The sequence below is a fragment of the Cricetulus griseus genome (genome assembly GCF_003668045.3).
Source record: "Cricetulus griseus strain 17A/GY chromosome 1 unlocalized genomic scaffold, alternate assembly CriGri-PICRH-1.0 chr1_0, whole genome shotgun sequence".
NCBI lineage: Eukaryota > Metazoa > Chordata > Mammalia > Rodentia > Cricetidae > Cricetulus > Cricetulus griseus.
Window position 1 is genome coordinate 177,439,880 of NW_023276806.1, and position 108,185 is coordinate 177,548,064.

The following is a 108,185-nucleotide window of genomic DNA, read 5'->3' on the forward strand; positions in this document are numbered from 1 at the left end:
ATTAATGTGGGTAAGTTATGTTTGGAGATTTTTGTACGGATATGCTATGTATAGTTCTGTGTAGTTCTAAAAATTCACTGTAACAGACATCTTGGTGTTAGCTGTAGAGCATCTTCTTTTAGGAATGACTACTGGTCTGTCTGTATTTTCATGATCATATTATTTAGAAAGCTTATGTTATTTCATACAAACTAGAGATTTGGATACTTGATGTTTACTAAGTGAAGTTTAAAGGCAAGTTTGAGTATATTTGAACTAAACATCAAAATTAAATCATGAAGGCTTCATCCACCCTGGTTTCAAACAGAAACCTTCACAAATCTTTCCCCAGCAGTATTTTTTTCACCCCATGGGGGAAAGCTAGCTGTTCAACACGAGCTTTCTTTAAAGCCCCGTGGAGTCCTCTAGTCACAGAACCTCTGTGCCAGTCATGTTCTCAGTGGTGCTTTCTGCCTGGCCACGGGATTCTTGTTATTGACATTCCCTGTTCCTTGCTGTCATGATCCACAGGAAACCAATTGATTTGTATTGGTGAAGAACCCTTCGCTCCCAAGCCGGGCGTTGATGGCGCATGCCTTTAATCCCAGCACTCGGGAGGCTGAGGCAGGCAGATCTCTGTGAGTTCGAGGCCAGCCTGGTCTCCAGAGCGAGTGCCAGGATAGGCTCCAAAGTTACACAAGGAAACCCTGTCTCAAAAAACCAAAAAAACCTTTGCTCCCATTAGTGATTTGCTTGCACAGAGTTAATCACCTTAGAAATAAGGCTTGTGATTCTTTAACCTAAAATATTCTTTTTTTCCACAGCTCAGTCATAACCCTGGGAGGTAAAACTTTTGAAATAGAATTTCTCGTTATCCACAAGTATCCACTAATTATATTCTGAAAGTGCCTAGTTTTATTTTGATAAATAATGATAATAAGGCAAGACATAAAATAAAATCAGCTTTGTATTTGAAAATACATATAAGCTATAATTTCTGTAACGTCAAATATGGGCTTTTTTTTTTTCCTTTCCAACTCATTTGTCCTGGTCAAGCCAAAATATCATTTTAGTTCATGTGGTATTTAATTGTGAACAGCAATGGCTAGAGGATTTTTAGGGTCACTAGGTCCAGATGTTTGGTCATTAGTCACCACCGTATAACCCTCCTTCAATATTATAAATATGGATAAAATAAGGAAACACTTCAGCCGTCAACAAGATTAGTGTTCAAGACTAATAGGAGCCTGATTCCTGCTTTTCAACTTTGTTAACATTTAACCCTTTGAGGGCAGAGGATTTCACGTGAAGTAAATCTCTCCTTCCACACTCGCTCTTATTTTCTGAAGTTTATATACCTTCATTAATGACATGTCCACTCACCAAAGAAGTGCAGGCGTGCTTTTAAGTATTTTAATACTTTACATCACACTTCATATCTTTTTCTTAACAACATATTGGAATGTTTAAGAAGGTGTTTTTGTTGGACAGTCGGGTAATTGTCTGATAAAGTGACAAATGTCTGTGGCTATGGAGCAGCCTATTTAAAAGAATTTATTGAACATATTGGGCTGTAAACAGTGAAAACACTATTTCAAAACCTTTTTAGCATGCTTTCCCTTCTTAATTACTTATGTGACTTAGAGATAAAACAAATACTCCAACATCTTATGCCTTGCATGTAGTATTTCTAGTATAATAAAACAGAAATAAAATCTTGCAACTGTCTTGTGCAAGCTTTGCAATCCAGCTGTACAAATAACCCATTTCTGAGACTGAATGACCTTCCAGTGAACAGGGTTAGAATAATCAGATAGTCATTTGAACTAAATGAGATTTTGTTGACATTCAACTAATGTTAGCTTCCTTTTTCTCATTTGTACAGATTTTGAAAAAATATTTTTACATATGTTTGAAAATAAATTACCTACTTGAGAAATGCATGAAAGTTACTACAAGTGCAAAGTAACTAATTTAAATTGTTTTACTGATATTTTGGCATGATTATATATCTGTGATTACTCTTTAAGTCTAATTTTTATGCAAATTCTATTATTTTTAAAGTAAGAGTTCCTGTATGAAGAGCCAGTCATTTATTTTTATATTTTTTTATTTTGGAGATTATAATTACATTTCTTCCTTCCTTTCCCTCCCTCCCAGATCTCTCAGACATCTTTCTCTCGTCTTCAAATTCATGGCCTCTTCTTTCATTGTTATCACATGTATATACCTATATGTACATGTATACACACACACACACACACACACACACACACACACACACACACACACACAAACTGTTCAGTCCAGATAATGTTCCTCATATATACTTTCACTGGACAAGTGTTTGTCACTGAACAACGAATTTTGGGGCTGTTCTTTGGAGAGGACACCTTTCCTTCTCTCAGATTTCTTCATTTTCCTGTAGTTCTTTGTGTAGGGTTGAGGCCTGGTCACCTTTATTGCAACCACTTTGGTACATCCATTAGTGTGCCCTTGTTCAGTTCATATTTGAGCAGTCATGTTGCTGAGAGTATGAGTATAGCTCTAGCATTACTGATAGACACCATCCAATCTCATAGGACTTCAAGCTCTTCTAATCAATCTTGCAGCCCCTTTCCATGATGTTTCTCTTTCTTTTTCTTCTGTTCTCTTCCTTGCTTTCTTTCTTTATTTCTTTCTTTTCATTTCCTTTGAGACAGGGTCTTACCATGCAGCCCTGGAAGGTGTGGAATTCACTCTACAGTCCAAGGTGGTGTCATCTCACAGAAATCCAGCTGCTTCTATCTTCTGAGTTCTGGGATTAAAGGTATATACCACCATGCACAGCACGGAATTACTCTTCCTGTTTCATTATTTTGTAAAGATAATTGAATTCTACCTTTTTCTTCAAAGCAAACATTTCATGCTGTGAATATATATTCGCACATGAAGCATAGCATTTTAAGAATTATAGTTTTATTAGAAATATAAGGCTGTACATATGAGCATATGTGTGATTACATACTATAATTAGCTTTCTGAAAACATTTTAATTCTAACATTGTTGACATCGCCCATGCATGTTCACCAATGCTTTTAATCCCTAGGTCTCTATGACTTCTTAGCCATCCAGTGTTAGCTAATAAAATGTTATACCAAATTTCCTTGAGAATTTTAGGCATTAATACACTGTATTTACTTCATTTCCCTTCCAGTTTGTCATGTGCCCCTCCCACACAACTTCCTCTCAAATTCATAATTGCATAATTCCACTATAATAAGATACATAACACATGTATAATAATATATCATTAAAATTCTATAAAATTATTGATATATATATATATGTATATTCACATATATTGTCTTCTTAGAGTGTTGTTCAAATGTACCTGTGTTTAGGGCTGACCACATAGGATTAAATAAAAATTGATTTTTTTGGAGTCAGGGAACACCTCACTCTTGGTTCCCCCTCTGCCCTGACCTCTGCTGAAGTGGGTGTCCCCTCTGTTCCCACCAACTCTCACCATCACCACTTCCTTGGATCTTTCTGGGTGTGCTCATGGCATGGAGTGGACCCAGCCAGACAGGGAGGACCTCCCTGAGTCCAGAAACACCTCACTCTTGGTCCCCCCTCTGCCCTGACCTCTGTGGAGGTGACAAGAAGAGATAGAGAGACCCCACCTGCACCCACTGGAAGAGGAGATGGAAAGCCAACAGAATAAGGACACACTCAACAACAGAAAGACCACCAGAATATAGGGACTCCACACCAGCAAGACCTAAAAAGCACATCACAGAGGAAGAAGAAGAAACAGACCTAAAAAATTACTTTATGAAGATGATAGAGACCCTTAAAGAGGAAACAAGAAAATCTCTTAAAGAAATAGAAGAAAAACAAAAAATTCAAGAAATAAATAATTCTCTTAAAGAATCTAAAGAAAACCAAGAAGAAACAGCCAAACAAGTGAAGAAAACAATCGAAACAGTTCAAGGTATGAAAAGAGAAATAGAATCAATAAGGAAAACACAGAATAAGGGGATGCTGGAAATAGAAAGGCTGGATAAATGATCAGGAACTAAGGATGTGAGTATAACCAATAGAATACAAGAGATGGAAGAGAGAATCTCAGTTGTAGAGGACTCACTAGAGGATATACAGATATCGACCAAAGAAAATCTCAAGTCCAACAAATCTCTAACACAGAATATCCAGGAAATATGGGACACCATGAAATGGACAAACAAGAATAATAGGTGTAGAAGAATGTGAAGAAATACTCCTCAAAGGTACAGAAAACATATTCAACAAAATCATAGAAGAAAACTTTCCCAACCTAAAGAAGGATATGCCTATGAAAGTACAAGAAGCTTACACAACATCAAATAGACTGGACCACAAAAAGAAGTCCCCTCATCACATAATAATCAAAACACCAAACTTACAGAATAAAGAGAAAATATTAAGAGCAGCAAAGGGCCAAATTACACAAAGCCAGACTTACCAGAATTACACCCAACTTCTCAATGGAAACTTTGAAAGCCATAAGATCCTGGATATATGTCCTACAAATGCTAAGGGAACATGGATGCCAACCCAGACTACTGTACCCAGCAAAGCTTTCAATCACTATAGATGAAGAAAACAAGATATTCCATGACAAAACTAGATTTAAATAATACATATCCACAAATCCAGCCCTACAGAAAGTTCTAAAGGAAAACTCCAGTCCAAGGAAGTTAACTACACTCACAAGAACATAGGCAATAGATAATCATACATTATCAAACACCAAACACCAAACGAAGAAAGAGAGGAAATCCACACATAATAACACCAACAACAACAATAAATCCAAATCAAACAAAAACCGACAATCAATGGACATTAATATCCCTCAATGTCAATGGTTTTAACTTACTTATAAAAAGATACAGGCTAACAGAATAGACATGAAGACAGAATCCATCCTTCTGCTGCATACAAGAAACACACCTCAACTTCAAAGACAGACATTGCTTCAGAGCAAAGGGTTGGGAAAAGATTTCCCAATCAAATGGACCCAAGAAACAAACTGGTGTAGCAATCCTAATATCGAACAAACTGGACTTCAAACTAAAATCAATCAAAAGAGATGAAGAAGGACATTTCATATTCATCACAGGAAAAGTCCATCAAGATGAATTCTTAGTCCTGAACATCTATGCCCCAAATACAAAGGCACCAACATTTGTAAAAGAAACATTACTAAAGTTCAAACCACACATAAAACCTCACACACCTATAGTAGGAGACTTCAATACCCCACTCTTACCACTGGACAAGGACACCAGACAGAAACCTAACAAAAACAAAGGATCTAACAGAAGTTATGACGCAATTGGGTTTAACAGACATCTATAGAACATTCCATCCAAACACAAAAGTATTTACCTTCTTCTCAGTGCCACATGGAGCCCTCTCTAAAATTGACCACATACTTGGCAACATAGCAAATCTCCACAGATACAACAAAATTGAAATAACCCCCTGTATCTTATTGATTTCAGCCCTCAGTTTGATTATTTCCTGGTGTCTACTCCTCCATGGTGAGTTTGCTTCTTTTTGTTCTAGAGCTTTCAGTTTTTCTGTCAATTCTCTAGTGTGACTATTCTCCAGTTTCTTCATGTGGGCCGGGGAGGTCCTTCTGTGTATATGTTTGTCTTATTGGTTGATAAAAAAAGTACTGTTGGCGAATAAGAAAACAAGATAGGCGGGAATAGGAGTCTATGAGGATTCTGAGAAAGGTAGGAGAAAGCACAGAGTCACCATGTGAGCTCTGTAAGACAGGACACTTCCACTGGTGTCCGATAAAAGAAGTCTTATAAAAATATAGACTTATGATAATTAAGACTGAGCTAACAGATGAGAAATCCTAGTCATTGGCCAAGGAGCATTTGTACCTAATATAAGTCTCTCTGTGTTACTTGGGACCATAATGTGGTGGCGGGCAGAAGTTGGGTGGCCTGGCAAAAAGTGCCCATGTGGTAGCAGGGCTTAGTGGAAAGACTTATTGTTACAGACCACCATGTTTTAAAGTTACAATTCAATAACAACACAAATTGCAGAAACCCTACAAACTCATGGAAATTGAATAATGCCCAATTGCACCATTCCTAGGTTGAGGAAGAAATAAAAAGAGAATTAAAGACTTTCTAGACTTTAATGAGAATGAAGATACAACATACCCAAACTAATGGGAAACTTTGAAAGCAGTGCAAAGAGGAAAATTCATAGCACTAAGTGACCACATGAAGAAACTGGAGAATAGTCACACTAGAGAATTGAGAGAAAAACTGAAAGCTCTAGAACAAAAAAGAAGCAAACTCACCATGGAGGAGTAGACACCAGGAAATAATCAAACTGAGGGCTGAAATCAATAAAGTAGAAACTAGGAAAACTTTACAAAGAATCAATGAAACAAAGAGTTGGTTCTTTGAGAAAATCAATAAGATAGACAAACCTCTATCCAAACTATCCAGAAGGCAGAGAGAGAGCATGCTAATTAACAAAATCAGAAATGAAAAGTGGGATATAACAACAGACAGACCACTGAGGAAATCCAGAAAATCACCAGGTAATACTTTGAAAACCTGTACTCCACAAAATTCAAAAATCTAAAAGAAATGGACAATTTTCTGGATAGATAACACCAAAATAAAATCAAGAACAGATAAGTAATTTATATCAACCTATAACCCCTAATGAAATAGAAGCAGTCATCAAAATCAACCAACTGAAAAAAAGCTCAGGGTCAGAGGGTTTCACTGTAAAATTCTAGCACAAATTCAAACAAGAGTTAATACCAGCACCCCACAAATTGTTCCACACAATAGAAGCAGAAGGGACATTGCCAAACTCTTTTTACAAGGCTACAGTTACCTTGATAGCCAAGCCACACAAAGACACACCTTAAAAAGAGAACTACAGAGAAATATCCCTCATGAACATCTATGCAAAATTACAAAACAAATACTGGCAAATTGAATCCAAGAACACATCAGAAAAATCATCCACCATGATCAAATAGACTTCATCCCAGGGATGCAAGCATGATTCAACATAAAAAAATCCATCAATATAATCCATCATATAAACAAACTGAAAAAGAAAAACCACATGTTCATCTCACTAGATGCTAAAAAATTTTTTGACAAAATCCAACATCCCTTCATGATAAAGATCTTGCAGAGAACAGGTGTAACAAGAACATATCGGAACATGATAAAGGCAATATACACCAAACCAACAGCCAACATCAAACTAAATGGAGAGAAACTCAAAGCATAAAATCAGGAACAAGAGACGGCTGTACACTCTCTCCATATCTCTTCAATATTGTCCTTGAAGTTCTAGCTAGATTAATAAGACAACATAAGGAGATCAAGGGGATACAAATTGGAAAGGAAGAAGTCAAACTTTCACTATTTGCAGATAATATGACAGTCTACGTAAGTGACACAGAAAACTCTACCAGGGAACTACTATAGCTGATAAACACCTTCAGCAAAGTGGCAGGATACAAAATTAACTCAAAAAAATCAGTAGCCCTACTATATACAGATGAAAAACGGGCCGAGAAAGAAATCAGAGAAACATCACCCTTTATAATAGCCATAAACAACATAAAATATCTTGGGGTAATGCTAACCAAAAAAGTGAAAGACCTATACAGTAAGAACATTGAGTCTTTAAAGAAAGAAATTAAAGAAGATACCAGAAAATGGAAATATCTCCCATGCTCCCACATTGATAAGTAGGATCAACATAGTAAAAATGTCAATCTTGCCAAAAGTAATCTAGAGATTCAATGTGATCCCCATAAAATTTCCTACATAGTTCTTCACAGCTCTTGAAAGAACAGTACTCAAATTTATATGGAAAAAAAACAGGATAGCTAAAACAACCCTGTACAATAAAGGAACTTCTGGAGGCATCACCATCCCTGACTTCAAGCTCTTTATACAGCCATAGTCCTTAAAATAGCTTGGTATTGGCACAAAGAAAGACCAATGGAATCGAATTGAAAACCCTGATATTAACCCACACACCTATGAACAACTGATTTTTTGACAAAGAAGCTAAATTTATACAATTGAAAAAAGAAAGCATCTTCAACAAATGGTGCTGGCATAATTGGATTTGGACATGTAGAATATTGCAGTTAGATCCGTATCTATCGCCATGCACAAAACTTAAGTACAAATGGATCAAAGACCTCAACATAAATCCAGACACACTGAACCTCTTAGAAGGGAAAGCGGGAGGTATCCTTGACCAAATTGGTACAGGAGACTGATTCCTGAACATAACACAGACACTGAGATCAACAATTAATAAATGGGACCTCCTGAAATTGAGAAGCTTCTGTAAGGCAAAGGACACAGTAATACAAAACGACAGCCCACAGAATGGGAAAAGATCTTCACCAACCCCACATCTGACAGAGGGCTGATCACCAAAATATACAATGAACTCAAGAAGCTAGCCACCAAAACACTAAAACAAGGAAATTAAAAAGTGGGGTACAGAACTAAATAAAGAATTCTCAACAGAGGAATCTAACATGGCTGAAAGACACTTAAGAAAATGCTCAAAATCCTTAGCCATCAGGAAAATGCAACTCAAAACAACCCTGAGATACCATCTTACACAGGCCAGAATGGCTAAAATCAAAAACACCAGGGACAGTCTATGCTGGAGAGTATGTGGATAAAAAGGAACACTCCTCCATTGCTGGTGGGAGTGCATACTTGCAAGACCACTTTGGAAATCAGTATGGTGATTTCTCAAGATAATGGGAACCAGTCTACCTCAAGACCCAGCAATTCCTCTCTTGGGCATATATCCAAAGAATGCAGATTCATACAACAAGGACATATATTCAACTATGTTCATAGCAGCATTATTTGTAATAGCCAGAACCTGGAAGCAGCCTAGATGCCCCTCAACTGAAGAATGGATAGAGAAAATGTGGTACATTTACACAATGGAGTACTTCTCAGCAGATAAAAGCAATGGAATCTTAAAATTCATGGGCAAATGGATAGAACCAGAAGAAACCACCATTCTGAGTGAGGTAACCCAGTCACAAAAAGACAAACATGGATTTTAGATATAGAGAAAAGGAGTACCAGCCTACAATCCTCTTCACCAAAGAAACTAGGAAACAAGGAGGACTCGAAGAATGCATGGCCTCCTGACAAGGGTACAGGGACAGAATCTCATCAGCTATTTATGAGTATGAGGGTAGGGGAGAGGGAGCTGGGAGAATGAAAAAGGGGAAAGGAGGCAATGGGGGAACAGGAACGTTGAGTCGGGAAGGGGAATAGAGGAGAGCAGGATGAGAGATACCAACCATTATAGGTTGAGGAGAGATCTGGCACTAGGGAGATATCTAGAGATCTACATGATGGCACCAACTTTTAATCTAAGCAATAGTAGAGAGTCTACCGTATATGTCCTTCCCTTATAATGAGACTGATGGCTACCTTATATGCCATCCTAGAGCCTTCATCCAGTGGCTGATGGAAGCAAAGGCAGACACCCGCAACCAAACACTGAACTGAACTCTGGAACTCAGTTTCAGAGAGGGAGGAGTGATGAGCAAAGAGGTCAGGACCAAGCTGTGAGACCCACAGATACATCTGACCTGAACAAGGGGGAGCGCATGGACCCCAGAATGATGTCTGGGAGGCCAGCACGGGACTGATCCAGACCCCTGAATGTGTATGTCAATGAGGAAGCCTTAGCACTCTATGGGGCCTCTGGTAGGTCAGTATTTATCCATAGCATACAGATAGACTTTGGGAGCCCATTCCACATGGAGGGATGCTCTCCCAGCCTGGACACATGGGGGGGGGGGCGCTAGGCCCTGCCCAGGATATGACAGACTTTGGTGATCTCCAGTGGAGGGCCTTACTCTCCCTGGGGAGCATTTGGAAGATAGGATGGGGAACTGGTAGGTGGTGGGGGAAGAGGGGAGGGAGAGGGACAGGACAGGGAGAGGAAGATGGATTGACATATGAAGCAGGCTTGTTTCTAATTTTAACTAATTTAAAAAAACTGATTTTTCTCCCACTCGTTGCCATTGATTACTTGTGGCTCTTAATCTAGGGTTAAGGCCTTGAGAGATTTCACCTATGCATGCTGGCATGCTGACTGGAATGAAGCTCTTGCTTAGGTAACCAGTAATATTGACATTCCATGAGTGAAACGATCCTGTCATGTTTACCAGACACAACTTGCTCTTACAATCTTTCCTTCCCCTCCTGTGATGTCCTCTGAGCTTTAGATATAGGGCTGTGTTGTAGATGGGTACCTTATGGGACTCGCTGTCTGTACCCAGTTGTGGATCTCTGTAGCATCTTCTGTCTCTTGAAAGAAAGACACTTATCTGTAGGTATAAAGAAAAGAACTCCTGATATATCTGGCAATCATATTGATTTAGAAAAATGCAGTAGTAGGTGTCTCCAGAGTCTATTAACTCTCTAGCTGTAGGTAGTAGGCTAGCTTTACAGTACCAGGCATGGGTTCCTTCCTTCTGAGTGGGCCTTAGGTATGAGTTAACAGGTTTGATTACCAATAAAATATAATCCTCACTATTGTACTGTTGGGGATACCTTGTTGGGCACCTCACTGCTATGGTTCACAGTGTTTGTAACTAGGTAGGACTACTGATTACTTTTCATACTGAAAGTTTGTGTAGGATCTTTTAACTCTATGGAAGCTAGTCCTCTGGAAAAAGGCTTCCAGGTCATTGCCAGTTCATTTAAGTCTATGTGAAAATACATGGAGACTCCAGAACTGCGGTCTTACCTTCAAGTTCTGGAAGGCAACCAAAGGCAAAGGCCATTAACCTATATTGTTTTGGTGGTCTCTAGAACTCCATTGCCTATACCTAGGACCTTTGATTCCTTTTCAAAATATGTTTTTAATTGGACTCAAATAATAACCTTTCCCTCTCTTTTCTCCCTCCAGACCCTCCCATCTACCCTCCCTTAAACTCCATCATTTCCCCAACTCTCAGGTTAATAGCCTCTTCTTAAATCATTATTGTTTCATATATGTAAATGCATGTAAGTGTATGCACAAATATATGTAAATTCAACTGCTTCGTCTATCTTTTGTTGTTTTGTTAAGTAGCTTATAGCTCCTTAGTGAGCATTACATTATCATCCCTTGTGAAATAGCTCCTTGTGTGTGTGTATATATATATATATATATACATATATATATATGTATATATATATATATACAAATGTGGGGGTGTTATTATGGTTCTATTTAATATCTATGTAACGTATACATGTGTATGTGCCAATATAAGTATTATGTGTATTGGTATGTAAATCAATATTAGTTTCCAATAATATTCATTAGCTCTTATAAATTTAAAACATTCCCTAATGACACATCTATCCTTGACACTAGCCACATTATCATAATTTATGGGATGAACTATTATGAGGAGAATCTATCGAATTCTTTTTCAAATGTCAACCACACACTTTATAGATTTTTACTTCCTCCATCTTCTCCTATAACTCTCTTAAATTATGAGTCCACGTGTAAAGCCTTCACATGTTTCCTTGGCATTAGATCATTTGCCTCAGGAGACTTTGCACCAGATAGATAGAATGATTCATAGAGCCTGGTTCCCCACTACATTTTTTAAGCAAATCTGACTGCCTCCAAATAAAAACACAATTTATTAGTTAGTTTGTACATTTACTTTAAAGGGAAGACACATTTTCACATTATCACTTTGGAGTGAAACAAAATATGTTTTTTAGGAAGGAATTTTATGCTATCCCAATAAAGACAAGGAAGCAAGGAGAAAACTTGGCATAGCAGATATCTATTACACGAAATGAATCCTGCCCAATAAGAAAGGGCGCTTCATGTAAAAGAAACTGATGTATAATCTCAGTAGAGCTGTCAGTCAGTTCATAATTCTCTACTGAGCATGTGTGGCACCTGAAAGCAAGTATGAGAGCACACATTCTGAGCTTCGTGGACTGGTTTAAGTTGTGTTTATTAACTAAGAAGTAATGAGGTATAATCAGAGCAAAAACAAGAGTCTTCAATCCCTCAGGAAATGAATGGATTTGGTAAAGAATATCTTGCCTGCTACTTCTTGCAAAGTGAGATTCCAAATTGTTTTGCCTTTTAACTCTACTTGAGTTATGTAAGTAGGATAATGACTCAGGGATGGGAAAACACAGCACTAATTTGAAACAGGAATATACCATACATTATAGAGAGCTAAAATATGTTCACCAACAAACAGGAAATGTAAGAAATAATTTTATTGCCTATCTTTATTGTGGGAAGGTAAACTATGTCACAATATAAGCTAATATTTTGGTTTACAAAAACTTTCCTAGATGGCAAAGGAATGTTGTATCATGAATGGTAGCATTTGTAGACTGATGTAGTTTGTGCAATCATTAGCTAATTTAATTCTGCCATTCAAATAAAGATATTCTTTCACTACAGTAAAAATTGGGGAAATTCCATACAAATACTTGTGCATGTATTAGATATACAAAATGTATATCTAATCAAGTCATATAAAATGAAAACATCTTTCTTTCATTTTAACATTATAACCAATACAACAAGAATGTTTTAAAACTAGCAAGTTGTTAAAATGCCAAGTCATAATTATTTGTGTAGTGTTTATTTTTGATGTGTATCTCTGATTTACAGTTTGTAGCCCAACTTGCAAAGAGTTTGGAGGCCATCATCTCCAACTGATTCTTAAGCAGTGAGAGGTCAGATTGCTGCCTCACACACATCTGATGGACAGATTTTCCAGATGTTTTGGCAGATCTAGAGAATCACAGCTCACCCAGAACAGAATCCTGTGTGAACAGGAATATCTTAAATTTGAATTTGAAAATCTCCCAGAGGTAAAATGTAGACTAATTTTGATTTGGGTGAATAACTAAGCTTAGGCCAGTTTTAGAGAAACCTCCCATACTTCTCTGAATTTTCCTGATCAGTCGTGCTCTCTGTTTTAAGATTTGAGAAGTATCTTCCGTATCAGTGGATGGGATAAATCAGTTATTTTTAACATGCTAAGAGCTCTCGGTTTTCCTTAAAATGACTGGCTCCAAGGACATTATTTTATCAGAGGCTAATTCATTGGGATTTTATCAGCCCTTCACCGACCTGGCTGACTGGAAACACCCAAGAGTCTCTAAAATACTGAGGCCTAGTCAATAGGACTCAATCCTCTCTCTACCTTACCACTCTTACCTCTCTTACCTTACCGAAAAGCTAAATGTACTACAAAAGTCAAATTGTATTTAGATGGTGTCCAGAAACATGAAAGAAGACAGATAGGAGGAAAAAATGTGGACCTAACAGAAAGTTTAGCCACTAATGCCATAGCTGCAGGAAACAGTCAGATAGAAACAATCTAGATAGAAACACACAAGACAGAACACTATGGGCCTCTCAATATCAATTCCTATTTTCTAATTGTGTTTTCTGTCTTTCAAGTAAACGTTAGAATACCTGCTAATAGCTAGAATCATACTCTGAGGTGGGAAAGCAATCTTTAGTAGCATCATTAGATGGAGCAAAGCCTTTGGGGTAACCAAACTTAAGGTTTAAAATAACCATAATTATTGTGCATAGAGCCTTAATGGAGCAAGAGACTACAAATGGGCCCTGTGAGTAGAATGAAGAGCACTAAGGAAAAGAATGATTTTGATGGGTTCATCAGCAGACTGGTCCCAGGTAGACTCTGTCAGCTTCAATAAATGTTATATAAGCCTCTAAAACTGTAATGCAAAGGAAAGGAAAGGTGCAAAGGAAAGAACAGGGGCTGAAGAGAGATCTCAGTCAATAAAAGGCTGTGTTCAAAACCAAAATAATAAAAAGAACACAACATCCCAAATCAGGTACTATCATAAAATGTGTAATATATAAAATGGAATCATAGAGAGACAAAGAAAGAACATGCAGTTCTTTTTTTGCAAATTTGCAATTACTGATAATAATCAGACACAAAAACAGGACCAAGAAAGCTAAGTAAAAAACCAATAAAAACAAATTCAAAAAAAAAAAAAAGAATCTCAAACTAGATAGATTTCCAAAGAATCAAACAAAAATCAAGTTTTAAAGAAGTCCTAAGGGTTAAAAACTATTTTATTTTGGGGGGATAAAAAGGATTTCAATTATAATTCAGAAACACTTGACACCTAGACTGTAGTTAAGAACCAAATTATTCCCCCAAAGTCCATCTGCTAAAAGTTGATCCCCAAGTTGGTGCCCTTGGGAAATGTGGTGTAATCTTGAGAGGCAGGCATTGTGGGAGATTTTAGGTCATGAGGCACATGAAGGGTTGTGAAAATCCAATGAGTTTTGTCTCTTCTTTTCTTTCTTTCTCACTGGCTTGGTGACAACTTTCATACTCTGCCACCTGCTCCTTACCCAATGTACTGGTTCACTGTAGGCCAAAACCTGGAAGGGCCAACATGTCATGAACAAAGCTGCAGACCAATACCAACTTTTTTTTCTAACATAATTTATTACTGGTCTTTGTTATAGTAATAAAAAACAACTAAAAAACTACCCATCTAAAAGAGAATGGCAAAAAAATTAAATCTTAAAATACCCATCCAAACGCTCTTAAATTTACAAAATTGTTCTTCAAAACTTTCTCAGGAAAACAGAAACAATGAAGGTTTTCAACGGTAAATATATCATTAACAGTATTAAAAAGAATTTCTTTAGAGAGAAAATGCATGGGCCAGAAATTAGTGGAGTGAGAGAAAATAAAAATCTTTTACATTTCCAACTCTTGAGTGAACTCACAGGTATCAGGGTTGTTTGTTTGTTTCCAATATATGAACAACAATGTATTTTGTGATTAAAGAATGAAATCAATGACGGGAATATCATAAGTTATGGGTAAGAAAAAACAAGAAGTACTCTGGTATGAAGTGCTTATCTTAACCATAGAGCAGTATACAATTATTTGAAAAAGAATTTGTATTGGTTACAAATTTACATTACAAGCTCAAGCACAAATGTCACTTTATCATTTTACATGATATAACTGTCATAATTTCTTCAATTCGATGTAATGGATATCTATATTGTGCTTTTAAACTAATCACAATTTAGAAAAACAAACAAAAATTTTCTAAATGAAAAACTCAGATACATGGAGATTGGTTGACTCACATAGCTACTATGTGGGAAATGCATACCTTTTGTTTTGAAGATAGGGTCTTATTCTGTAGAATATGCTGGACTTCAACTTGTTATGTAGTGTAGGCATACCTCTAGCTTCTGACCATCCTGCCTCAGACTATGTGGAAAATGCGTAGATTTGTTTTAAATATAAGGTTTTCTTATTCTGTATAGAAGGCTAGTTTCCAACTTGTTATAAAACTCCAGCTGACCTTTAACTTGTGACCCTCCTGCTCCAATTTCCTAAATGCTAGAATTACTGATAAGTGATACAATACCAGACTTAATTTCAACCTGTCACTATCAGCTTCTACCACAAGTTTATGATGCTTCTTGCTTTCCTTAATTTTTCCCTTTTTTTATATTACACATATGAGAGTTTTGCCTGCATGTATGCCTGTGTAGCAAGTGAATTCAGTGGCCCCAGACATAATAAAATATCATCAGGCACTTTATGATTGGAGTTATAGATGTTTGGTAACTATCTTGTGGGTGCTGGGAATTGAACCTTGGTCCTCTAAAAGAGCAGCTAATGCTCTTAATCACTGAACCATCTCTAGAGCCCCTTGTTTTGCTGTGAATTAACAGAGTTAGAGGTTTCCTTGTAGCATTTTGATACATTGCTTTGTTTGATCCTTTCCCCCATATTCCCAACATACCCCCTACTTATATCCTTCTCCCCTCCCTATTTCTCTAATTTATCACACCCTCCTCGCAAAAGACTCTCATCCCTTCTTCTGGGCCTTATTCTGGCTCCATGATCTATACCCACAATTACTCCCATGTAAGTGTGTTGTGTGTGTGTGTGTGTGTGTGTGTGTGTGTGTGTGTGTGTGTGTGTGTATGTGTGTGTATGTGTATTAGGAACTAGGACCACACATGAAAAAGAACACGAGTTATTTGCTTTTCTGAGCCAAAGTTACTTCACTCAATATAATATTTTCAGTTTCGTTCATTTTCCTATAAATTTTATTATTTCAATTTTTTTATGGCTACAGAAAGTCCATCATTATATGACATCCCATTCATCTGTTGTCTTAGTTTGGGTTACTATTGCTATAATGAAGCACAATAAACAAAAGAAAACTGGGTAGGAAAGTATTTATTTGAAATAAACTTCCACACCCATAGTCTGTCACTGAAGGAAGTCAGGACAAGAACTCAAAAAGGGCAGGACCATGAAAGGGTGCTGCTCACTGGCTTGCTCTCCATGGCTTGCTCAACCTCCTTTCTTATAGAACCCAGAACCACTAACCCCAGGGTGGCCTCACACTACAATAGGCTGGACATTACACATCAGTCACTAAGAAAATGTCCTATAGGCTTGCCTACAGCCCAATCTTATGGGAGTGTTTTCTCAAATTGAGTTTTTACCTCTCAAATGATGCTAGCCTATGTTGTTGACATAAAATTAGCTAGTACATCTATTAATGAGCATCTAGGCTGATTGCATTTCCTTATAATTATAAAAAAGCAACAATAAACACTAGAAGTATCTGATGGGGAATGTACTGTGTATGTTTATCTTATTGATTATTGAATAAAATACTGTTTGGCCAATGAAACAGGAAGTTAGACAGGACTAGGAGTCAAACAGGATTCTGGGAAGTGTAGTAGAGAAGTGGTGATCCAGGCAGGAAGTGACATAGCAAGGAGACTCATATTTAAAGAAGGAGAAACAGGAAGCATCCGCCTTTTCCCCTCTGCTCCTGCTCCAGTGGCACAATGTGATCCACCAGCAAGGAGGGACGCCAATAAGGCGTCCAATAAGATAACTCTTATAAAATATATAGATTTATGATAATTAAGACTGAGCTAGCAAATGAGAATCCTAGTCATTGGCCAAGCAGCATTGTAACTAATACAAGTTTCTATGTATTCATTTGGGCCTAACTTGGGCCGGTGGCTAGTCTAAAGCTCACATGTGGCAGTTGGGCTCGGGTGGCTTTTGGCAGAAAGATTTGTGGTAACAAGTATCTCTGGTAGAACAAAGTCCTCTGGATGGGTATTCAGGAGTGGTTTAGCTGGATATTATGGTATCTCTGTCTTTAGTGTTGTTTTTTGTTTGTTTGCCTTATTTGTTTTTTGAGAAACATGCACACTGATTTCTATACTGGCTGCACCAGTTCATCATAGTGAGTATGTATTCCTTCCCCCTATGTCCTCAGTAGCATTTATTTGTCATTTGTTTTCTTTCTCTTTTTTATATATTTATTTTTTGAATCATTATTTTATTAATGATATACATTCTGGTTTGAAGAAGGAATTTCAAAGCAAATTTAATCAGTATTTCTATGAAGTCCAAGGTTGTTGAACATCTTTGTAAATATTTAATAGCTAGTTAAATTTATTCTTCTATGAACTGTCTACTCAGTTCATTGTTCCATTTACTGAGAGTTTCGTTGTTGTGTGCTTACTTTTCACAATTTTTATATAATCTAGATATTAACCCCTTGTCTGAAGTATAATTTTCAGATTTTTTTCCATTCTGTAAGTCTGTTCATTCTTCTAAGTCCTGTGTAGTACTTTTTAATTTCTTGAGAGACCATGAGTCAATTCTTGGGCTATTTCCTGTGCTGTTGACACTCTGTCCACAATGCCCTTGCCTGCCACTATGCCTTGAAGCATGTTCCTTGTGCTTTCCTCTAGCAGTTTCAGTGTTTTCAGATCTGAAACTAAAATCTTTGTCCAATTCATAATGCAGTCTCTATAGAGAAGAAATACAGGTATGGGCCTGCATTACCAGTAGAGGCCAGGAAAAAACACTGCCATGAGAAACCTTCATTGCAAAAATCTAAGTCAAAAAGAAAGAGAACTCTATGAAATCTAAAGCCAAATTGATTTTTGTGCAAGGCAAGAAAGATGAATTTGATTTCATTCTTCCAAAAGTGGGTATCCAGTCTTGCTAGAGCCATTTGTTGAAAGGCTACTTGGGAAAAGAATTTCTGCTTTTGGTTACACAGAAAATGGAAAACTATGGATTCCTTCCAGACTAATATGGTTTGATCAAGCAATACCCCCTTAAACAGTGGCCCAACTGATCCTACATACAAAACAGCTGAGATGATGCAGTCATAGACTACCACTGCCAGGATTTCTGTGTTTTATCATGATCCCTATGGTATGGACATCGCCTCCAACCAGCAGGAAGCAGTTTGGAATGATGACCAAATTTCCAAATGTTGTTTATAATATTTGTTTTCATTTAAATGGGGTTGGTTTTAAATGGTAAGGATCACAGTCAATCTCTTTTTAAAGGAAAAACAGGGAATAGGATATAGAAATGAATACATTGGTATGGTTTTCATTTCTTATACAAATTTAAGGTTAATTTTGTTATATGTAAATTTCTCTTGTGTGGTATTGTGTTTATACAGATCTTTTAAATTGTAATGCATAATTAAATACAGATTATATAGTCACCTATAATAGTCTGAACTCATAATTAGGCTAGTTAGGTTTTCTAGCTCTACAGAGATGTATTTGAGATGGATAGATATTCTTCAAACCTTTCAAAGACCTACAGAATACTTGGAATTTAAATGGTTTAAGGTTTTTCATGATAGTGAGACACATCTGCTCCTGGCACACCAATTATGACAGAAAGGAGGATGTGCATTAAAGAAACTCAATATGGAGTTTGCTTTCAACATGGCAAGATTAGCCATTTGGCCAAGAAACTGCTCTTGCCTGGACTGTTTGTTGCTGTATAAACTGGATATGCAGGACCCACAAGAAAGTGACTGCTGAACTTATAAAAAAAGATGAACAGTCCTGAAGGGTTCCTACTTCATGGAGGAGTCTGCCAGACACACTATGGCCTATAGGCTGAAGAAGGATGCCCAACATTCCAGCGGAACTTTGAGTGACTGTCCAGGTAGTGAGATGTCTCTGTCAGTTCTAGAGATAATATATTATCCTTCTGTGGTCTTTGATGGAGTTGAAGTCAGATAGTTATGGTTATAGTTCTCTTTAGTTATTATAAAAGGTAAGCTACATATAAGATCTTAGACTCACAAAGATAGGATATATGATAGAATATTTTCTTTAAAATCTTGCTAAATGTTAATGAACTAAATATTATAACTATAGTTTTTACTTGATAACTGTTTTGTTATATATTTTACTATGTTAATGGTAAAACCCTTCATTTTATTTAGACAGAAAAGAGGAGATGATGGGTCAAGTCCTTCTGTGTATGTTTATCTTATTGGTTGTTGAATAAAGTACTGTTGGTCAATGAGGAAGCAAGTTAGGCAGGACTAGGAGTCAAGGAGGATTCTGGGAAATGTAATGAAGATAAGTCTTGTGATCCAGGCAGGAAGTGAAATAGCAGGCAGACTCAGAATATAAGCAAGGACAAGCAGGAAATCTCTCTCTTCCTCTTCCTCCTCTTCTCTGCGGATCCACCATATGATCCGCTGGCAAGAGGGGACACATACAGCTGGCATCCTCAATAAGATAAGTCTTACAAAATATATAGATTAATGATTATGGTTGATAATTAAGACTGAGCTAACAGATAAGAAATCCTAGTCATTGGCCAGCAGCATTGTACCTAATATAAGTCTCTGTGTTTTATTTTGACTACCTATGTGGCAGCAGGGCTCATGTGGCTTGGAGGAAAGATTTATTGTTACAAAAGGAGATCAAGGTGATAATTGAAAATGAAGTCAAAGTATCTTTATTTGCAGTTGATATGATAGGAAATATAAGTGACCCCCTCCAAAAACGTCCCCCAGGGAACTTCTACAGCTGATAAACATTTTCAGCAAAGTAGCTTAAAATGGGACCTTTTGAAACTGAAAGCTTCTGTACAAAAACAGACAGCATCATTGGGACAAAGTGGAGTTCTATAGAATGAGAAAAATAATTTACCAACTATACATCTCATAAAGGTCTAATATCCGAAATTAAAATCTAAAAAACCTAGACATCAAAAATTTAATAAATAATCCAATTGAAAACTGGGGTACAGATATAAACAAAGCATTCTCAAAAGAGGAAACTCAAAGGCTGATGAACACTTAATTAATTGGTGAACAACCTGAGTTATTAATGTAAATAAAATGAAATGTAAGTCAAAACTACTCTGAGATTTCATCTTACACTCATCAGAATGGCTAAGGTCAATAAAAGAATTGACAATTCATGCTGGTGAAGATGTGGAGTAAGGGAAACACTCCTCCATTGCTGGTAGGAATGCAAACTTGTACAACCACGATGGAAATCAATATGGTAGTTTCTCAGAAGATTGGGAATCAATATAACTCTAGATCCAGCTATACTACTCTTGGACATACACCCAAAGGACATATCATACTGCCACAGAGACACTTGCTAAACAGTGTTCATTGTTGCTCTATTTTTAATATACAGAAATTGGAAATAACCTAGATGTCCCTCAACAGAAGAATGTATAAAGAAAGTGTGGTTAATTTACACAATGGAATATTACTCAACTCTTAGAAAAAATGACATCATAAGGTTTTCAGGCAAATGGATTTAACTAGGAAAATCATCCTTAATGAGGTAACCCAGACTCAGAAACATAAAGTTGGCATTTATTCATTTATATCTGTTTATTAGCCATTAAATAAATGAAAACCAAGCTACAATGAATAGTCCCAGAGAGGTTAGGTAAAGAGGAAAGGACTTGGGAATACATAGAAGTCTCCTTAGGAAAATTAAATAAAATAGGTAGCTGTGGTTGGGTGGGGAGAACTGTAACAGAAGTATCAAGCAGAGGAAAGAAAGGAACAGGGGAGGGACTATGGGGAGAGACAGGTAAAATTAAGCCAGTAAAATTTGTGGTAGTATGGAAACCTAATGTAGTATAAGTTTCCTAAACTATATACCTCTATGAAGGAGACCTAAGTGAAATTAGCAAATAATGTGAAAGGCAGAGTCCCAGTTGGATATTTCTTGTCACAAAATAATGCTTACTGCATGAGGATTATGTTACAACTAATTGAGTTGTTTGCCAAAGGGGCCCCATGAGAACCCCCAAACAACTCAGGTTGTTTCTAAGCCTATATGTTACTCTAAGATCAAGGGGTCATTGCTGAAGACAACACCTATACAATTCACTGAGGATATGCTAGTGCAATGGTAGCACAAAGCTTATGGGAATAACCAATGAATATCTGATTGGACTTAAGGCCGACTCCATGAGATGGAACGATACCTGACAATGCTCATGTGACCTGAGACTAGATAGCTCAGTGACCTAGGATACATACATACATACATATATATATACATTCTAAGTAATAATGTAACAATAAAATGACTACTAGTGATATTCTGTATTCTATGAAGAGCACTGCCTTGCTTAGAAATCATTAAAGAAGTATCTACTGCATGCCTAGCAGTAGATGTCCAACAGAAACAAACCCAGTGGCATCACTGGAAGTTCCTTGTCTCAATGTGATATCAGGGTTTTTAATTTAATTTTTTATTCTTATTTATATATGGTTTCTCTTTTTACCCTACAGATCCTTTGCATATGCATTATGGCTTCTGGTTTAATTCTTTTATGATGGGGGAAGTGCTTCTGTATATGTGTTTGTCTTACTGGATGATAAATAAAGTACTGTTTGGCCAATGAGGCAGCAAGTTAGCTGGGACTGGGAGTCAAAGAGGATTCTGGGAAATGTAGTAGAGAAGTGGTGATCCAGGCAGGAAGTGACATAGCAAGGAGACTCATATTTAAGCAAGGACAAACAGGAAGTGGTCCCTTTTCCCCTACGCTCTTCCTCCATTGGCACAATGTGACCCACCGGCAAGGAGGGACACCAATGGAAGGTGTCTGATAAGGTAAGTCTTATAAAATATATAGATTTATGATAATTAAGACTGACCTAACAGATGGGAATCCTAGTCATTGGCCAAGCAGCATTTGTACCTAATACAAGTTTCTGTGTATTAATTTGGGCCCTAACTCGGGCAGGTGGCTTGAGTAAAGCGCACACAGGGTGGTGGGGCTCGGCAGCTTTGGGAGAAAGATTTATAGTAACACCTTTATGAGATTCCAGAGTGTGCAAACGAGTAGGCTTCTACATCTATATCTGTTTCATGAGCCATTTCTTGTGCTCTTTTCCTTCTGTTTGATTTGTCCTATTCCAATATTTTAGTTTTTTGTTGTATTTTATTTTGTTTTTTTTATGTTTTATTATTTTTATTTTATTCCTTAGAAGCCTATTTGCTTCCTGAGACACAAAAGATTGGAATTGCATTGGAAGTGCAGGGTACTGGAAAGATTAGAGGGAGGGGCCACTATAATCAGGATACAATTACATGAGGAGAAAAAGTTACTTTCATTTTCATGTGCCCATTAACACTGAGGTGACCACTTAATGTTCTCCCCACTCTGAGTGAGAGTGAAACAGAGAAAGAGAGGGAGAGAGAGAAGGAGAGAGAGAGAGAGGGACAGAAGGACAGAGACAGAGGGACAGAGAGAGACAGAGATATAGACAAAAGAAGACAGAGACAGACATCAACTTAGCCACGTAAAACTCATTGCTTTTTCTGAAGCTGCTGTCACTAAAGTACATTATGTTTTATATAAGTCAGTTCTGGATAAATCTTGAATAGCTTAAAAACTCTTTAAATTTATGTTACTTTTAACTGCTTTAGGGAAGTTGGGTTAATTTAGTAACCCCATAAGTTATGTGAAGTCTTTGCAATCCATGGCTTCGGAGTGTGTTTGCCTTTCAAAGTTTCCCCAGCCAATTGGCATTTTTAAACAGTTCCTATGAAATCTATTAGGTACACTTCCTACAGCTTATTACCTAATTTGTATTCTCCTCTGTTGTGGACTCTTTGGTCAATTCATGAAAAAGAGAACCATGTGGTACAACTGCTTTGAATCCAAATATCAATGTGTCTTATTGAAATAAAGAACTACCCTCCCTCACAAAAAAAAACAAAACATGTTTTGTGGTATTAGCTACACAGGTACATTTCTGGAATATGTATTCTATTCCATTTGGTCTATATGGTAATGGGTGAGTTTGCTGGTGATGATAACCTTGTGTGTGTATTATTCAATTCAAACTACACTACAGTGTAGTTTGGGATCAAGTATTATGATTCATCCAACAGCATTTTGTTTTGCATTTCTTTGCATATCCATGGTCTTTTGTGTTTTCATATGAATTTTAGGATTTTTTTCTGGTTTTGTGATGAATGTTCCTAGAATGTGTATGGGGATTACATTGAATCTGTAGGTTTCTTTTTGTAATATAGACATTTTCACAAAATTAATTTTGACAGTACAGGGATGATTCCTATTTGTGTCTTTATTCTTGGAAGAAGAATAAAGGAACAAAATGATCAAAGAAAATCAAAGCAAGAATGATAAGAGTTTTTTATATTAAAATCACATCCATATAAATAACATATCTAGAAGTAACAAAGATGGTGACCACATCAACTTTAAATGATGTATAGTAATGGAGAATTTATGTCCAATACATGTTTAATTATTTATGTGCTAATAATAACACTGTGATACACCACTTTAGAGGTGTAAAATGTCAGAGGTGTAAACCAAAGTCCTCAAATGTCCTAAATGGGCAGGCCTTCATTTATTCCTTGAACATACTTTTATCTACTGGTACTAATAGTACCCTGAATGGCAAGATTGAAATAGTCTTCGCCTCTGCTTTTATAAACGTCTGTGAATATTCTGATTATTTAAATATTTTACAGCAATTTTTTATTTATATTGATTTTCATAATGCTTAAAATATTCCATCATTAGTGCTATTTTTATTTGATGCAAATATGTTTATATTATCACCATAACTATGTAAATTTTGTCTCATTATTTGCCTAAGATAAACAATTCCTATCATTTTCTATTAAAGGGAAAAGTTATGTCATATTTTCTACACGTGACGCTGAGAAATGCCTTGAGAAAGACAGTCTGTGTTTCAGAGTATTTCTCTTGGCCAAGCCAGAGTTAAAAGAAATAAACTGCCAAGATTAAATATCAGAAAATGCTACATAAGAATATATTGTTTCAATCAGACATTTGTCACTGTGACAAATACCTGACAGAAATAATTTTAAAAACAGAAAAGATTTATTTTGGCTCAGGTTCAGAGTTTTCAGTCCATGATTGCTTGGTTCATGCCTGTGGGTCTAGGGGGAGGTGAAACACCATGGCAATGTAGACAGCAGGACAGAGTAACTAGATCATGGCAACTTGGAAGCAGAGATGAACTGGAAGATGAAAGGTCCAGGGACCAGATGCATCCTTCAGACACACCACCCTTGGGATCTACTACCAAGAGCCAGGGCATACCTCATAATTTAAATCACCTCCCCAATATGCCATCAAATTATAATTCACCAAGAGACTAACATAATCTGTAATGTAGTTATCTCTGAAAGATTGAATCCTCCTGCTAGGAACCAAATCTTCAGCAGAGAAGCCACTTCCTCTTTAAACTATATCACATATATTTCATGTTTTTGTATGTTTATTGAAGGAGTCACCTCTTAGTTATGGTACCTTCCAGTTCATCCTTCTTGCCAGTTTCTATTGCTTTTCCAGTTCTGAAGTTGGAAAGCCATATGACCTCTGTGGGTTGACATTAGAGTGGTTTTGTGAGATTTTCTTTGTTTCTTTCCTTTGCTCTACCTGTTTTCTCTTTCATGTCTCCCTACTTTCCCTTTGAATCTTGCTCTGTCTTCCTGTCACTATCTTGCTTTTTTGATTGAGTCTGCCTTCCTCCATTATGTTGTGTGTGACACAAAACATATGTTTGTCTATACAATATATGTCACTATGCCTCAAAAAATCATCTATCTGGATTTAAGCAAACACAATACAGTGTTTTTGTTGTTGTTTTTTAATTGCCTTTTGGATCTCTTTGCAAAAGCCTTGTGAAGGTAACACTGTTGGATTTTTGGCATCCAAAATACATTCATATTGAATTCACATTCAAGTAAAGAATCTCAAAGCTGATGCTGTGGTCTCATCACAGCTGGAATTCCTTAAAAACCACCTGCAGACTCAACATCCTTTCACAACCTAGTGGGATGCTTGATGCTTTAGCTAACTGTGAGACTAAACATAAGTCACCCCAGCAGTGCCCCCATGGCTTTGTTCTAATAACTCAGTGGTTACCTTCTATCTTGATCTTCATTCTGACAACTGAGACCCTGCTGCCTTACCTGGCCAGAGCTCCTGGGGACTAATTCAACAGTTTGTCATGCAGCTTGATCCCAAATTCTAGCAGAGTATCTGAAATTGTTACTGGAGTTAGAGTGCATGCTTGCTGTGTTTTAGATGAATCTAGCAGCTGGAATTCTCTCTCACTCCCATTACCTTTACTATGGTTTCTATTCTTCCTCATCTGGCCTGGGCTCATGGTCTCTGCTCTCTAGTGCCAAACTTATTTGTTGAATAGGAACAAATAAGGTGACCGGCCACACTGGAAGTCTGCAAGCTACTTCTGTCAAGTCAATCAATTTCTTTAGGTTGATGCAACTAGTTTGTCCTTTAACAATTTAACAATTTCTTAGTCTTTAAAGACTAAGAAAGATTCAAATATGAGTATATAATTATTTTACATTGTTATTATATACTATAATATTCATAAACAAAAAGTTATTATATTCATACTTTATAATCCTTTTATTCTTTCAGTTGCCATGAAGAGCCACACTGTTTATCTTAACAATATACTTTATCATGAAAATTTCCAACTGGCAAATAAAAATTTTACATTTTTATGAGGAGAGGAGCATGTGATATCCTGACATGTATATATAGAATAATATTCAAATCCAGCTAAGCATATTTACATTTTTGAACAAAACACTCAAAAATCCTTTATTCCAGCATTTAATAATCTGTAGTACATCATTATCTCTATAATTATACTCTTCAAAAATTGAGCCTTGAGCCAGGCAATGGTTGCACATGCCTTTAATGCCTTTAATCTCAGCCCTTGAAGGCAGAGAAAAGCAGATTCCTGTGAGTTGGAGGCCACCTGGTCTACAGAGCAAGTTCTAGGACAACAAGAGCTATTAAACAGAGAAACTCTGTATTGGAAAAAAATATATGTAATATAATTATATTACATATTATTTTTCATGTTTAATTTCTCCCATAAGCCATTTTCAGTCCTTAGTATATTGCATATATAGTTTAGTTTTAAAATGTATGAATTTTTTAATCAACCCTTATTATCAGAAAGTAAGGCAAACTTTCACTGGGTAAAAGTAGAGGCTTATGGCTTCATCTAGTAAAGGCGTGTAGCTTCATCATTTATAGATAATTCTCTGGGTCAATACCCTTCCTCATATCTGTGTATATAGGCCTTGATTTTCTTGATCTCCATGATCTACTCTTATCTCCTCACCACAGCCTGGTTGCTTTTAACAGTCGTAGACTATTCACTAAATAATTATGGGTTACACCCTTTAAAACTTCTGTGTGATAATTTCTGCATCAATAAAATATAAATGTTTCAGGTAGATATTCTAGGAGCCATAACTAGATATTTGCATCATAAAAGCATTAAACTTCCTAGCTCCATGCTCTCCCATGAAAAAATGTCTGCAGAATTCCAAAGGGAAATTTTGACAAACATTAAACTATTGCAAATACACACAAAAGAATTCAGCCAGAACTTAATTTTTTTTATTTGCTAGCAGACATTTGTCAATATCTGGAATGATTTGATGGTCAGACTTGGACCAAGGAGGTAGATTCCACTTTCTTTCCCAAAGGGTGAGTGTAGTTCAACACTCTATGATGCACAGAATAAGCCTTCAACAAAAACTATTGACCCAATATATCAAAAACTTCAAAGTAGACATTCTGGCATACAGGAAAAATAAATAGGAAAAATGTCTTAATTTATTCAAAAGCAAATAAAATTCTGAAAATGAAATCTATGTATGTGGCTTGCTTAGAATATTGAACCAAATACAACAGATTATAAATACAGTCAATGACCTTTTTATTTCTTAATGAAAAATTTTATCTCAAGAGTAAATAAAATTACTCTTCAGTAAAAGTTAATTACTCAATGGTAATTAACCAAAAACAAATGGATTATGATAAGGAAAAATATGCTCAACACACTCCAACATTTAATAAAACTCAAAACCTACTAATAAATTCAAAAAAATCACATAAACTTTAATTTAAGCATCCAGCCCTAATTTTAAAATAAATAACTCAAGGCTAGTGAAAAAAATGATATCTCTGAACAAGGCAAAATATATATACTATATGACAATACCGTAACACATAATGAACAATGAGTTTTCTAAAATTAGAAACAAGAAATTGTGATCACCAATTTATTAGTTATCTTCTGTAATGTATTAAGACAGTGCAAGGGCTAAAAACATAAGTGTTAGAGGGAGGAAATGAAATAATTACTACCATGTAATGTTAATGAATCCCTAGAGAATTTAAGAACAAAATGTAGAGTCATAGGAAATAAATGCCAAGTCTTATTACATTTTATGAAAGCAACATGCTTTTTAAATCAATTTATTTAATACCAAGAATACTAAATGATCACAACCAAAAACTATCTTATTAACATAATAATGATGATAATGATAAACTTAAACCACACTTTTAATATGAGAGTTTCAAATTAATATACAATTACATTACTTTGTGTGTTCCTTCTCCTCCCTCCAACCCCAGCCATTTCCCCCTATCCTGCAAGTCACTCCAGCTCAATTTCATGACTTTGGCCTTAGCTGGGTTTCCATTGTTCCTCGTTTGAAGCCTCCCACTTAGGCTGGATGAAGCTGGAGCTGTCTTTCTCCTCTTTCTGAACAGTCAGTCAGGCCATCTGCTTTTCTGAGGCCATTATTTTTCTTTGTTTGTAGACATACCCAATAAAAGTTCAAATGATTGGAAATTGTTTATTAGAGTAGTTTTATTGCTTTCAGTGGAAGAACTAGAAAACTGATGTGTGGAAGATCAAAAGATACTAAAGTTCAATCGCAAAGCTACAGGAAATATAGATGGTTAGATTTTATTGTTTCTGAAGAACCTGATCAGTAAAGATGAAAGTACTAAGCCACAGCACAATAATGACAATTCTATCAACACAATTACACTGGCAAACTGTGGTCCTAAATGAATTAATACTGCAGTTTATTTCGAAACATGTACTAAACAATAAGACAGTATTTTGAAGGACAGTGCAGATCTGCCCATCAGATAGCAAAAACAGAATAAATAAGCATGTTCATTATTGGATGAACAAGAATAAACATGGAGATGAACAGACATGAAAAGAATTTTAGCACCAAATTCCCCAGTGACAACATTCTGACAGAAAACCAGCAAAAATGTATTGAAACAAATGAGGTTATTTCTCCTCTCCCTATCCCTCTTGGAGGTGGGGGGAGGAGATAAAGAGAAAGACATAGGTGGAGGTACAGAGACAGAGGCAGAAACAGAGACTATTGCAGTATAAAGCTGATTTTTCTGACTTTTTATTGTCATCATTACTTTTTTTAAAAGATTTTTTAAATTTATTATGTATACAATGTTCTGCCTGCATGTATGCCTGCAAGCCGAAAGGGGCACCAGATCTCATAACAGATGGTTGTGAGCCACCATGTGGTTGCTGAAAATTGAACTCAGGACCTCTGGAAGAGCAGTCAGTGCTCTTAACTTCTGCGCCATCTCTCCAGCCCTAAAGCTGATTTTAAAAGTTAGGAAACTATTTTGATTACCTTTTGGATGACCTTCAGTTCATCAAAACCTATCACAGTCATGCTGGAATGTGTGGTTTATAACTATAGTTAACATACAGATGGTCTCAAGCCACAAGCAAAAGAAAGCAGGTTACTACGTCAAGTATAAGGATACTGTATAATGGAATGCAATCTCAAACTATTAAAATCAATATCTAGAAGGACACATATCGTCACTATCATAATCATTAGGGGAGATAAAATTAGATATTTTCTTTTCATACACAAATTGGTTGAAGTTTCACATAAAATGTTATTTTTATAATTATACTATATATTAACATTAGTTTCAATTTGGAGAGAAAATTTTGGTCAGAAAAAACGAATCACATTTGTGATAAAGCTCATCAAAATTGTAATAAAAAAGGAATAAAAAGAGAAAAATCTTCTGTAAATCGATTTTTAAAAAACTAAAATTGTTGTTTTAAAAAAATTGTTGAGTCATAACCTCCAACAATTAGAGAATATTCATATTGGTGTAAAAGTTTAAAGCCACTGGGTTAATTATTCACATTTATAGAAATTTGAAAGAAAATATTTGATGAAAAAGTAAGCAAAGAAAACAAGGCACATCATGTGTGTAATGTATGATGGATTTAAACACACTTGTTAAGGATGATAGATAGGATTCTTGTCATCTTGTATGTACATGTAATCTTGAAACTTATAACACTATCCCTTAACTTTATCTCATGGAAATATTTCTAAACAAGGCACGCATTGTTTCTCTCCAGTAAGTGTCCTTGGCTGGTCAATGAACTCCCAAGAGACAATAGGTTCTACCACTGATAGCTCATTAATTACCCTGTCATATCATCAAATTAGTCATATATTCATATGCTCTTTTCCTTATCATTTCACCAATAAGATTTCTTTGCATCCTTTTCTAGTAAATATATTTCCTTAACTATTTCTAAATAGTATTAATTTATCAGACAAAAATAAAAACAAGATGAAAGAATTTTGAAGATCACAGAAGGGTACACAAGGGAAAAAAATAAAACCAATAATAAACATATAGCATTCATATACTCCTTTGTTACTTACCAGGAAGCACCAGAAATAATGTACCTGCCTTTAACCTGAGAGGTAATATTGATAGACTATATTTCATAGGCCAGCGCCAACGAGTCCGGGCAGCCTGGAGGATTCTTGAGTTATCTAAAATGGTCTGTTGCAAAATATTCCTATACACTATGTGAAAATACTGATGTGACTGGTGTAATACAAATGACCAATAGCTAGGCATCAGGTATAGGTGGGACTTCAGAGCAGAAAGAGGACTCTGGGAAGAAGAGAGTTGAAGAAACCAGCCAGACAGAATGTCATGGAGGTAAAAGCCACATAGTAATAAGAAGGTAAATAAAAATGTGGGCTAATTTAAGTTATTGTACTTAGTTAGGAACAAGCCTAAGCTACGGGCCTAGCTTTAATAGGAAGAAGTCTCAGTGTCATTATTTGGAAGCTGGATGACAGGTCAGAGAAAAACTCATAACAACTCTCCTTTGAATTTCAGTTAATTTTATGTGCTAAGTACAATGAACAATGAAGTTTTAAAAGCTCAAAATCCTATGTATACACAACATACTTAAATTTCCAATTATACTACCTAGAATTTTATGGTGTGATTTTATACACTAGAGGAATTTTTTTCAGGCTATTAAGTTTAATTTTTAAAAAGTTTTTCTCTGGAAAAAAAAAACTATGAGATAACTGTCTTTCTCTACTTCCAAAATACCACTTAAAAATAAGAAATGTAACTACACATATCTAACTTATACATAATTTATGCTGTTTCCATATGTCGTCCTTAGGTCTTCTACACTAATCTACTCATTAATACTTGCAGTGACTGAATGTAACTGACTGCATTTTTCTAGAATAATGTCAGCAACTTGCTGCCAGGAAAACAGGGATCTCATGGAGACAAGCCTACACAATCTTTATCTAAAGACCAGGAAGGGAAAGATATGTTTCAAAAATCAATGGCATCACCAAAGCACTTCCAAGCACACGGAAGTGTTTATTCCACCAGGCAGGAAGTTTCCTCTTCCCTTTGCATCTTATGTATGTAACTGGAAGCTTGACCATTTAAGCTTCCCACCAGTGCCAACGCCATAAAAAGTTACCGTGGGAAGCCATTCTGACTCAGAGGTAATGGGTCACAAACTTACATGCATCCACAGTTTTTCCCATTTCAAAATTGTTTGAGATTTTCCTGGTGCTATGCACAAGACGATCCTATCTAATCTGATATTATTGTTTCATCTGACAACAAAGAGCATAGTTATCTTTTCAGTGGACTTCCTGTTGGCGATCACCAGTCTGCAAAGTACTCTTTACTAGCTCCTTTAGGTTAATCAAGGGGTGATAGGAATTGGTTTGTTTTGTGTAATTTTGTAATTTGCATTTTGTTGAAAATGGGTCTACATCCCAGAAACTACTGCTTTTGTTTTTTTTTAAGATTAAAACCACATAATTTAGCCATGCATGCAAAATACAAATTAAACAAGAATCATACCATTCTTCCAGTTCTTACCTTAGCTCAGGATCAAACTGTGCATCTCTGACTGTCCTAAATCTTGTGGTCCTTCTCAGTCAGTCTCCTGAACACTGACATTGTACTTAGTGCCACTGTCCCCACCTTAAAATGTATAAGAATGTAAACTTAAGAATGGTGAAAAGTTGACATTAAGTCATAAGAGTTTATGGCAGGAAGATCTTGAATTTAGGGCACTCTGGGTTGCATAAGCCTAGCCATACTTTGTACATTCAGACACTATCTCAAAATAAAAATGACTAAATACTTCTTACACATAAACAAATCCTTAGAAATTACTGTTCTTATACCTTCAGCTTAAGTGTCATGCTTCCTGCTCTGAGGCATGTACAGGATAGAGTCTCAGCCAGTTGTCTGAATCCATTTATTTTATTTAGGATTTGGGGTAAAGTGAAAGGGACTACAGATATTCCCATTTTCTTATTTCTTCTCTTTGTTTTTTTTTTGTTGTTGTTGTTTTGCTTTGTTTTGTTTTGTTTTGTTTTGTTTGCTGTTGTTTGGGATTGGTTTTTGGTGTTTTGAGACAGGGTTTCTCTGTGTGTCCTTTGCTCTTCTGAAACTCAGAGACCAGGCTGCCATAGAACTCAGAGAAGGTCCTTCTCTACCTCCCTGTGGTGGGATTAAAGCAGTCCTCCATTGCGTCTAGTTTATTTCTTTATTTAAAAAAAAATGAGAGGAGATGAATCATCTCAACGTATAACCATTTTAAAGCAAAACATGCCTAGTTCAAGCATATGTGATTTGTAGGGATTTTTGGTCTTTAGTGAATATCCCCATTATATCCAACACAAGTTAGAGCCACAGTAGAAATGTCACCTAAGAGAAAGCACTCTTAGTCTCAAACAGAAGAGAAATGCAGTCTTTATTTCTTCCATGTGGTGCATCATCATTGACTGATTTAAACTTACTAGTCATCAGTTTTGTTACCTTTTGTGAACATAGTAATTTAACAAACCTATGTTATCTGGAAGCACATTATATAAATATAGTCTAAGTTATTTTATAAACTCTATATAAGGAGCAGGCTGTTCAAAAAACAAATTCAACTCCTCATTGACTAAGAACATTTTTAATGATACCTATCTATACCCAGGGGTCCAAGCTCTTTGCCTTCTGCATAACTTGACTGGCCAGATCACATGTAAAGCAAATGTTTGTGAAGGTTCCAAAAGACAGGGTATTTGTTGGAGCTTTATATGAGTCTTTCAGACTAATTTGGATTCTTGATGTTTACTTTCATCCTTTATTCTGCTTGCAACAAGATAACTGAAAAGAGATATAAGGAATGTTTAGAGTTTGGTTTATCCTCTCATGGTCTTCATTAATGCACTGTGGGTGTTGTGCTCTTTAGAGGCCAAAGTTCACAGTTCTGTTTTATAATTGCAGTTCACTCTTTCCGACTTGGCCCAGAAGCATCAGCTCTATCACTGCTTGGGAGATTTACAGCGCTTCCTCCATCCTCGGGCCTGCTAATAGGCAGTGGCTGAACTCCCCGGAGTCCCAGCTAGGAAATCTGAGCAGTATGTAATTGCTACAGCTGGAATCGCATTCCACTTCAGAAGCTTCTCAACAGCATTCTCAGACGTGTGGATACCCATTAGTGACCCAGGGGGATTACTCCCTGGCACGGCATGCACCTTTATGAGGGGCCTGGATGATGAGAGTGTCCCTCCCAACAGCAGAAAGGGAGTCAAGGCCCAGGGATTGGAGGTTGGTGAGTTCAAAACGAAAATGTGTGGGAACAGAGGATGCTTAGGGGGGAAAAAAAGACAATTCAAAAGGAAAATCATAAAACTTGGCCTTGGGGTATGTTCAGTTGAAATTTATTCTGAGTAACTAGCTAATATGTTTATCAAAACATCCAAGGGCAACAGGGCCAAGCAACATGATTTGATCTTCCTGTGTCTGTTTATGTAGACAGTAATTGACAGTAAGCAATGCTGAACTTTCACTTCCTGTTCGCTGCAGCTAGGACAGACAATACTGAGGGAGTGACTCAGTGCCGCCTGCTGCAACTGTCCTCGGAGGGAAAGGCTTCCTGATTTCACCAGGCCTCGTTTTCAGTCTCTCTGATGGCTCGCTCCACACCACAAGTTTCTTTAGCTTCTGCTTTTGCAGCAATGTTGGTTGCTGCTGCTCTCTCGATGTTGTAGCAATCAGCGAGGTGCCCCTTCAGTTGTCAGATGACAATAGAAGTAGATCCAGTGAATGTGTCTGTCTTATAAGGAGGGGGTTGGGTTACAGTGATGCTCTTGCATACACCAGGCCAACTGTTGTATTTGTACCCTGAGTGGAAAACAGTGCGTGTACATAGTGGGAAGATGAATAGAAAGATAGTTCTAGGGTCAAGTTTGTCAAACCAATTGTATTAGGTGAGTGAGAAAGGATTCCAGATCAGAATCGCAGCTGTGTCTGGCTACATAGTACATCTTTCACAGCTCCTACTGGGAACTTTGTTTCTATGAGCAATGTGTTATCATGGCAAAGATACGATTTAACAATATATGACTTTAAATAACTGTTAAAAGATGTAAATGAATCCACAGACAGTAAAGAAATAGAGCAGCCGTATAATTAGAATTAGAAATGTAACAGGCTAAGAGTCTTGGGTCATACAGCTCGTGAACAGACAGGTATTCAGATTTCATCCACGAAAGCATGTTTTACAGCCCTGGCTGCACATTAGAATCACTGAGGGAGCTTTTGAAAAAACCTGTTGCTGGAGTCCCACCTCCAGAAATGGCAATTTAATGGGTCTGTGGTGAGCCTGAGTATGGGTATTTATTAAAAGCTCCCCAGATAATTCTCACAGCAGCTAAGGTTAAGAATCACCATAGTCCAATCTCAATCTCTTGAGTAGCTTCTCAAAATGGCTAATAGATGATAAGATTGGGCATCTCTGTGATGGGGGGAGTGTGGGGGGTCTAGAAAATATAGAGAAAAGAAAGATATTCCAAGTATCACACACTCGTTAAACAATGGGTAAGACACACTGAGTTCAGAGTATGTGGATGGGACATACTCTGGCATATATTGATACTATTAATAGCCAGCAACGGGCTGCCATGGGGCTCAGCCTTGTGAAGGAAAGCAGGCATTGCTCTACTAAGACAGAAATGCCTATGACCATAGAACCCTGACAGAGGCCATGAAACAAAACACCACAAGATTCCTTGGGTGGTAAGAGTGATACAAACTGAGATCTAACCTGCAAACCAAGATGAGAGGGTGATGTGATGTAAGACAGAGGTAATGTATGTGCAAAGGCCCAGACCCTCCAAGGACTGCTTACTGAAGAAAGCCAGCAAGGTTGTCATGCAGAGATGAAAGAGATCAGTTTAAGGTGTGCCTGGGGAACAGACAAGAGTTATTTTAGTGCATGCTTGTTGGCTGTGGAATGCTGGCTTTGGGGATGCATTCAGGCTTTTGATTACTACTCTAGAGAAAGGAAATCTGTGGAAGATTTTATGAAGTATTATGAGACATGGATTTGTAATGATCATCCAGCAAGAACAATGTACAGGGAGGCAGTAAGATTAGATGAGGGAAACGAATTAGCAAATTGGACCAACCAAAGGGATAAATGTTGGCAGCAGGATGCTTTGACTTGGAAAGGTACTTGCTGCTTAGTCTACCATCCCTAGGCTGTTTCCTGGAACCCGCCTGATGGAAAGGGGGATCGACTCCTCAATGTTGTCCTCTGTCCTCCACAAGTGTGCAATGCCAGCCACAATCAGAACAAAAACAGTACAATGCAATCTATATTCAGTTCGTACCTTTACCCTTCAATGTTCCTGAACTATACTTAATGGCAGGGCAATTTCTGCAAAGTTGGAATAAGTTAAACCAAAGCATTGTCCTTCATTTCTTTGCTATCAATTGATATTTCCAATTATAGATTCATAATAAGTTTTACAATGTTAGAATGACAAAAACCATTCTCGTGCAAAAGGAAAGCACAGGTGACTTTACAAGGTAGAGGGGGTTTCCAATTTAGTATACAATCTAAAATATTAAGAAAAGCAATGTGGTTGTAGTCATGTTATGCTTAGAACTGTAGGCCAGTTGGTTTTCCTAAAGCATGAAAGGAAACTTTGTCTCCAGGAAGCTTTTAAGGTACCTATACAAAATGATAATATATTAGAAGCCAGAAAAACCAGTGAAGTTTTCCTTCAATCCAAAAATGCAATACCAGAGGTTGGAGAGGTTGCTCAGTAGTTAGGAGCACTTACTGCTCTTACAGAGAATCTGAGTTCACGTCCCAGCACCCCACATCCTGTGACTCAGGACATGCAACTCCAGCCCTTTAGGCCTCTCTGGAAATACACATACCTGTCATACACACACAAATATACTCTTAAACAACACATCGTGATCATAAATACATTAAGGCACGAATTGACATGAAAAATAATCATTTAAAAATCCAACTGGCTGAGTGATGGTGCCACACGCCTTTAACCCAGGATGGCAGAGGCAGAGAAGCCTGAGATAGAGAGGGCAGAGGCAGAGGCAGAGGCAGACTGAGCTCTGTTCTATAGAGTTAGTTCCAGACAGCCAAGACTACAAAAAGAAATCTGTCTTGAAAAACCCTAAAACTAAAAATAAAATAAAAATCCAATTCAAGCCAGCTCTAGCCCAGCAGAGTCTAGCATAGATGAAATAATAAAATTCTTCAGACTATCTATCTCTGTATGGTCCTGGTGAATGATTATCTGAAGGCCTAGGTATTCTTGTCCTGTGCTGATATTTATTCTCCTTATGCAAATGAAAGTGATTTACACCAGTGGCTGTCAGTGTGGGCCTGAGACGTCTGGTCTCAGCAGTATTATGAAATTCTTAGAAATGCAAACTCATGGGTTTCTTCTCAGAGTTAGAGAATCCGGAAGAAGTAGGACTCAGCAATGTGTCCTACTTTGTGTTTATGAGCTCTCCAGGTGATTCCAGTACATGCCAAAGTTTGACAGCCACGCTCCTCCTCGGTGATACAAATATCTGGGCTTTGAGGCACCTGGCATGTCCCAGAGAGTTACCGTCCTCACCACTCTCCTTTCTCTCCACCAGCCTTAACTTCAACAACAGCATGAAACTACTTAGCAATATCAACCCGGCAGATTTGGCAAAGGCAATTTGCTATTTTAGAGGTTCTGACTTACTATGCCTACTGAATAAAGAAAGAAATAGCCCCATGGCAGGATCTATAGCGATGGTGTAATGTGGCTGAAGGAACAAGGGTTTCAAAAATTAATTAAGAGAGTTGCCTCAGCTATTACCCTCTCTCAATGCACTCCCAACTTAATAAATGTGTGATACAACACCTGATCACCTTAAATTTCAGGCACTCCAAGAAGTCAGAACCTCATTCATCTTTATATCTCCTGTAAATCCAGGCAGAACTCCTTCATATTTCAGATAACTGATAACAAGACTAGGTTGAGGGAAAGAAATCTGAAGGGAAGTTACAGGTGAACCAAACTATATAAACTATTGAAATTGTTCTAAACATATATGAGTTCATTTAACTAAAATCTATACTTTTATATAATTGGAAAATAATCCCAAATAGAAATCCCAAATAGATACATACATATAGTCCATTTGGGGAGATTGTTTTTTATTTTAATTTTGAACACCTTGATCCTCTAGGACATACCTGCCCAGAGGATATCCACACAGCTTCAACAATGATTTCCAATCTACACAAAGTTCCCAGAAAAGGGATAAAATTGGGGGGGGGGGACCATAGCTTCTCCCTTGTAACAAACAAGTACAGTCTACTCACATATGGACAAAAGGGAATTTCATGGAAATAAAATAAAACATAGTAATGAAATATTTTTTTCAGTAATCAATCCTTTTTGTAGTTAAAATATATGATACTCTAGTTAATTCTGAAACTCTGTAATTTTCTGAAGATCTAACCATGTTATAAGAGATCTAAGGAGACATTGTTTCTCTCTGGTCCTCCCTGGTCTCTGACTCTCATAATCTTTCTGTCTCTGTCTTCCACTATGATCCCTGAGTCTTGGGGTGAGGTGGAATAAAAATGTCCCATTTGAGGCTGCACACCCCATAGTCACTTCCACTCTGCACTTTGACCAACTGTGAGTGTCTTCATTAACCACGATCTACTACACCAAGAACTTTCTCTGATGATGTTTGAAAGTTGCACTAACATAAGGGTAGACAGACAGGGATTTAGAGGATCGTTTGATAGTATGTCCATTTAACAGAATGGTAATAGTGAGTTTACCCCCAGGACTTGTGATGGATTCTTGATCAAATATACAATATCAGATATGTGTTTCCCAGTCTGGGGTGGTCCTTAAAATCTAACCAGAAAGCAAATAGTTACCTCCATAGTATGTGTATCATTATTGAACATACGAGCGTATTGTTATTTAAGTTCACATGGGTCACAGCTGAGTAAGTCTATTGATGACCATGCTACCTACTATGAAAACCAACCAAAGGAAAAGAAGCTTCTAGGTCATTATCTACTTGATTTCTCATTATCCTGTAACCAATGTGTGTGGTGTCTTAGCAACATGATCTTACAACCAAGTTGTAGTTGGGGTCTTTGGAACACCTATTTCCAGTGTTTTCTGGATATGACATGACTAAGGCATTCATGAACTCCAAGAAGCTGTGGAGGTTTGCATAATACTCAAACAAGACCAAGCCAGTTAACATTCTAGCATGAAGTGGGAAGGAGTTCATTGGCCCCACCCCTAACTGAAGAGAGTTGAGGGTTTGTAGGGAGAGATATGGTCAGAATGGTTTCTGGTAGATAAACTACACTCTAGTAGATGGTCCCACTCCTATAAGTAAACTGCCAGCACAAACTGACATTAATGGTCTATTTAGAAGAAAAAGGAAAGGGACATGAAGTTGAGTGATTATAAAGTGAAGATGACTCTGGGAGGAGTGAGAAATAAATACAATCAAAATGCATAAAGTTTCAAAGGATTGATGTTGGCGAGGTCCTTCTGTGTATATGTTTGTCTTATTGGTTGATAAATAAAGTACTGTTGGCCAATAGGGAAGCAAAATAAGTAGGGTTAGGGTGGAGGAGGATTCTGGGAAATGTAGTAAAGAGGAGAGTTGCCATGAGTTCTCAAGATCCTGAGAAGAGAGGACACATGCCGCTGGCATTATAGATAAGTCTTTATAAAATATATAGATTAATGGTTATGGTTGATATTAATACAGATCTAGCAAATAAGAAATCCTAGTCATTGGCCAGCAGCATTGTAACTAATATTAATCTCTGTGTGTTATTTGGGGGCCATAAAGTGGCAGCGGAACTCAGGCAGCTGGCGGAAAGAGTTATCATTACAGATTAATACAGATATTATAATGCTATCCAGGAATAAGACAATTCTAATTCTATCAGTCAGTAATGAAATATAACAAAAGAGTAGCCATAAAACAAATGGACCGAGATTTTTATTACACTGAATATTTACCCAATAGTTTTTTATAAAATTATGCTCATGTAAAATTTCTATGTGACTGATGCATTCTTTGAGAGTTAAAGGGCATATGCATAGATTACACTGGTTTTTCTTTAACCCAATCAAATCCTGTGCAATTGACATAAAGAATTTTAAATTACTTTTGAAAATAAGCATATCTGAAGACTAAATATATTGTATTTACTTAAAATATAAGTTATAAAATCTCTCATTGGATATATTTTTATTATATTTGTGGGGGAAAGACTATTTTGATCTTGTAAACAGTTCGTGGGTTTTATCATTCTTTCTGCTACAAAGCTATGTTCCATTTTCAAAGCATTTGTGTGATAAGGGGGTATTTCACTTCAAAGTCAAGTCCCATTTTAAATGATTTTGGTAACTGATGTGTTTTAAATAGATACACTCTTACAAATGTCCTAAAAGGCCCAAATTTTTAGCTTTATCTTTTACAAATATATGACTTTCTGACAACCAGACATTGGTAATTAAATATAGGTCTAATGTAAACATGAGTAGCTATAAATCATGCTATCTTTCTTAAATGACTTCCATGTATTTCTGAAAACCTGGACCATGTTAAGCTTGTTCAAAACAAAGCAAATGAAGCCTCCTCCACAGGATCTGGGGCATCATATTATTACTACAGTTATCATGGTGGTTGTTTAATTAAGTGGCTATCTATTGAAAGCACCACAATTTTCTAATTTATGAAACCTAAAATTAAAAAACAAAAGTACCATCTGCAGAATAACTTATCTGAACCTATCATCAAATCTTAATGAAACTAGAAGAAAAGCAGTTACGTTTGAAAGGAAAAGGCTAAACCAAGTAATACCATTAATGTGTGTTATATCCATCTTCTTGAAGCTAAATTCATCCATATATAAAGAATCCATGATGGTTATTTGCATGCAACTTGATCAACTTGCAAAGAATATTTCAAGAAATCACAAAAGGTTATCATTTTTTACCCTTATAGTATGAATTATGATGATTTTTACATACATAGGGGTTTCTTCTAATGTTAAGTATAAATATTTATTTATGAAAGGAAATAAAATATGTCCACATTCGGACTGTAAGAAAAAAATAAAGATTGAACTTTTACAAATTGGAAGTGGCCTTTTTTTTCTTTCCACATATACAAACAGGGTGTTACTCACTCACCATGTGTGATAACCATTGACAGGTGTTGTGCTGTTGAGTGGTAGGTTGGACAAGCAAGTCTCCTTAGATCATTGTGTCCCATCCTCTTTTCAGCTGGGTTTAGATAGAGTTAGTGGAAAGTTACATTCCATTCATCTTGGTGATGTGAATATGGATGGAGGAGCTTAGGACCCAAATTTCTGAACTCAGTGGTCTCCTTTCCACTTCTCTTCTTTTAAGTGAAAATACATTCTTCTTTTAAACAATATATTCTGACCACAGTTTCTCTCCCTTCAGTACTTCTAGTGTACCCCCGCTTCTCTCCCAGATCTGTTCCCTCTGTTTCCCATCAGAAAAGAGCAGGCCTCCAAGGGAAAAAAAAAAAAAAACAACTACCACAAAACAAAATACAATAAGAAGAGGCAACTGCTGTCTCACGGAGACTGGGCAAGTCAACCCAACAGGAAGCAAGAACAAACAAAAGAGTCAGAGACACACCGGCTCCCATTGTTAGGAGTCACAGAAAAACACCAAGCAAACAGCCATAACATATATGCAGAGTACCTGGTAGAGACCCATGCAGGTCACATGTTTGCACCCTCAGTCTCTGCGATCCCATGTGAACCCTGGTTTGTTGATTCAGTGGGCCATGTTCTTCTGGAGTTCCCCATGACCTCTGACTCCTATAATCATTCCTCCCACTCTTCAGCAGTGTTCTCCAAGCTCCAAGGCAAGGAACCAGATGGAAACCACCAATTTAGACTCCCTCTCTGTAGAATGTCTGACTATAGGTCTCTGTGTCTGCTATCATCTGCTGTTGGAGGAAGCCTCTCTGATGCTGACTGAACAAGGCACATATCCATCTTGAGTATAGAAGAGAATGTCATTATTTTGTTTGTTTGTTTGGTTGGTTGGTTGATTGGTTGGTTGGTTGGCTGGTTTGGTTTGGTTTGGTTTGGATTGGTTTTGTTTTGTTTGTTTTTTTAAAACCAGCCGTGTTTGGTTCTACCTTAGGTCTCTGGCTATCCAGTCTCTAGTTCCTGGCCATCCAAGCAATGTTGAGCCTGGGCTCCCTCTTGTGGAGTGGGCCTCAAGTTAAATCAGACATTGTTTGACCACTCACACAAGTTCTGCACCACCATTTCCCCAGCACATCTTTCAGCAGCACAGATTGTTGGTCGATGATTTTGTTGCTGGGTTGGTATCCATGTTTCTTTTTTGGTAGCCTGAACCAAAGAGGCTAGAACATAGGGGTAAAGGATCCAAGCCTGCTCTAGCTTGACCTTTATTTATACATTCAATGAGATGTGTGGATTATGGATGTCATTCTTAGCAATGGGGCCCTGCTGTCACATTACAGAGAGCAACACTCTGTCCTAGTATCAGCCCGGGTTGTTTGGGAATCTTCATGGACCCTCTCAGGCAACAACTCAACTGAATGCAATTCAGTCCAGCCACTGGAAGTCCTGCCTGACTACTAGAGATGGCCAGTTGAGCCTCTGTATTTCCCCTTACCAGGAGTCCTCACTGGGATCACCCTCATAGATTCCAGGAAGTCTTCACAACCCCACAAGGGCACCAACATTCCAGTATTCTCGCCCCCCCACTCTCTCCTTCCATCCCATCTTCCCGAACCTGATCCCTCCAGCTCCCTTCATCACCCACCCTCCCAGTACTCCCGCAAAATCTATTCTATTTCCCCTTTCAAGGGATATCCATGCCCGCCCCCAGACCCCTTCATCTTTACCTGCATCTTCTGGTCTACTACTGTACCTTGATTATCATTTATGTAATGATTAATATCCACTTATAAATGAAGATACATTATATTAGTCTTTTGGGGGTATGAATTACCTCTCTCAGGATGGTTTTTTTCTAGTTCCTTCCATTTTTCTACAAATTTCATGGTGTCATTCTTTTTAACACTGTTGTATAAATGTATCACATTTTGTTAATTAATTCTTCTGTTGAGGTATATCTATATTGTTTCAATTTCCTGGCTATTTTGGATAAAGCCACAATGCACAGTGTTGAGCAAGAGTCCCTGTGGTAGGATAGAGTGTCCTTTGGGTAAATGCAAAAGAGTGGTATAGCTGGGTCTTGAGGTAGATTGATTTACAGTTTTCTGAGGAGCCACCATATTGATTTTCAAAGTGGCTGCAGAAGTTTGCCTTCCCACCAGCACAGGAGGAGTGTTGCATATCTTCAACAACATAAGCTATCATTTGTGTTATTGATTCTAGCCATCCTGATGTAAGATGGAATCTCAAAGTAGCTTTAATTTTCATTTCTTTGATGGCTAAGGATGTTGAATATTTCTTTAAGTGTTTCTCAGCTATTTGAGATTCTTCTGTTAAGAATTCTCCATTTAGTTTTGTACCCCATTTTCTTTTCTTTTCTTTTTGTTTGATTGTTTTGTTTTGTTTTGGTGACTGTCTAGGAACTAACTCTTGTAGACCAGGCTGGCCTCAAACTCAGAGATCTACCTGTGTCTGCCTCCTGAGTGCTGGGATTAAAGGTGTGTGCCACCACTGCCCAGCTATACCCCATTTTTAATTGGATTGTTTGGTTTTCTAATATCTAGTTTCTTAGGTTCTTTATACATTTTGGATTCTAGTCCTCTCTCAGATGTGGAGTTGATAAAAACCTTTCCTTACTCATAGGCTGCCACTTTGTCCTATTGATAGTGTCCTTTGACTTATAGAAGTTTTTAGTTTCATGAGGCCCCATTTATTAATTGTTGATCTTATTGCCTGCACTATTGGTGTTCTGTTGAGGAAGCTGTCTCCTGTGCCAATGCATTCAAGGCTGTTCTCCACTTTCTCTACTTCTGGTTCAGTGAGAGTAGGATAATGAAGTCTCACACTATAGTTGTGTGAGGGCTGATGTGTGCTTTAAGATGTAGTAGTATTTCTTTTACAAATAGGGGTTCCCTTGTGTTTGGGGCATAGATGTTAAGCATTGAAATGTCATCTTGGTGAATTTTTCCTTTGATGAGCAATTAGTGTCCTTCCCCATCTACTGAGAGGTTTTGTGATCTCTTCTGAATCACCCATAACCTCAGTTTTGCTAACAGGCCAAGCACACCTGAAAATATTGTAAACAAATGCTCTCTGGAACTACACATCAAAATTTCTATTTCTTAAAGTAGACATTATTCTTCCTTTTTTTCCCTTAATGCTCCTGTAGACACTAAAACTAAGCCAAATCCTTATAGTAAATAAGAAGTGGACAAAAATGAAACATAATTTCCTGTATTTGTTGCATACATTTATTTTTTTCAGATTTTTTCACTTAAATTAGAAACAAACTTGTTTACTATGTCAGTCCCAGTTCCCTCTCCCTCCCCTCTTCCCTTACTTCCCACTAACCCCAATCCCATCCCCTTTCTGCTCCCCAGGGAGGGTGAGGCCTTCCTTGGGGGACCTTTAATGTCTGTCATATCATTTGGAGCAGGGCCCTCCCACGTGTGTCTAGGCTGAGAGAGTATCCCTCTATGTGGAATGGGATCCCTAAGTCCATTCTTAAGGATAAGTACTGATCCACTACCAGAGGACCCATAGATTGCCCAGGCCTCCTAATTGTCACCCACCATCAGGGGTCTGGGTCGGTCCTATGCTGATTTCCCAGCTATCAGTCTGGGGTCTATGAGCTCCCCGTTGTTCAGGTCAGCTGTTTCTGTGGGTTTCTCAAGCCTGGCCTTGACCCCTTTGCTCATCACTCCTCCCTCTTTGCAACTGGATTCCAGGAGTTCAGTTCAGTGTTTAGCTGTGGGTGTCTGCTTCTGCTTCTGCTTCCATCAGCTACTGGATGAAAGCTCTAGGATAGCATTTAAGGTAGTCATCAGTTTCATTATTGGAGAGGGCATTTAAGGTAACCTCTCCACTATTGCTTAGATTGTTAGTTGGTGTCATCCTTGTAGATCTCTGGACATTTTCCTAGTGCCAGACTTCTCTTTAAACCTTTAATGGTTCCCTCTATTATGGTATCTCTTATCTTGCTCTCCTCTATTCTTCCCCCGACTCAACCTTCCTGCTCCTTCATGTCCTTCTCTCCCCTCCTCTTTTCCCCTTCTCTTTCTCCTAATTCCCTCTCCCCTTCCCCGCGCTCCCAATTTGCTCAGGAGATCTTGTCCCTTTCCCCTTCTCCAGGGGACCATATATGTCTCACTTAGGGTCCTCCTTGTTTCCTAGCTTTTCTCGTGGTGTGGATTGTAGGCTGGTAATCCTTTGCTCTATGTATAAAATCCATTTATGAGTGAGTGCATACCATGTTTGTCTTTTTCTGACTGGGTTACCTCACTCAGAATGGTTTCTTCTAGTTCCCTCCATTTTCCTGTGAATTTCAAGATTCCATTGTTTTTTTTTTTTCCTCAAAGAGTAGTACTCCATTGTGTAAATGTACCACATTTTCTCTATCCATTCTTGAGTTGAGGGGCATCTAGGTTGCTTCCAGGTTCTTCAAACAATGCTCCTATGAACATAGTTGAACAGATGTTCTTGTTGTATGAATTTTTGCATACATTTATTCAAGAATGTAGTATCCAACTATTTCACTCTGGTCTATATAACCCATTCAAATTTAGATAACTAGAAAAAATATTTTTTCACTTGGAAGGCTTCAGAATTAGCCCATGCACACCAATACAAATACTGTGTTAACCTGTTTGTGAATTCTAAGAAAGTGTAATGAAACAGATGCATTTCATCACCAGTATTCCTTGTTGTTCCTCAGAACACATAGGCACACCTGCCTCCAGCACTCAGTGTGTGGAGTGTTCCAAATTTCTTATACCCTTCCTCCAAAAACTCAGTTCATGTAGATCTTGAGGAAAATGTTTTTAACCACTGGTGAGAGACACAGCATTTTTCTTGTTTTATGTTATTTTAGAATGGTCTCTAAACTTTATTCAGGTCTCAATACAGGGAGGAAATATATATGACCTATATTGCTTTTATAAAGATAATTTGATTCCATTTACTTACATACACCCACACACTCCATTGCCCTTTTCTGGAGGTCCAAGCTCAACCTAATGGAATCAGAGTCACCTCTTTCCTTCTACTGCACAGGTCCCTTCTTCTAACTGAGGTCATCAGACTTGGTGGTGGGCATCTTTCCTTACCTGAGTCATTTCACTGGCCCTATTATTTCTGTCTTAAGACTAAGGTTTTAAGAAAATAATGCAAAGAAATCAACAAGGATGTTTAAACCTATAGCTGTATCTCATGAGACATAAGTTTAAAGAGATGTTACTCAGTTCTTAACCCCTGTAGCCCAAATAGTTGCTCCACAGACTTGTAAAAATAATTTGTAGTTATTGCATTTTTGACTCCCAAGTCAGTGTGACAGAGAATATTTGAATATGATATGACTTTCTCATAATATTGTTAATCGGAGTTTTGCTCATCATATGATTTTAGAATTTGTCTCTTTTTCCAGTATCACTGAAAAGCATGAATATCTGCTGAGACTTAAAGAGGCAATAGCAATTTCAAGGGTCATCTTCATAAAGCTCAGAACATCTCTCCCATCTCTCCATTTCAAAGATGGACATTTGATGATGGGGGAAGTCCTGCTGTGTATATGTTTCTCTTATTGGTTAATGAATAAAACACTGATTGGCTGATTGGCCAGGCAGGAAGTGACTTGGCTGGGCAGAATCAGAGTATAAGCAGGGACAAACAGGAAACCCCTCTCTTCTCTGTGGAGATGCTGAGCAGACTCAATATAGACCCCAATGGAATAAGAGGCCTGGACCTTTTCTCCAGTAAGATAAGACTATGTGGAAATATTTAGATTATTAGAAATGGGTTAATAATTAAGTCAGAGTTAGCCAACAAGAAGCCCTAGCCAATGGCCAACAGTTTTATAATTTATATAGTATCTGTGTGCTTCTTTGGGTCTGAGAAGGGTGGCAGGAACTAACTGGGCCAAGAAAACTATCATTTTTGATTAGTTAGTGTTTGTAGTGAATTAATTGCTAACTCCAGACTGTATTTCCTCTTCTTACCGTGGAATCATCCAGAGTGACCATCTTTGAAAAAGTGTTTTGCATATGGTATTGATATTGAGGATCTCACGATCACTCTGAATTAGCAAAGCAGGTCCCAAAGCCAGTGACAAGAGTCCTTATAAAGAGAATCATGAATAGAACAAGAGAAGATAAAGTCAGACTCTAAAGTTATGCAGTCGCAATCCAAGGAATGGCTATAGGTGCCAAGAGCTGCAAGAGGCAAGATTTGCCCTCTGGGAACACCAGAGGGCACTTGACTCTGCCAGTATCTTTATTTTTAAATTCTTGGCTCTAAAACTGAAGGGACATAAATTATACAAGGAACCCATTTTTTGGTGCTTCATTATGGAAGCTCCCAAAACCAAAATCATATTCAGTTATACAAATTAATAAAAAACATTCTCAAATGTAATTCTGGACCAGCAATTGAATACCAGTGTGAGCTTACATATTTGGGGAAAGTGGCAAAGGTAATCTGTACTCAAACATGTTGATGAATGCCACGAGTCTCCGCTTTCTATGCTGACACTCATGCAGAGTGAACCCTGTAAAGGATGAAATGTGAAACACACATTTCACACATTAGAGTGCTTTAAGATTATTTCTAATTATGACAAGGAATCTAATTTTCAGTGGTTAAAATGCCGAAAGATTCTTGGAAATGTGGTACCAAGAACAATCAAATATTCTGGAACACAGCCTCCTGCCTATCTGTCCATTGTAAATGTACATTGTGCTCTGTGCATTTTTTGATAAAAAGTGAGCTTAAATGGAAAAATGAGTAATTTATTATAATGACTTTTGCTCTAAACCATTAACGAAGCATCACATTTTAAATTTGTTTTGTATGCTTTATATATACATACAGGAGAAAAACTATAAAACTTTTTCTCTTGTGAAGTCCAGTATGAAGGGAGAAACCTTGGAGTGCTTAGCTTCCCTCTGCACCCTGAATTAGGCACAGACCACACCCAAACACCAGTTTCCCACACAAAGAGATTCTTTTTTTTCCTACATTTTTAAAATTTAAATTAGAAACAAGATTGTTTTACATGTCAATACCAGTTTCCTCTCCCTCCCTTCCTCCCCTGCCCCCCACAAACACCCTACCTATCCTCTACAATTTCTGCTCCCCAGGGAGAGTGAGGTCTTCCATGGGGGGTCCTCAGAGTCTGTCACATCCTTGGGGATAAGGCCTAGGCTCTCCCACTTGTGTCTAGGCTGAGGGAGTATCCCTCTATGTGGAATGGCACAAAGAGATTCTTTAGTAAACAAGGAAAAGAAACATGGTGGTTGAACCTGAATCAGGCAGTAACAGCCACCAATAGCTTTCTTTCCAAGTGTATTTTTAAGAGGAAAAGAAGAGGAGATCTGTGTTAGAATGGGTTGGTCAATTCTGATTGTGCATATTAATCAGAGTAGCCAAATGGGTATTTTTGATTGCTGGACCTTGATGTTTTGAGAGTTGGACCTTGGTGATAGGCCTCAGGAATGAGTGGATCACAAGAAAGTGCACAATCAGGGCTGTGCAGACAAACCCTGTCTCAAAAAATCTAAAAGGGAAAAAGAAAGTGGCCAAGCCAGGTGGTGGTGGCACACACCTTTAATCCCAGCACTCAGAAGGCTTAAGCAGGTGGATCTCTGTGAGTTTGAGGCCAGCCTAGTCTACAGAGCAAGTTCCAGGACCTCTAGTGCTACACAAGGAAACCCTATCCCCCCCCCCCAAAAAAAAAAAACAAAAATAAAAATAAAGGAAGACAGTAGCCAAACAAAGGGGAAATGGACCTCGGTAGCTATCTTTAGGAATGTGATTGTGCCTAAGTAAGGTAATCTAGTTATTGAAAAGGGACAGGAAAGCAAGAAGAGCAGGAACTGCTGGCATCAAGTTTGCCATGCCTGTTAGAGCCCTTCACAGTAAAAGAGCAACCGTGAACCTTTCTCACTATTCATTGAAAATGAAAGCATATCTTCATGCGTCTTCCCTGGTTTTCTCCCTCCCACCCCCACCCCCGCCTTCTCATCCACATCTCCTAGCTTAATGTTGTAACCCTGAAAAACAATTACCCCAACCAACCTGTAATACTTAACATACCCATTTGTTATCTCTGAGTGTGTGACTTCCTGCCTTACCAGATAAAAGACCAACAAAGGATATACTTAGTAAACATGCCTCTGTGTTATCAATAGCTTCTTTCTCCCTGTATAATTTGGCCCCAAAAGCTGCTTTAGTGATCTCTTGTTCTTCTCTCTCTCATTCTCTCTTTCTCCCTCCCTCCCTCCCTCCTTTCCTCCCTCTATCTCCCTTCCTCTCTCTTTCCACTATTTTTCCCCCCAGGTAGTAAGAAGGCATCTCCCCCACACCCCAACCTCTTTATTGTTGTACTTCTCATTGGCTTTAAAACTTTTTCAATGGTGACAGCTCTGAGCTAAAGGAACTAATAAACTGGGCTACAAGGCTTAAGATCTTGAGGCTTGTGCTCCACTCTCTTAAAACTGGAGACCTGTGTGTTGTCAGATATTTAATCACTCTGTGTGAAGGTGTTGCTGTTTTACCTCACATGCCTAAGGCACCTTCTGATTGGTTTAATAAAGAGCTTAATGGCCAATATCTAGGAAGAAGAGGATGAGCAGGACTTTCAGGTAGAAGAATCTTCCACGGAAAGAATCTGAGAGTGGGGGATTAGCCAACCAGACTAGGAAAAGTCAGACTTGTTCTGAGGAGTGGTAAGGAGCCCTATGACAGGATATAGATTAGTAAAAACAGATTAATTTAAGTTGTAAGAGCTAGTTGTAAACAAGCCTAAGGTAAGGCCAACCTATCATAATTAATAATGTCTCTATCTTTATTCAGGAGCAGACAGTACCAAGAAAGTCCAACTAAACATGTGCTTTAGGTATTCAAAACAAAAGCTTACAGCTCTGGACAAGAGTCCTGGGGCTGGAGAGATGGTTGAGCAGTTAACAGCACTGACTGCTCTTCCAGAGGATCCAGGTTCAATTCCCAGCACCCACAATGGCAGTTCACTGCTGTCTGTAATCCCAGTTCCAGGAGACTTGCTTGACACTCTCACACAGACATACATGCAGGTGAAACACAAATTCACATAAAAAAAAAAGAGTCCCAGAAGGTAGCATCTAGGTCCATGTTTCTAAGATGTAGGTGTTGGTCCCTCAGATCTTTCAAACACTTGTGATACCCAGGCCTGTGTTTCTCACATTCTGCTCCTTACACCTCTCACTCTCTGCCATGCTTCCTAGTCTTAGCACCTTGCAGTTTCTGCCTTACTTTTTCTCTCTTCAATCCTTACCTGTGCTGCAGCCACAGGCCTTGCTTCCAGAAGCCCTCGGGGAACAGAGAAGATTCCTGTTCCTTCCCAGCATGGTTATTCAGAGGGCAAGAGTCCAGGAGACAGTGCACATGTCTCAGTGATGCAGCTGCTGATGCCCTGCCGACCACTGGGACTCAGAGCAATGCTCTGAGTTGGGTCATGAGCTCTGTTCCCTCTGCTTGAAGCTCCCCAGTGTATGCTCAGTGTGACCTCTCAGACCTCCCCTTCACACCACTGGCACATTTCCTGATTCTGCTCATTGGCCAGCTGTGATCATGAAAGACCCCCCCCCCCACAGGGTGAGACCCTGGGGTGAACACTCAGGAATTTGGCGACCCCAATCACCAGGCAGAGGTGAGGACTTGATGCAAACAGCAAGAGGCTTTACTCAGCAACCGGCACCCTGGGGCCCAATTTGTTACTCTCACAGGAGCAGAGGAGTTCGACCCCGAGTTGGGGTCTAGGGACTTCTTAAAGGCAAAAACAGCAAACAGATGGGATCTGGGGTGAGCGAGGGTAACAGTACTGATTGGCTCATTCCAGGTGGCCGACCACAATCTCCGGGCTCATGGAGCATTTAGGGCAGTTACATCTCTATCTCTGGGAACCATTTGTCAGAGTGGAATTCTGCAACCCTAACAGCCCTTTCCCGTTAAGGTTATAAATTCAGGTTTTCACGTTTCTGCAAAGAAAACATCTTAGGCTGGGGTCCTTTCAGGATCTCATTGCATGGCAGGCAAATGAAATGCCACCCTGCCAAAAAGAGAAGCTTTTCAAGGGGCAGACCATAAGGTTGAAGGCCACAAATTACAGAGTTTCCATGGTTACATGGTCATACAAAGTACAGAGTTAGTTGGTAACTATACATTTTATGGGAGATATATTTGACTGAGATAAGACAGGCTTGCAGCGTTACAGAGTCGCAGGGTCTGTCAGTTATCCCCTGAGATGAGGATCTTTATGGCCAACCATTAGCAAAGAAATGTTAACAGGAGTGGTGGACAGTTACCTCTCCTTCTCTGAGAGGAGGGGATCAGGTGCCAGTCATGGCACTCCTGATTTAAGGAGTCAAATTTTCCTTTATTATTAGACATTCCCTTTCAAGGTCTAAGTTTTAAAACTTTTACTAATTTGCATTTTTGGTCCCGCAATCACAGGTGATCAGAGGGCTGAGGCTCCACCTCAGATGAAGGGGTTCGAGTGTCTCCATAAAAGGAGTTCCAATGGGAAACTGTATTTCAGATATTGTATGCTATCTGTTAACTATGTCTTATGCCATCCATTAAATCCAATTCTAAGATTTCTTGGGAGAAAAGAACAAAAAGGAGAACAGAAGCCCTCTTCTTTAGTGAAAATGCCAGTTCATTTAAAATCATTGAATTTGATCAAGTCATCTTCTGCTGAAATGATGAAAATGTCATTCAAACATTTAGAGGGGATCATTTCTGCCACCCAGTCATAGTCTGGGACGGGGGTTAACAGGGTGCTACTACTTGGTACTGGCACCCTCAAGAAGCAGGCAGCCTAGCAGCCTCAGTCACCATGGATTAGGCTTGGGGGGCATGTCTTGATGTTTTGTTTGAAGGGACCAGCTCTCCATCGTGGCAGCCATAACAGCCGAACATGCACTTGCCTGACCTTGTCTTGGTCACTAAGGTCAGATGCCTGCTCCTTTCGGCAGCCATAACAGCCAAACACGTGCTTGTCTGACCTTGTCTTAAACACTAGGAGGTCAGATGCCTGCCTCATGGCAAGGAACCAATCAGAAGTTAGCTGGTGGTGCTATGCTTTATGGCTCTGGGTGTGCTTTACGGACAAGTGCACAGAAATGACATGCAGAGCATAGCAACCACCCTGGGAGGGCCTATGGGCCATAACAACCAGTTGACCAATCAACACAGGGCTAACCCTCCAAGCCTGGAGCTACACCAATCCTGAGCCTATGCGTACCCCTAGACACTCCCCTTAGGCTGCCCTATAAGATCTCTATGCAGACGCTTCGAGCTGTCTTTCCTAGCCATCCGCCATGGTGGGTGGATGAAAGACCAGAGCTAACTTGGGGTTAGCTCATTAAACAACTATAATAAAGCCTCATGCAGTTTGCATCAAGCTTTCGAATCTGCCTTGTGACTGGGGTGACCCTGGTCCTGGGATGAGATCCTGGAGGCCTGAGCTTCTAGGGGTCCTACATGTTCACCTTAATAAATACAGATTTGGGTTCAGTAGCAGGCTCTTCCTTTGGAGCCCCCTTCTCTTGAGAGAGCACACTTCAGCTGACAGTTCCCTCAATGTTTCCTGACTTCCGGACTTAATGTTGCAGGTCTTGCTTTGGGGGCTGAACAGTTGCACTATGGTTTGAGGTCAGTGGTTTTGTTTGGTTACCCCTTTAAAACAATTGTGGTCATTTGCAGCTACTCCAGAGCTTGGAGTCAGTCAGTGCTTTGCTTTGTTTCCCTGCTGGCCCTGGGGTCAGAGATAACATGCCCATCCAGCAAACGCATCCCAGGGCTGACCACAGTATGTCTGTGGGTGAAGCGCCTCTGTGATGAACCAGTGGCCAGGAGACCCTGAAACTACTTTTAGTTTTGTGGCTTTCTTTCCAATGGTACTTGGAGCTACATGAAACTGCAGAAACTGATGAAAATAATGTGGATAAAGGAATTAGACGACTATAATCCTCAATAATGTTAGGTAGACAAAAACAAGAGGAACAGGGAGGACACAAAAACATAGGCAAGGCTTCCATTTCCCCCCCTTCTTTGAACAAACAATCTTTTATGGCTTGGTATCACGTGATACAGAACGCTGTGCTGTATCTAACAAAATGGGATGAGCATGAAAGTCGGTGACCATGGAAAAACAACACAAAACTCAGCCCTCAGAGTTTCAGGAAAGGGGCCTTGACTCTCTAGAACTCTCCGGCCTGTTCTAGATTGCTGTTGTTACTACTCCTGCTGCTCCTGCTGCTCCTCCTCCTCCTCCTGCTCATCCTTCTGCAGCTCCTGCTGCTTCTACTACTCCTACTGCTTGGCTGCTGTTCCTGCTACACATGTTGCTCCTCCTCCTCCTGCTGCTGCTCCTGCTGCTGCTGTTTCTGTCATTGAAGCAGTGGTTCATGGTCACAAAGGTTTTGCCCATTCTTCATGAAACTAGGCAAGCAAAACATTGTACTAATGTTTCATACTATGGTGTGTGTGTGTATGTGTGTGTGTGTGTGTGTGTGTGTGTGTGTGTGTGTGTGTGTGTGTGTGTGTGGCATTAATACCCAGGAATGTGCTCCAGCAGAAATACAGACAAGACAGAGAAACTGCCTGTAATTATGTTTAGGAAAAGGGCACAACACAACCATGTTTGATTGTAATTTTTACCAATCACAGTCCTGTATATACGTGGTTTCCAGATCTGCCAACCCCGGCCTTTCATTTGTATTAACCACAAGTTCATTTATGAACCAAATGTAAGTCTTGTATTATAGTAGTCACAGGGTCCTTTTTTATTTCAATTAATATTTTAAGTTAAGATACAACCTTGTGAATTTCATCTTGACCTCTTCACACACATGTGCAAATATGTTTTGCTCTTGTTCATTCTCCCCCAGGACTACTTTTCTCCTGGCCCCCTTCTCAACTTAAGCTGGTTCTCTTTTCCGTAGTTATTCCTCCCTCTGGTTTCATGTTTTATGTCTTCCATTACATTATTCCCTATTTCTCTTAAAATCTCTTCCTCCCCCCACAATTCCTGTTTTAGCTTTATGAGAAACTGTTTCAAAAAAAAAAAGAAAGAAAGAAAGAGAAAAAAAAGTTCATAGATAGTGTGATAAGAGGTGACATACTAAGGAAAAAATATCTTAACTAGATAGCCCTGCAAGGTACAATCCTATTTTCCCATGTGAATGAATCTACATACATTCATAAGGTCTGAAGTACTAGCAATTTTAAGCCTTTAAAAATACTGAATGAGGACAAACAAATGACTCAGTAGGTACATGTACTTGGTGAAAGTCTGATGAATTGAGTTCAATTTCCAAAGTGAAAGGAAACAACCAACTCCTGAAGTTGTCATGATTTCTTCATGTATGCCATGGCATGCACACTTGCACTCACTCACAAAATAATAAGTAACAAAATGCTTTTAAAATATTGAATGAAAATCTGTTTATGATTATATAACAATACATTCATGTCTATATAATCTATATTAATACATTAACAGGAGAGAAACAATGTCTGGTACTAAAAACCTAGCCAATATTGCAGGATTAGTGAAGTCATGAACCATAGAAAAGAATATACTGCCATTTGGCTAAACCAGCATGATTCCTTGATCCATTCTAAATCTTACCCTTATATCCACACATAAGTGGAGGTTCCATGCCTTGACAAAGAATCCCTTCTACAGGAAATGGATGTGATAACAAAAGATTATACCTAGACACAATACAGAGATCAAGAGATCATGGGGAGTCCAGATCCAGTAGACACATCCAACATCACAATTCCTGCATCGATAAGTCTGGAAACATTGCAGAAGAGGGGGCAGAAAGGTTGTAAGGGCCGGAATATCAGGAAGTATGTTTTAAAGCAGTCTCTCATAGTAATGTCAGAATTAACCAGACTGAAAAAAAATGACAGTATGAATTAACCTGTTAACATGGAAGGGAATTTTATAGTCCTCCCCTTACACAAAGAACTGCAGTTAACTCCATCTGCTGGGAGAAGAGGACTTAGCCTCTTTCAAGGATGATGGATCTGATTGGTTGTACTGTGTAGAGTGTACTGTGTAGAGTAGACCTAAAACTCTTATAGACACAATCAACAAAAATTTGTTCAGCTGGTTGTATTTATTTTAATTTGAGAATATACATATATATGTCATGATGATAATAAAGAAAAAGAGGCTATCAACTTGAGAGTTGGGGCACGGGAAGGGTTTGAGGTAGGGTTAGGGTAGCTGGGAGGGGCTGGATGTAGAGAAGGAAAGTAATGTAATTCTGTTTCAATTTGAACATCTTAGAACAGAAAAAGAGGTCATATAATAACTAAATATATATGCATATATATATGCATATATATATATATATATATTATGACATAGTATAAAAGCATGGTAAACATAAGCTCCCTTATTAAAACTTCTCAAACAAATAGAAAGGTAAAAGCTCATGCACTGAGTGCATTTCTCCATCATGACCCATGGCCTATATTATTGGAATTTTTTTCTTTATCACATTAGGCATTACTGGTATAAATCTTGCTCAAGTATAAATCATCCTTACAGACACAATAACAATTTAGACTATAACTTCAATAGTGTTCAGAAGCAACCAAAGTGTCTCAGTTCCAGATTATCTTTATCTTTAGAGCCAGCTACCAGAGTTATGACTAATTCCTGCTACTGCATGACTTCTGTGGCTCAGAGATGTCAAGACCTAGTACCATCAAAAATAAACTCAAACAATTATTTCATGCAGTACTTGGGATTTGAGTGTTTTTTTAATCATATCCTTTCTCCAACTTTCCCTTGTTCAACCTATGTCAAAGAATAAGCATCTTAATATTCACATTTGAATTTCTTAGTCTCCTTTACTTCTTTGGTATCCATGAACACTATTCATTGCAAAAGAACAAAGAGAAAAACAAAGCAAAAAGCAGAAAACAAAACAGTGTGGCATCCTCTGTTTCTACCACAGACTTGGTTGGAAGTATCTTGTATGAAAATCAAATTTGAACCTTTAATCCAAGCATCCCAGAGGTGAAGGTGGACTGATCTCTGGGTTCAAAGCCAGCCTGGTCTACAGAGGGAGTTCCAGGATAGCCAGAGATACAGAGAAACCCTGTCTCAAAAAAAAAAAAAAAAACTATAAAAAGCTGGAGAGTAGTGGCACATGGGCACATGCCTTTGATCCCATCACTCAGGAGGCAGAGGCAGGCATATCTGTGTGAGTTTGAGGCCAGCCTGGTATAGTCTGGTGAAAAGAAGAAGAAGATGAAGAAGAAGAAGAAGAGGAGGAGGAGGAGGAGGAGGAGGAGGAGGAGGAGGGGAGGAGGAGGAAAAAAGACAAATAAAAGATTTATTAGCTTTTTGCATAGTTGAGGCTATAAGCAAGGGAAGGGAGAAGACCTCACAAACAAAACTTACACAGCAGTGATAAGAAAAGTATTTGCCATGAGGAAGAGCCAGTCAGGAAGGAATCTGCATCGATGGTGGTCTTGTAAGACCCTTCAGGACACACAGGTGGAAAAAGCAGATCTCAAATGTCCTCCATTGTTCTGAGTGACAAGGCCTCAAGAACATTGAGAGACTTTCATCCTGAAATATAAAAATAATGACATTATTTTCTTTTTAAAGGATACTGTATTTGTTTCCCAAGGCCTTGCAGCTTACAACTACCTAAACATGTGTTCTCTCAGAGTTCTAAACACAAACACAATAATAAGCATTTGGAAAGGTTATATGATCTTCTGCCAATGGTTGTGAGAAAGATTGGTATTTTTGACTTCTTTTGTCTTCCAGAACCCATTTGCTTTTCCTGATTTGTGGCTACCCAACTCAAATTTCTACATTTATCTTCCTAATGCCAGCAGGGAAGGACTAGACACACAGCCACATGTTGTCACTCAACAGTCTTAGGCATTCCCTTGATCTTTGAGGGACCCTGACTCCAACCAGACAAGGATTTTTAGCTTCAATAGAGAAATAGAAAAAGAATTTCAGGACTATGAAGTGTGACACAGGACAAAAGATTTTATTACAGATAGTTTAAACCTAGGCTTTAAACATGAGGGTTAGGAGGTAGGCACTCAGAGAGGAAGACACACCTGAGTGTGTGGGTGTGGGATCTTCAAGGGAGAGTCAGCAACTAATTGTTTTAATATATATATATATATATATATATATATATATATATATGTGTGTGTGTGTGTGTGTGTGTGTGTGTGTGTGTGTGTAAAATTTGGTGTCTAAAGAATCTTTCCCTTAAATAGGAGAGATCTCCTGGATAAATTGGGGCAGACAAAGTGTGGGGGATGGGAACATGAGTTATCAGGTTGGGCAGGTTTGGGGTGGTATGGAGGGGGAGAGTAATGAAAGCTGTTTTGATAGTGGGGACCATTTGGGGGTTAGTGAGAAACTTAGTGCAGGAATGAAACTAAGACTTTTTTTTTTAAATCTTTAACTTTTTAATCCTTTCTTACTTGATCATTTCTTTTGGTTACTTTTTCTATAAAATTTAGAAAACTTTTTCAAGTAAGACAACTTTATGCCTTAATGAAACACTAGAAGCCAGATCTATGACACTGCAAAACCACAGTTATATTTGTTACATTTCTTTTCCTTTTTTTTTTTTTTTGGTTATAATTGCTGTATTTGTTGTGATCAGCTTTAAATTAGACTAATGATCCTATGAGTTCTACTATAGCCTTTAGCAATGACTAATGATGAGTTCTACCATAGCCTTTAGCAATCACTAATGCCAGATCTGCTTCTAAAGACATGGCTTTTCTTAGGGACAAAATGGTGAACTTACAGTTTAAAGATGAGAATCTAACTTAATCATTGATGGGCTTCAAGTCTGAAGCACAAGCCAGCAAAAGCAAAACATGAAAGCACCGGGATAATCACGCAGACTTAAAGCAATGTTTATCCGTTTTTAGAGCTAAACTGCAGAGGAGACGGCTTTGCCAATAAATTCCTTTCTCGGTGTCATTTTAGGACGAAGCATTTTATTCTTTTTTATTTATAGCGAAGCTGTATTTCACAGGTTGTTTATGCATGTAAGGGAAAAGAAATAAGTGAACTCTAGACCCCTGGATATGTCACCATCTGTCCATCCAGGACTAATCTAGGATATAGTTGCCTTCTCGGATCAGGCAGCGTATCCACCCAGTCAGGCATCAGCCGGGCAGGGAACAGCTTCCATAATTCAGGGGGTCGCCACTTCCTCTCCCCCCTCAGGATCCAACCATTTTCAAATGTTAAGTCTGGAGAGCCTATGCTAAACTCCTTCTCTCCCCAGTGTAAAGTTTAAAGGCATGGACGCATACAACAGTTTTGTTTCTAGCTTCTTATAAAAACAAGACCCCTGAAATACATGCACATTCACGTATTTTGCCTTTGAAATCGATGCGATCCCTTCCTCGGAGCACCAGGAAGTGAGACAGAGGATGGAGAAGGTCGGCAGAGTTGGGAAAGTGTCCACCAAACTGGAAAGTCGGCTTGAGGAGGGAAGCAGCTCCCTTTGCCTCAGGCTGTCTGTCTTAGGGAGGGTACTGACCTTTAGGACAAGGACTGAGAAACAACACTCCCTTGACTCTTTCAGAGTTGAGAGGGCATGGGAGCAGTCATTCCTTGTGTGTTGTTGTGGATCAAGAATGTATTTTCGGGAGAAACAGCTCTCCTCTTGTGTCCCAGGCTCTTGCCTTTATACCAATGTCCCCACAAGAGAAGTCACACCGTCTTCTATCTGATCCAATGGAAGGTCTTCGTGCATCTAAGGATTTTTATCTTTGATGCCAGTAGCACTTATTGAACATTAAGTGAGTCTCTAGACAGAGAAAAAAAAAAAAAGGAAGGTTGCATGTAAGCCATGCTTCATAGGACCTAAGAGGCAAATGACAGCAAGAAGAACCCACAAATAATGCTTTAGGCAGAGGCACTGTTCTCCCACACTCAGCAACCTAAGGCCTCAGGCTAACTAAACATTCACCGTGTAGACCCAGAAAAGAATTTCTAGGGCTAGCCAGTGTGAAACCGAGTTGGAGATTTTACTAAAGCTAATTTTAATGTATGCTATTTAGGATGAGGAATGGAAGAAAAGGACAGGCTTAGAAAGAACGAGAAACCAAGTGTGGATATGGATTTCCTGAAGGAGAAAAGAATAAGTCCATACATACCCAAGTATGGGTACAGGTTCCTCAAAGGGGAATCAGAATTGTCTCAGCAGGAGTCATTCTGGTTGCTCTCAAGTAACATTTCCTCCCTGCTTTCTCTTCAGATTTGGGAGATAAGTGAAGTGGCCCAGAGATGCCTTGGATGGAATTACAATCTGATAAGGTAAAAACAGGGAGTACTAACTGCACAAGGACACCTCTTTCCCCTATGAATGGCTTTCTGGGGAGATTCCTAAAGCTGGAGGTGTATACCTGGGAGGGCAAAACACCTTAAGTGCTGCCAACTGTGCTTAAATTCCTACTTGCAGATGGAAGACTGTAACCAGGGGATTCCATTTTCTCACAGCAGGGTAATATTCTAATATTCCTTGTTTTTCTGAGCTGCTTTTCGATGTCTACACTGGGTCTGTGTATGTCTCCAGAGTTTCCTCTCATAGAGAGAGACACATTGGATTTTGTTTCTTTTTCTTTCTTCCTTCCTTTATTCTTTGCCTGTTTGTTTTGTTTTTCAAGACAGGATTTCTCTGTGTAAATCTGTTTGGCTTAGAACTCACTCTGTGGACCAGACTGGCCTTGAATTCAGACTTGAGCCTGCTTCTGCCTCCCTAGTGTTGGAATTAAAGTCAAGCACTGCTGCTGCCCCTGGCTGCCTCCTCCACCCCCAGGCCTCACACTGAATTTCAGGTACACTATAATCCAGGATACACAAAGTCTTCTTCATCTGGTTATGGCTTTAAGAACTTCTCCACTGGCATAGAAACCTGGAGTTACAACTTCAACATCTTTTCAGAGATACAAGTCCATTGAAAACAGACATATAAATGCTAATGATGATTCAAATAAACAGATATTTTTATAATTCCATGCGAAAAATGGCAATTTAAGGATAGGAGATTAACAGAAATTCTTTGACAAAGTGAGTTCATTTTGAGATACATCACTTTAAGGAAAACTTGGAAATAAATTAAAAACTTTTAGATATAAAGCTATATAACTTCATATACAATATGACAACATTTTAAAGGTACATTATATGTTTTACTATGTACATTGATATTTAAATGCATCAAAATATGTATTTATCAACTTATAATTTAATAGGTTAAATATAATTTTTTGTATTGTAAATATATCAATATTTAATTTTAATTAATTGATATTAAATGTATTCGTTTCATATTTAAGTGAACACATAGCTTTTGAATTGTTTGAGGATCTCATTAAGTATACACATAATATATTTTGATGAAGACCACCCCCTTGTTATTCCCTCTGAAAGACCCGCTCGACATGCTTCTGCAAGTCCCCTGCCCGCTGCCTCTCTGTCTTCCCCGCCTGTGCCGGTGCTGGGTGTTCTCTCTGGAGCAGGCAGGATGGGCTGGGGAGGATGGGGGATGGGGATCGGGTGGGGGCGGGAGGAGAGTTGGCCGAGGAGGAAACGGGGCGCTCCCGCCGCCCTGCTTCCCCTCATCCCGCTGTCCCTGCTGCAGCTGCGATTGCAGATGTTGGGGGGCACCCCTTGAAAGACCCTGCCCCTTAGCTTTTTCTCTCTTGGTGACACTCCCGTACATGCGCGCACCCACACGCTCGGCCACCGGCTCCCTCCCAAGCCTTCACCCCGGCCCGCCCGCCTGGCACCGCGCCCTGGGGCTGGGGCCGAGCGAGGAGCCCTCGAGGCGGCGGGAGGGAGAGCACCAGGCAGGCCGCCCGGGGCCCCCGCCCCCGCACTCCCGCCCAATGGGGAACGCTCCGTCCCAAGGTCAGCCATCTGGACGTGGAGGGAGGAACTGCCGAGTCTGTTGTACCCAAGATGAGATAGAGCCAAGGCCGCTTCGCCTAATTATCAGACCTTGAGAAAATGCTCTGTACCTCATTAAATTGTCCAATAGAATCCCTGTAACTATGCTTTTCGCTTCTGCACTGTGCTTTTTGCTATATAAGGACCTCTCTCCCTTGGCTCGGCCCGCGCTTGGCCCCACCGGAGCTAAGTCACCCCGGGTACCCGTGTTTCCAATAAAACCTCTTGCGGTTTGCATCCAAGTCTGTGGTCTCGCTGATTCCTGGGTATGGGTCTCCTTCTGCGAAAGTACCTCTTCTGGGGTCTTTCACCTCTATTCCAATTCTTCCCTTACCCCACTCACTGTTCCCTCCCAATAGCATGTGCTCTTTATTTTCTTCCAATCCCAGAGTTCACGGAATCATGGGTAGTCTCCCAGAAGCTGCACTCTTGAAGAAAACTGGCTGTCCCTGTCGAAGTGGGATTTCACAACTGTCTTCCTTCTCACTAGGGGAGTATTGTCTGGTGAATACAGTCTTGTGCCTACCGCCACAACTGCTATGAGTTCACATTGACAGGATACTTCTCTTATGCCCCCAAATACTGTTTCACTCTAGTCATCCATGGCCTCTGACTCTTAGAATTTTCCCACGTGTAACAAGTAACTTGTAGATGAAATACTTTCAAATAAAAATCACCCATCATAGTTGTCCTTTTAACTGTGATATTCACACACAAAAGAAGTTTTTGTAGGTGGAACAATTTTTATTTTTCCCTTTATATTTTTTTAAATATTTTGACCAATGTGCATATTCGTGTTGCTTTTATAAATCAGAAAAATAAATACAGAGCTATTGTTTCAAAATCACCTGCTCTTGGGTTCATTGCAGCTGTAATGGCCTCTCAATTTCCCTTACGATGAGTTGTATCTATTCATCTGCTTGTTTTTGTCCTTTGTTTTCCTGAACTGTAACTATGCCTTGCCTTGGGCTCTTTTGATCAACACTGTTATTGTTTTCCATGTCCTACTGAAATAATAATGTGCTTTGTGTGATTACTGACCTCCTCAACTAAAAAGAAAATGAATCTGAAAAACATCCACTTGAAAAATTAGAATGTTACAATAACAACCTGCTCCAAAAACACCCGGAGAAGTTTGGCCTTTTAAATAATGCTAGGGAAAAATCTGTAATAGCAATGCAACCAAAGTGAGGAATCAAAGGAAGGACATAACCCACTCCATGGGAAACTAAGAAACTGAGCAACTAGTGTGCACCATGAATCCCTAGACTGTTTCCACACTGCAGGGAATTTCCTCATTTAAGGTGTCAGACATCTGAAGAAGGAAGCTGGCTACAACTCTCAGGTGTGTGCCCACAATGTCTCTAGGCCCAGTGTGCAGAGAGCACATAGAGACATATCCAGGGGATCTGCTCTGCTAGACTGCAGTGCAGAACGTTAGTGTTTTCCTAAGAAAAGCAGTTGGACCTGAAGACAATGTGGAGAGGCTTGTGTTCACATAGAAAATGAGTTTCCACACTGTTGAAGTGATAGCTTTCAAGAAAGACATTTGACTTTACAAGCAGATGTGTGGTGTTACTGGAGTTGAGAGGGTCAAAGGCTGCCTGGAAGCCTTAACAAGTTAGGCTTGAACCGCCCCCCCCACACACACCCCACCCCACTCCCTGGTCCTTAATACATCTAATGCCTCCATTAAGAGACATGGAACTGTGAAAAACAGGAAAGCATTTCATTCACTGTGGCAACATTGAAAAAAAGAGCAAAGACATCCAATGACCCTCCCCCTACCTCTGCAAGTCCATCTTCAGGCACGAGGCATGAGGGTTAGATTTAAACAAGGCACAAGGTATGAATGACTAAGCAGCCTTGGTCAAGGTTGTGGCCCAGCCCAGCACTGACTGACCTAGCATTCTCTCTGTCACTAAATGAAATAATGTTTGAAGGGACCCTTCTTCTCTCTGTCTCTCTTTCTCTGTGAACAGGGCTACTTCGAGAAAAAAATCTAGGATCTTGTCTCAAGGAATTATAAGAAATATTTATAACACTATGAGAAGAAATGTGTTCATTCTAATCTCATTTATTAAAATTATGAAATAGGAGATTAGCCCCCAAATTCAAAAAGAGGTGTTTAAGAATTAAAAATCAAATGTATAAAAAACGTTTAGAGTAACTAATAGAAAATACATAAATATGTCTGAAGTAACTTGAGGATTTACCTGCCACATTATCTATCAAAATGACAATTTAAAATGGACAATATAGACTGATTTTAATTTAAATTAAACCTTTAACTAATACATTAAAACATTTATGTTAAGAAGGTGAAACATGGCTAGAAATTTAGTTCAGTCAATAAAGTGCTTGCCTCACCAGCTAAGGACCTGAGTTCAACCCTCAACACCCATGGCAAAATGACAGGTACAGAGACACACACCTATAAGCTAATCACTGGGCAGGCAGAGATAAGAGGATCTCTAGGGCCTGCTTTACAGACAGCCTCACCTAACTCCCGAGCTCTGGCTTCAATGACAGAACCAGACTCAAAGGAGACAAGCAGTGTTTATCAAGATAAACCTAAGGTTTTACTGGTCACACACATTCTCACACTCAAATTCAGACACACACACACACACACACACACACACACACACACACACACACATTCATATCACAAATAAAAAAGGATGAAATCATAACATTTGCAACTAAATGGATATAGTTGGAGATCATTAATCTAAATGAAATAAGCCAGTCACAAAATGATAAGCACTATATTATCTCACCCATATGTGAAATATTAAGGAGGTGATCTCATAGAAATTGAGGGTAGAATGGTGGTGTGTTAGGGTTCTGTTGCTCTGAAGAGACATCATGACTGTGGCAACTCTAATAAAGGAAGACATTTAATTGGGACTGGTTTACAGATTCAGAGATTTAGCCCATTATCATCATGGCAGGAAGCAGACAGGGTGCTGGAGGGGTAAGTGAGAGTTTCACATCTGGATTCACAGGCAGCAGGAAGAAAGAAACACTGGGGCTGGCTTAGGCTTTTGAATGCTGAAAGTCCACCACGGTGAAACACTTCTTCCCACAAGGCCACACCTACTCAAAGTAGGCCATACCTCCTAATCCCTCTCAAGTAATTCCATTCCCTGATAGCCAAGCATTCAAATACATGGAAGCCTTTAGGAGCCATTCTTAGTCAAACTACCACAGGTGGTTACCAGCAACGAGGGAACTGAGGGCCATGTGGATGTTGATCAATGATGAATGTGTCACATTAACACAGGAGTAAGAGGCCTGGTTCATTATCCCATAATAAACTCACTATAGATAATGATAATATACTGTATATTTCAAAAGCTATAAGAAAAAAGTTTAAATGATGAAAGTCTGATGAGATATGAATTTTAACAATGATGGCCCTGTTTTCATATAGAGAATAACCAAAGTACATGTAGAAAAATTATCAGTCATCATGGCCGAGGAACCAAAGGAAGTGTCTTTTACTTTTGCCGGAGGAATGGCTCAGAAGTTTAGAGCATTGGCTGCTCTTCCAGAGGTGCTGAGTTCAATTCCTGGCAACCACATGGTGGCTCACAACCATCTATAATGCAATCCGGTGGCCTCTTCTGGTGTGCAGTTATATATGCAGCCAGAACATTGTATATATAAAATAAATCTTTAAAAAATACATTAAACCGCCATTAGCCAGGCAGTGGTAGCGAACGCCTTTAATCCAAACACTCCAGAGGCAGAGGCAGGCAGATCTCTGTGAGTTTGAGGCCAGCCTGATCTACAGAGATAGTTCCAGGACAGCCAGGGTTACACACAGAGAAACCCTGTCTTGAAAAACCAACAAGTTTTTTTTTTTTTTTTTTTGGTTTTTCATGACGGGGGTTTCTCTGTGGCTTTGGAGGCTGTCCTGGGACTAGCTCTTATAGACCAGGCTGGTCTCAAACTCACAGAGATCCACCCTGCCTCTGCCTCCCGAGTGCTGGGATTAAAGGCGTGCGCCACCAACGTCTGGCTGCAAGTTTTTAATATTAAACAAAACCAATTTATTTATTATCAAAATTTTCTAAATACATATTGTATTGAAAGACCCCCAGAGGCTCAGGACCCCAGGATTTCAGTCCAGGACCACAAAGACCCCAATCACCAGGCAGAGGCAGAAACTTGATGCAAACAGCAGGAGGCTTTATTGTAGTTGTTTAGCGAGCTAACCCCATGTTATCTCGGGCCTTTCATCCATCCAACAGGGAGGATGGCTAGGAAAGATGGCGAGAAGCCCCGACATAGAGATCTTATAGGGCAGCATAAGGGTAGTGTCTAGGGGTAAGCACAGGCTCAGGATTGGTGACCCTCCAGGCTTGCCCTGTGTTGATTGGTCAACTGGTTGTTCTGGCCCATAGGTCCTCCTAGGGCGGTTGCTATGCTCTGCACGTCATTGCTGTGAACTTACTTGTCTATAAAGCACACCCAGAGCCATAAAGCATAGCACTACCAGTTAACTTCTGATTGGTTGCTTGCCATGAGGCAGGCATCTGACCTCCTAGTGACCAAGGCAAGGTCAGGCAAGCACGTGCTAGGCTGTTATGGCTGCTGAAATGGGAAGCTGGTCCCTTCATTATCATTAAGTATATTAAATGTGTAAGCAACACACATGCATTTATGTGCTTTCTAAGATCATCCAACTGCTATATAGCAATAGATACAGAAGTAGGGAGGCAACACACTCATAGCTTTCAACTCTATGAACTAGTGCTTTGTATTGTCCTACAAACTGGTACTCAGCTACTTTTAAAAGCTTAAATCTGTAATAGTTTTTAGTAAATCTTAAAACACAGAATGTTAAAACCGAAGGCCTCAAATTGTTATGGAATCTTTTAATACATGATAGTAATGTAATATTGCTTGTAAAACAATCATTGTACTTACAGCATCGTATATGTTATGCAGTTTTTCTTAATCCTTTGGATAACTGCAGAGTACTAAAATAACTTTGCTTGTGTTTTCCATACAGAATGATCAACAAGTATTTCTGGAATACCACTTATAAGCCAGGAGCTTTACAGACACCAAATATTTAGCAAACCAAGAAAAATCGTGTTTTGCACAAGTTCTCATTCTATAAGAAAAACAAACAAACAAGAACAACAAATTCCAAACAAGCACAATTTCACAGTGTACAAAAACTGATACGTGTTACAGAGAAAAATAAGCAAGGGAGAATAAATAAGCTGTATTATGAGAAACAGCAACACAGTTTTCGATTTCACTATACTTCATTTGTTTACTAAGATTTCTTTGTTTATCTGTGTTATGATAAATATTTCCGCCAAAAGCTGCTGAGCCCCATGACCATGTGTGCACTTTACGCCAGCCTCCTCCTGAGTTAGGGCCCCAATTAATGCACAGAGAGAACTTGTATTATGTACAAATGCTGCTTAGCCAATGACTAGTAGTCTCATCTGTTAGCTCAGTCTTAATTATCATAAATCTATATATTTTATAAGACTTATCTTCTCGGACACCTTCCATTGGTGTCCTCCCTTGCCGGTGGATCACATCTTGCCACTGGAGGAGGAGCCAAGGGGAAAAGGGCCCACTTCCTGTTAGTCCTTCCTAAATATGAATCTCCCTGCTATGTCACTTCCTGCCTGGATCACCACTTCTCTATTACATTTCCCCGAATCCTCTTTGACTCCTAGTCCTGCCTAACTTGTTGCCTCATTGGCCAAACAGTACTTTATTTATCATCCAGTAAGACAAACACATACACAGAAGCACTTCCCCCCATCATATCTGTTCTGTGACCCAGGAATATGATGAATGCACTTTTTCAATCAGGCTTTCTTGTCCCTTAGACTCTGTTATATTAGTAACAGAAACTACCAGCAGGAGATTCAAAGTAACAGAGGTGAGTATAGTGCCTGCAGAGGCCAGAAGACAGTATCAGAGTTCTCAGGAACTGGAATTACCACCAGTTGTGTGACAACTGGCATGGGAGGTGAGAACAAACTTGGGTCATTTTGAAAAGAAGTATGCACTCAACTGCTGAGCATCTCTCCAAAACCAACAATGCTTTCAATTTTGCCACATTTGGTGCTAAGAAACAGATTCTCTAAATTGAACATGTAGTAGTTGCTCTCTTATTTGATTTGTATGGTATTATGATTTGATTTTATTGGTATTAAAATGGGACTCTGGCCATAGATGGCACAGTGGTTAAAAGTGCCTGACAAACAAGTTTGATGACCTGCTTTTAATCCTTAGCATCCACCATAGAAGAAGAGAGTTAAGTCTCAAAAGTTTTCATCTCATTCTGGCATGGTGGTACATGACTTCAATCTATCAATACACCTAGGAACTTTGTGAGTTCTAGACCAGTCTGGCCCACACAGCCAGTTCCAGGACAACCAAATCTCAAAATAGAGGAATACTGCCTCAAATTAAAAAAAAAATGTACATGTACACCACTAACTGTAGACCTGAGTACACACACACACACACACACACACACACACAATTTTTTTTTCCTGAGGGCTATCAATCATCTTCTACCAAAATACTAGCAAATATAGTTTGGGTATTTCTTTTAAGATTTATTTTTTACTGTTTATTTGTATGTGTGTTTGAGTTTCTGTGTGGATGCCCATGTATGTGGGTGCCCACTGATGACAGAAGAGCATGACAATCCCCTGAAGATGGAATTCCAGGCAGTTTTAAGCTCACCCATGTGGGCACTAGAGTCTGCACTCTCAGCCCCTGGAACAGAAACAAGTGCTTTGGAACCATCTTGCCAGCTTTACAGAATGTTTTATGGAAAAGGAAGAAGGTAATATTGGTGGGTAGGCATGATCAACAAAGAAAATAAATACATAGATATGTTTGGAAAGAGTGTTCTGTACAGATTAGAACACTTGTCGTGGTCAGAGACAAAAGGATACTTACTTGTTTAAGTGGCACTAAACAGGAAAACTTGTCTGAAGGGGAATGTTGTATACAAGTTACGAAGAGTAGAGTCAATTTTTTGATGGTAATCTACAAGCCATTGATGGGTGATGTCCTTCTGTATATATGTTTCTCTTACTGGTTGATGAATAAAACACTGTTTGGCCAATACCCAGGCAGGAAGGATAGGTGGGGCTATGAGAGGAAGGAGTTAGGAGAGAGAAGGAGTTCACGAGGAGATGCCATGTAGCAGAAGAAGGAGTAACAGGTCTAGACCCTTCTTCGGTAAGATCAGACCACGTGGAAATACTTAGATAAATAGAAATAGGTTAATAATTAAGACAGACCTAGCCAATAAGAATCTTTAGCCATTGGTCAACAGTTTATAATATACTGTCTGTGTGTGTTCATTTGGGGCTAATTGGCTGTGGGACAGGGCTGGAAAGAAATTCCAGCAACAAGTCATTGCTAGGCTTTTGTAGTACAAGTTATGTGATATGATGGTATTTGAAGGCTACAACTAGGTGGTAAAACTATTTAACACGAGTGTGTGATTAGTGAGCTGAAGTAGACCCTACAGGCAAATAGATGAGATCAGTTGCACTGATTCAAGATAGTGAGATTGTGGCTTGGACCAAAATGATTGTTGAAGAGGTGAGAAGTCACAACAATATCGGCCTGAGGAATGGATAGACTATGCAAGAGGGATGAGAATCAAGAGTGATAACTACTATAGTTCAAGCCATGGAAGAATGGACTTGGAGTTGAGAGCACATTTGAATTATCCTCCACTTTAGGATCAACACACACCTTAATTGTAGAGACAGATGAATTTCATCTACCCTCTATTTCTTGTAAAACGAGTATGTTTTACTAGACATTGCATTTTATGATGATGACAATTATAAAGATAAAATTACTTCTTGGAGATTAAATAGCAAAAATGTTGACTATTTCATGTTCTAGTCACTTTTAAAGTACAAGAGGTTTTTACACTTTACTTTCCTCATACAGTGCAAGGAGATGTATAAACCAAAAATAAATGTTTGATCCTAACAGCACTGTCTTCAGAAATATTAATAAAAATAAAACAGTAGAAGCATTCTCCAGGACTGGTGACAACTCTGAAGATCAAACAAAACCATCAGGCTTACTTTCTTTTTCAGTTTCAAGAAGAAAATACTATGTGTGGTTAGGCACTGACATCAAAGACTTGATGTGTCTCACGAGAACAGATGCAAGTTTTCAAATATTTCAAAATTCAAACAAATTGTTTTCTTAGAAGTGTGTCAGATTACAGTAATTAGTATCTGATGCTGCAAACAAATCTGAAAATGGGGCTATAAATGATCCTACAGCTTGTATAACATAAAAATGAAAACTGTCAATGAATTATGAAGACATCATTTAAGGTTTGATTCTTAAAACTTAATTGAGCTTATAACAGCAACTATGTTAAATATTTATGCAGAGACAAATTATGTAAGTTTAATATGACTTTAAAACACTTGTTCTCCACACATTGAGTCATCAAGGCAAAATCATGAAAATTATTTTGACTTTAATACCTCCTCATTCATATTTTGTTGTTTTAATTTCTCTATGAATACTATTGCTTTAGAGCAACACTTAATGGCAGATAATTGAAAACTAATGCCTCCTAATAAGTCTTTACTACTTCACATAAATAATGACTCATCAGATAAAGGATCCTGCCCCAAGCCTGATAGCCTGAATCCTATCACAGGGCCTCACATGGTAGAAGGGGACAATGACACCTACAACATGCCCTATTACTTCCACAGGTGCATTGCACACACACACACACACACACACACACACACACACACACACACACACACACTCACACACACACACACACCACAAAATTTACATGCAAATAGATATGATTAATGAATTACCTTTTCAATATAATTGGTCTCAATTGATAACATTTGAAAAACTACAGCACTGGCTTTTTAAGATACTCACAAGTTTTACCATGTAAGCAGCACTTACAATTTTTAAATTTTGTAATTCATTTTGTTCAATGAATTAATTTGCATTGAGTAAGTCTACTTTGGTGGTATGTTTAAGGTATGGTGAAAAATGAGACTTAAAGATAATACATGACGTTAAAAGTTTTAACATATTAATCAATGGGGTATTCTTTGGACATGACAGTATCTAATTTTTTAAAATGCATGTTTTCAATTCTATCATCACACCTAACTGCAATCTTCTTTATACCTTCTAGACTTCTTTTTAACACATGTTATTTGTTTCTGTGTTTATTACCATCACTGTAGTCTTTCTACAGCCAGGTTGAGTTGCTCTGAGTGATTATTTCTCCAGAATACAAATCTGATCTATGTATTTATATAACAGCCTTAAGAGATGCTTCATAGATGAGGGCATTTTACTTCTGACTTCTATTTGGGCTTGCTCCTCATCTATGTGTGCCATGTATTTCCCCTGAACATGTCCTGAATAAACCACATGCCTAGGTAGGTTGCCTCCAATTCTTGCTTATTCTCTCCATGCATTTTTAATTTATAAGATGCATCCCTCATCATCTGCTCTTAACCATTCTGCCTTCCTATATGCTTTGCCTGACACACCATAGCACTCCAATGCATTTGTTGCTACTTTTATTTGTTTTTTCAAACTAATTATAAATATCAATGTACCTTCCCTCAAATTTCATGATCCCTCCATAGAAATTTAATTGAAAAAAAGACATAACACAACAAAATCTTCTATGGGGTATTTCCTTTCTTTGAAGTCACAAATATTTTGACTAGAACAAGAGAAAATATGTAACATTTAAATACTAATTATAAACTGTATTCTGCAGATCTGTTCTTCCAATACAATAGTCCTAATTAAAAATGCCACAGAGAATAACTTTCTTTTTTTTTTTTAACCAGTCCATTTTACCTCTCCCATGATCCAATTTCCTTACTTTCTGGAGTCATGTGTCCTTACTCAGGATTCCCCAAATACCTCAAATTTTTAAGTATTGGATCCCTTTTTTGATTATTTTACTTATTTACAATTATCTTGGTTCTCAACACACTCTGTCTGAAGTAGCTGCTCTCCTCCTCCTCCTCCTCCTCCTCCTCCTCCTCCTCCTCCTCCTCCTCCTCCTCCTCCTCCTTCTTTCTTCTTGCCTGAGACAGGCTTTCTCTGTGTAACAGTCCTGGCTGTCCTGGAACTCTCTCTGTAGAGCAGGCTGACTTCAAGCTCACAGAGATCCGCCTACCTCTGCCTCTCAAGTGCTGAGCTTAAAGGTAAGCACTACCACACCCAGCAGCAGCAGCAGCAGCAGCGCTTTTTATACATCGATGCTCCCTTATATCTTTTTGCTGGTAGCACTCTCTTTGTGTTGCTGGTACTAGGCAGTGCTCTGTCATTGGGCTACATCATGGCTCCTGTGTTTTTCTAAACATCACCTTGTTAGAGAAGGAACACCTGGCTAGAGGCTGGCTTATTATAGAAAGGCACTGAAATTTCAGCTAATTAAGAAATTATGACTTTTTTAATAACACTGGCTACTGGAGGAAGCTAGGATAGGAGCATCAACAGCAACCTGGAGGAAAAGGGAAATTTCTCACATTTATAGCCTTTAGAGGGAATAGGGCTCTGAGCTTAGTGGGGAGTGGTCTGTTAGTCCAGGGTTGGGGCGAGGGCTCTGAGTTTAGCAAAAGTCCCAGATCTGATATAAAAGTCCAGACTCAGGGAATGAATACTCTTGTCCTCCTCCCCCTGCCTCAGGGCTGATCCTGGCTAGAAGCTCAGCAATTGGAGACTGCACTAGAGAAGATATATAAGACAGGCTGAATCTTACTACAAAGCTTTCAATAACAATGGATTTGCAAATGTGTGTATTCACTGACAACCCTCATTAGGATAGAAGTCAAGAACAGCTAGGAAGTCTCTGAATAACATCTGTACTTTTGGGCTCCTAAAAATGTTCAATAAATATTCCTAAATGGGGAAGAAAAACTCGGTGAAAACTACTAATTAAAAAGAAACAGCTTATTCAGTGTTTAACTCAATTGATTAGTCCACTTTTGCTGTAAGAAGCTCCCTGGAATCTGATGTGCCACTGTCTTACTTTTTGTAATTAGTCCCAAATATTAGATGGAGTAAATGTAGATTTGGTGGGACCACATAAACCACCTTGCTGGATTACATTTGATTACATTTATTCATTCATTCATTTATTCGTAAGTATGTATGTGTAAAGAAAGGCCAGAGGACAGCTATGGAAGTCAGTTGGTGATCCCTTTCTACTTGGAGGGATTGAACTCAGGTCTTCAGACTTGGTCACAAGCTCCTGTTCCTGCTTCCCCAAATCTCTGGCTCTGGAATTTTATTGTAATATATTGTTAATACACTGAAGATTTTGTTCTGTACAATTAGAATAATAATAAGAGATTATAGACACTGGATGTTTATTAAGGTCTTAGATAGTTTCCCCCAGTGTTTATGCTTTAACGAAGTTGTCTTTAAGATATTTATTACATAAATATTTATTGTGAATTGACCATTGATCGCAACCACTGGGGGACAAAGCAGGGACCGAGCTGGGTAAATAGTGACATTTTATTTATTCTGTACTCTTGGTGGCTCAAATGCCCGAATGCGGCTCAGGCAGAATGTTCTGGAAAGGTTTTTAAACAGGAGTGACAATTCATTTTTCTTTAGCTTCGTGGGTGGGAGTTGAGCACAGAACTACAGATGGCTATTTCACTCTCCATGTGGAGAAGCCCATCTGTGGTCAAAGATGATAAACATGACTCACAGAGCAAAATAGAATTTGTGATAGATGGAGTCCTACAGGCGCTGGCTGTGTGACTTGACATAGGACCTGACCTTTCTGAGCTATGGATGGGAAGCTCTTCAGTCTTGTGCACTACCACAATGTCTATGGAAAGCTGTATTTCTGTCTGCAACTAAAAATGTTTTGACCAAGTTAAAAAGTATTCATAATAGACTACATTTTTAAAAATAGTGCACATGAACCTTATAATATTTTATTGTGCTTCCATACATTAAACAAATATATTTACAAAATAGAGGAAATCATGAATTATTTTTAGGGATAGAGGCTGAAAGTGCCAGGGAAAAATTGAACTGAATAAATTGTATATTATATGCAGATTTTGGTACTTTACAATAATACATTATTTTGTATTTGTTTCTTTTGTAGTGCTGGGATTGAACATATAAGACAAGCATTCCATACTGAGCTATATCCACAGGCCTTTTTTTGAGGTGAAATCTCATCATGTAGCTTAAGCTAGACTTGAAATCACCGTGTAGCAGGCTGGCCTCAAACTCACAATCTTCTGCCTTTTGACTGCTTGTGTTACAGCTTGTAGCACTCTAATTGGCAGTATAGTTCATAATCTAACAAGAAATATGGAACTACTTAAAGGTTAAAAATAATAAACAGGTTAATTTTTATTATTAATTTGAAGTGAGGTAATCAAAAGGACATTGAGATCACTAAGACTTGTCTAGACTAGGAAATTATGATTGTATGTTTTAGCTGATTTTTCTCCAGATACTATCATGGCAACTTCATTTTCACTCTTTCTAAGCTACTCTAAGTTTTTCTACGTAGAAGTTAACTTCAGAGAGTCAAGCTATATTTCTAACTCTGAGTCATGAGTCTATTTAGTTGTTTTAAATATCCCTCATCCTATAAGGATGTAGTTGCATGATATGGAAGGTTGATTGTCAAAAGAAAATGGAAAAAAACCCAACTTTTTATAAATGAGAAAGGAATTGAAACTGCGTGGCACATGAATTGTCTTTTGTAGCAACATGTTTTGGTTGAACTGTGGTTAGGGACACAGAATGATGGGTTTCTTCATGACTGTCATGTACACAAGACTTGGATGGCACATTAGGTTTAGTCTTGGCTCTTGCGCTAAATTAACTTACAGACAAAGTATGTGCTATTGTCCCTAAATGTGCTGGCTAATTTCATGTCAATTTGATGCAACTAGAGTCATCTGAAAGAAAGGAACATCAACTAAGAAAACACCATCATAAGACTTAGAATTGTGGGGGAAGGCCCAGCCCATTGTGAGTGGTGCCATCCCTGGGCTAGTGGTCCTGGGTTCTATAAGAAAGCAGGCTGAGCAAGCAGATGAGGAGCAAGACAGTAAGCAATCGCCCTTTATGTCCTCTACATCAGCTCCTGCCTCCAGGATCCTCCCCTGTTTGAGTTACTGCCCTGACTTCCTTCAATGACAAACAGTGATGTGAAGCATAAGGCAAATAAACCCTTTTCTCCCTAAATTGATTTTGGTCATGGTGCTTCATTGCCACAATAGAAACCCAAACAGAGACATTACGTAACCATGACTTAAACCAACTGCTGATTATACATTGGCTGGATCCTCCTTTACTTGGCAAAGAAACTGTTTCAAAGAACAAGACTTCTGCACCATTCTGATCTGGGTTGAGATGACAGCTTTTCTTCTACAAGCTTTAGGGTTTAGGGCAAATTACTTGTCTTATACTTCCTAAGTGAAATGTAGTAATAAAGTGTGGCACACACAGCTTTGTGAAGTTGCATAATGATAGATTGGGCACACGGTGGCCTCTCAGGAGCTTACCACTATCATTATCCTTAACTTTATGAGAATCCAGTTCAGGAACATGGAAGGAGCATTATTAAGGTAAAGTCCCCATGATCCCTAGTGATAGAAATGGGACAGATCTCATTCAGAATTTTTTGTTTGTTTTTATTTTTGGTTTTTCTAGATGGAGTTCCTCTGTATAACAGCTCTGGCTGTCCTGGAACTCACTTTGTAGACCAAGCTGGCCTTGAACTCAGAGATCTACCTGCCTCTGTCTCCCAAGCACTGGGATTAAAGGTGTGTGCTACAACCTTCAGGCTTTCTTTTAGAATTATTTATATGAACAATTAATTAGTCTAAGCCAAATAGAAAAAAGAAATATCATTATTATCATAGCTTCTTTAAGAATGTAGGTTACTGAGACTACTAAAGTGCCCTGTCAGTTCTAGAAGCAATATGAGGAATTCATTATGATTACAGTAATAATCAGCATAAATAAATCTGAAATTCTCAGTTATGATATCTATGATGGAATTATCTGGAACCACAAAGCTAGACATAATCATGCTTCCTGGAATTAGTTTAAAATAAGCTACCCAAATTTTGATGCTAAGAATTTATTGAAAATAATTTTTTCTAGTCCATAATTTCCATGGTACTTATAGTTACTAGCCTAAAAAGATTTTCAGAGTCTGTTACCTTTTGGGATTATACCTTGAAGAATAAGGTAATGTAATCATAGACAATAAAAATATTGTTTTTTGATTATCTCGCCACAGCTTAGAAGCACTTTATCCAGTGGCATGTGTTACTAGAAGAGACAAATGAACAGATAATGAGTATAAGTGAGCTGAAAGCCTCCTGACTTCTCCCTGCTTCCTGGCTGTGGACTCAGTTTGACCTCCTATCTCACACCCCTGCCTTTCCAACAAGGATGAACTTCTACTGTGAGCCAAGACTAACTACTCCTTCTTTGAGTTACTATTGTCAGTGTAAAAGGGAAGTAAGTAATATTGTTAACCATGAGTATCTTGGAGTAGGAGCACTTGGATAACTATCATTTTTTGCATGTATATTGAAGTCAGCATATCTCCTATTCAAGTCAAAACTTCGAAGTGTTATCTAACCAAATGCGACTTTAAGTCTCACTTTAACATATGGAATGGGGGCTATATTTTTCTCTCTTTCAGCACATATTAGCTTTATCTATTATGAAACAAATGTTGACAGTGGCTAAGAATATCTATATAGGTTCATTGAGTGAGCCGTATGAATTGTTTGATGGGGCATGGTCATCATGACATCACTGAAGAAACAGAATTATATATATATTTTTCTTTTCTCTCTCACCTCTGATTGTTTTCCAAAAATGTAATCTGACACTTCTCTGGTTAATGATAGCATGCATAGGATAAGCTTCCAAATATTTAAAAGGACAAGTGAGGACTTCAGGCAGGGCAGTAACCCTGTGGTGGAAACAGCAACAGAAGAACTCACACACTATCTTCCTCAAGAACATCAGTCACCTTGTGGATGGCACTTTGCTTGTCTTCTCCTCTGAGGCAAGTCAATGTGATAGCCGTTGAGAGTACAAAACCGTGAGAACAGTATCCAAAATTAGATTATGTTTAAAACATCTTCCCATGGCTAGAAATGCCCTTTAATTAATTATGCACACAGAAACCAGGTCCTCCACTCCCAGCATAGAAAGTGAATCTTAATTATCCATTTATCAGTGTATTATACTAATGATATGTTTAAACTGTGTCTAAAAGGAAGATGTGTGCCATCTTTTCAACAACACACACATGCTATACTGGACATGATGAGCAAGGCAATAGGTTTAGCCATTAACCACTTAGATAAAAACAGGAGAAGGCTTGCTTGTACGTATGTGTGCTCGTGCACATGCTCACACACTCAAAATGTACCCATGAGTTTTTAAAGTCATCTGATTTCTCTTAATCTATTACGAGTTAATGGAGACACTAACATGCAAATATCTGAGCTACATTCTAAAACTAGAATGAATTATTTAAGGGGGTTGCAGTCATGTGGAAAAGAGATGACCATGGATTAGAATTAGAGATGGGGATAAAATGAAAAGGCTAACTTCTCATCCAGTGGGAGAACATCACCTGCCTTTCAGAAACTTAAACAAGGGAGTGGGCAAAAGATCCAGGCATCATCCCTGTCCGTATTCTGTCCCTGCAATGCAGCGTGACTCTTCGTTAGGTGCTACCTTCTCAGGTGTCATAAACACATTATTCCCGATGTCAAGAGCAGTAAAGAGGAATGATCAAGGCCCAGCATCACAGGTACTTAGAATTCGTTATTATTCTTATTCATTTTAAATATTTATATGGTTTGGAATAGAAAGTCCCGTGTGATACATAATGATATCAGTTTCACCTGCCAAGTCGAATGTGAAAAAAATGTATTTTAAACAAGTCTGTTTAAAATAGGCAGTGATGTTTTAAATGTTCTCTACAGCTCTCAAAATTGTCTTTGCTGTGGAATTTATAGGTCCTGAAGCTCTTGTAACATTATGATGGCCTGTCCTTAGTCCACTTTCTCCTCAGGTTGAGAGGAAATTTTTACTCTTCTATCTCAACCACAGACATTTCCTTTGCTTCTGGCTATTGTAGGAATTCTTCATCTACATAGCACACATAGCTCTTTTTAAATTTATTTATTTATTTTTATAATCTAGGCCCAACACTACAGCCTAAAAATGGAAGCCATGAGGCATGATGATTGATCACAAAACAACTTCCATTACAGGAAACCCTAGATTTATTATATTACTGGATTTTAATATAACCAAGGCACCCACCAAAAGAATATTTATTCTAGCCACAGCATCGTGAAGGACTTTCCTCTAGTTTTTCAAAAGATTTTTTTTTTTGTCTGTCTGGTCAATAGAATTGAAAACTCTAGTATACAAGTAGTTTTACAGAAAGAAGAATATCAATTTGATGTAAATGTCCAGTACCATGTAGTCAAAACTGTTGTCAGCAGGGCTTTCACGCCTGTAGCTCTGCTTATTGAGAGACCCCACCTTTCTAGTCTTAACCCCCACCCTTGGGGCTCTGATAAGATTGGCTGGGCCACACTTTCATTTCCCACTTGCTCTAAGGGAAAATGTTGTAGTGCTGGCCTCTTTGAATTTCTTACATGAAAGGCTAAATCTACACACTTTCCTTCTGATTTTTTTCCTTTGCTCATATCTCATACAGTTCAGACTTGGATTTAAATATGCTTGCAGATTTTCTTAGTTCTTTTTCTCATCTCTGTAACACAATGCAGACAGAAAAAAACCAAGAGACAAAGGGTTGGTTTTGAATCTTGGTTGCCAGAAATCCTCACCATGGCAGAGAAGGCCTAGGTGCTGGTGGCCCTGATCCTGGCAGCAGGAACTTGTAGCATGGATTGAATAAATGTTCAAGTAGGGGCTTGTAGTGCATGGTGTGAAATAATAGTAAACACAACTAGGAGAATGGCCTACAAATGCCAGCTAGGTATTGTGTCCTAGTGCCTCCACAATCTCTAAGAAATACCACTGGTAAGGATCAAGTACTCAAAACCAGAACTTCTTGGGATGTTTAGAGTCATTTACATTGGAATTCTTTAGGTTTGCTTTCTATTTACTTTTCCAACATTTTCAACTTCTTGATGTGTTTGGACATACCGAATTTTACACAGAGTCATTTAAGTGCTCTTCTTGCTCTCAGAATCATGGATTGCTACAGCTATGCTGGAGAAGCAATCAACCCATAGGAAGCATGGCCTCCTTGCTTCTGCAAGCTAATTCTGGTATTGTAAAGGAAGTTTCCCTTGGATTAATACTATATTCTCATTAGAAATAAAAATGTATAACTTGTTAAGAAGAGAGTTTCAAATTAGTCAAAAGCAAAGAGATGTTCCATAGTCTATGTCTTGGTCCCCAAACTTTAAGGCCTCTACTTTGCATACCAGGTAACTCCCTTCAATAAGTAGAATGGGCCCTTGCTGGTTTTCATGTCCAGCCTTATAGTTTCACCAGATGCTGGGAAGTCACAGCACCTGTGTTTTTGTTTTTGTTTTTGTTTTTGTTTTTTGACTTTTTGTTGTGCTGGAGACTAAGTTTAGGATCTTCTGCAGACTAGGCAGTTTGAGCATTGGGATGCATCTCTAGCCTGCTTGTCTAACTCAGCTGAATCTGAACCTAATGTCTCCATTCTCCAAGGAAATTGCAATGCAGTCAATCACAGGCTATGGCTGGCATTCATACAAATTACTTTCAATCCCCAAATTGTATTATACCTTCTCTGAGGTACCTTTGTTTATATAGCTGCAGAATAGGAATACTAGTCTAGAAAATCTGCACCTTTGTCATACCAGCCTTTTATGATCACTAACTTCTTGTTCCCAGAGAATATAAAATATAGGAATTCCTACATATTTCCATAGGAATCATACATGGATTGCAGTATGTTTATATGAAAGCAGCATTACTCATGAACTTCAATTCATATTATGACCTTCACATACTTTTCCTCAGGGTGGAAATTTCTCATGCTTGATCACAGTCCAGAGATAATTTTGCTCTGCAATCATACACACTGTATCTTTGTTCATCTAGATGTCTTGCATGTGAGAAGTTGGGGGAGGGGTGAAGAACCACACACAGTTGAAGCAGTCCATGTGTCTGGTCTTTCCTGAGGCATACTCTCCTGAGAGTAACCATTTGAAATATGTTTTACAAATCGCATTCTTAATGGAATATATGTAGTATGAGGTCAGAAAAATTCTTTTGTTATTTCTTTGAAGTCTAATGTTTTAAAAAATAATGCCAATTCTGATGATTTAGGAATCATTCAAAATTACATAACTGTGGTTTAGTTTTGCTTTTTAACCAAGAGGTGTGTTCTTTTTTTCCCCCCTGCTTTTTGAAAAATACCAGCAAAGCATTGCTCCAAGACATTTCTCTCTTCCCCACCCCCTTTATTTTTTAGTTTTTACCAAAACATATTCACATCTGTGCAGAGCCAAGGCAGGACCAGACACCATGTGCAGCCCAGGCCATGACAACCTGTGTGGGCAGCTGTCACATGTGACTGTTGGCTCCTCTGTGACACATGACTGTTGGCTCCTCTGACACATGTGACTGTTGGCTCCACAACTGGGTGCTCAGCAGACAAAAAGACAAGAAAAATTACATCACTTTTCTTCCTCAAAATGGTCACTGTTCCTGAAGTCTGTCTGCTGATTTACCCAGAGGAGAGTTGGCAAGATGCATTTTCTTAAAAATGAGAACAAATAAAAACAAAAAATTCAACCAGCAAAGAAAGTAAAACACCCTTCCTAACATCTAAGACTACTTTTTTTCTTTTTTGGTTTTTTGAGATAGGGTTTCTCTGTGGCTTTGGAGGCTGTCCTGGAACTAGCTCTTGTAGACCAGGCTGGTCTCGAACTCACAGAGATCTGCCTGCCTTTGCCTCCCGAGTGCTGGGATTAAAGGCATGTGCCACCACTGCCAGGCCATGTAAGATTACTTTACACTGAGAGAAAATATTGTGAGAGTCAGCCCGTAAAAATTCTACACTGGAGTCTACTTTTGATGTCATTACCTCAAGCCTGTTTGGTAGAAATGATTTCGTCTTTATAGATGGAGAAACTGAGGCCATGAAAAGTTCAATAAATTCATACAAATCCCAGACTTTATGTACTGACTGAGCTTTGACTCGTGGGACTGACCTACCCTTGATGTGGATTCACACATAGGACACGCATGTTTTCAGGTTTCCTTACACTACTGATATTTCTGTGCTATAATTATTCTTAGTTTTTGATGAAAAAAACAGACAGACAAACTAAAAGCTTATTACTCTGAGGGTGCACCACTTTTGCACAGCATTAGCTCCAGCTAAATAAGACTGTTAGTGGCTCCGTGCTCACTTGCTCCTTCCACTGTGACAGCACAGGCTGTGCGATTTACATCCCGATTGGATTGCATATGACTAAGCTCATTCATGTCCTGATGCTGCCATGAGCCTAATCAAATGATTTACTGTAGTCCGTGGTAGGACAATATGTACAACCTGCAAATTTCTTTCTCAAGTGCCCTGCTATGCCTGACTTTCCAATGTACATTGGTAGACCACCCTCCCTGGGACCAGATCTTCAGACATACAGCTGGCATTTAGTCACTGCTTGTCATTGTTTTTGTTCTCCTGAAAACATGGCCTCCTAGGCGGTATGATGTTAGGCATAACAAAACTATGGAAGGAATATTATTATAACCTTGTTGGGGGGTTCAAAGTGGCATCACATATGAGCAACAAGAGGGCAGGATGTGCCAATATACTATTTCCACATTCTTTGCATGTGGCACTTAATATTTTAATTCTACTTTACACTTCCAGTAAACAGTGTCAGGCATAAAAAAATGGATTTGTGCATCTCAGCAATCCCCCTGGCCCCAACACACCCTTTCTACCGTGGAAACTTAGCATCTAAGGAAGTGGGTCCATCTTCTAGAGTAAGTAATGCGGGGGTGCTGAAATAACTTGAAAGTCTTCATGGACTAATACGTAGGATTTAGAGATACTGAATCCACTGGTACATAAAGAAGACAGAATTATATGTGAACTCTGTGCTTTTAACTGTCCCGAGTATAATTTAAGCCTAAACCAGTTTCCATATGAACAGTCTTTTTGGCTAGGATTCCTCGTGGCTAATCTACATGGTTATGCCATGTGCTTGGGAACAGGAAACACCTGTTCCCTGCTAGCTCACATTTACTTACTTAACAGGATCCCTGACAGCACGGTCTTTTCAGTCCCAGTCCAACCCACTGGAGGTCATCACAGTATGGATGATTTCAGTATGTGTTACTAACCATTGGTGGCTAGCTATTTTCAAGCACTTCGTGGGTCTGAATCATTATATAGCCACCAGAGGATTCCAGGATATTGTCCCATGTTCCTCTGAAAGAGATCACTTGCAAATTTCAAATTCACTGGGATTTCAATACATAAAATACCTTATTTTTACATTTTTATAGACAGAGAGAGAATATATATCACCTTGCAAAATGGAATGTGTATTTCTAGTTCTTTGTTTTTAAAAAGCATAATAAACAGAATCTATCATTAAGGTTTTAAATGTCATTGCAACATATTTGGTTTTGGGTTTCTTTTTCTACCTTTTACAGTACCAGAGAACAGAATCCTTATATTTAATATCCACAAGGGTTCTCACTTTCAATTTTGCAGTATGAAGTTTGACAGTTATCACAAATATATATATATATATATATTATATATATATATATATATATACTGACTCTTGCAGTCTTGGAAAGGAAGGTTCTGACATATTTCTTTCTATTCTTTTAACTGTCATAATTTCATAATTGACAATTTGCCTAGGTTAATCTAAAAAGTAATGAGTTTATGAGTTTGGGCAATTTGCTTTTCCATTCCCTCTGGGTTGTGAATATACTTGGTTCTTAACATTTTTTTTTTTTTAAAAATGGTTTTTTGTTTCTACACACACAGGCATACACACGCCTACCATAAAGGTCATATGGAGGTCAGAGGCCAACCCCCAGGAACTGGTTCTCTTCTACACACACAGGCACACACATGCCTACCATAAAGGTCAAATGGAGGTCAGAGGCCAACTCCCAGGAACTGGTTCTCTTCTTCTACCAGGTAGGTCCCTGGGACTGAACTAAAGGCATCAGAAGCAGGAACCCAAAGCACCTGGGAACCCATAAACCCACTAGTGTGATACTTTCTTCAGAGACAATCTCAAAAACAAAGTGTGGATTTCTTATTCACCTCTTGTCTACCATACATAGAAAACATCAGCCTAGTTTACCTTGCCAAAGATGACGTCAGCCTTGCAGACAAAAGAAAAGATTTGACTTGATTTCAAAGAACGGTGGTCTTGAGAACTCTGGGTTTCCTCTAAGTAAGCCTTTGCCTATCTGGAGAAACTGCCACTGGGATGCCTGTGTGCTGGCATATTCCCTGTGGGCCTGGATTTTTCCCGAAATGCATTCTCAAACAGAAAATGGTCAAAGTCAGTGACTCATTCTTAGTGACATGTTGGTTGTCATTTGAATGAAACAAGCAGCAGTTCACACTGGTATCAGTGTCCATAAGCAGTCTTCATGATAAATCACACAGGGCAGAGTTAAATATCCATTTGAACACTTTTAACTTCACTCTATTTTTTAAGTGAAACGGTTTTAAAAAACAAGATTTTGAAAACCCTTGTTAGGCATGTAGCTCAGGCAGTAAGTGCTTGCCTAGTGTGCATAAAGCCCTAGGCTTGATCTCAGCACCACATAAAAGGCTTGTTGGACAGGCCTGTTATTTTAGCACTCCATGGGTGGATGGAAGAGAATTGAAAGTTTAAGGCCAACCTCATCTACATTTCCAATTGGAACATAGCCTGAGCTACTTGAGACCGTGTGGGCTGAGGGGAGGATGGAGAGGAGAGTACTGAAAAACCATATTGATGGAGGGTGGGGGGGGACAACAGACAGCACTTTGAGTCAGGGAGAAACCTGGTACAAGGAAAGCTCCCACAAATCTACAAGGATGACCCAGCTAAGACTCCTATTCATAGTGGATAAGTAGCCTGAACTGGTCCTCTCTTGTAATCAGATTGGTGACTAACCTAATTGTCACCAGAGAGTCTTCCTTCACTAACTGATGGAAACAGATACAGAAATCCACAGCAAACATTGGGCCAAGCTCAGGGAAATCTGTTGGAGAGAGGAATGATTATACAAGCCAGCAGGGTCAAGAACACCACAAGAAAACCCACATAAACAACTAACCTGGGCTAATAGGAGCTCGTAGACTCTGGACTGACAGCTAGCAAGCCTGCATGGAACTGACCTAGGTTCTCTACATACGTGTAATAGTTGTATAGCTTGGTCTGCTTGTGGGACTCCTAGTGGTGAAAGCAGGGCCTGTCCCTCATGATTTGGCTGGCTTCCAGGAATCTATTGCTCACACTGGGTCGTCTTGCCCAGCCTTAATACCTGGGGAAGACGTTAGTCCTACCTCAGCTTGATATGCCATGCTTGTTGACACCTATGGGAGGCCTGCCCCTTTCTGAACAGAGACTGAGAGAAAGAGGGTAACAGAAAGATGTGGGGGAGGGAATGGGAGGAGAGGAGAGAGGGGAAACTGGTCAGGATGTAAAATAAATGAATAAATTTAAAAATAACAGTAAAGGAATTAATGAGAAACACTTAATTTTTGCAAAACAACCTTAGGACTTCCCTGTTTTGAGAAGGAAGTATATTTGTTAACATTTGGAGCCAGTTTTGAATTCTTTAAGAAGCTGGCATTTGTCAGATGTTTGGCTTTATCCATTAGTACTTTTTAAAAATAATATTTGCATGATTTTGGTACTTAAAACCCTACTGTCAGAAACCACTCTTCCACGTCCTCCATGTACATATCTGTGGCCAGTGCTTACACCAGTTCTCCTGGACTAACAGCTTCTTGTGTACTTCCCAGCATGTGTGCCCTGTCTTTTTATTCTCTATTTTACCTTGTTTTTTTAAATCAGTTTTTAGCATAGTTCCACGATTTTCTTAGCCTCACTAGAAGGTATATGTGTGTTGTCTTTTGGCTTTTAATATAACAACTACAGCTTTGATTGAAATACAATGGAGTCAGTGCCTGTGGGTAATGTTTCTAAATCTTATTGGAGTCCTCTCCTTCAACCCTATGAGTGAGTTTCAGAGATCAAACTCAGGTCAGGCTTGGTGGCACATATCTGTAGGGGATGCTGTAGCCATGCCTGCTTAGGGTTTGGCTACAGGTGTCCTGACCATGCCTGCAATTTTAAAGTGACATATATTCACACAGTGTAAAGGAATATTCTACACCAAAGTTATGTCACCACCAATATCATGAATTTTTTTCTTTAAATTTTAGTTTGAAGTCTTACATTCTGTGCTATGCATTCCAGGATATATGGAACAGTGTATGGCAATAGTCAAATTATTTAGCACCATGTTAAAAAACTTTCTTTTGTACATAATTAATTCATTGATCTTTGTTGATCATTGTCCTGGTTCGATTTCTTTGTCAACTTGAGTTTTTCTCAATTTATTAACTTTAAGTACTCTATTGTTGTCTTATAGTTTTCACATATATATTCTGAATGTGATTAGTTGGACTTGCAAGATGAAATTCATTAAAATTTAGCAGACTTTTGAAAGTTAACTTTGTATCTTTCAACCTCAAGAGTAGGCATGATGACATCTGTGAGAGTCTGGGTTCATTGGGATTTTCTACACAGGGAAATCATGTCTCTTCATTTCTGGTATGCATATTTTTACTTATTTTTCTTGTCTTTCTGCACTATACAAGCTTGTTAGTGAGAAAAAGAAAAGAGAGGAGGGTATTCTTCCCTTTTTATAGATCTTAGAGAGTAATTATTCTGTCTGTCATTGCTCAAATTATAATACCATAAATTACGGTATGCCCATAGTGGTACTCTATAAAGTTAAATATTTCATTTTCTTCTGCCATTGTTAGTTCTGAGTTTCCAACATAAATAGAAACATCTTTTGCCATATGCCTTTTCTATTTCTATGGGATGATCATCCAGTTTTTCTAGTCTGTCAATATGATCAAATTCCCTGGTTGATTTTCCAGCGTTGAAACAAGTTTACAGGTCCTGGTATGTAGGTTGTGTACATATTATTGGTTTTATTACTTAAAGCATTCATTACACATACTGATTTTTAGTGACATTCCCTATATTCATGAAAGATACTGGTTTGAAATTTTCTTATACTGTGTTTGGTTTTGGTAATATTCTAGAGTCATAGAATGTTTGAGAAGTGTGACATCTGAGTCTCCTTTCTGGAAATGACTATGTAAAACATACATCATGTTCTTTCAAGTGTCTGATAAGTTCATCATTAACTAATTTGATGTTGGAGTTCACTTTATATAGCTTTAATATGATACAATTTTTAAATAACATAAAACATTTTCATTTACTCTTTTTTGTGTGTGAGTTGAAGTTTTCTGTTGATATCAGTACTTCAAGGAATTGTTGCCTTTCATTTAAGCTGCTGAATTTATTTTGAATAATACTTTGTTATTACTGGGATGGATCAGGACTGGTTTCTTCATTTGATTCTCAGTGTTTGTATATTTGTCTCCTTTCTTTCCTCTTTATTTGATATCCTAGAATGTAGAGTATAGGTTTAGTTATTAAAGATTTATAATTTATGAGTTCTAAGGAGAAAGGGAAATAGTATCTCAAGGAAAGAGCATTTGCTTTGCATATTTTACTGTAATAAAGAGTACACATAAATGGATACATGAAGAACAAAATGATGTTAAAAAGAAGAATCTAATAATTTCACATTTAGCTTTGCATGCTACATATCTTCCAATGTTTTATGGAATAGTCACAAAAGTAAAAATATATTAGTTCACAGAGAATACTTTTAAATTATTGATATTTCCATTGGCAACATTCCATAATTTAATTTCACAAATTAACATATTAACTGATGGAAAGTACCATCAGCAATCATAGAAATGGAAATACTTTATTTACTAGACACAATGCAGTCAGTGTGCATTAAAATAAAATGAAATTAGGACTACTGTGATATTAATTTTTTTCTTTTAAGTACCATCAGTTTCTTAAAAAGATACATTAGTTCATGGTATCCAACCATGTGAAAATGGTGCTAACAAAAAATGGCATAATTCGATATTTTTATTTATATTTAGAAATTTTGTTAATAGAAGATTAATATGTCTTCTATGGCTTCTTAACACAAATATATAATATTTTCTTTAAGCATCTTATGGAATGTTTTACAAATATGCATATATATTTCAGAAAGCCACCATCCTATTGTATAATTTTTAAGGTGATCAAAAGTTAGCTGGAGGCCGTAGGAAGAAGTAAGAATTATGTAATCTGTATATCTTACAATGTTTATATTCATAGTAATATCAGAATGAGGGACTTAATGATTAACAAAATTATGTTATCTTCTTAACAATTTATGGTAATTCACATTCAAACAATTTCTTTAGATGTGATAATCCCATGGAAAATGTGGAGTTTTGCATGCTGTTAAGTTCTCAGAGACTATCGACAGCTCTGTGTTTAGGAGTGCTTATGCCTCTTGCAGAGGACCCAAGTTCAATTCCCAGCACCCAAGTCAGGTGTTAAACAACTCTCTGTAACACCAGCTCCAAAGGACCTGATACCCTTTTATGCCTTTGAGGGCATGCATACATATTACACAACAGGGAGAGTCATGCATGCATACACAGAACTGAAATAGAAAACACAATTCTTTGATTTATTTTATAATGGCTTCTTTAATCAAAAGCTGCCTTCCATACATTTGATTTTGTATTGAATGGCAGTCATCATTTTTCAGTCTTCCTAGATATTCGTGTCACAATACAGTTGATTGTACACTAATTTCTTGTTTTAATATTTCAAGTGAATTTCCATTCAAATTCATTTCTTTCTGATTGCATTGGTGACTTGTGAAAAGATATAAACAACATAAGTAAATATCTATAGTTCTATCAAGGAAATCTGTGTGAAACAGGGCAACTTGAGTAATGAGTGGTCATAGCAAATAATTCAGGCATTTATATTCCCATTACAAAGCTGTCAGGACTAGGGAAGAAGCTAATCTGTAAACTAGAAAACTAAAAGTTTGAGTATAATACATTTTACACACACATTACCGGTAATGATTGCCTCATTTAGTTTTCCTCAGACATCCGTGCAGGGAATTTTAATCTTGCCAATTTGTCATTTTCATTTTGCATGTGAATTTGTCAAGTATGACAAAATGCATTTTTGTTTCAGGCAACAAAATCTGAGTCTGACTTTCCCTTATAACTTCATCTTTCTGCTGTTAGTCACTGAAAACCACTTTGCCTCAGCCAGCAACACAGCAGGCCTTCGATGCCTCCTCTCTGGTCTTGTGTGATGCTCGGATCTCTTGGGGTTCTCTATTTAGAACTTTGCTGCAGTCGAAATCACTCAGGTCAGTGGCTTCTGTTTTATGTTTATCTTGTTTTAACTGTTCATGTTGTTACCCTAATCAGTTTTTGTTTTATTCTCCAGTTCTTTCTCTCTCCTTCCTCTTCCTACTATTCTTCCTACCCTTCCCCATCTCCTTCAGTTAGATTCCCTCCTTCTTTAATAACAGGCAGGAAGAAGTTTGTTATGAAAGAATGAAAACAGTCATTTGATTTTTCAGGCAAATTATATATACACTGTTTCAAAAAATGTTCTAGAATGTTTAAAAACTAAAACAATCTTTTCATGTGCCTTGAATGCCCTCTTATAATTTCATTTGAAAAGATTATTCTTAAATATATCATGTGGTGCTTGTCATACAATGAACCTCAAAAATAAATGAACCATATCGCTCAAAGGGTGTAAAATGAATCACTGCAGATACATACAATGCAGTTACTCTGCTAATTTAGACATTTTGGAGGTAATTTTTCAAACTGTTTCAGTGACCTAGAGCAAAATTCTATGCTCCAGGTGAACAAAAATCGATCCATTCTTAATGTGCAGTTTGGAATGACAGTTTAGGGAGACAACAGAAAGTATAATGTGCTTCCTTTCCTATGACTATCAATAATGACATAATAAATATAGAATGCAAAAAGAGCCCTTTGTGAAGAATTGGTCCTGCTTTGCCTCTGTTAAGATAAATGCAACTTTCAGTCACAATAAAACAAAATTTAAGCTAAAATATAGCACCAAGTCGCATTAGTCTTAAAACACTTACTGTATGCCTCAACCATATGGATGAACATCAGAAAAAATAATGTCAACCAGAAATATGTTTTCAGCAAGAGAAAAATGTATTTTCATTTATTGGCTTAAAATATTACTGCTCTATGTTTTTTCCCCAAAGCTCCATGGTATGCCATACATCTAATATAGCAGCCATGAATTATTAAATGATTCAGTGTCTAAATAAGCTAATAATGGGTTTTAAATTTAGAATAAATCCACTCAGCATGCACTGCACTATTAACTCTTTATTTGTTGATGTGTTTTGAAACTATGAAAATGGTTTGTTTTCCAGTAAAATAAACCATACCATGGTGTGTATGTAGGGAATTTAAGATTTACTAAAATATGAGTCACCTGGGTTTGTTGACAATCAGTAGGTATGGGCAGGAGACAGATTATGTACCCATCAGTAAATAAAACATCATGTAGTCACCCCAGTTTTAGTGTGGTACAGTGGACTCTAACACAGTCATTTGGAGATCTAAGATCATTTAGTCATCTACAGGCAGAAATTGCATTTTTGAAAAAATACAGTAGATGGAAGAAATGAGATCGAAGTAGAAAAGGCCTTTGGGCATTGAAAGAAGGTAAATAGGACATGCAGGCCAAGTAAGGAAACATAGACGCCTCATATTATACTGTAAGAAAGTGTAAAGCTGTTCCAGCCTCATTAGGGCATCAAAATTAGTGTGCATAAATGTTCCCTAATTATGCCTCCTATAGATCTTCTTTTACATATAGGTTGAGGGAAAGGAAGTGAAAAAACAACTCAGACCCAAACAACACAGACTGGTGATCTACCTAGAATCTCGGTGACTATAGCTATTGCTACCAGTCAGAATTTTCATCCAGAAAAGAATTCCTGGATGGATGAAAGTCCCTCATTCCTCTAAAATCTCTTTACCCTCTGGGTTCTAAACACACAAAATATTACCATTGAAATTATTTTTATTTCTTCACTTATACAAAATTTAAGTGTCCCTTATAATATTTAAAGTTGATTTGTTTAGTTTCAAAGTAAGTTGCTATGTTTTAAACTTTTTAAAAATTATTTTGAGAATATATACATGAGCACTCTATTTTCCATCATTTTTACTCCTCTCCTCTCTGCAAGTCAATTCACACCCTGTCCTCTCCTTCCCAGATTCACAACTGCTTCTTAAAACACACATACTCTCTCTGTCTCTTTCTGTCTCTGTCTCTGTCTCTGTCTCTCTCCCTCTCCCTGTCTCCCTTACACACATCCTCTCTCTCCTCTTTCTCTATCACACTCACACATTCTCTCTCTCTCTGTCTTTGTCTGTCTCTCTCTGTCTCTGTCTCTCTGCTCTCTGTCTCTCTGTCTCTGTCTCTCTGTCTCTGTCTCTCTGTCTCTGTCTCTGTCTCTCTCTCTGTCTCTCTGTCTCTCTGTCTCTCTCTCTCTCTCTCTCTCTCTCTCTCTCTCTCTCACACACACACACACACACACACACACTCTTTCCTACTGAGCTCACGTGTGCAGTTGTTTAGGGCTTGGGAACTACCCAGCAGCTTGTCCTTGAAGAAGACTGATTCTCCTTCCAGCAGTCATCAATTGTCTTTAGGTCTTAATTTAGGGTAAGGGCCCATGAGATTTCCTGAATCACCACTGGCCTCTTAGCAGATGTTTTCATGGTATATATCTACTACTACAGGGGACTATAGTTTTGAGACTTCATGGATGCACTTTCCTTGTCATATAAATAAGATGCTACATTATGGCAGACAGCCTTGCACTTCTCCTCTTTGCTGATGTTCCCTCAGCCGTAGACATACGGATTGTTTTGTAGATGTGTAAAAAAGAGCCAGGCACCCCATGGTCTGTTGTCCTCTGCATGTCAATCATGATCTTCGTTTGCTGCAAAAGGGAACTTCTTTGATGAGAAGGGAGAAGAACCCATTATTGCAACTCCTTAAACCAGTATAATTTCTAACCTTATTTCAGAATTGCCAAATTTCTCTTGTAGATTTGTTTTGCTAAGCCAACAAATACTCCTCAATTTATTTCTAAAGTTTATTGTTGTCATGTGAAACGTTTATTCTTCTACATTGCCTATTAGCTTTTGATTTAGGTATTCATTGTTCTTCCTGTTTTGCCATGTTTGCCCACAGAAAGGCCACTAGCAATGCATGCAACCTGAACACCCACTCCTTTGTCACACAGCTTAATGCTCCTAAGAATGCCCCAACTTTAGCTCGAAGCATCAACAAGTTTACTTGATCTTGTCAAATGTTTGCAGCTCATTTTTTCTTACACTAGATATTTCAGTCACAACCTTCAATGACAGCTAAATGTGAGGTACAACAAAAACTTCGTTACAGTATTCTGGAATTTCTATGGAACAGGTAAACTTCAGAATTCTTTTGAAGTACTGACAAGCAGGAGTAAAACCAGACCTATGGGAGAAATGGCTGAAGTGTCTGTTCTGTGTTCCCAGTTTAGGGAGACAGTAATTATTCTCAAGTTTTCTCTTATTGGTATGGTAACAAATGTAGAATCACTTTTCTTTTTCTTTCTTATTTCTTCATCTTCCCTCCCTCCCTCCCTCCCTCCCTCCCTCCCTCCCTTCCTTCCTTCCTTCCTTCCTTTCTTCCTTCTGTCCTTCCTTTCTGTTTTTTTTTTTTTTTGTGACAGGGTTTCTCTGTTTTGCCCTGGCTGTCCTGGAACTCGACCTATAGACCAGGCTGGCTTCAAACTCACAGAGATCCCCCTGCCTCCAGGCTCAGAATAAGTTTTCTTTCTCCCTTATTTAACTAAATATTGTTCAGTTTACTGCCTTTCTCTTCTCCAGTCCCTTAGCAAGTGTGATACCAAACCTATTCTGGAGGCATGTTCATCTTCTCAACTATACTATCAGACTTGGAATCCACTGTTCACTTGGCCTTACTAGTCACTGATATTATTTGGAAGATGATACTTGTCTTTGTCCTAGGTGACTCGCTCTTAGTACTGAAACCCAGCTTCCCTGGCAGGACTGGGGTCTAATCCAGTATCCTGTGATCTACCAATTCACAGGAAAAAATATTTAGTTGGCTGCATTGTCATGAGACCCCAATAATTGACAACATATTAAAACTCTTGAAACTCTAAAAATTACAGGAGTTGGTTTGAGTACTAATGTCTGATTTTACTAGTCTAAAGCCCATACCACAGTGGTGCAGAAAAGCAGAGATTCTATTATTCCCCTCACTTAACTCTCAGTCCATTCAAATCTAGTAAATTGCTCTCTCTTAATTCTTCCTAATCTGAGCTATGAGGAGAAATCTTAACTTATATTTTAGTGGCTTACTTGTCACAAGTGACAAAGAGAGAGCAAGCAGCCAGGTGTGCTGATGTCTAGACATCTGTTGTTCACATTTTGTCCCAGTGTCTTTAGCTCAGCTCATTACTCCTTTTATTATGGTTTGGATTCTCTCCTTCCCCACACTGGATCCAGCATGCTCACTAAATATAGAATGGTGAGTCCTTATTTATTTTTGCATTTTCCACCCTTTGTACACATATCTCATTTTAAACAAGGCTGAAAAGATTGTGATTCATTATTCCACATAGAAACTAACATCTGAAGTCAATCAAATTGAGTTTAATTCATATACCACATGGTGCATGTTTTAGTCACTGTTCTGTTGCTGTGAAGAGACATCACAACCAAGGCAACTATTGTAAGAGAAAGCATTTGACTGGGATTTGATTGGGGGCTTTCCTACATGTCAGAGGTTTAGTGTATTAACATCATGGCAGGAAACATGGCAGCATGCAGGTAGTCTCTGAAGCAGAAGCTGAGCACGAGAGAGAGAGAGAGAGAGAGAGAGATGCTGTGCTTAGCATGGGATTTGAAATCTCAAAGCCTCTTAATCCTTCTAATCATTCAAATAGTGTTGCTTCTTGATGACTAAGAATTCAAATATATGAGCCTAAGAAGGCCACTCTATTCAAACCACAACAGTACAGAAGCTGGATGAAATTTTCATTGAAGCTAAACTTTGGGAATGTAGCAGGTAGAGACCATCACATTTCATGCCACTTCTTTGGTTTTTATTGACATATGAAGACATTATCAAATGAGGAGAAATTTGTGACTTGATTGATAAGAACAAAGTAGTAATTTACTTAAAACAGTATCTTCCAATTAAGCTAATTAAGTCATAAATTGTTAATTATTTTTATGCATAGAGTAAAAAGATCTTAACATAAAATAAAGAGTAACTTAAAGTGTTGTCTACTGATGAGTCTCATAAAACCTGTATCTTGATTTTGTTTCTCTAGATGTAGTGGCATGTGCTTTTAATACAAAAACTAAGAAGGCAGAAACAAGCCCATCTCTGTGCATTCGAGGGCATCCTGTTCTACACACTGAGTTTCAGGCGAGCCAATTCTACATGTTAAGTTCCTGTCTCAACATTTTTTTACTCTTCCAATTATTCAAACAACAATAATAAGCAAATAGACTAAAAAACACACATATAAAATGGCATATAATCAAGACTTTCTGTTTTCCGAACAACATACTTGAATACAAAGAAATCATATCAATAAGTGCAGGGGCTTAAATTTTTCTAAAGACCACATTTTTATGGATTAAGGTATCACAATACATTTCCACAGTACTTAGAATATGCTGTACGTGCAATACCATGTTAAATCTTACAAAGAACAGTGGCTAATTATATGTATACCTTCCATTTTAAAGTGTGAAATGAAAATATTTTTAACTTCATGTTTTACCTTATATTGAGATATATCTAAATATCCAATGGATAATACCTAAAATTCTTTAAATAATCCCTTTTTATTAACCGAGAGCATTGTTGTGTTAATTCTTCCTGAGGAAACATGGACAGATAGAAATTCAGCCAAATGAGGTAGTGACAGACAAAACTTATGATTTCACCAAAATATAACTTGAAAACTAGTAAGTTTAATGAATTTACTCATAAAATACAAGTGAAGAATGTGTAGATTCTTAAGTATCTGTATTGCTTCAGTTCCTACCCCATGATGGATGGTAACTGTAGAAGTATCTTGTCTTGCCAGTGAAACTGTAGTAGTGACCACACTCTTTGGGCATGGTTTCAGGTACAGATGTGACACCTTAAGGTAGAGGAGGAGGGGTTGTGCACTCTCTTTGGTTTCGAAGAGCATTGCAAGAGCAGAGACTGCATCTTCTGGAGCAGGAAGACTGTGGCAGCTATTTACTCTTATCTGTGTAAGTCTTTCCCTAATAAACATCTATTTATCATTTATCTTGGGTCTGGTGAATTCATGTTACTTCATGTTACTTCCTATGTACTCTAGCGTCTCCAAGATTTTGAACAGCTGGGTTAAGGCTTGCAGTAGGGAATGAAGGAGTAATAGCTGGAAATTCCTTCACCTTGGGGAACATCAAAAGCTTCATTTCCATGACCACAGACCTGGCTACACAGTACCATCTTGTTTACTACTGGCTTTGGCCACCTCAACACATACTCTCTATCTCTATTCCAAGAGGCAATGGGATGAACATGTTCTGCCCAGAAGAAGAAAATATGGATTATAACAGTTCCCAGCTGATTGTAACTCCAGTTCCAAAATATTTCACCCTTCTGGTCTCCAACAGAACATATACAAATGTCACACACACACACACACACACACACACACACACACACACACACACACACACATGCACACACACACACACACACACACCACAAATAAAACTTTAAAAAGCAATCTTAACTTCTCTAGTGGTGTGTTTGTAGACTGGTAATCTTTTGCTCTATGTGTAAAATCCTTTTATGAGTGAGTGCATACCATGTTTGTCTTTTTGTTACTGGGTTACCTCACTCAGAATGGTTTCTTCTAGTTCCATCCATTTTCCTGAGAATTTTTCCACTGAGTAATACTCCACTGTGTAAATGTACCACATTTTTTGTACCCATTATTCAGTTAAGGGGCATCTCAGTTGCTTCCAGGTTCTGGCTATTACAAATAGTGCTGCTCTGAACATAGTTGAACAGATGTCTTTGTTGTATGAGTATGCTTCTTTTGGGTATATGCCTAAGAGTGGGATTGCTGGATCTTGTGGTAGACTGATTCCCATTTTCCTGAGTAATCACCATACTGATTTCTAAAGTGGCTGTACAAGTTTGCACTCCCACCAGCAGTGGAGGAATGTTCCCCTTTCTCCACATCCTCTCCAGCATAAGTTATCATTGGTGTTTTTGATTTTAGCCATTCTGACCTGAGTAACATGGTATCTCAGAGTTGTTTTGATTTGCATTTCCCTGATGGCAAAGGATTTTGAACACTTTCTTATGTGTCTTTCAGCCATTTTAGATTCTTCTGTTGAGAATTCTGTATTTAGTTCTGTACCCCACTTTTTAATTAGATTATTTGGTGTTTTGGAAACTAGCTTGTTGAGTTTCTTGTTAATTTTGGAGATCAGATATGGGGTTGGTGAATATCTTTTCCCATTCTGTGGGCTGCTGTTTTGTCTTGCTGACTGTGTCCTTTGCCTTAAAGAAGCTTCTCAGTTTCAGGAGATCCCATTTATTGTCAATTTCAATGTCTGTGCTACAGATGTAATGTTCAGGAAGCTGTCTCCTGTACCATTTCCTTCAAGGGTACTTCCTACTTTCTCTTCTAAGAGGTTCAGTGTGGCTGGATATATGTTGAGGTCTTTCATCCATTTGTGCATGGCGATAGATATGGATCTATCTGCAGTCTTCTACATCCCAGCATCCAGTTATAACAGCACCATTTGTTGAAGATGCTCTCCTTATTCCATTGTATATTTTTAGCTTCTTTGTCAAAAATCAGGTGTTCTTAGGTATGTGGGTTAATATCAGGGTTTTCAGTTTGGTTCCATTTGTCTACCTACCTATTTTTGTGCCAATACCAAGCTATTTTCAGGACTCTGGTTCTATAATAGAGCTTGAAGTCAGGGATGGTGTTGCCTCCAGAAGTTCCCCTATTGTACAGGGTTGTTGTGGCTTTCCTTTATACTCAGTATAAAGTTGAGTATTGTTCTTTCATTGTCTGTGAAGAATTGACTGGGATTTTGATGGGGATTGCATTGAATCTGTAGATAGCTTTTGGCAAGATTGCCATGTTTACTATATTGATGCTACCTATCCAAGCATCTTTGCATTTTCTGGTATCTTCTTTAATTTTTTTCTTTAAAGACTCAAAGTTCTTGCTATACAGTTCTTTCACTTGTTTGGTTAGCAATATCCCAAGATATTTTATGTTGTTTGTGGCTATTGTAAAGGGTGATATTTCTCAGATTTCTTTCTCTGCCCTCTTATCATCTGTATATATTAGGGCTACTGATTTTTTTTTAGTTAATCTTGTATCCTGCCACTTTGCTGAAGGTGTTTATCAGCTGTAGGAGTTCCCTGGTAGAGTTTTTCAAGTCACTTACCATATCATCTGTAAACAGTGAAAGTTTGACTTCTTCCTTTCCATTTTGTATCCCCTTGATCTCCTTTTGTTGTCTTAATGCTCCAGCTAGCACTTCAAACACAATATTGAAAAGATATGGAGAGAGGGGAAGACTCTAAGAGAGATATACATGGTCCCCCAGAGAAGGGGAAAGGGACAAGATCTCCTGAGCCATTTGGGAACATGGGGGGAGGGAGAGAGGGAGCTAGGAGAATAAGAAGGGGAGAAGAGGAGGAGTGAGGAGGACATAAAGGAGCAGGTAGATTGTGTAGGAGGAACAGAGGAGAGCAAAATAGGAGATACCATCAGAGAGAGAACCAGTATAGATTTAAAGAGAAATCAGGCACTAGGGAAATGTCCAGAGATCTACAAGAATGACACCAACTAACCTTCTAAACAACAGAGGAGAGGCTACCTTAAATGCCCTCCCCTGATAATGAGATTGATGACTAACTTATATGCCATCCTAGAGCCTTCATCCAGCAGCTGGTGGAAGAAGTAGACAACACAGCTAAACACTGAACTGAACTCATGGAATCCAGTTGCAGAGAAGGAGCAGTGATGAGCAAAGTGGACAAGCTCAGGCTGGAGAAACCCACAGAAACAGCTGACCTGAACAAGGGGGAGCTCATGGACCCCAGACTGATAGCTGAGAAACCAGCATGGGACTGATTCAGACCCCATGAATGTGGGTGTCAGTGAGGAGGCCTCAGAAATCTATGGGGCCTCCTGTAGTAGATCAGTACTTATCCCTAGCATAGGAATGGTCTTTGGGAGCCCATTTCACATAGAGTGATACTCTTTCAGCCTAGACACACAGGGGAGGGCCTAGGCCCTATCCCAAAGGATATGACAGACTCTAAAGACCCCCCATGGAAGACCTCATTCTTCCTGAGGAGCAGAATTGGTATGGGATAGGTAGGGTGTTAGTGGAGGACAGGGGAGAGGGGGAGGGAGAGGGAACTAGGATTGACATGTGAAACAATCTTGTTTCTAATTTAAATAAAAAATGGAGGAAAAGGGGGGAAAAAAGCAATCTTAGAGACTGTTATCTGGAGTTTGTCTTTGACCAGAAACTAGAAATGTCTTTGCTTCCATCCTGCCTCAGCTCTGGTAAGCTTAGCACATGTCTTTCTACAGCTGTGTTAGAAAGGAACTTCATGGTTAGTCGTTCTTCTCCTCACCTATTGCTGCTAAGATGACAAAACAATAAAATGATCTGTTTAGTTCAGATTCCTAATTTAAAATTGATGAGTTTCCTAAACCCTAATTATCATGTAAAATACAATGGTAACTTAATTCATGCATATGATTGTGTCATGGGATTGAACATGGTATTTAACAATGCTTTCAGAGAAAATAAAGCAATCAAATTTAATCACTAAAAGAAGAGGTGAATAAGAGGGAAGAACAACTTAAGTAAGTTTTTATGCATTTTACATATTTAAATAGGCCACTGGCAAGCATATCTAAGGTAGTGGTTGGGTTTATGGAAAAGCCCACCCATCATGTCCTATTGGTGTATATTAATAGCCTGTTTTCTGGGTGTGCATTCTTTAATTAAAGCCATGTTGATAAATCAATAAAATTGTGATATTTACAAAAATACTATGTAACATTTATTTTATTACTGTATATACAATATGAATATTTCCTTTAAAACTACGAGGATTCTGAGAGCCCACTCTGTGCACTGTTATGACTCAGTTACACACAATAATGCTATGCTCTCTGAAAGAAGACTCAGATATTCTATCTCACAGAAAATTCCTCTCACTCAACCACATGTTCTTTCAAGTTTCTACAGTACAAGTAAACTAGTTATATCTCAGGATATTCATAAGTAGTAGATATTATAGCTTTTACTATATGTCAAGTATTCTTTTTATCTAGTTTTTAAATTTTAAATTAGAAACAAACATTTTTACATGTCAATCCCAGTTCCCTCTCTCTCCCCTCCTCCCCTGCTCCCTCCCCCCAACTAATTCCCTATGCCATCCCCTTTCTGCTCCCCAGGGAGGATGAGGCTTTCCATGGGGGAACCTTTAAAGTCTGTCATATCATGTGGAGCAGGGCCTAGGTCCTCCCACATGTGTCTAGGCTGAGAGGGTATCCCTCTGTGTGGAATGGGCTCCCAAAGTCCATTCATATGCTAGGTATAAATACTGATTCACTACCAGAGGCCACATAGATTGCCAAGGCCTCCTCCCTGACACCCATGTTCATAGGGACTGGATCAGTTCTATGCTGGTTTCTCAGCTATCAGTCTGGGATCCATGATCTCCCCCTTGTTCAGGTCAGCTGTTTCTTTGGGTTTCTCCAGCCTGAGCTTGTCCACTTTGCTCATCACTGCTCCTTCTCTGCAACTGGATTCCAGGATTTCAGTTCAGTGCTTAGCTGTGGGTATCTGCTTCTGCTTCCTTCTGCTACTGGATGAAGGCTCTAGGAGGGCATATAAGTTAGTCATCAATCTCAATATCAGGGGAGGGCATTTAAGGTAGCCTCTCCACTGTTGCTTTGATGGTTAGTTGGTATCATCTTTGTAGATCTACAGACAATTCCCTAGTGCCAGATTTCTCTTTAAACCTATAATGACTCTCTCTATTATAGTATCTCTTATCTAGTTCTCCTCTATTCTTCCCTAACTTAACCTGTCTGCTTCTTCATTTTTTCCTGTCCCCTCCTCTTCTCCCCTTCTCTTTCTCCTAGCACTGTCTCCCCCCCCACCCCGCCATGCTCCCAATTTTCTCAGGAGATCCTGTCCCTTTCCCCATTCTCCTGGGGACCATGTATGTCTCTGTTAGGGTCCTCCTTGTTTCCTAGCTTATAGTCTGGTAATCCTTTACTCTATGTCTAAACTCCATATATGAGTGAGTACATACCATGTTTATTTTTGTGACTGGGTTACCTCACTCAGGATAGTTGCTTCTAGTTCCATCCATTTGTCTTCGTGTTTCAAGATTCCATTGTTTTTCCCACTTAGTAGTTCTCCATTGTTTAATTATTGTTATTTATACATTCATTTCCCCTTTTATCTGTATTACATTTTCTTATTGTTTGTGTGCATGTGTGTCAGAGGACAGTTCCAAGGAGATGGTTCTCTGTGCCATTTGAGTTCTGGAAATCAACTGAGCCATCTTAGTTGTGATGTTTATATCTGTAATGTTGTTACTATTGTAAGAGCTAAAGTTAACCTGTGAGCCCTGCCTGCCCAGGGACTTCTTGAAATGCTGGGAGTTGTAGTTCTTGGACAATAACAAAGCCACATGATAAATAAGGTGGCCATATGGTTTTGACCTTAAAAAGCCCCAACAGCTGGGCGTTGGTGGCACACGCCTTTAATCCCAGTAATCTGGAGGCAGAGACAGTCGTATCTCTGTGAGTTCGAGGTCAGCCTGGTCTCCAGAGAGAGTGCCAGGATAGGCTACAAAGCTACACAGAGAAACCCTGTCTCGAAAAAAATTAAAAAAAAAAATCACCAACAACATGTCTCTGGTTGTCACTCCCTGGGAAACCAGGGGTGGTCCTGACCAGAGTCCATTTTTTTCTGTTCAGTATTTAATTAAAGCTTGCTTCAAATTTGACTCAAAATTGAAGAACTGGTTTTCTCTTGCAAATCTAAGGATTAGCACTATTACTATGTTAGTATTACTATTCTCCATTTTGTAGAACAAAGAAATAATAAGTAAGTTGCCTGTAATCACAGTGAGTGATTCAGTAGAGAACTGAACTGCTTCATAAGTCTACCAGTAAAGCTGTAACTAAATGAAAAGAAATAGGAAGATACCAAAAGTAATGTTGAAACAACTGTTTGGTGTGATGGTTAATCATTATTATAATTTGATAGTGTTTGAATTGACATGAAAATGAATTCCTGAACATTGCTGGGAGGGATAATATAGATTAGTCTTTTGAAATGGGAGGATTCACCCTGAATGACAGCTGATTCATTCAAATTGACCACAAGCATTCTTTTTTTTTTTCTGCTTCCTAAATGTGGGTGCAACATGACTGACTTGCTCAGTCTCTTGCCAGTATGATTTCGTCATCACTGTGTACAGTGCCCTGGATTTGTGAGGCCATACAAACCTTCCTTAAGTTCCTTATGTCACATTTAAAATGTTTTTTAAAATTCAAATATAATGACAATATTTCCTATTTCCTATTTCCTTCCTCCAACTCTTTCCATGTTCCTTATATTTGTGGTCTCTTTTTCTTTGTTATTGTTATATATCTTTAAGTGTAAACCTTTAAGGGAAACCTGATGAATCTGTTTAGTGTTATTTATGTGTGTATGCCATCAGAGATGGCTACTTGTGGAGGGACGACTAATTAAAGGTATTATCCTTGGGTAATATTAATTCTCCAATTCTCATAATTCCTTATGCCTATAGTTCCTTGTTTAGGTATGAGGCCTCGTTTCCCCTTCCATATGAACATGTCTACTGGTACTGTTCTTATTCAGTTTTTGGTTAGGCAGCCATATCATTGAGGTCTGAGGTGCAGTTTCCCTGTCATTTCTGTAATTCACAATCTCACAGCAGATTTCTTGGTTCTCTGGCTCTTAAAATCTTTCTTCCCCATCTTCCATAATGTTCCCTGAGCCATAGGTACAAAGTTTGTGTTGTAAATTTACCTGTTGGATCTTTAAACCCCATGATCAGTTGTTCTCTGCATTTTGCTCAGCTATGATTTTCGTTGGGGGTATTTGTCCATAATTCCCTTTTTTTTTTTTTTTCTGGGTCTTTACCTGGTCTAGGTAGTGGAGTAGTACTGGTATTTTTCTGTAGCAATGAAATGAATAGTATATCACCTGGTTATACTCAAAATAGGTTATTTATAAGAGTAAAGGATGTTGATAATTATGAATTCTAGGATTAGGCTTAAGAAGCCGGATAATATGTGATTTATTAAGCTGTAGGTGGTCAATGGGAGGGAATGAGAGGTTCCGGGAGATACAGTATGTTAAGACTTCTCTTGAGACATACTAAATTGGAAAAGGCTCTTTCCCAAGTTTGGATTCTATAGGGATAAGTCTGCAATGAAAGAAATACAAGATATTTAATGCACAATGCTTGTTGGAACAGTCCCTGAGTAGAAACAAATGAAGGAAGGCAGAACGGAGGGAAGAAAAGAGGAAGGAAGGAATGGAAAGATACTTAGACAGCACATTTGCGACAGAGATGTTCATCAATCTCCTGAGAAATTCTGAGATGGGATATTCTGTGAGAGATAGAATGAAATGAGATATCTATCCAATTATATGTAACCTCCCATTTATTCTCTTTGATGTGGAATTTGACGGGGAAGCAAAACAGCTTTCTTCATCCAAAGATTCTCTCTGGGAGAAGTCTTAGATATTAATCACAAATAGTCAATTCCCTTTGAAGATGGGGGAAACAAGTGTCTCTATGCCCAGATGGAGAAATGAAATTGGCTACCTAGTGCATAAAATCAGATATAATAATGTAGATGTAATAGAAATATCAAGATTGAAGCTACCAACTGCAAACTTATTAGCAGCGTTTCTTACTTGGTATACTACATAGCACACTGATATGTACCACAATGTCAGGGTAAAATGTGTAATGGGATAAATTGGCACTGTTCCCCCAAATATAAACATGTCTTAATTTCTGAACTGTATGAACGTGACCTTAATTGGATTAGAATTCCTTTTCAGATATAAATTAAGGAAGGTAATATCATTCCAGACTTAGGTGGACCCTCAACCACATAATATGTAGTCCAATGAAACACAGAGAAAAAAAAGAATGTATAGAGAAAAGTAGGAAATAAATGAACTTTTGCTGCCATAAGCCTAGGGAGGCCTAAAGAACAAGAAGTTGGAATAGGCAAGAAATGATTCTGTCCTGGATGCTATCTTGTGAGTATGTCTGCTGACATCTTCATTTTGCAATTCTGATCCCCAAATCTAAAACAGAATAATTTTCCATCATCCACGTTGTGGTAATTCATGTCAGACATAGGCAACCAACATCACATGTAATCAACTTTTTATACCTAAAGGACAAAACAATGTTTGGAAGCTAATGGCTTATAAGGGTAACCAAATATGCTATTCTGGCAAAGCAATTATAAGAACAAGTTTTGTTGTTGGTACTTGTATGCAAATCTCAGTGTCAGTCTAACTTTATCTTACTTAGAAAATAAAAAAAAAAGAAGGGTCAGTCACCAGTGAAGACTTTTCATTGGTTATTTCTATGTATTCTAGGTGGATCATACCACATAGATTGGCTTCTAATAAACTCTCATGAGCGTATTTAGGAATATCTCGGCACAAAAATGGACAGAGTAAATCTATCTGTGCTGTAGGAGATTTGTTCACTCTTTCCCTGAAACTGTCAATAAACTGAAATTGATTCAGAGGACAGAATCCATACTCAGTGGACCAGAATAAAACATAGAGTTTTTTGGTTGACTCAGATGGAAAAAGAGGGATAAAGAAAGGAAGGAGGGAGGGCTTAAGAGTTTTGTGGGCATTTTGGGATCTTGGAAAAGCAGAGGGGAGGGCTAATTGAGCATTACTCCATTACTTTTGGGTCTACTAGGCTCAAACCCTACTATCTGGCTCCGGAGATTTTATTAATAATAGAATAATTTAGATAATCATTTACATCTGGGGACCAATCCCTGGCATTATTAAACTACGCTAAGGCGGTGAACTGACCACTTAGCCCCCGCCACCATGTCTGTGGCTGGCTTTATCATTGGTTTTTCTCTCTCCACAGAGGCCTTCCATAACTGTTTTAACGTGTACAGGATTTCTCCGTTGCAGTCTTTCTATAGCAGCCTCCACCTGCTGCCTGCCCCAGCCCCAAATGTGACAGTGGTTATCCACCCCTCCACGGGTTCACGACATACTTTATGCTGTACAGGACTTCCCTGGACCCCAACTAGGGAACTGTGAGACCCACTCGGGACTTAGTGCGATCTGCCAAGGGGCCTGCCACGCACTGACTGTATCCTCTGCCCAGATGTGCTGAGCAGCAACAGTTAGCCACACCCTTCCCCCAGGCAAGCACCACCCAAACAGCTGGTTACCCTCATGTGCAGCTCCACCTTTGCTGGCATCATCAGTAAATCTTAAAGGGAGAATTAGGTGTTTTTTAATGTTTTATTTATTTTTTTTAAAGGAAGTGAATCTTTCCTATGTTAAGAATGGAAAATACCATGATTCAGGGAGTTAAGACTCTGTTTAGTGCTACTATGGATGACTTACAAATGGAAAAAATAAATGAGGGATAAACAACTTATCTGGGATTGACATAATGTCATTTGTAATTATTATCAGTTTGGTAATTCATATTTTATCCTTAATAAAATGGCTTGATAGCTGTTCCAAATATGATAATTTAACTGATAAGGTTCAAGCTTTAAAAAACTTGCTATTGATAAGACAAGAACCTTAGAAAAACTTACTATTGATAAGATATAAGCTTTAGAAAGACTTACTACTGATAAGATACAATCCTTAGAACATCCTACTGATGAAAATAAGAATACTACTCAGACACAGATAGGGGAATTTAGAGCAGAATCTACCACACTGTTGCATTAAGATGCCAAAGCAGAATGGCCCAAGGTTATTAGAAAACCAACCTTAATTTATCCAATTACCATATAAGAATGACCACTAGATGATACAGAACCCCAAGGCTGTGCATTGCCAAGACGAAGGTGAGACAGTCCTTCAAAATTCCTGCTTCACAAAAAAGTCATTCGGATATTCTAGGCCTCTATGCTGAAGATGGATGCCTCTACATTGCAGTGGAAACTTGGAGCAGCTGTTCAGGCAGTCAGATGTCTCTGTCATTTCTATAGTCATGAAAGTTGTTTTCTCTGCACTTCCTGTTAACTCAGGTAATATATCCCTTTCAGGTCTCTGATGGGGTTGAAGACTAGATAGGTATAGTTACAGTTTTCCCTAGTACAAAACTTTGGACTCACCAAGAAAGGATAAATAAGGGAGGATTTTCTCTGAGTTTGACAAATATATATGATTCTTACCTGAAAATTGTTTTTATTATATATAGTTTTACTTTGTTACTATCTTTCCCTTTTACATAGTACATGATAATTGCTTTTATTGTTTATACTTTTATTATGTTAGAGTTAAAACCTTTCTTTCCTATTTACAAAAAAATGGGGAAATGTGGGAGATTTGTTTACTGTGTCCACTGAAACTGTCAATAAACTGAACCTTGATTCAGAGGACAGAGTCCTTGCTCAGCTGACCAAAATAAACCATAGAGTTTCTTTGGCCAACTTGGATGGGGAGAGAAGGACACAGGGAAGAAGAAGGAGAGCCTTAGGAATTTTGTGGGCCTTTTGGAATCTTGCAAAAACAGACAGGAAGGACAGAGGGACTTTTCTCCATCACTTTTTGGACCTATTAACTTCATGTCTTACTATCTGACTCCTGAGTTTTTATTAAAAATAGAATAATTTAGATAATCATTACATATTTATGTTATTGAAAAATTTGAAATATAAACAAAACTCCTACTGGGGAGAAGACATATGACAGGATTCAGAGCATGAATAAAAATTCATTATCAAAACCATGTTCCTATATTTTTTTTCATTTTTTTATTATTATTTTTTATTTTTTATTATTAATTCAAGTTAGGGAACAGGCTTGTTTCACATGTAATTCCCCTCTCCCTCTCCCTCACCCTCTTCCTCCCCTTACCCCCATTCTTTCTCCCCCACCTCCAACCTACCCCCCACCCCATCCACCCACCACTCCCCAGGCAGGGTAGGGCCCCCAACCGGGGCTCCACCAAGTCCACCAAATCTTCCTCTGCTGGGCCTGGGACCCTCCCCATGTGTTCCGAGACAGGGTGCATCCCTTCAAGTGGGATGGGCTCTCGAAGTCCCCCACATACACCAGGGAAAAAAGCTAGTCCACCTCAGGAGGCTCCCAGGAGTGCAGGGGCCTCACCGATGGCATCCATGATCAGGGGGCTGGATTAGTCCCGTACTGGCCTCCCAAAGAGCATCTGGGGTCGACATGCTTTCCCTTTTTCAGGCCAACTGTTTCTGTGGGTTTCTCCAACCTGGTACAGACCCCTTCGTTCTTCATTCCTCCCTCTCTTCAACTAGGTTCCAGATTTCAGCTCAGTGTATTTCTGTGGATGTCTGTCTCTGCTTCCATCAGCCACTGGATGAGGACTCTAGGATAGCATAGAGAGTAGTCATCACTCTCATTCTAGGGGAAGGGCTTCTAGGCCATCCTCTCCTCCACTGCCCGGACTGTCAGATCGTGTCATCCTTGTAGGTCTCTGGAGATCTTTCTAGTTCCAGATCTCTTCTCAGACCTATAGTGGCTCCCTCTGATATGGTATCTCTCATCCTGCTCTCTCTCCTCTATTCTTCCCCCAACTCAATATATCTGCTCCTCTATTTCTTCTCCTCTCCTCTTCTTCTTGTGCTCTTATTGTGGCAGCTCCCACTCCCCTACCCTCATGCTCTCAATTAGCTCGGGAGTTCATGCCACTTCCCATTCCTGGGGTCCATTCCTGGGAGTAGCATGAACTCTCATGTTCCTATATTTTAATCAATGACAATACAGGAAACAACTAGGGTAGTATGCCAGAAACTGAAATTTTCTTGCGTAAGTGTAGTTTTGTAATGACTCCACTGCTACAGAATTAAGACATTTGTGAGCACTGTAAGAGATTGTAGCACTCACCCAGTGTTGGAGTTTCCTCACAGGTTATTGTATATGGCTGCAATTATCTACATCTTATGAGTAGGCTACTCCTTTGTATTAGAGTAAGTGCCTGAGACGTGCTTAAAGCAGTGGCAATCTGACGTGGAAAAACTGCGATTTAATGACTCAGTATCACCTTACACTCTAAATGTCTTGTCTGGTAAAGAGTGCAGAGCCCTTGGATATTGAGAAATAAACTATCACAATTATTTCAATGTGTGTGTGGAGGGTCATGAATGTGTGTGTGCAGTTACACACATCCATAAGTAAACAGGTAGAGGCCAGAAAAGAACTTTTGTTCCTTGTTGCCTTGAGACAGGGTCTCTCAGTGAACCAGAAGCTTACTCCTTGGGCTGACTGGCTACCCGTCTCTTCCCTGCAGTGTTTGTGAAACAGACACTCACAACCATGCTTAACTTCTTTCTTTTTTTCCAAGATGTTTTTTTTTCTTTTTCCTGGGGGGTATGCTAAAATTTGAAATCATGTCTTCATGGTTTCATAGCAAGTACCATCTCTCCAGGCTCCAATGTCACTTTTAAAGCACAATATTAATGTTTGGGTTGGTTGAAAGTACATGTTTTCAGTTTAGTTTTATTATTCTCTTGGTTTTAAAATTTTTCTAATTCTTTATTTTTATAGCTTTTTAACTATCAGGAAAATAATTAATGTATGTGGGTAATAGGTATTATATTATATAGCTGATAATCAATTGCAAGACTCCAGTTTATAAAACTCTGTTACTATTTTATTTAACATCATGTGTATTATATGCATATATGCATAGAGGTAGAACATAATGCTTATCTATTAGTACTAATTTACATTTATGACATTGCTTTGAAATTTTGCTATTTTTTGCAATGCAGTATCATTCAGATGCAATGACATTTCACTACAACACACAGCAGAAATCAAGGAAGAGGGGAAGCTAAAACTAAGGACCATTTGAAGGGTCCTATGGAAACATACTACAGTAGGAGCTTCCTAGAATATATAACATATATGAAGTCTATCTAAATGCATAATACCAAATTTAAACAAAAAATCCAAATATTCAAACAATAAAGGAGCCGGAGCCCCCAATGCATATCTTCAGGACCAAATGAAGCTTCTGGTACCAGGAATACATTAGATCTACCAAGTTATTAGTCAAAGGGTTGCCATTGGGATCCCTTCCAAAATAACAACAACAAACCCCACCAGGCTATTGCCAAAGCTACTGGTGACTCTCCACAACTGACAGTAAGGCCTTATTGCTGAAGACAACATCTACACAACTCATTGACAAAGGAAAAACTGAGCTGATGCCTGCATAGAGTCTTCATTCTTGGCTAGTATTTATATACTTGAAGATAATATGTTCACTATCAAAGGTAAGCATGAACCCAGGTACAAATTTTCAGGAGCCATGGCACAGGTAACCTTAGATCAGTAAAGAGACTTGGGCTGCTTCAGAGACTCTCTTGCATGAGTAACTCATCATGCTGAGAGAATAGCTAATTTCAGGCCCAATCTACCTCTTCTTTCCCCAAATGAATAGAGCCTGGGCAAACAGGAATAGCTGATAGCAAACATTCCAGTCAGGCTTCTTCCTCCTGTGTCCTCTTCATCTTACCAACAACCTGCTGTGTTTGCACCCCTCTGATTGCGCCCCCGATTATCCTGTCTTATCTGTATCTGTAACCCTATGCTTGCTCTTCCTGACATTCTGTCTGTCTATCTTCAAGTATTCACGTACCAGATCAAAGGCTTCTCCCTGAGAGCCAGGCAAATAACCTCTCCCTGGCCCACCAAGTCTTTCCTGCTTCACCTGCTATATAAGGTCCCTGAGAAAAATAAAAATTTGCAGCTTGATCAGAAAGCCTGTCTTGTTGTTCTTTGTGTCTCTTGACCCTCTTTCATTCCAGGTTCTCAGGTGTGAGCTCAGGTGGTGCCCTGCTGGCGGGGCAACAAACCCTGTGACCTACAAGAGAAACCTATCTGTAAGATACATTACTGCCTTAGTGGCACAAAGCATATTGGAGTAACCAACAAATATCTAATTTGATTTGAGGCCCACTCAGTGAAATAGAACCCATACCCAATGTTGCTTGTTGGCCAAGAACCTGAGACTAGATACATCAGAGACTTAGGGGAAAACCAAATATTACTGTTCTGCTAAAGAACATACCAATAAAATGACTCCTAATGCCATTCTTCTATATCCATAGAAGCTTCCTTCAGCAGCAGATGGGAACACATACAGAAAGTCACACATAGAAAATACATAGAGAGTGAGATACCTTGGAAGACTCAGCTCTAAAAGGGATGTCCCTATCAAATCTCTCTCCTCAGGGCTCAGGGAAGAGAAGGTAGAAAGAGTGTAAAACCAGATTGGACCAAAGGGCTGACATACATTAACTCACAAAGACTATGGCAGCATAGACAGAGCCTACACAGGTCTGCACCAGATGGAGTCTTATTGATGAAAGGAGAAATGAACACATTCCCCCACCCCTAACCAAGAAACTATCTCTATCTGATAGCTACTTGCAAATGAGAAATTAATTTTTTTTACAAGAAAGACTCAGTGGAGAAATAAGCCACTCTTAATGGTAGGTCCCATGACCAGTGATAGATGGCCAATATAAAATGAACTCAATGACATCTTCAGAGGTTCTTTTCTCATAATCTTTAAACAGAGAATTTTTTGAAGGTATTTTTATTTGAATTAGAAACAAGACTGTTTTACATGACAATCCCTACCACCCCTCCCCAACTAAAACCCTACCTATCACATATCTTTATGAGCCTCAGGGAGGGTGAGGCCTTCCATAGAGGGTCATCAGAATCTATCATATCCTTTGGGTTAGGGCCTAGGCCCACCCCCATGTTTCTTGGCTCAGGAAGTATCCCTCCATGTGGAATGGGTTCCCAAAGTCTACACCTATGCTTGGGATAAGTACTGAACTACTAGAGGAGGCCCCATAGATTTCCGAGGTCTCCTCACTGAAATCCATGTTCCTGGGGTCTGGATCAGTCCCATGCTGGTTTCCCAGCAATCAGTCTGGGAACCAAGAACTCCCCGTTGTTCAGGTCAGCTTTTTCTGCGGGTTTCACCAGCTTGGTCTGGACCCCTTTGCTCATCACTCCTCCTTCTCTGCAACTGAACTGAACTCCAGTTCAGTTCAGTGATTAGTTAAACAGGGAATTTTTAAAAATTATTTTTTTTCTGCCTTACAGGTCATTTGCATTTATTTTATGGCATCTGGTTTCGTGTTTTTATGGGATTCCTGTGTGTGTGTGTGTGAATGTGTGTCTCTGAGTCTCCATGCATTTCTTGTGCTTTTTCTTTGGTGTTTTTCTAGTTTGGTTGTTTTGTCCTATCTGATTCACTTTTGTTTTGTTTTATTTTTATTATGCATTAGGTGCCTGTTTGTT

General features: G+C 38.6%; 1 long non-coding RNA gene across 2 annotated transcripts; it reads left to right on the forward strand.

The window, feature by feature from the left end:
• Window positions 1-21,923: 21,923 nt before the first annotated feature.
• Window positions 21,924-60,997, forward strand: LOC107979479. Of its 2 annotated transcripts, none has more exons than XR_003480716.2 (4): window positions 21,924-22,033; window positions 32,916-33,243; window positions 58,494-58,552; window positions 60,577-60,997. It is a non-coding gene; the product is annotated as an uncharacterized LOC107979479 (long non-coding RNA). The 2 variants fall into 2 exon arrangements; XR_003480717.2 differs by having other exon boundaries at window positions 32,916-33,239.
• Window positions 60,998-108,185: the final 47,188 nt, after the last annotated feature.